Source organism: Rhinatrema bivittatum, chromosome 13, assembly GCF_901001135.1.
Source record: "Rhinatrema bivittatum chromosome 13, aRhiBiv1.1, whole genome shotgun sequence".
NCBI classification, from domain to species: domain Eukaryota; kingdom Metazoa; phylum Chordata; class Amphibia; order Gymnophiona; family Rhinatrematidae; genus Rhinatrema; species Rhinatrema bivittatum.
Window position 1 is genome coordinate 23,303,363 of NC_042627.1, and position 129,087 is coordinate 23,432,449.

At 42.2% G+C, this 129,087-nt stretch overlaps 2 protein-coding genes across 4 annotated transcripts; one reads left to right on the plus strand and one right to left on the minus strand.

Annotated features, from left to right (window-relative positions):
• Positions 1-13,211: 13,211 nt before the first annotated feature.
• On the minus strand, positions 13,212-39,543 carry LOC115075410 (dual oxidase maturation factor 1-like). Its single transcript, XM_029575757.1, has 7 exons — positions 39,421-39,543; positions 31,277-31,448; positions 28,043-28,100; positions 26,579-26,713; positions 24,946-25,159; positions 20,743-20,957; positions 13,212-14,427 (listed from the first exon to the last, which is right to left on the minus strand). The coding sequence occupies exons 2-7, from the start codon at positions 31,421-31,423 to the stop codon at positions 14,231-14,233; spliced, it is 966 nt and encodes a 321-aa protein (XP_029431617.1). The 5' UTR covers positions 31,424-31,448; positions 39,421-39,543; the 3' UTR covers positions 13,212-14,230.
• A 128-nt stretch (positions 39,544-39,671) lies between these two features.
• On the plus strand, positions 39,672-97,312 carry LOC115075063 (dual oxidase 2-like). Of its 3 annotated transcripts, none has more exons than XM_029575212.1 (34): positions 39,672-39,787; positions 46,239-46,347; positions 48,148-48,231; positions 49,051-49,215; positions 49,812-49,999; positions 53,136-53,337; positions 55,710-55,876; positions 58,621-58,681; positions 59,736-59,832; positions 60,394-60,490; positions 61,371-61,473; positions 61,775-61,938; positions 63,669-63,841; positions 66,062-66,180; positions 67,498-67,635; positions 71,632-71,745; positions 73,568-73,770; positions 74,332-74,517; positions 74,938-75,163; positions 75,377-75,470; positions 75,635-75,810; positions 76,831-76,915; positions 77,711-77,788; positions 78,230-78,408; positions 79,031-79,264; positions 80,396-80,495; positions 82,447-82,496; positions 83,661-83,788; positions 84,876-85,029; positions 85,923-86,155; positions 88,149-88,307; positions 89,239-89,394; positions 92,864-92,992; positions 96,087-97,312. In XM_029575212.1, the coding sequence occupies exons 2-34, from the start codon at positions 46,278-46,280 to the stop codon at positions 96,207-96,209; spliced, it is 4,635 nt and encodes a 1,544-aa protein (XP_029431072.1). In that variant the 5' UTR covers positions 39,672-39,787; positions 46,239-46,277; the 3' UTR covers positions 96,210-97,312. The 3 variants fall into 3 exon arrangements, with proteins under 3 accessions (XP_029431072.1, XP_029431074.1, XP_029431073.1); XM_029575214.1 differs by having other exon boundaries at positions 79,034-79,264; XM_029575213.1 differs by having other exon boundaries at positions 39,737-39,863.
• The last annotated feature ends 31,775 nt before the right edge of the window (positions 97,313-129,087 follow it).

A 129,087-nucleotide genomic window follows, 5' to 3' on the forward strand; every position in this document is an offset into this window, starting at 1 on the left:
CTAAAATATTGTACGCGATATGTCTCGTGCACATTCACCTGCCGTTCCAAATTCACTTTCTCCAGCCCAGGCCTGGATTTGTCAATAGATACACAGGGACGGTAACTTAGACACCGGTGCGCGGGTGCACGTGTATGCGCTTATGCTGGCTCGCGGCAAAGGACGCAGCATTTTATAACATACGCGCGTATATGCGCATTTGGTATAAAATAGGCTGTAAGCGCGTTCATGTGCGTGAAAATGTGGCTTCTACCGTGTGAGTGGGGGGACTTTAATAGAAACGCGTGCTGTTGCAATTACCAGTTAAACCACTTCGTTCCCAGTTCACCCAGGTAAGGGATTTAAATATCCTTTCTTTTCCCCTCTTAACCCTGACCCTTAAAACCCTGCTGACAGGCCTATGTTTTTTTGTTTTAGGACTTCTGCCCATCCATAGCAGAAGCAAAGTTACGTGGTGCTTGTGCGCATAAGTTGTTAACACACTGGGCCGGATTTTAAAAAGGTTACGCGCGTCGCCGGGCCTATTTTAGAAAGGCCCTGGGACGTGTGTAAGTCCCAGGACTTGCAAAAAGGGGCGGGGAAAGGGCGGGGTCAGGCTCCCAGCACAGCAGCCATATTTTACCGCTGTGCCAGGGATTGCACGCGGGCAGTTCGAGATAAAAACAAAAACAAGGAAAAGGTAGGGGGGGAAAGAGCGGGGGAGATGAGGGAAGGTGGGGTGGGGGGTAGGGGGGGTAGGGAAGTTTCTTCCGAGGCCGCTCTGCGGAGCGGCCTGAGAGGGAACAGGGGAAGGCAGCATGGCTCGGCGCACACAAGGCGCACAATTGTGCACCCCCCTTATGTGCACCGACCCCTGATTTTATAACATGCGTGCACCTGCGCATGCATGATATAAAATCGGGCGTACATGTGCGCGTGCACATGTATGCCCGCACGCAACCTTTTAAAATCTACCCCACTGGTTTCATTAATCAATCCAGGAATGCCTACGCCCCTTCAGACCATAGCCATTCGTGCCCCTTTTTTGGACTTTTTTTTCATTCGTGCACACACTGGGAGATTCGTACGTACTTAGGAGGCTTTTAAAATCTGCTCAGCCCACGCTGGCCCGTTAGACTCACACATCTCCCAGTTTTGGCGCACGTCAGGCTTTTAAAATTCACTTATAAGACTGTGCCCAGGGTGGCAAAATCTGGGGGGGTAGCTTTCCTGCTGTGCTGCATTTTACTCAGCAGAGAACAAAGCTCTGCTTCCTCATCCAGCCGCAGGGAATAGGAGGGGATGGGGTGAACTTGGAGCAGACAGGTACAGGCTACAGGGGATCATTCTGGGGAGGGTAGGAGGGGCTTAGTGGGAGATTATTGGGGAGTGAGGAGAGGGACAGAGATGAGGGAAGATGGGCTGGGCTGCATGGGTCTTTTTCAGCAGAGGATGTGGTTAGTGCAGTTAGTGTAGCTGGGTTTAAAAAAGGATTGGATAAGTTCTTGGAGGAGAAGTCCATTACCTGCTATTAAGTTCACTTAGAGAATAGCCACTGCCATTAGCAATGGTTACATGGAATAGACTTAGTTTTTGGGTACTTGCCAGGTTCTTATGGCCTGGATTGGCCACTGTTGGAAACAGGATGCTGGGCTTGATGGACCCCTGGTCTGACCCAGTATGGCATTTTCTTATGTTCTTATGTGTGTGTGAGAGAGGGAAGGGGAGAAGAGTGTATGTGAGAAAGAAGGGATTGGTGCCAGATGTATGTGTACATGCACCAAACTGGGTGGGAGGTTAGAGAGGGGATGCACAGAAAGGACACCTCCCTTCCTCCAGTCCCTCCCTGGAATTTAGATCCCTCCCTTCCATGATCTCAGCTTCTATCCCCCAGATCCTTCCTACCCACCTCTCCCTTCTCCCAGATTCTGGAATCCCCCTACCCCTGCCAAAACCCTAATCCCAGATCCTCTCTCCACCTCTTACCTCTTTCTCTCTCCTCTTCCCGTATTCCAGATTCCCAATTCTCCCCATCCCCTCTTCTCTCTTTTTCTCTCTCTCCTCTCACCAGTCCCTCGTCTTCATCAGGCTGTTCTCTCACCTTCCCATCTCCGAAATCTCTTCCCTGAGCTAATACTTGAGATTTCTTTTCCTCGCACAATAAAAACAAAATAAATTCTACAGATGCAAAGCACTTCTAACTATTCCATCAGTCAAAACAGCGAGACTAACCCAGGCAAGAGAAATGGCACTATCCTTGGCAGGACCCATACTATGGAACTCCATGCCCTTGGAATTAAGGCTACAAAGAGAAAACAAAACATTTAGAAAAAATCTAAAAACTTGGCTATTTAAACAAGCTTTTAAAAAAGAGAAGGGAGAATAGAAACCAGGGAAATGCAAGATTCAAACCAGGGAAGTGCAAGGTACAAACAATAAACACCCACACAAACAGTAATCACTAAGGGTGTAGTTTTTAATAGAATTCATCACTAAAGGATAAGTTACAATTATAGAATGAGTCCTAGACTCAAAACTGCTATACAATTGACCTGGACATGATAGTGTTCACATTCATTTAACAACTAACATTGATTAAAAACTATGTTACCGAACCTTATGGCACCTGTATAAACTGATAGATTTTAATAGCATTACTTTTTTGTGCCTTACTGTAAACCGTTGTGACGGTACCCACCTTAACGACGGTATAGAAAAAGATTTAAATAAAAAAAATAAGCGAGGTTGGAAAAATATTTAATAATATAAATGTAAAAGATGGAAGTTTTTGCCAATGTGCGTCAGAATTTTCTAAGTCCTGCCACAGGAAACTGTAAGGCTGTGCCTCAGATCTTCTACTCCCTAGTATCCGACTTTCCCGAGGGTGCAGCAGCACCAACAGTGCCTAGGGGCAGAAGAAAACCTAATCTCTCCCTGCATATTCATCGTTGTTCTCCTGAAACCTCGACTGACCAGATAGTGTCTGAGGACCAGTTGAGAACCATTGCTTTATCCCTCAGGCACTGCTGCCTTTTTTTTTTTTGTATTAAGTTAGTCCAATAAAAAAAAAATAAAACCAGCAGCTATAACATTTTTGTTGACCTTTATCTCTTCAGCAATGCAGAAAATTGTGCAGGATTTCTAAGCTGTCCCCAGGCCTAAAGTTACAAGATTACAGCAGGGGTAACAATGAACCATTCATTTGTGGCAAAGTCCTGGGGAACCTTAGACAACATAACTAAAGTGATTGAAGCAGGTGAACAGGGACCTTATGGCACCACCTTTTACCTTCCAGTTCTTTAATATTTACTTTTTAATGCTGCCTTCCACTTCTCTTGCTAGTGCAGCAAGGACCAAGACGCTTGGGAGGAATCTGTGCGGCTATGCCATCGATCTGGGAATGCTTGGAGGCTGTTGTTTATTTGTCCTGTAATAGTTGCTGCCATCGCGCGGGCTCTGTTTCACACACTCCATCCGCAAAGATTTGGCACTCGCTATGGCACTCTGGACTGCCACCACTTAGGTTGCAATCGGGCAATTTCTAAGCATGCAATTCTTTGGCTCCGCTTCAGAGAGTCTAGCACTTAGCGAAAGAAACACCTCCCCTAGCTAAGGGGCCGATGCAATAACGTGTGGGTTAGGCCTGGCTGCTGAAACTTGGCACACAGTCACTTAAAGCACAGGTTAAACATTTTTTTTAACTCCTGACGCTGTAAGTTTGTGAACTGGGAGCTTAAAAAGCACACAGATCTGAGCTGAAATGTGTGCTGAACGTATTTGCAGGCCGATGCAATACCACGCGCTGACCACAGCGCGAGGCTCAGCACACAATTGAACACGTGTTTTGGATGAGTGTCCATAACCCCCGATGCAAAACGGGTTTAGCGAGTCCAAGAAGCGCGTCCAATGGAGCGCGTAGGTAATAGAGCTCATCACATGTAAATTCATGTTGATGAGGCTATTACCTATTTTCCCCAATGCAAAAAAAAAAAAAAAAAGTGCATCTGATGCGCACATTTTAACTCGCAAAAATTAAAACCTGCCTGGAGCAGGCGTTAATTCTTGAGGAGCCCAAAAAAATTATAGAAAAGCAGAAAATTCTGCTTTTCTGTTCCTTTTTTCTGTTCCCTTGACTTAATATCATTGTGATATTAAGTCAGAGGAATGAAATAGGAGAATTAAAAAAAAAAAGTTCTGACAGGTAGGGAAAAGGGATGCGTAATTAATGAGAGAGAGAGAGAGACTCTTTTTAAGGCTCACATATTAGTCAACTATTTTGTTATGTTTGGTACTAGTGTGAACCCCTGGGCTGAGGTGAGAAGTGTCTCCTCCCACAGGGAGGAGCCCTGTGAGCCTCACCGCCGGTAGGCGTGGCCTCAGCAACTTCAGACACAGCTGTGGAATAGAGTCTTTATTGATAGCAGAAAGTAAGGTTCAGAGCAGGGGGTATTCCCAATGATGATGATGTCTCAGATGACGATCCGGTAGCGGCCTGCGGAGCGGGATATGCCAGGAAGTCTTGCAGAAGTGGAGAACACTCGGACGTGCAGATCCGGTAGTGGCCCACAAGCGGGGTACGCTAGGGATGAGTCTCAGAGATGGAACGAGAAGGCTTGTCCGAGGTGCAGCAATAACCTGAGGCAGGGTATATCGGAGAAGTTCCTTCAGGGAAGAAGCGGTAGTGGCCCAAGGCACAGGGTACACTACAGTGAATCCCAAAACGAGGCTTAGACAGTAGAAGTCCGTAGAAATAGTTACTCACAGGAGGCAGTTCCAGAAGGGGCTCCAGGAAGCAGAAACGACAGTAGACCAAGGCAGAGGGTCCTCTGAGGAGCGGATAACCAGAGTCGGATAGGGCCCCCGAGGAGTGAGTACCCAGAGAGTCTCACGCTAATGTAGAACTGGAACCGGAAGTCCAAGGAGCGGACTTCAGCAGGATGGAAGTCCTTGCTAACGCGTAGCAGTGAAGGGAGCTAGCTTTACCGGAGGTGGTTGATGTCATTCAGTGGGGACACCCCCGAGGTTCCCGCCATGATGTGTACAAGAGTGGCCCATGTGCGCGCGCACCTAAGTGATTCCTGATCCAAGATGGCTGTCGGCAGCGCCCACGCCGTCCCAGGAACGCTAGGCAGGTTGGCGGTGGTTGGCAGAGGCTGCCATTCAACCAAGGGTTGATGATGCAGCAGAAAAAGAGGTGGACATTAGTGGTCGCAGCCATCTGTGACCGATGGGCGTAACATATTTATACCACTGTAGGAGGGTGAAGAAACTCGAGGTGAGGTTTTGATGGTGGTTTAGGATTTGTGGGGCAGTTTCACATGCACAGTCAGATGAACAAACAGCACAGTACACATCAGTGAAGATTTGATGAGATTTGGAGTGAGGAAAGGTACACAAAGACGGAATGTGTTATCTGGTTAACTCTGGTCGTGCCATAGAGTTAAAGATAGCCGGCTATATTCAACAGTGCAGCTGCACATTGTATTTCCCTCCAAAGTTGGCCAGATAACTTTGCAATCCAGCCAATGTCTGAACATTACCCCCATAATAATCAGAAATCTGTGCCTGGTATATCAAAGTATGATAGCTACAAGAACAGCTGAAGAGTGACCTCAGCAGAGACTGAAATAAGCAAAAAAGAGTGTGCCCATAATAACAGTACATACCTTTAATTCTTAACCTGTGTAAATGTGAAAATAGTGTAATTTGAGACAAAAGGGAGGTTGCCCCAGGAATAAGATGTATTGGAAGAAAGAGAACCAGAGAGAATCGCGATGCTTTTTAGAATAAAATTAATTGTACTGCAATGTTGCTTTAATGCTTTGGCTCGAATATTTTTCTAAGATTTTTTAGGGTGCATGTGGAAATGAGTTATTTCAGAATCTGAAACACATTATCTTGTAACTGCCTATTCAGGGATCATGTTCAAAGGTTTTTTGGCTTTGAAACCATAGAAGCCATTTAACATGAAGCAAATGGAGCATGTCCACAGGCACTCAATAAAGCAAACCAAGACCCTGTTGAAAAAAAGAAAAAAAAAAGTCAAGAAACAAACAAATCAAACACACCAGAGATCCAGGCCACACGCTGATGGAGTGTGTCAAACCACCAAGCAAAGTTTGTCCTTAGGAGAGAAAAAGGTCCAGTGGAAAAGGATAAAGTGAGCTGTAAATAGAAATGAAATATAGAAAAAAAAAAAAAGCCCAGGACCAGAAAGGACTTCAAAAGCTCATCTAATCCTTCCCCCTACTCCCAGGAAAGGGCCACTGAACTTAGGTCACCCTAGACCGAGATTTCACAGTCTCCCTAGACGACGTCATCTAGCAGTTGCCCAGTCTGGCTGTTAGAAATGCAACTTGCTTGATATTCCCCTTTGAGCTCATGTTAAGTGACAGGAACAAAGGGGCTCTCTCTGTGTTTCAGCAATGCTAAGGGACACCGCTTTGGAGGGACAGACCAACCTTAGGAGTGAGATGGGGAATTCAGGCTCTAGTTTCGAACCGGCATTTATTCATTTCCATTTGATATTCTATCTTTTCCTAGAAAAAGCACATGGTGGAATTCAAAGAGCGATGTGACCTGGGTACGTAGTTAGGGAGGGGAGGACACGAAACACAGAAAATATGTTAACCCTTGCCTCTTTCAAAGAAGTTAAGGATTTTTCAGGAGGTCTGTTGCAGCAGTCCAGTAGGAAAAGCAGACACCAGCACTGTTACGAGTTGTTCAAACTAAAATCCTTTACTGGTAGAATTTGATTGCAGGGACACTTGTGTTTAGTGCTCAAGCAATACAGAAATGTATATTTTTTAATTTATTTAAAAACATTTGTATACCGCCTAATACAAATAAGAGTTCTAAGCGGTTTACAATGCGTAACGTGCATAATCTTACAATGATAACGTGCATGAACAAGCTAAGGAACATATGTCAAGATATAAGACGAATATTAACAACGTATTTTATTTTTCTTTTAACGAGTATAAGTAAAATAAGTGAAACAGGAAAATAAAATAAAACATCAGCTTATACTTTTGTGTTGAAGGCGACAGAGTACAGATGTTTTAAATAAAGAATGCACCTGCCCAGCCTGGCAGCAGGTATTCTGGGCACTTCCTTTGGTAGTACCTGCAAATCTGGATGCAGATCCTGGAATCCAGTGAAGCAGAACTGGGTTCTCCTCTTTAGACTGACACCAGGTGAGCCCTCTGCAGGTTCCTCCTCAGACAGCAACGCTACAGTCTCTTTTGCCCAAGCTTGGCAATCCTCCTTATGACTCCAGCTAGGAAACGCCACACTTTAAATTGAGCCAGTCTCCCTAGACCGCTAAGAACTAGGGAACTAGCTGCCTCTTCAATCATTTCAAAGGTCCCGTTTGAACCTCCAAGACACAGTCTCTCTAATCCTGAAGGCTTGGGCACCCTGACCTTGCTCCCCAGCCACTTTCCCAGGACAGGAAGCAGTCCTCTCCTCTTAGGAAGATTACCCCAAGGAGCTCGTTCTTAGAAAAAGTCAGCATGCCAAAGAGCAACCTTTTCCTTAGAAGAACCATGAGCACACGGGAGTTTTGTTAAACTATTGACACCTTCCACAGGGAACTGCCAAACTCCTTACCACTCCTATTCTACTTTGACCTCACAATCTGAGTATGTTGAGACTCTGAGGCTTATTAAGAGATAGTTTTGTGACACCCCCCCCCCCCCTTACAAACAAAACGGAAAACTGAACAATGCAATCTAGACAGTTGCAGGCCATAGCACATTCAAAGTAGAGAAACTGTGATTACATAGCCTGGGGAGAATACACACCCAGCAGACGAGCAATGCAATGCTTGGAGCTGGGGATGTGCTGATTATCTACCATAAGAGAATACAACATCCTGAAAGGAGGGAAACTCTTGCCTACATGGAAGGAAGGGAAACTCCTGCCACGTGGCTGGGGAGGACATAGAAGTCGGCTCCAAGAAATCTAGAATTTGGAAGTAAACAACCTTTTATACTAATTTGGACAGGAAGGGGGAAACTGAAGAATGGTCAATTATTTTTGGATTTTGAACCAGGTTTTTTGAGGATGGGTTTAATTACCACTTCTTTGAAGGATGCGGGTAAGCAAATTGGGGTCAATATCACATCGATAATGGAGATGATCCAGGGGGCCCAACCACTAACACAACTCTCCAATGTGTTTAAGGGAACTGGTTGCAGTGGACATAGAGACAATTTAATTTGTTGGTGGACTTTTTTCATCTCCCATAGGGAGACCATCCTGAACTTGGCTACCTTCAGGTGTTGGCTGATGTGTCAAAACCATGGCAGATGAAGGCACATTTGGGGTGTTTATTCATTAATTTATTTATTCATTCTTATAGACCGCTCATGGTGTACAACATATCAAAAGCCTGACAGTAAAACAAATCTTTAAAAAACAAAATTACATAATTTTCAAATACAAAAATAATCAAAATTGTTAAAACAATAAAACCTATTACATTCAAATCTAAAATGGGGAAAAGCCAAGATTTCACCCTTTTCTGGAGGAGCAGGAAATTTAACTCCATCCGCAACTCTTTTGGTGCTGAGTTAGTGGATAGGGAAGGACATATGGATGAGAAGCTTACATGGATGGCTTTCTATTTTTTAATTCAAAAACGGTTGTGAATCAATTGCGGATGGTCCCTCAAAGAATAGAATGGGAAGGCATTTCAGACCTGGAAAGCTTTATCACTGTTTGGAAGATTTTCGCTGGCTGGTTTTAATCGCGGGCCAGTTGTTTGTAGACATATCCCTGCCTTGCCTGTATTTCCTTCCATGTCCTTTGCAATGTCGCAAGTTATCTGTTCTTGTTCCTGAAACTGCCAGCTAGGGTATGAATTGCTACAGTTTTGATCGGCACACATACATGTGCCCTGGGAACTGGTCTGAGACCACCCACTCATTTCACAAAGACCACCCGGTGCAGCCATCAGCCAATAACTTTCTTTGTCTGAGCTGAATTCCAACCAGCGATCAAAGTGCGGTTTATCATTGTATAAAAAAGTCTTGTGGTTCCCGTGCTTATTATTTTGATTATATTTATAATGTGCAGATGATCACAATTAAGAGGTCTATATTTAGAACTTATCTGGCTAGGAAAGATAGCCAGATAAACACAGTCGATTAAGTTAGCCAGGATATTCAGCAGTGCATCCACACTGTTCAATATATACCTAGATATGTTTGAGTTAGCCAGATAAATTTATCCAGCTAATTTTAGACCTATCAATAGCAGGTCTAACTTATCCAGCTAAGTTGGCCGGATAATTCTCACCCACTACTTAGACGATAACTGTTTAGCTGGATAAATAGTTAACTGGTTAAGTGGCGGACAGAGATTGAATCGCTTCTTAGCCGGATAAGTCCCAATTTATGCTAAGTGGCACTGAATATTGGGCCCTACAATATCAGAAATTAATTCTGCATTATATATCCCCTCTTCTCAAACTTGTCAATTTTGAGAGCAATTTTTCAATGCCATTTGCCTGGTAAATACCAATATACTCAGGTAAAAAGGCATCTGAAAATTGCCCACCCTTACTTAACTCAGCCAAAAGTATACCTGGGGTTCCATAATGTATGCAATTCTAGTTGCATTAGGAGGAGGTATTTCCAGGGACATGTTTAGGTCAGAGAAAGAAAATAATGCATGTACAGAGCTGGTGCAACCAACTGTGCAAGCCATGCCTTAGCAGAAGGTGTCAGCTCGGAAGCCAAACTTCAGAGGAGGTCGCAGGGCCATCTGGTAGACCCCATCCCACCAGTGGCCAGGATGCAAGGAGGCCATGGGCCATGTCCCACTGATGGAGAGAATGATGAAGAGGCCGCAGACCACCAAGCAGACCCGATCTCAGTGGCAGCCAGGATGTCGAGAAAGCCATGGTACTACCTGGCTGTTCCTAACCCGCTGTGAAACCAAAGTGAAGAAGAGGGCTTGGAGCTGTTGGAGGATCTCAACTCACAGCCAACCAAAGTGAAGAAGATGGCCTGGGCTGATGGTGGACCACAACCAAAGAAGAGTTGAAGTCTGGGAATGAGTAAGAGAGGGAAGATGTGTGTGAGAATCTGGGTGAGAGAGAGAGCGTGTGTGTGTGTGTGTATGTTTGTGAGAGAGAGAGAGAGCCTGAGTATGAGCGTGTGAGAGAGCTTGAGTATGAGCATGTGATTGTGGGTATGAGCTTATATGGGTGTATGTGTGTGTGTGAGAGAGCATGGTACGAGAGGGAGCATGTGTGTTTGTATGTATATACTATATATAAAAGATTCATGAGAGTTTGTGCACCTCATTCCCATTAATCCATGACAATCTCAGGGTGACTGGAAAATTTGGAAATCAAAAGGTCCCAGGTATGAAGAACATAAATTGTTTTTATCAGCCCAGTTTAAACCTAACTTTCCTTTGTTTCTCGCCCTACTTGCACACAGGGTCTATACTGAGTTTATTTCAATGTCCCATACTCAGTGTAAAAGAGTTCTGCTTCAGTAATAGAATAAAGAGTCTGTTAGTGGCTTTCAAAGAAAAGAGCTTAGCTGCTGGCAATGTTCATAAGTCAGACTCTGGCTCTTCTTTGTCATACCTTGACTGACCTGTTCCCCTTCTGTCCTGTTCCTCTTTCCTCCCATGCTGCCTCATATATAAAGCTTAGCAGCCTATAGCTGTAAAATTGCCTCCTGATTTGGCTATTCCTTTCTGTTCAGAGACTCTGGGAAATGTAGTCCCACTGGCAGCCATCTTAGTTTCTGTCCACCAGGTTCTCTACAATACTCCTGTCTTGTAATCCAGGGTGTCCTACTTCTGTGCAAGATCCTAGTAAGTCTACCACAGCACTCAGATTTGAAAATGCAATCCATGGATTTTGTTTCCCTCCCCCAGCCTAAACACGCCCTTGGGAATGCCTCCTCCTAATGCAGTTAAAGTACACACATTGTGGAACCACGCGTGTACTTATAGCTCATTAAGACAAATTTCCAGACAGCCCTTTCACTTTGATAAACTGGGACTTACCCAGGTAAATGGCTTTTGAAAAGTATCCTTGTCATGACCAGTTGAAATTGAAAATAAATCTTGTTGAAGTTTGATGGTAGCCATGACACGTTAGCACGGGGCACATTTAAAACTAATCGGAGAAAGTTCTTTTTTACTCAACGCACAATTAGACTCTGGAATTTGTTGCCGGAGGATGTGGTTAGTGCAGTTAGTATAGCTGGGTTTAAAAAAGGATTGGATAAGTTCTTGGAGGAGAAGTCCATTACCTGCTATTAAGTTCACTTAGAGAATAGCCACTGCTATTAGCAATGGTAACATGGAATAGACTTAGTTTTTGGGTACTTGCCAGGTTCTTATGGCCTGGATTGGCCACTGTTGGAAACAGGATGCTGGGCTTGATGGACCCTTGGTCTGACCCAGTATGGCATGTTCTTTTGTTCTTACTTGGATATACTGGCTCGGGTTTCATCTGATACCTCACAAGTTATGCTGAAGTGTTTCTATTGGGAAAAGAGATTTCAGTCCTGTAAAGCTTGATTTTCAAAGGCACTTACACTCATAAAGCCTTGTCTTATGCATGGAAGTGGTGCTTTGAAATTCAATCAAGAGATAGTGTGTGGAAAAGTAGATATGTAACTTGGAAAGGCATTCCAGAGGGGCGGAGTTGAGGCATAGTTGCAGCTTTCATGCATGCAATTTGATTTTTTAAAAGTATGCACCTAACTTGCCTCAAGCGGTAGCTTTATGTGAGGTAATTTGTAAGTGTACGCAGCCATTTGCCTGAAGATTTTCAAAGTAAACTCACACACATAAGTTTGAAAATGCTTCACCGCTATGCGTGCTGTTACAAAATTACGCTCCCTAAGGCTTCCTCAGAGTCTCTAGCCAGATATTGAATACCAATGCCCTACAGCTTGACTTTCTGTAATTTCTGATGAGGTCTTAGTCAGTATAGAATGTGGATAAGTGTTACGGGTACGAAAATTATTTGATAGCCGTGGAAATTGCAACAAAAAAAAACAAACCCCCAACAACTTCCCATATGTGTTATGAAATAATTACACCTTAACCAATTGGAATTTCAATTGGTTTCGTTAGGCTTCAACTGGGACTGAAAATGTGATTCTTTTATAATCTACAGTGACTCTCAGATGAGGTTTTCTTGTTGGGTTATTCTAGCAGTAGCTCCTTTCGCAGAACTCAAAAACAAAGACATTGCACAGCATCATAAAAAATTATCAATTTTATTCACATATCTATTTGCACACATAATCATATAAAACATGTTGCTCGTGGAACATACAATCCTACTACAATATAGATCATATTGTTATTACTCTAACTCCTATCATGTACTGGATGCCAGCAGTATATCAGAATTGTCAGCATGGCTAAGACATGCCCATCTAGTTTCATTTTCTTAATGTCATAACGTGGTGTCACAGGGACTTTGTGAACATTCTAGAACCTTAGGTTATGAGTTCTAATTTAGAACTGTAGTGGTTCTAATGAACATTTAAATAGATTTACGTAAACACTAAAATCTTTACCTTTTGCTATTCTAGAAAAAGAGACAAGGGAGAGGGATTTGCTTTCACAAGGCTTGTTAGGCAAAGTACTAGGAAATGCTTGACCAGCTACTTACTACATGGTGTGCTCCTGTATATATAAATGATGTGCCAGAAGACCAAGGAATGGACCCACAGATGACTATCACTCTAGTGCTCTGAGTTAGAGACCAATTTTGGAGAATTTCAGGACTAGCAGTAATGGGATAACTTAGAACAAGTCTATATCATGTCCAGATTTTGCTTCTGTTCAGTATTTATCATGCTGAAGAGAGAGAATTCACTATTCTATGGTTCCCACTCATGATCATTTTTTGGTATTTTCTAATGTAAAGGAAGCAAAAATCACTTTTTAATGTGGCCCTATTGAAAATGCTCACCCTTATCAGGCTGCGGTCATGTTCAATAGAGTGAATTCCAGGCCTATGATTGGCCTTCTCTATAAATTTGACCCTGATCAGTCCACATGGAAGAAAGTCCAAACAGACTGAATCGCCACATAAGCTTTTTTGTACTGTGAGATGAACAGTGCTGAAAATTAAACTTTCACTTTCTGCAGCTAGGACTATTATAATCTCTACTGTTTAGCCCACATATTAGTCCAAGAGAGACACCCCTCCCCCCCCCCCCCCCCCCACTCCCCATGGGAATAAAGTTACCCTCTTTATGCACATTCAACAGTATCAGCCATATTTACTCATTAAACTTGCTGAAATTCATCACTTTTCAACTTTTCACCAATCAAATTCTGGTGAACCTCAAAAGCGTAAGTTCCAGGACCATGGTTGGCCTTTGCATGAAGCTTGAACTTGATCTGTCCACTTTAATGAAAGTTAAAGTGCCTCTGGATGAATGGACAGATTCAACCATTGTATAAGCACTTTACAGTTGTTTTGAAAAGTGCTAAAAATCAATAGGGTGGGACGGATACATTTATCACCTAATTCATGAGTTTAGAATGTAAACGTTGAGGTAATTTATAGGTCAGTGTCCCTTCAAGGAAAGCACTAATTGGACAAGAGCTAGATAGACAGTGATGGAGAGAAAAAGTAATAGAAGATGGAGAGAGAAAGAGAAAATGCAATGGGAGAGTATGCAAGGGTCATACAGAGAATGGCAGGGACAGAATGTATTCCTGTCTCTTGGGCTTATAGCTCTGGGACCTAACCATAGGGTGAAAGGGGAAGGCTGGGGATGGAAGGGTACACGCAGATCCCACAGAGATTTAAATTTTATATGCAGGACTTCTAGCTTGGTTTCTTGGTTGCCTTCTTCAAATAGTCATTTGGAAGGATTCTTAGGGGGTCCTAAAAGTCCTTTCTGTGTTCCAAGTGGTGCCTCTGCTGGGGTTTATTCCAAATAGGTACAGGTAACTCCAGCCATGAGCATTTATTATGTTCAGCAGTAAATACTAGCGACTGTATAAAAATGGAAGCCACCATCTTCCTCTTAGTAAGTTCTTGCTGCTACATTTCCAGTGAAATACGCCTTCAACTTCAGAAAGTTGAACTTTCCCATCTCGTGTCTTCGGTGGCAGTTTTATGACCAAGGCTACAACCCCTTAGACTTCCTTGAATTATGAGGCCTGTAGGCAGCCATTTGCCGGGGGAAAATGTCAATAAATCCATATTGCTTGGCTTCGCAATATCAGAATCCAGTCATTCTACCTATATGTTTTTAATGGTCAGTGTGAAATGTGGAGGTGGGGAAAATGCATCCGTTTTGAGAAAGTGTGGGTTGATGTATTCCTCTACCACGATCTCCTCCTCCTCTTCCTCATCCAGGTTAAAAAATGCCTTCAGTTTTTCAGGCATGATGATGTCCATCATAATTACCAGCACTCCAATCAGCACACATAAAAGGCCTGAAAAAAAGAACAATAATAAGTAGCTGTGTAATAAAAGGAGCCCATGTGATACATTACTCGGTATTTTTCAGCCAATCAGGGGCGCTATTCTGGAAGCATTAACCTATGAGTTAGGATTTTCATTCTTTCCGCTAGTACTGAAATATAAGTGGCTAATGCACAAAGCTGTGAATTTACAGAGTCAAGCCTTATTCCCCTAGCCATCATGTCCAGTGTGACTTGGACAAGTCACTTAAAGTGCCTTTTTCCTTGACATGGATCCTCTTTTGCTTTTACATTAAACACTGACTGACGTGCTCAGGGATAAAACAGATAGGGCTGCTTTTAAAATAAAATAAAAGTATTTTATTTTTTATAAAGTGCCCTCACTTAAGAGAAACACTACTCATTCCCGTGACATCAATATTGAGGTCAGGTGGATTTAACAGAGCAAAAAATAGTCCTCCTTAGCCCCTTGAATTTTTTCTTAGATGTATTACTTCATCTAGATACTAAATAAAATGACCTTCATACTAGGCATCATCGGTATATGTTTGCACATTTATTATTCAGCCTTATAAATAATCATCGGCCATTATTCACTGTCTTTGATACTCAGTACTTTTTATAATTTTTTAATGAAATTTAAAAATATCGAGTCATAATAGACTTATCTTGTGTAACCTGAAAAACACCAAGAGGTCCAATAGCCCACTATAAATTCAAATGCCCAACACGGGACTGCGTTTCGAACTAAGAAATTTTCTTCTTCAGGGCGCAATTTTTTCCAAAGGAAAGCATTATGGCATTCCAGTGAATTTAGCAATAGTTGCGTCTTACAGGAAATGATGACATTTCCTGTCTTATTTTATATACATTTTTATGTTGCATTTTATGCTGATATGTTTTAAATGTTGTAATCCACATTGAATATAAGAAATTGTGGAATATATAATGGATTAAATAAATATTCACTCTGTGGTCTTTTCCTTCCCTCCGGCCACCACTAAGATCATTTTTTTTTTGTCTCTCCCAGGCATGCTTTGATTCTGCCACTGATTTTATTCTTATTATTTCTGCTGAAAGACTGTTCCAGGTAGGTACCACCTTCTCAGTGAAAAAGTATCTTCTCAAATTCCTACTGAGCTTCATATAATGACCCCCTTGTCCTTCAGTTTAATTGTTTGGAAAATGCTTCCCTCTGGTATACTACTGAAGCCTGCTAGATATTTGAATGTTTGCATCATATCTTCCCTTTCCCTTCTTCTAGAAAGAAGATCTCTAGCTCCTATTAAAGGTTAATTTGCAAAAGGTTTCAGCGCAGAAAACTGGAAGTTACGTGTGCAAGTAACCTGTAGTATTTTGCAAAATCCAGAAGAATGTGTGGTAAATGTTAAAAGGAAAAATGTGCGGCATTCTAGGGCACATAGGTTAGTATTTTGTAAGTGGTATGCATGCATACATTACCGAACATGTATGCACGCTTTTACAGCTGCTAATTGACTCGTGGAACTGACATTGCACTTATCTTTTACATAGAACCATGACAGGAGAAAAAGACCATACAGGCTATCTAGACTGGGAGATCTGGGTTAAGAGGCAGAGGGTCAGGATGAACTGCTAGAGGTGTTGGAGAACTGGTGTTTAAAAGCACATGCACAAGTATTTTCATAAGCAAAATACGCACTGACAGTAACTTTCAAACCAGCGCGCTTGTGCACAATTGCGTGTATACGTCGGTCCATGCCCACGTATGCAGCCATTTTATAATTTTATTTATTTATTTAGCATTTTTATATACCGACTTTCCAATAACAGAATTACTGATCAATTCGGTTTACATTTTAACAGAACAATAACATTGACAAGTAAATGTCTTACAAAGAACAGGTCGATATAACTTGGATAAGTAAATATGGGGTTAACCAGTAAAGATACATTGCCTAATATAGGTATAAGTAGAAGATACAGTGCCTAATGTAGGTTAAATAAACAGTTGCTAATTATAAGACTAGGTTATGTCTTCGACTGCCATAGATTAAGTGAGTTCTATAGATGATCTAAATAGCTCTCAGGTGGGTAATCATTGGCCGAGATGTTCCACAGGAAGCTGTTATGGGAAAGCTTGGTTGAACAACCAAGTCTTGAGTCTTTTTTTAAATGTAGATGAGCATTGCACTGCTCTGAGTTCTGGTGGGAGAGAGTTCCAGATTTTGGGGCCCGCTGTAGAGAAGGCTCTTTTGCTTAATGCTGACTTCATCGGTAGTGTATGTAGGTTGTTTTTATAGGCTTGTCTTACTGGTCTGGAGGAGGTGTGGAATCGGAGAGGGATTTTGAGCTTGAGTGGCGCCAAGTTGTGTAGAGCCTTGTGGGTTATTGAGAGCACTTTGAATAGTATTCTGAATTTCACAGGTAGCCAGTGTAGGGTTTTCAAAATAGGTGATATGTGGTCTCTTTTATTGGACTTGGTTAAGATCCTTGCTGCTGCGTTTTGCAGCATCTGTAGGGGTTTTATGGCGTTAGCGGGGAGGCCTAGTAGAAGCGAGTTGCAATAATCTATTTTCGTGAGAATGATAGCTTGTAGCACTAAACGGAAATCTTGGAAATGGAGGAGAGGTCTCAACCTTTTCAAAACTTGTAATTTGAAGAATCCATCCTTTACGATATTATTTATGAGAGATCTGTAATTCATTTGATTATCAAGGATAACCCCTAGATTTGCGTGCCTGTGCGTGCATGTTATAAAATAGCCTGGCCGTGCAAACATGTACCCCAAATTTTAAGTGGATGCGCACCTGTGTGCACAAATCCTGCCGCGTAAATCGGGGGATTTTAAAATGATGCCATTCCCAGTTTCACCAGTTCGACCCAGTTTGCCCAGTTAAGAGAGAGGTCCTCAGCTTCCCCAGTTTGATAGCCTTCACTATGCCCAGTTAGCTTTGACCCTTAAAACCCTGCAGATCTGCCTAGTTTTCTTTACATTTTAACTTACACAGTCTCCATAGCAGAAGTAAAGTTATGCGAGCGGGGAGCTCGGCGTGCACGGGTTTCATATGTATTTATGCGCACATCTCAGGTTCGTGCCCTGAAACGCCCATGCCCCTCCTAGACCATGCCCACGCCCTGCCCCTTGTTGAAAACTTTCTAAATGTGCGCACTGTAACATTTACGTGTGCATCTGAGCGCTTTTTAAAATACATCAGCTTGCACAAGCCCGACTTATATTTGCGCAACCCCCGATTGATGTGCATGTCAGACTTTTAAAAGTCACCTCATACTTGACTTCATGCATAAATTGTGGTACTCACACACAAGTTACAATTATTCCATGTGTAAAATATATAAGTGTACTTTTGTAAGCTATGTAAAAGTATGTGGCTCCGTTTATTAAAAAAATGTTTGCATACTGACACGTAAACATGTACTTTTGGGGCAGACATTTGCAGTATTTTATAAACTGTGTAGCTCCTGCTCAAAATTTATAAAAATGTGTGTATGTGCTGACTTATGCATACTGCTGAAAATTACTCTCCCTATCTTTCTATTGTATGACTTATAGTGTAGACTATGGACCATTCTGATGGCCCTCCTTTGACCCACTTCTACCATCTTAGAGACCTATAGATGTTCTACTAGTGATACCTCTCTTTCAGGGCGATGCTATACTGTGCACTGAGCTAGTGCACACAGGCTAAGGAGCTCTTGGACGTGCTGGGCTAACACCCGATGCAATAAGGGGATTAGTGTATCCAAAATGTGTGTCCAAACCAGCACATAAGCTAATAGCGCCCAATCCACATAAACGCATGTAGATGAGGCTATTAGCTATTACTCCCGCAATGCAAAAAAAATCCCTGTGCGCCTGATGTGCACATTTTAACATGGAAAACTTAATGCAAGCCCCAGGGCTAGCGTTAAGACTTATGCGCGCCGAGATGTCTTAAAAAAAACTCCTACAAAGCCACAAAAAAATCCCCAAAATACTGCTTTTCTGAGGAGCAGGAAGCAGCATGAAAAAAAATGTTGCAGGCAGTTAGGTTAGGGAAAGGGACGCCCGTTAATTCAGCGTCTATTTTCCTAACCCGTGGCTCTGTGCACACAGCCACTTCTCCTGGGCGCCCGATGCCATGGACAGGCAAGGGATGCACAATTTATCCCTAGCGCATCCTTTTTAGCGCGACCCCCTCACTTAAAAAAAATGCATCGTGTGCCCAGGAGAGGTGGCTGGGCGCATGTTAGGAGAGCGGACGCTCAATCATGATCGCCCATTTTATGCAAGCTGATATTGCATCGGCCTGACTGTGCACCAAAATATGCTTCATTTCCATTTGTTTCAGAATAGAAAAAAGTCCCACCTCTCAGATATTTAGAAACTGAACCCTTCTCCCCAGGCCTCTCTCTATGCCACCCCTCCCCTTGTCCCCACCCCCAGTGGCTTCTTTACTTCATCCATGGAGACTCCAAAGATGTGATCCCGCTCTGCTGGGCCGTGGCGATTTTCTGCCAGGCCGTGCCAGGTCACCAACCCAATAACCTTTTTTGGAATTGCTTCCTTTTCTCTATTGAAGGTCGAAGCTGCTGCTGCTGCACTTGACCCATAACCTTTTTTGTTTCGACTGTTACCACTGCTGCCGGACCCCGTATTCAAAATGATGCTGGCTGGCATTTTGTAACTTGATAGTTCTTCCCTTCCATCAAGGATTTGGCCCTTGAAATTCTGCATCCTAAATTCATGATTTTGCAGGGAATTGGTGTTTAAAGCATAGTTGCCATTCCCTTGACAAGCTTTTCAATTTTTTTTAAAGTCTTTCTTTTCATATCTACCCGTTCTACCGTGTCTACTCTGCTAAAAGTACGGTAACCAGAGCGAGCATCTTGCAGAGCCCAGTATACACTGAACAAATTGTAGATAAGAAACAGTATCACGTTAATGCTGGACTCTGAAACTAGATCTGACTTTTGAACAAACAGCCTACTAGAATTTAAAAGATTATGGAATGGGGCCAGCTCCATGTCTCAGGCTATAGTGGCATTCACTGTGGTACAGATGACCTAGGTTTATTGCCCCACTACGTAGTGTAGGTGGTGCGCTATAGCCCAGGAAGACAGCTACTGCCACTGTGGTAGTCCATAAAGCCAAGTGGTACTATAGATAACTTATTTCATATTTAATTTATTTTTTAAAATAGTTTTATTTTCATATGCAGTATTTGAAAGATAAATAACATCTTATATAATGTTATTTATGTACACCTCCTCCATAGTTACACCTCCTCCATAGCAGAAGTAAACTTACGCGGTACCTGGGCTGGGCGCGCACCCCAGGCACGTGAGTATTCACGTATGCATCTCTTGTCCCCGCTCCGGAACATCTCTACACCCTACCTAAACCAAGCCCCTTTACGAAAGCAAGTGAGATGTGCGCCCTGCAGGAGATGCGCGAGGGCAGCGTTTAAAATTCGCTGGGCACGCGTAAGCCCGACTTGTGAATGCATCCCCCCTCTTAATGCACACGCTGGGCGTTTAAAATCTACCTCTTAATGAATGCAGTGCTGGTCACTGCCATGCAGAAGACCTGCGTTTGATTCCCGGACTAGGACTCAGGATGCTATGGAGGCAAGGCTCACAGTCCCTGGCAGAGAGAGTCTTGGCCATCGCTCAGTGGCGACATCTAGTGTTTGAGCTCTGAGTCCATATTACTGCATTCTAGAAGGAGCAGCAATCTGAAGCCCCTAACCAAGTGCTATCACTGCAATAACTGGGCTAAGTAAGTTGGAAGGAATATAAAAATAGGGGGGAAAAAAGCCAGAGTAGTTGAAAATGAAGAGTCATGGCACCATAGTCCAACGGAGGCCAAAGGAGCTCTTTGAAACGTCCTTGACTGTAGGAACACTGAATAAGATCTCCGATGCTGAACCAAGATTTCTCCTAGGCTTGTAAATCTCAAATAACTGCTGTAAATACTTTTTCCCTTGTCTTTGGTTTCCCTTGTACACTAAGGGGTCGATTTTAAAAGGCGCACGCGTGCGTCCATGTGCAGACGGCTCCCGGCACGCGCATATGGACGCGCCAATTTTATAAAATGAGCGTGTTGCCGTGTGCCTGTGTGGGCGGGTGCTCCATTCGCATGTGCGGGGGGGGGGGGGGGGGAGTTTTTCAGTTACGTGCAGCGACGCGTTCAGCCTTTTTCCCCAGTTCCCTCCCAGTCTGCTCCATTACATACAGTATGTACTAATATGGCCACTAAAGACATTATAGAGTACAATGCCGCCCACTCAAATCTGACATGTGGCAGTGCCACAGATACAGGTCAGGCTCAAGTCCACTACCAACCTGTTGCGAGAGTCAGCCAGAAGGATCCCCCAAAGACCGTGTGCAGGGCTGTTGTGCCAAACTGAATGGCGCACATTGGAGAGTTCTTCACGGTGGAGAACGAAACCAGCGAGAAGATCATAAAGGCGGCTGTAACCAGGATCATGTAAGCTCCGTACACGAACATCGGCATGGAGAACAGCACATTGGAAATGAGCCAGGTGCAGAAGGCCACCCTGTAACACACAGAACACCAAGACATTCATGCCATTGCCGAATCTGTGCAAACTCTGAAATGCCGGGAGGGTTAACACATTACTCCAGTAGCCTCCAGGTTCTCATCTAGACTGTGGAAGGAATTTAAATCCTTACTTTATTATACGCAGTAATTACACTCTGGATATACAACAGGTACACTTAAAATAAAAAAAATTGTTAACCAGGGTGCTGTAAATACCATGTCACCAAGATAGCTGTGAAGAAATAGTTGTTATTCATGTAGTAATGCCGTTAAGCTAACTAACTGCATATATTGGGCACAGTAATCCCATAAAAATATAGGGTCCTTAATTACTAAATCTAGTGTTGTGTGCTTTGCAGCTGCCATATAACTGGGAGGCCCGCGGGCTCTGCGGTGTACTTTACAAGCTGGAAGTGTATTGCATGCAGCCTGGAGCGTCTGAATTTGGGTAATGTACAATAGCAGGCCCGCTCCTCATTCCCTGATGCTCAGTTGCTTTTTCTGCGTGTCAGAGGATTCTGGATACTCTTGGAGGTCCCACAAGCCATTCTTCCACTCCTCTTGTATTACAGAACCCCCAGGCTGCCATTACGGGAAATCTTTGTAAAATCTTTAATCAGGAGATATTATGCAATTGCAGCTCTTGATCAGCAGTGTTTTCTAAACTTTAAGCCACGCCAATTATATTACATCCCTGTTGCACTGCAAAGGATTTAGGGGGAATGAAGCTGCCAGGTGACTGTCCCTTAGAAACCGTGGACACCTTCCTGCCCAGCTCATTGCTTTTCAGACATGCTAGAGTAAGTGACCAGGAATTCTCTTAATTGCAGTGACTAAATTATTATGGGTTATCAGCTGGGAGCTGAATGATATCACGTAGGGAATGTAGCTCGTGTGGTGCATGACATCGAGCCAGAAGTAAATTGCTGTGCTAGGTTTAACCGACCACAGTCTTCAGAGCCTTGCAAAGCACATTAGAGATTATAGTTCACGCTTAAGGAAAATAAAGACATCCAGGCAAAGCTTAATTTGGTAACAGAAAGGAAGTGGAACAATGGCGTAGGAGTGGAGACAGGGTCCAAAGCTGGCTGTGAACTGTGGAGAGGTGAGGGAAGGAACAGGTGCAAAGCCTTTCTTACCCACACACATACTCACTCTCTTTCTCACTCTCTCTCTCTGACACACAGACACACTAGCTCTTACTCTGACACAGACACATGCACATACACACTCCTGCTGCTCTCTGTCACAGAAAACTATTAGCACACACACTGGCACAGGTTCAGGCACACACAGATGCTCTCTCTCCCTCTCAAACACACACACACACTCTATCTTTAGCCCCAAAGTAAAAAGGTGTGCTCAGCTGTGCATACATGTTTGCACCCAGTTGTATGCACATTTTTCTGCACATAGGTTAACTCCTTAGCACTCAAACATTGTTTGCACAACCATGAGTAAAATCTATGCACACAAATCGGCACGCCTCCATGCAAATCCCACGCATCAGCTGTTGCCCTGCACTGCAGAGAGGCACCTAAGGTTTTCTTATTGCTGGAAATTTAGCTCCTGGCGGAGTAAAGTTTCTGGGGCTAATATTAGTCTGTGCGGCTGAACCTGGTGTTCATGGTGCAGGGTTCCTGTACTTGGAATTGATGCACAGAAACACGATTTGTGCAGAAATGATGTTTGATGTGCAGAGATGTTTTGTGCACAAAGAATATGATTTATGCCCAAAACCTTTTCTGTGCAGAAAGTATGGTTAATTCACATAAATCATGTATGCGAGCTAAGTATTTTCTTCTGTGTACATTTTTGGGTTAGTGCACTATTTTTTAACTCTTGGTGCATTAGCATACCATTAGCTTACTGCATCGGGAGTTAATTCTTGTTTTTGTTTTAGCATGAGTAAAGGGAGAGCCCAACTTACAACCATATCCATGGAACAGCATCTCCACGAGTAAGTGGATATGCAAAGATCAATGCTAGTATTTTAAAAATTGTGTAGTGGGAACTGCACTGTTTATAATATTTATTTATTTATTTATTTTTAACTTTTATATACCAACATTCTTGCATTAAATGCAAATCATGCCGGTTTACAGTGAAACAGAAAAAGCAGGAAAAAATTCCTTAGTCGAATACAATGAAACAGCTTAGTTAACAAAGGAAACATAAAAATAAATTTTTACATATACACAAAGGTTTGCACGAAGGGGTGCACAACGGGGAGAGCCCCTTTGTCGCGCGACGCCTGGTGTTGAGGCTGTCTTAACTGTCTGATATACCACATAGTTCTGCTACAAAAGTACACGTTTTTCGGTCCATGTGTACATTTCCAAAGCAAGAAAATGCATACTTTCTCTACTCATTTTATAAACTTGTGCATATATATTTTACATGCAAAATAATCATCACACTGCATAAATGAATACCCATAATTAAACGTGGAAGTATTTTGTAAAGTACGCATCAGTATTTGGAATCACCAGTTCGTCAATCCCTCCACCAATCCTTCTCTGGCTCACCTAGACCCCCACCAGTTCTCCCAGACCTCCCACCCATAAACTGCAGTCAAAAAATAATTCCAATTTCGCCTGTGCGAGTCAATAGGAGTAAAAGTATACGAACAAGTTCCGTAATGCATATGTGTATTTATCTTACAAAACAGCAACTACCACACATATTTCTGCATCCCACCCTTGAATGGCCCTAGACTGCCACTTATTTTTCATTGTAAAATATTGATGTGAAACTAAAAATACACCAGTACTCTCGATGTTTACAAAATAGCATATTCGCTATATGTATGCTATTTTTACATGCGAAATGCCTTTGAACATTTCACCCCAGCGGGGCCTCTGCTAGATACACACACACTTCAGCTGTTTTTCTGCTGCTCATGTGCTCACTCAGCAAGTGCCACTCCTGCCCCCTTCCCCTTCCACCACCAGTGGGCTGGCTAATGAACAGTGACATGGCTTCATCTTGTAAAGTTCTTGTGCCTGCTGCCAGCCCGTCCCCAGTTTACAGAAGCTGCATTCCCCCTAGACACTTTCTTACCTCTTGTAACATGGAAACCTCACCACGATGGCATAGACACTCCGTGCCGCCCCTCCCCCCCCCCCCCCCCCCCCCCCCGGCTCATCCCCTCCCTTCCTGGGACTGTAGCTTGCCTTCCAGTTCTCCCATCCCTGGTGCTTTCTCGTTTGCCTGTGTCCTGCACCAAATCTGCTGCTTTTACCCTGACGGGGCTCTGCTCCACCTACTCTGGCTGGCATGGGGATCAGAAATGATCCAGCTGCACACTCGGCTCTGCTCGTCTTTTTCTGGGGGAAATAAAATTTCGTAGACACACATGTTTCAGCAAAGCAGAAAAACACGTAACAAAGGGGGTGACTGATGCATACTTTTTTTGCACTTTCCCATTCGTCATTTCATTTAAGAGCAGAATAACAGAAACTTTCTCTAAGTTCTCCCTTCCTTCCTGGCCTGTTTGCCGGAGCGATGCTCTATGACATCACTCTCATTTCTGAATCAGGTTGCCAGTCCTTAGTGGGAACACTAACATCACCATTTTGGGACCGACAGTTTGATAATGGATCTCCCAGTTAGAACATGCCCAAAAACCCAACGAGTAAACTTGCTTATTGAGGCCAAAAATTCCCTACCAGCCGTAACCTGAGACCGCTTGAAATGTGTGCTGATGGTTCCTTGTGAGCAACTGAGCAGGAGAAAGAGATAAAATGCTTCTGAAATTGCCACTTACTTACAGAAGCAGATGATTACATTTCTGTTCGCGAATAGAAGACCATATGCATGCAAGCTGAAAAATATGTAAGATGGTAATGCAACATCAGAGGCAAGGGACAGGCGGGGAGGAAGGAGCAGGCCCTATACATCCAAGGAAAGGATGAAGGAAGATCTCTAATTATGACGTCTCTGACCGTGCAAAAAAATAAAAAAATAGACATCTTACTTACCACATAGTAGCTGATGCGTAATGGCCTGAGATTCTGTACTGAATGTGGAGGCCACAGGGACTGCTCTGTGTAAATTTTTCTGCGATGTACAAAATGGGGTTTGGGAGACCTTTCTGCAGCCCTTCATGGTATTCCTCATCGTAGTCTGTTCCGAAGCTCCAGATGAACTGCTCGTTGTAATCGATGGTTTCGTTGATCTGATGCACGGGATTTCCTGGAAAACAAAACCCAGTGTCCCCTGAGCACTCGGCCTATAATGGAAGTGGGCGCCATACACACGATCCTCTCATTGCACCACACAGCGGCTGGAGAAAGCTGAGATAAATCCACTGCCAAGCCCAGGCTCTGTGTTGGGTTTTTTTTTGCCTGAAATCCAGTGTCCCCAGAGGAGTCACTCTACACTTTCTGTAGCCTATCAAAAAGCACATAGTAAATGGGAGCACTTTAACGTTACAGCAAGGCTAGAAAATTCATTCTGTGCCATTTCATGTGTGTCCCAAGTGTGAAGCTATGTTTTTGTTTGTGATCCTTTGTCCGAAAACTTGTCACTGCCATGGGCTGAGCCATGCAAACATCTTCCCTCTCAAATCACTGAACTTAGTAGCTTCCTTGTGATTTGTAAATCAATCAGAATAAAAAGTTCACAGATCTCATTTCAAGGCATCTTTACCCTGTTTACATATCATGGGGGTTGCATAAGGCAGTACAAGAGGCTTATGATAACATAGTAGTACTAGTTGATTGCAGAAAAAGACCAACTGGTTTATCCAGTCTTCCCAGGGTAAAGGGTAGAAAAACAGGCAAGGCTTCCGGCAAAGATCAAGTGATGCCCACTACTGAACATTTTAACAATTCAATGTACTCAAAGTTTAGGGAATGTACTCAGATAATTCTAGCCTTGGCCAATAGCTCTTTAGCTCCTTTTTCTGAAAACATTTTTTTTTCTCATTTGTGGTATGATCTGATTTTGTCACTTATTCAAATATCTGAAACTTTTTTATGTTTCTTGAAACATCCTCAGTCAATAAGACAATTTTTTTTCTGAATCTGTGCATTATTCAAGGTTTGTTCACAGGATGCAAAGATGGAGAGCTGAGATTGTGTGACTCTACACAACCCATAACATGAATACCCAGTAAAGAACAAAATGATTCACCTTCGCTCCTTTCTCAGCCAAGATCTGGACTAGCCATGGCTAACCTACAGCACAGGGGCATTCAAAGCGAGTCCTTCAGGGCCACACACACATGTGTAATTTTTCAGATTGGTCAAATAAGCAAATGAACCTAGATCTAAGACCATGCATATTCAAATATATCTCATGAATACTTCAGTATAGGAGTCACAGACTTCTGCTATAGAACAAATGCTGAAAATACAACTCATTGCTAGTTCTACTGGCACAGCCCACAATGGAAATGAGCAAGGCCCCACTATAAGTGGGACCCAGAATCTAATAATTCTGAGTATTTAGTGCTTGATGGCACCTGAGTTCAAAAAGGTTCACCATTACTGATTAGTTCAATACATTTCAAAAATGTTCACTGAAGTGGTAGAGATCATGAACAGATCAGTGTGTTTAGCATCTGGTATTGCCCTACATACTTTGAATGTCTCAATATTAAATACCCACCTGTTAATGTGATATTGACCCCTGCTAGTCCAACTCGCAGACCAATATCCGCATTCACAACGGCGTTGCTGAAGGATTTGTAAGTGGTGTTTGTAGAGACATAGCCAACCTCCCAGTCGCTGGTGAAATTGACGGCTGCCAAAAAGGTTAGTAGTGGTCATTAACAAGACTATGGATAGGCCAGCAATGAAAACATGCAAAGATGAAATGCACAAATTCAGATGCATGCAAAACAAAGTTGGATAACCTGAAATATAATAAAACCCCATGACATGTTTTGTTCTATAGTAGCCAAAATAAATTTGTCGCAATATTACTGGCAGATAATGTCTTGCCTACCCGAGTTAAATTAAAAGTAGAGCACATAAATTAGCAGCAGTCAATTTTGAAATATTTGTCCTTGAGAAATTGTCTTGAAAAGCCACAGTAACCCTCTCACTGAGTATCATGGAAGTACTGCATGGATCCTTTGCAGATTCTGATGCTGGACCAACAAGAACATTATCCAAAGATGATGTAATTCAGTGGTTCCCAAACCTGTCCTGGAGGACCCCCAGTCAGTCGGGATTTCAGGAGCAGTACATGCAAATCTCTCATGTATATTCATTGTGGAGATACAGAAACCCGACTGACTGGGGGGGCCCCTGGGAGAGGTTTTTGGGATCCACCGATGCAGTGCATGAAAGTTTGAGAGCAAATAAGTTCCCATCTTTAGATATACTGCACTTTTGCAGAAGCAGCCTATGTAATCTCAAAAATGTGTTTGTTTATACAACAAACGTTTAAATGCTGACAAATTAAAGCTTCCTATACAGTATCATCTTTGGATTACATTTACACTGCAACGAATCTGATTTTCTCCAGAACCAACATGACTATCGCAATGTTATACCACAAAATGAAACCATACCATTGAATGTACAGTGATATTTAGAAGTGTATCTAGTGATTCATAGATATGAAAAGATAGATATATTTTCCCTCTACCATGTAGCAGGTTATGGTAAAAATAATTTAGCATTCTTTCTCCAGTGGGAATAGTTGACAGTGGAGACTATCCAGGCCTGTCTGACATGATAAAGCAATCAAGACCCAAGTGTCTTTTCAGTGAAATCGGTGCCCGTGAAAACCCAGGGCCACCACCACTGGCCTGCAGTGCTGCTTCAGTGCATTCCAGTTATGTAAATTAGAAATAACAATTGCTTTGGGCATGTCAGAGCGCATTAAGTTAAACTCTGAAGTTAAACAGTGATGTTCTTAGAAGTTCCATAGACAATAGTTGTTTTGGTTTCAGAGAATTACAATTGTTCTTTTTTTTTTTTTTACATTGTCTGGAATTTCTTGCTTTTGTTTCTGTTCATCTTAAAATCAGGGAATTCAGAGGGAAAAGTGCTCCTTGTTTACAATGCTGAGATCGTGTTCAAAAGTCAGCGTTCCAACCAATGCATTATATGGAGAACTTACCAACGATGACGGTGCCGATGAAGAGGCTGGTGATCACCCTGACAAACCAGAACAGCCTCTATGAGAAAGAAGTGACATCATGTTAATCATTGACTCCCTTTTTCATTCCATCTTCCTCACCCAGAAGCCCATCAACAAAACCTTCTCCAAGGTGATACAATTAGAAGAAGATTTTTCACAATTTTTTATGATGGGGTCATCATATCTTGGCAGTAGACAAGTATGAAACACACATTAGTGAAAACTGCCATGAATTAGATCACAGACCCTTCAGTATTGTAAATATATCTTTTTGTGTTAGTCCATCTCTCCCATTAAAATTCAAATGTAGTCAATAGTTTGATTTTTTCAGTAACAGAGTGATTTTTTTCAACAAATATATAGGCATAAGGAGGACACGAAGACCTTCACTTCAATCTTAAGAAGCACTACAAAGCCTTCTTACACATAAGTCTGTTTTGCATAAAAATGAACCTCAATCTTCAGTCAGGGTATCTTGCATTTGATTTCAGTTTGCATCATGCCAGAAAGAAATTCCTTCTGGAGCTAGCTTGTAAGGTGCAACATATAGAGGTACGCTTTGAAGATCTTTTCAATCAGGCCAGTGGCGCGTGAGACAATTGAGATTATTTCTGTCACGTTTTCCTGGACTCTGATTACATCTCTTGGATGGTCCACTCGCTATGTAGTACACAATAATTATCTGATACTAACATTTCAATTAGCAATGACATTCTTGTGTTTTTCTCTTTAACCACTATAGAGTCTATGCAATACAGCTCAGTGTGCAAGCTAAGACCATTTTAGTATACATGCTAAACTAGGGTCAGTGTGTATGTGGTGTAAATGAAGGGATATCAAATGCAATGATTTAGCAAGTGCACAGGAAATAGCATGGTATACTTTCCTCCAAGCTCTATTCACTATGTGCATAGAGCTTGGTAATGCTGAAAATGTAACATCTATCTCGAAGTAGATGTAAAATCTTTACCATGCACACTAAGACATAAAAGTGTCTACCTACCTCTGGAAATCCTCCATGCTAACTGGTCTGGTGAAACAGCCAGTTAGCATGGAGGATCCTTTTCCCTCTGAAGAATCTGCCCCTCCAATTATCCTGAACAGCATGCAGTTCTTCCCCACCTATCAGCACCATCAGACATCTACCCTCACAACCCTCTGGAGATTGCCCCCCTCCGACCTTCCTCTGACCCCTGACCCTCAACAGGAAGCTCCTGCCATTCCCATCCCTCCAGAATGAGGGCTTACCATTCCGCGAAGCCTCCCTTCTTCCAAAGTAGGAGGAACATCAAAGACCTCCATTCCCACACCCCTGCAGTAGCTAAATAATGGCACTAGGTGGCACTTCACTACACAATAGAAGAAGCCCTGCCTAGCAGCATCATTAGGTGACTTTAGCAGTGTGGGCAGGAGGGCTTTCACATTCCTTCTGCCTGTGAAGATTCTTGTTCTATTTGACCCAGAGTTGCATATCTTTGTCCTTATGCTAATCAATAATGGCCCGCATCTGGATGACTACCCAGTACCATTGAAGGTTGGGAACTCCTAAACCTCCCCTAATGGTAGGTTGATACATTACGTCCCTCCTTATCCGTGGTGGTTTTCGTTTGAACCTTCCAGAATGATCAGCCCTTATTACAGAGGGGTGATAGAAGGGCAAGGAGGGGAGGGATCACAGCTTCATGTGGGGAGAGGGGTGCTTTATGTTAGGGGAATCTGAGGGGGCACGGTGGAGCTGATCTTCCTTGTTGGGGTTGGATATCTGATGGCTATAGGGGATAGTCCTGATGGTGAGGTGCTGGGGATGGGAATCAGGAGATTGAGCGGATATTGTTATCAATGGGAATTCAGGGGGAGAGGAAATCCCCCATGCTAATTAGACCTTCATTTTTTGTGTTACCTTGCACATTACTATGAGGTACACACCTTGAAAGCAATTGTTTTTAACATCTGTACACTAAAAATGTTTTGATAGCACATTACATAAGAACATAAGAAATTGCCATACTGGATCAGACCAAGGGTCCATCAAGCCCAGCATCCTGTTTCCAACAGTGGCCAATCCAGGATATAAGTACCTGACAAGTACCCATACACTCTATAGATCCCTTGCTACTGATGCCAGTAATAGCAGTTGCTATTAAACCCAGCTACACTAAATTATTGGTATGGGAATAGGCCATTGATTGTAATTACTTCTCTCTGCAGTTCTCTCAACCTCCTGATCCCAGTGTTTCTCTGCTACTTATGTGTCAGTATGGCTTCAAGGGCACCACACTGATGGGTCTCTTTTAATTAAATGTATCTTTTCCTCTGTCTCTGATCCACTTAGCAGCGCCTCCTCTGCTGGTCTCCCCTTTCTTCTTATATCTGCTACTCATCTGAATCTCCTCAGTGATGTGCTCAGCTTGGGGGGGGGGGGGGGGGGGGAGAGGCTGCAATAAATAAACTTAGCACACAAAGAAAAGATGCAGCCAAACAAGATAGCAAAGGAAATCGCTTAAAAGGTGGACAGCATCCCATTATGCTTCTATACAGGTCCACTTTTCCGGTGCCCTTGCTTAACCTCTGAGGCCCATTCTTATGCTTCCCAACCATCCTCATTCTCCCCTTCCGTTCCTCTCTAGCAAAGAACAGCATTCAAGGTCCTACAGAAATGCTCAGATTCTACCCTGGGGAAGAAAATGTTCAGGACCCATTCAAAAGGATAATTAGCGATGGCTGCCGGAAAACGACTCGGCCTTTACGCGGCGAAACGTACGCAACGCGCGTCCTTTCGCCCAGGTAGAAGGTTAGGCAGAGCCAGGAGTGCGTTTGGAAGGGAGGGAAGAAATGACGCATGCAGTTTTATATTTTCAAATCTAGCTGTGCTATTTTCAAGGGGAGAAGTACCTGCAGGAAAAAGGAGGCGCGAATCTCTGTGGGTCTTCTTTTCACTTGCACCAGGATGGGACTTAGCAGAACCGTCTTAACCTGAAAGTTCTCGGCTAAACCCAGTTGGGTTTAATGAACTCCAAAAATTGAAATTTGTGTGCTATGAAAATAAGCTTTTGAAAATAAGATTTTGTTAAGGTTCTCAGCTGGGTCCAGTTTACTGCACCCTGACCTGGTAATATTCAGCCTAGGAGGAGCCTGAGAGATGCCTGCTGCACACTGCGCAACCCCATCCTCTCACATATTCTTCACAAGGGACAGGAAGAAAGTGTCACTTACCGCTCTCCCTCTGATCCCAGGAAGTATGAGAAGAAAAGAGCAGGCAAAGGTCAAGAAGACTATAATTACAATCATCAGATCCACATCAAAAAAACTTATTTTTCTTTGCTGAGGATAAAAAGGGTAAATTCCATTGAAGAGCGTCATCTTCGCGTTTCAGCTGGAGGAGCACCTAAAGAGAAAGACAAAGAGACAACGAGTAAGTTTTATGCACTGCTTAATTAGAAGTGCACTCACTGCTTTGTGAGAATTGCCTGGCGGACCTTTAAGTGACTGCATGAGTTTGGCCCTTGCGTATTTCATAAGGAATTTGATTGCTGTGTCTCGCTGAGGTGCTGCTGCTCCATGAGAGTGGAACACTTCCCTTCAGATTATTATATTTAATATAACATTTATATAATAATATGTATTCATACCAATCAGTTACTATTCAATATCACTAAGCACACCTTTTGTGACCTATATACTTGCAATATTCTTATTATTGTAATTATCTGTCAATTAATTCTGACCTTCAAGAAATCTACATCTGCTTTTGTTCTATATTCCCAAATTGTAAATATTTGTACTGTTAATATTGTACTATTACTCTTGATCCTCCGGCCCCATGCGCCCCTGCTGAATTTAGTTTATTTTAATTATTTAGTTTATTTTAATTATTTATAGTTTTTATGTTGATCAGCCATGTATCATTATATAATTATTTTGGACTGTAAAGCTTGTTGCTAATTTAATGTTCATTGTAAACCGAGGTGATGTTTGCTAACGAGCCGCGGTATATAAAAACCCTTAAATAAATAAATAAATAAATAAGTAAGTAAATAAGTAAATAAATAAAATCTCCTTGGAGTTTAGGTATTTCTGCTCTTCTGCAGTGTAATTCAGGACCAAGGAGCCACCAAGTCAAACATTTTCTAATGAACTCGGTACAGATCTGCAGGCACTTTGGGAAACTCGCCCACAACAGCAAAACGTATTACAATGGTGAGAGGGACTGCCAAGGCTCCTACAGGTTTAGAAACCCGGGGCCTGATTTACAGTAGACTAGAATCAGAGGCACAAGCTATGATCAAGCCTTTGATAAGTCGCTTTGTCTGTGAAGCTATAACTTCTGCTTTAGGTAATATTTAGCTGCATGGCAAGTTAGAGAATTTGGAATAGCTTGAAAGGTTGGCTCTGTGGGAGATTATAAACCTCTCTAGAACATTTAGATAAATCAGTAGAGATGTTTAGAAATGGTATAAAAATTTTAGAGCAAGCTGAAAATTCTGTAGGATGACTATCTAATCCCCCGCAGATTGGCTTGGCTACGTAGGGAAAGGAAGGGTCAGCAGTAAAAAGGGAGGTAATATTGGTTGGTTCTGAGACCAGCTGCTTTACGAAGCAGTCATTTACGATAGCTAGAAACGCAGAGGTCAATATTCAAATGCCACAAGTTATCCATTTAAGTGGCACGTTTTGACATATTCAGCCACTTATCTGGCTAAATTATAGCCAGATAAGTCATTATGGGTCAGATTTTCAAAGGATTTAAGCGTGTAACTGCTCCTGCGTGCGCTGAGCCTATTTTGCATAGGCCCGGCAACGCGTGCAAGCCCCGGGATGCGTGTATATCCCGGGGCTTTGTGAAAGGGGTGGGGCGGGACTGAGGCCTCCGGCACAGCAGCCATGCCGGGGGATCGCGCGCCAGGCGCAACTTATTAAACAAAGGTTAGGGGGGGTTTAGATAGGGCTGGGGGGTGGGTTAGGTAGGGGAAGGGAGGAGAAAGTGGGGGGGGGGGGGGTGGAAAGAAAGTCCCCTCCTATTTCGGAGCGGCCTCGGAGGGAACAGGGAAAGCCATTGGGGCTCCCTAGGGCTCGGCGTGTGTAAGGTGCACTAGTGTGCACCCCCTTGCGCGCGCAGACCCCAGATTTTATAACATGCGCGCGGCTGCGCACGCATGTTATAAAATCAGGCGTACCTCTTAAAATCCGGCCCTATATATTTATTTAATTTGATTCATTTAGATTCCACCTTTCGGCGCTTCAAAGAGGATTTAGCTTCAAGCACTGTAGGTATTATTTTCTGAGTGCTAGGAGCGCTATGCTTCAGGTGCACATACAATATCTTCCCAACAGGAAGATAATCACTGCAAATGCCTGTCTTACTGCTGGATTACTGCCTGCATGTTTTTTTCCCTAACTCAGGGATAAGAAATTCACAAGCAGCTAAAGCAAGGAGGTAATCAAATTCAGTCTAAACTCACACAGGAGATCCTCTGCTATGTCCCTCCCTGAGTCATTTATCACAGCCCACTGACATCAGCGAGCACAGAGTGAATGAGGAAGAGGGCACAGAGCAGATAAGATGCCCACCCTTTTACATTTATGACAGTAGGCAAGACAAAACCAACATCTCTTACATAATATAATAAAACTTCTTTGGAACAATTAACATTTTATATTTGAGAGCAGCAGCATAATTAGATTGCAGTGTATATGTAATCAAAAGCTTATGGTTCTTCTTTCACAGAGATTCGGTGGCCAGGAAGGCATGTGAAATAGCAAAATTATGGCAATGGCTTCCTTAAAAAAAATTGAAATCTGTTACTGAAAGGTGACAGCCAGGGCATAGATGACTAACAGAGCACACTGAATCTGGGTGACCCACACTTGGCGTGGAGGTGAACACTACATATTTTCAGCAAATCAAAAACTCTTTGAACCTCCTTGGATCCATGGCCGGTCTATCTGATGAGACGACACAACCCAGGAATTCTATAACCCATTTTTCAGAACTGCACTTCTCAAATTTGGCAAAAGGTTTGTGAACTCTGAGGTGGTCAGGACCAGGCTCGTATGGCTTCTATGTTTCATAAGGTCTCCAGAGAACCTCAGGATGTCAGTCAAATACATACTGACAAAATGATCTAACATACCCTAAAAGATATTGTTAAATTTAGGAATGGAGAACTGCAGAGTTCAAATAGCATAACCAGGTCAATAGAGGCTCCTGCAAGTGAGTTTAAGGTTTGAACGAATCCTTTTGTCTAGATTTTCCTTCAAATATTTTTAAATATCTTCTGGTCTAATTGGGAGTATATTCTTCCAAATAGGACCTCTATTTTTTATTGGGGGGTCTATTGGGCTATCAGTGTTTCCCAGACACCAAAATTATCTATCTACATACAATTCTTAGGCTCTCTAGAATGGTGTCTGTTGTAGTATGTGGCATGTACATGTACGCTCCTCATGTGACTACAAGCTTGCGTGGTGCAAAGAGGCTCCATCAGGTGGAAGGACAACAGGGCACACACATTAGAGAGAAGCCATGCGGCCTACAGGGAGGCCCATTGTGGTTGGATGAAAGTCTTCCCAAGCAACAGTTAGTTATTAAAATAGTGTGAATCAAAATTACTTTTCCCACCCCCTAACTCACTAAAAAAGAAAAACTTTCATAGACAAATGAGGTAGCAAATTAAAGGATTTGATATGTAGATTTGCAGAATCCTAGTCACTTTCAGATGTAACCTCTGATCTAGCCATAAAATTGAAAAAAAAAAGAAGCTATCATATATGCACTCTAATGGGAAATAAGCACTTTATCTCTCTCTCTCTCTATATATATATATCAATATATGTTCATATAACAAATTTCAAAGTCATTCCACAAGGAACAGGACTTATGGATCTGTCACTTGTATACTGAATATCTTTTTTATTACATTTAAGCAAATTCTGCTATCTCACTGCATAGAGGTTTTGTCATTTTTCTTAAAGTTTGGGAGGGGAGAATAAAATCAAGCTCTGACTTCCTGGAACATAGTCCAATTGCACCCAGTAAGCTGGTGAGGCCAGGATAAGACAGCTAAGCCTCAGGCCAGGAAATGCTGTAAAACTCTGGGGACTCTCCTTCTTGCTTCAGTCTTCTTGGGAAGCAGGAAGCAGACGTGACAGGCGCAAACTCTTATCTTGCACTAGTACCATAAATCTAACAAGGAAGCAGTAACACTATGTGCAATCGAAGGAGGGCTTTATTTAGAGAATTTTTATATTCCACTTTTTCAAAAGAAATGCTCAGAAAAAAAAGGGAACACATGAGAAAATATTAGAAAAATAAATCCAAAGAAACAAAATACAAACGTAAAAAAAACCAAACCCAGCTAAAATGCAACAACCAACAACATAGACTTATTAGTGACTAAAAGCAAAGTGAAAGCAATAAATATTCCAAATTATGCTGGCCGCTAAACAATATGCAGCCAAACCAAGGAGCAGTTTATACAAAACCTTGACTTACTTGCATTCTCTATCTCATATCTCCATCTCATATCTGTATCTATTTCCTATGTAGCCAATGCCTTTATGTAATCTGCCTTGGGCCCTCCATCAGGAAAAGCTAAAATATCAAATGCTTATGAAAGAAAGAAAGAATGAAGGCTCATTAGCCAGAGCCTTGGGGAAACTACTAGCAGACACAGACGAGCAGCAGCAATATAAATATTGCTGAATCCCTGTCCCAGTCAGAGCTCTCAGAAGTCAGCAGAGGAATCAGTCCAGTTTCCTGCGGTTGGGACTTCTCTGTCTCCTGTTCCTTGCTGCTGTACTTTGAGTTTGTATTCTAGGTCTAAGCTTTAGGCTAGTGAAGCCAAAGGAAGATAACTGCAGAGGATTTTCTAATAATAAAGTTACCGGAGTTGGTAACAGCGCTGCTCTGTGTTCCTATACTTGCAAGCAATAAGCTAACAGGTTGTGAGAAGTGAGTGGATGTGGCCTGTTGCATTTTGAGTAATGTGCTAGTTGCAGCTATTAAGACAGATGTTAGCTCGCTATTCATTCTGAGTGCAAAAAAAAAAAAAATAGCCATGAATTTCATGAGTTTCCAACTAATATGTAGAAGTGTAGTTGCACTGTTAGTTCATTTGCCCTAGTTTGACCTGATTATTCTGTTTAGAGATGAGAAAGCGAGTGTTAGTTCCTGAAACCTAGACAACAAATGTACAATATTTATTGTATGTGCAATAAAAGGGTACCATCTTGCATAATTTTTTTTTGTTTACTGACCTTTATTTCTGTGCAACTAGCATACATAATTGTGAAATTATTTATTCTGTGGATTGCCTTTATACTATATTTGTGGAGGCAATTTGCCCAGTGCCTACTAGTCACACATTGCAGCGCTCACCATTTCCTGCAGCTTGCACTAGAGTTCTGTCTGCTGCTGGCATTGAGAAGACATGATAAAGACATTCATTTGCAATTTTATTTCTTCATTTTACATATTTTGGATAATCTATCAAATTGATTTGAACCACTAGAGCTCTGGGCACCCCAGCCTTTGAAGAAACTCCAGCTATCCCTGCTTTTATCCGCAGCTTTTCCCAAGCAAACAGGCCGATGCAGAAAGTAACTGTGTTCAGCTGAACGCATGGTTTCCCCACGCATTTTCTGCACACAAGACTTACTGCCAATGCAACAAGGAGTTTTGTGAGCAGAAAACGTGTGTTGAAAGTTGTGAGTCCTGCTTAGCACCCTCGTATGGAAATGCCATGCAAACGAGGGCATTAAGCAGTACTCCCCAATGCAGAGAGGTGCGCTGGCACTAACATAGGTTTTGCTGATGTTGGAAACTTTACTCCTGGTCAGAGGTGGAGTTAAGTTGCAGTGTTGGCACAAAAATCCAGGGACAGGCGAAAAATAAATAAGCCAGATAAGTCCATACTGCCACTTAGCCGGATAAGTACAGACTTATCTGGCTATCTGATCCGCAGTTGGCCACCACAACTTAGCCAGATAAATATGGACTTATCCGGCTAAGTGGCCATGGTTAGCCAGGCCATATAGTAAGTGGCCCAGATTCTGTGGAGGGAGTGTTTTTGATGGCATTCACTCCTAATGCAAATCCAAGGCTTAGAGCTCAGGCTCAACAACCCTGCTGTGGTGGAGCATACATCTCTGAGGATCATTTGCTTTATTCTAACATAATTAGATTATCTGGGGTGCGATCTTCAAAGTTCAATTCTGCAGGACCCTTGATCTGAAATGTTTTTCTTTCCTTCTGCCTTTAACAGGAGATGCCCTATGGGGGAAGCAGAACCTAACCCCTATATATATTTTTTTTTCTAAAGGTCCCATTGTTACCGGGATATTCCCATGGTAGAGACACGCATGAAAGGCTATGCCTGCTCCTTTAGATCTAAGATCTCACAGGTCACAAACCATTTGCAGCAGCAGCCACTCGGCACAAGCGCTCAGGAAACTCTAGCATCTCGCCCGAGTTTTGCTGGGCTAATTGTCTGAAGCTACTTCCAGAGTAATAATAATTATCCTTGGGAAGCCCGCCCCGAGGTGGGGCGGGCTTCTCTAAGACTCCATGCGGGGCTCCAGAGCAATGCCAGCTCTCCCGCAGGCTTCGGCGCAATTCGCCCAAGATGGCCTGCAGGGCTGCCCGGCTCTGCCCCGCTTGCGCGGGTTGCCACCGACCCAGACCACACTTGGCAGCACGTTTTCAGAAGACTGGTCTACTTCCCAGACTGCGAGCTTCACAGCGCTTCATGTACCATGACTAGCGCAAAAGAACCTGCCTGTCATTCTCTCAGAGGGATGACCTTACTTTTGTGAAGGATGCTTTTCTGCACACACCCGATGATAAATCGTGACCGCACGGGGCCAACCACAGCAGGAGTGCGTTAACAAACTACGGGCAGGTGCGCGCACTGTGCCTGCACATCTGCCACTGCTTTGCCTCTCTCTGTATATAAATAAGAAATTGTCACATTTTTCTCCTCTTGATTGGGAACACAGGAAATCAAAGTTGCCGAAAACGGCTGCTTTTTGGTACGGGCATTATTCGGCTTGTGTGCAGGGATCAGACCCCCAAACCCTCGGTGCCATCGCACACTGCCTCGCCCTCTCAGTGACATCATACAGACGCACTACTCCACCCTCTCGGTGACATCACACACACTCTCCCAATCCGTGCTCCGTGACGACACCCGCACCTCCACCCCGCCCTCAGAGATAACATAGATCCTGGTTCAAGCCCTCTGGCCTAAGGGAGGAAAGGAAACAGAACAATGTTTGCTTGAGATATTTGCCTGGCCCTGATTTACTAAAATTGCATGTGTGTGACGGTCAATTTCAACATAGCTGACTTCGGGTCAAAGTGTGTTGAAATATGCAGCTCTAGACGTCTGCCATAAGGAAAGGGAATGTTTGAAGCCCGAAGCTCACGGGCTTGTCAAATGCTTGCAGCCTTTATCTTCCTCCTTATCTCTGATAAGTCTGACACCTCCTCCCGCTACCGTTCCCTGTCTTACTAAAAATCCTACCAGCTCACTGCCTATGATGCTTACAGCTCTCCTTAAATGGTAAAAAAAAAAGCTTGCCAATGAAAATGTGAGCAAAAAAAAAAAAAAAAGGCTAAAAACAATAAAAAATACAGATTGTTTTGAAGATGGGGACATTTGTGCGTACAGTTTTCCAGTGATACAATCGGTCACTAGAACAGGTGAACGCTGCAGGGAAAGCCCAGATCTCAACAAATTCTGCATAGCCACAAATGCAGCATCTGGCTACTGAATTTCCTTTTATCCGTGCCCCTCCACCTCCCATTTTCTTCCCTTCTTTAGAGAATAACTGGGCTAAGACGGGGGTGCAGAAAGACGTACTGGAAGATGTTGCTTCTACTGTCAGTAACTGTTCAAATCAACATCACAATACACATAAAAGTAAAAAAAAAAAATTCCAAACAAAATGTAGTGAGAAATAGAAAATTAAAAATAAGCAAATAATCCCTTGTTACATTTTTTAAGTGACTTTCAGCAGAAATGAAAAAGGAAATCAAGGGGTGATTTGAAAGTGAGCCATAAAAAAATTACAAAATGTCACTTTCATTAAAGTTACCTATTATTCCCTATCAAATAAGAACAGTAAGAATCTGTACATATAACACTACATAAAGAGAAGTAATTGAAAAGAAAAGCTGCTCGTGTCCATCTGTCATTCAATAACTACAAAAACGGTCAAGGCTAATGCCCCAGACTTGGTTGAATGGTTCTCAGAAATTGAATTCCAAATATGGACAGAATGAGAGCGAAAAAAAGCAAAAAAAAGAATTCTCAGTCAGGAGAAGCCAAAGCAGCAAAGAGCAATGCTGAGCTTACCCTGTGGCTTCCGAGGGTCTTGTGCAGCCGGCGACGATTTCTTTCACGGTCCAGCGAGTCCTGCAGGGTTTGCTGGAGTCCTAAGAGTGCCCCCTTCTCCTTCCCTTTTTATATACATCCGCTACACGGGGAAGCTGACCAAGCCCCAGGCGTCACCTGCTTCATTCCTATCTGACACTGATAAGGCGCAGCCTCCCCCCCCCCCCCCCCCCCCCCCAAAAAAAAAATGGACGAGATTGCAGAGATAGGTATGCAAATCAGGCCTGGCCCTGCCCAGCTTCTTATACCTGTGCAGGGCTTCTCTGCGCTGAGTTCAGGGACCTGACTCATACCTGCGGGACCGGCGTTAGGAAGCGAAGCTGTCCAGGTCAGTCTGCGCTTTGCTTCGCAGGGCTTGGAACGTTCCCCGGGGCGTTCCGGCGCTGCGCGAGCCAGAGCTTCAGGTGAGCCTGTAGGACGCATTCACCATTCATCGCCCCCTTTAAAAGGGGGAGAAGTAGGGCGCGCGTGTCAGACTGCAAACAGGCACAGCCGGGGGGGGGGGGGGGGGGGCCTTGATATTCAAGGCAGCGTTATCTTCCTCGGTTTATAGTCTGAAACCGCGAACGAGTTCGTCCGTCCGTCCGGCTGTCCTTGCTCCTCGGTTCATTCATCGGTTTGCAGTTTAGCCGGAGGCCACTAGGGGGCCATCTGACCCTTCGGAGGACGGGAGTCGCGTTTATAGTGTAGAACCCATTAAAGGAGCAACTTACTGATAGTTTCAGCTATTTGCGAGTCCTAACTGGCACTGCTACCTGCTCCGAAAGAAAAGGACAAGTTCTTTTCTTGCAATAAGTTCTATTGGGATACGAGAGAAGGATGCTGCGGGGTGGGCAGGGTTGGGGGAGGACTCAGTAAGTGAAGACCGCGTCTGTACTGTCATTTTAAGTACATCCGCTTTGGGCGCCCACTTTTGTGGAACGGGAAGGCGGTGTAAAAAGCCCCGGAGCGGTTCAAAGCCCCGCGCAGCGCTTCCGGGCGCGTTATAATGACAGCGCAGGGATCGGAAACCTCAGACCTGCTCCGCAGGAGGAGTTCACCTGGGGGCGCCTCTTTATTTGCATTTTGGGTATCATCGTTGAGTTCACATTCACAGCGCTCTCCGGGACAATGACGTTTCCTCAGAGCAGAATTTGGGGATCTCCACAGGGTGCCGATAAACTTGTTCAAAGCCAGGCAAAAAAAAAAAAAGATACAAATTCAATTTGACAGTAACAGACAGGAAAGGGGGCAGTATTAGTGTCCATGAAAGATTGTAACAGTGAACCCCTCATTACCCACTCAGGAAGGGTAGGGTAGTGCATGCTCCTCTCCCAGCCGGGAGCCAGGGGGCACGGTTTTACCACCGTCCGAGTAAAGGACTCCAAGTGTGGGTACAGTTTATTCACCGTTTTTCTACTCGCTTTCCCTTCATACATGCTCTGCTCAGGGCTGTGTTAAAAGAGCCTAGGTAACGCGCAAGAGCCAGTAGATGAAATAAATACATATCCCTAAAGAATGCTTTTAGCCACTCATTTTTATGTTAAGAAACATGCATTGGCTGCAAATCCAAGGTTTAATGATGAGGAAAAGATGGAAAGAAACACACAGTGGAGGGGATTCTCTCACATTCCTATAACCATAGGGGGCATCTTGGATTCTAATATTCAGAACTCGGGGACTCACCTTGGACCTAAATGCCATGAGTTTCCTATAGACGATTAAATGCAGATCTGCGCTCATTCTCCTCTTCTGTTTTGTTTTGTTTTGTTTTTTTACAAGTTCGAATAAAGTGTGCAGTTCAGCTATGATGATAACGTGTTACACCTGCGATGCAATACATGATGAAATATGAGTTCATTTACATTGAGAGATAAATGCGGATTACCTCTGTTGAATCTTTATTATGTTATTGAGTAAAGGGAAAAGAGGGAAAGCAATTGCAGCGCTAACTTGAGCGTTCACATGTTAGCTGTTGGATAATGCTTTCTTACAATCAGGTTTTGACCAGACCTGAATTTGTTTTTATAAGCGCCCTGTTTCTACAGGGTTAGGAGATGACTCTTGTCAACAGGGACAAGCTGAGCCAATCTTGGGTTTGCATCTATAGAGCAACTCAAATTATGAAAAAAGGTTTGGATAAATTCCTGGAGGAGAAATCCGTTGACTGCTATTAATCAAGCTGATTTAGGCACTAGCCACTGCTATTACTGGCATCAGTAGCCTGGGATCTACTTAATGTTTGGGTAATTGCCAGGTACTTGTAGCCTGGATTGGCCACTGTTGGAAACAGGATGCTAGGCTTGATGGACCCTTGCTCTGACCCAGTATGGCATGTTCTTATGTTCTTAGATGTAATGGGATAACGGTGGCACTCCTCTTTTCTGTTTAGGTAGCTGCAATAAGTTTCTGAAGTCATTTACAATCAGATGTCTTGAGACTCTGTTAGGATTTACATATTTTCCAATGCTTTCCAACATGTAGGGCACAAAAAGAGAATGAATTAGCCCAAGTATGAACAACATGTAGGACCTGATTTACTAAGAGCTTTTCTCCCTTTTTGTATGCATGGGGAAAATTAGTTTAGTAAATTAGACCCTTAGGGGTAACACAGAATTTGCTATTATTAATAAAGAGCATGTGTTGTCATGGTTAGAACATGTGTACTTCTGGTTTATAGGGAGCCTAGGAAATCCTGGGGTTAGCATTGCATCACAGCATTAGGAGACCTGGAATGTTTGCTGCTCAGCTCTGCTAAATTCCTAGAAGTTTTGTAAACAGAAACCTTGGAGGAAAGGAATTACACCACAATGAACAGAAAGCAATAACTTAGAAGGAAGCTTTTCTAAGACCCCTACTCCATGGAATTAGGAAGAGTAGAGAACAAGCTGATGCAGATATATGTTTCCCGTAGCCTGAGAAAAAATACCACATGTAGAATAACACTAGCAGGGTCATTTTCAAAAGAAAGTGTAAATGTAACATATCATAGCAATTTTCAAAAGCCCATTTACCTTCATTAAGTGCATTTAATATGGGTAAAATCCATTGACAATTCAATGGCATATATTGTAGCAATTTTCAAAGTGCACTTAACATGGGTTAATGGGCTTAATCCATTGACAATTCAATGGCATATATTGTAGCAATTTTCAAAGTGCACTTAACATGGGTTAATGGGCTTTTGAAAATTATTATAATGGTAAGTTACATTTACATTTTCCTTTGAAAATTACCCTGTATCTCTTGGCCATTTCCAAGGCTCAGGAATTTTGTGGGGCTTCTTAAACCCATACCAGCCTGATTTTCAGGACCTCACGGATACATTTGGAAATGCATGGGATACATTTGCATATACCATAATTCATGCAAATTTATCTCATGCATATTCATGACGGGTGTCCTGCAAACCAGACTGACAGTGGGGAGGAGATCACTAGGTCAGTCTTGGGAAGCCCTGCTGTAATGTACAGAGTTCACTCTAAAAAGGTACATCCTTTTTAAAATGCAGTAAATGAAAAGTCCACCACCAGGGGACACTGCAAGACTGAACGTTATTAGCATACAATTAAACTAAACACTGGTGGCACTTTTTGCTTTCCAGTGAAAAGGAAAACGTAACGCAGGAGAAACCTTTCACTCACCATGCTGGAATTATAGGAGAGGAAACATTCTTGTTCTAAAAATGGGGGGAGGGCAAGAAGGTGTTGGCAAGGCCAGGGGTGGAAGGAATGGGCAGTGAGCGCCAGCTTCCTGAGACAAGAACAAAAACAGGAGAAAATCAGTGGAAAAATGTGACTCATTATTTTCCTGGGTTTATTTTAGTGGACAGAAGCCAGTACAATAAAACAATATTAAGCAGTTTTTCCCTTTCCCAACCCCTAGCATGTCCCTTTCTCTCTCCTCACTCCTGAGAATCTCCTTCTTCTCTCCTCCCTCCATTACAATAACATTCCTCCTTACTAGTGGTGGCTCCAGACTTCTCCTCTCTCTCTCTCCTTCGGCAGCCTGCAGAACACTGGAGAGCGAGAGCTTTTACTGGGGGGGGGGGGGGGGGGGGGGGCAGAACTTGAAATGCTGCGGGTGTTTTGGTCCACACTGGCTTCCAGCAGTTGCTGAAGGCCATGAGACTCTGCATCTGCAGCTCTGGAGCTGCTCTTTAATCAATCCAAAATTAGGGTGCAAAATCTGTTTAAACGGATGATTACATTTGGAGAAATCCAGGAATTTATGGGTGAAAATCGGTTTAAATTGAAAATGAAAGACCCTATGCATAGGTCATTAGTGAGACCACTTTGTGTTCAATTCTGAAGGCCAATACTTTTGCAAGAACATAGAAAGGATGTAAGTGATTCAGAAAAGAGCTACTAAAATGATACAAAGTCCACAACACAAACCCTACAATGAAAGGCTTAAGACAGTCGCATTGGAAGAAAGAAAGGATAGGTGCAACATGATGGAAGCATTAGATATTTGACAGGTTTCAGCAAAATAAGGGAAGGTGAAACTTTCCATAGAATAGGAAATTCAAAGACAAGAAGTCATATTATGATATTGCAGGGAGGAAGGTTCGAAGGAACCATGAGAAAATACTACTTTACTCAAAAGGTGCTGGATGCCTGGAGTAGTCTCCCGCAGAGGTAGTAACAACCAAAACCATGACAGAATTTAAACATGCCTGGGACAGACACAAAATGTAGTAGCAAGGGCAGGTAGAGGGTAATAGTAGAAGAAATTAAGGAAGGGCCGAGAGCTTGCTTGATCTTATAAAACTTGAAAGAGCCAAAGAGGGGAAAATGAAAGCCAAATGAGTAGAGAGTTTCCGAGAAGACTGGGGAAATCTGCTGGTTACAACCCTAACAACTCTAACACCAGCAGTACAGCTGCACTTAACTTCCAAGATGGCTGGAGTAATTGGCATAGACTGGCCTTGGTTGCAACATTAACAGCATTAGGCTTCCAAGAAGGCTAGGGTAACTGGCATGGAGCAGCAGTTACAACCCTACCGACAGCAATATGGCTGCATTTTGCTGCATTATACTTCCATGAAAGTTAGGGTGAACCGCATGCAACAGCCATGGCCACAACCCAACAGCAGCAGTATAGTAGCATCAGGCTTTCAAGAAGGCTGGAGTAACTTGCATAGAGTGGCCCTAACATTAATAAGCATGACTAGGACAAATATAGAGAGCAGTGGTAGGAACAAGATTGAGAGGTTGGGTATGGCAAGAGGGAGCTGGCATTCTGCAAATTTTATATGCTTATCTAACCAAGTGGTAGAAGACCAGAGAGGAAGACAACTGTGCAAACTGGAGAAGCCAATTCCATCATTTACTATGTTATTATTAGCAAGACTGGGCTGCTGAAAAATTCAGAGTTGTCAAAGGAAAGAGTTAGAAATTGTGCTCTGTGAAGACACAGAGGTAAAAGAAGCCATTTACTGTTCATCTCCGGGGGTTCTCTTTTCTTCAAACCAGGAAACTGAAAATGGAGAACACAAAGGCTAATGCAATAGGATATAAAGAGAGAGTTCTATGAACTTCTCATTGCAGTTAGCTAAAGAGCTCACAGGGATGGTAAGTTTCAAATCGGCATGCAGGCGCACTTTGGTGCATGTGCATTGTGTGCACCCAGATATGCGGCCATTTTATAACTTGTGTGGACATATGCATGCATATTATAAAACAGCCTGGCCACGCGCACATTTGCGCCTAATTTTAAGTGGCTGCGTACCTAGGCCTGTAAATCCCAATTCCACCACAGAAGTCAAGGTATTTATAATGGGCTCATGTCCACGCCATTGCCAGTTCATCCAGTTCATCCACCAGTTCACCCAGTTAAGAGCTAGGTCCTCCAACCCCCCCCCCCCCCCCCCCCGGTTGGATAGCCTACACGCCCCCCATTTTCTACAGGCCTTTTAAACCCAGTAGAAATGGCTTTTTAATTTTATTTTTTAAGTTACACCTCCTCCGTAACAGAAGTAAAGTTACGCCGCAGTGGATCTGGGGATGTGACAGGGCCTGTAAGTGTTTACATGCACATCTCTTGGCCACGCCCTGAAATACCCGCACCACACCCCCTTTTTAAATCCACTGAGATGTGCACGTAGCGGGAGGTACATGCACATCTGGGCGGCTTTTAATATTTGGTCGGCGCATCCCCTAATTTATACGTGCGCCAGACTTTTAAAATTCACCTTAAAGTGTCGCTGTTCCTTTACTGAATGTAGCGGCTGTTATACGAAGAAGGGGGCCTATTAGTCTACGAAGCTCATGTGCAGCAATATCTTCCGATAATGGTTCAATTAAAAGTAGTGCAACATGAAAAAATCCAGCTTTTTCTGCAGGACCAATATGAGTGCTGAACTCTACCCTCTATGTTCAATGCAGGCACCTTAATAGGGTGTACAAGTAAGCTCAGAGGAAACTTCCAAGGAGCTGGAGATTTTATTGCAAAATGCCAAGAACAGCAGTGGGCAGTCACTGCTCAGATCAGTAAATTCTGAGATGGATGATCGCATTTCTAAGGTTAAAAAGCAGGACATTTAATAACCCAAGTGCTTGAGCATGAGAAAGAGCTCTTCATTGTGCAGAGCTGAGTGACCACTGTAATTACTGGCCTTCAACTGCCTCAGCATTATCATAAACCACCTGTTGGCCAAGGTTCCTCTCCGTTCTTAGGCCAATGTGGTAATTTATGTTACCAATGCCAGTAATGCATAGCTGTCACATATGTTAATCCTTAAAGCTTTAAAAGGACTTTTGTTGGCTTGACATCCTCTTCGGCTTATGTCTCTTTAGTGACTCACTGGATGATCTCCCAGGAAGCGAGCCTCAGCAATGGCCTGGAATAAGTGGTGCATGCTGCTAGTCCTTGGGATAGTCTTGGCAGGGACCTGGAGCTCCATCTGTAAGTGCACTATGCAAGGAGACGTGCTGTACATTAGAAATTCCCGACTAAGCTTCCAAGCGGCCCTCTGCCCCAGAATCCGAAGTGTGTAGCATGCAATGCTATTCTGCTTGTCATGACTGGTGAAAGGGTATTAAATAGGTACCTCCACCCCTCCCCCACCCCCATTAACTTTCAGACTGTTAGGCCACCTCTGCTTCTGAGATTTTGATATTTAAAGTCAGCAATTATAATGACCCCCACCACCATCTCTTCCAGAAGAATCTTGTAAAAATACATAACTGGACACAGGGGGGGACAATTCTCAAAAGTCATTTTAATGGGTAAAAATTGATTTTTCAAATTGTATTTTTTTGAAAATTGCCAACCCTAGAAGCACCTAAAAGTATTAATAGTTCAAGAGGAAAGTATGCTCATATTTTTCTTTTAAGAACCGGTGAAAAGTCTGCGACTTTGAACCAAAACATACAGCACTGAACATTGCCCCTCCATACTTTTAAATATGAAGCTTTCTTTTGCATATAATATATATATATATATATATATATATATATATATATATATATATATATATATATACTAAAGAACACTGAAGAAATGGAAAAAGAGCACTTATGTGGATGACATGGTAACAATTAAAAGCAAATCTTTATTAATAATATTTGAAACAAGTAAAATAAAAGAACATCTTGATAATATTAAATCTAGCACATCAAACCACCAAGCATATGTCCCTGTGACAATGCATAGATTTAACAATCTGAGATAAATGTCTCCCTGCCTATATCCAGCTTTTATACAGATACTAAATCACTGTTATAGCATATGATGATCATTCACATACCAAAATCATATGGCGTTACACTGAATTATAATATGGCTGAGCTCAAAACATACATGTAAACATTACAAATGTTTATATATCAAAAGGACATAACAATTTGTTGTAAATACCAACTCACAAAAGGCATTGCTCCAAAAGTATACCGAACAAACAGCTGATACAGTGGTAAATGTGAAGAATTTGCATTTATTCAAAAACCAGCTTAAGGATTGCAAACAAAAATGGTATTCCTCCTGGGTATGATGTCAATTGCCCCGACAAAGCCCTTGTTTCACCGAATGCGGCTTCCTCAGGGGGAAACCCTGACGAGTCAGACACCCCAAAATCTCACAGGGCTCCACACATGCTAATCGGTTTACATATGGATATTGCCATTGGTAATTAGGCTGTATTCACTGATATAATATATGAAGTTTATTCTCGCTCTCGCTCTCTCTCTCACACACACACACATACGTCCAAGGCATGTGGTGAACGGTATTGTCGGTGTCTAACTCCTTGATACTCCTGTATACAACTTATTAAAGGGATATAATCCTTCTGCATAAAGGGGGTCATTTTCAAAGGAGTTACGCATGTAAATGTGACGTACTATCGTAGCAATTTTCAAAAGCTATTTACTCGAGTAAAGTGCACTTACTTGAGTAAATCCTATGGACAATTCAATGGCATATATTGTAGCAATTTTGAAAAGCCCACTTACTTGAGTAAAGTGTATTTACTCGAGCAAAAACCAGTTTTGCTCGAGTAAATGCTTTTTAAAATCCGCCCCAAAGTGCTGTAATTCCTTGAAGTTATATGTTTATAATGTAGTGAGATGAGACGGTGTCTCTGTAACGCCTTGATATAGTATTGAGGTGATGTGATATGGTCTCTCTCTAACTCCCTGAAGTGCTGTGTGTCTGTTGTATGCTATAGGTAAATGTCTTCATTCTGTGGCTTTTTTTTCTTGGTAGGTGTACAGGGCGCTATCTCCTGGGAGGTTCAGCGCTACGATGGCTGGTATAATAATCTAGCACACCACAGCCGAGGATCCGTGGGTAGGTACAGGAATCCTTGCAGAGCATGCAGTATGTTAGAAAAGGTTTGGTGATTTGGCAAAATGCAGTCAACCCAATGCTATTAAAAATGCTGACATCCTCACGAGCAAAGAGCCTTATTTTTTAAAGTTAATACATTTTAATCAAAAAGAAAGTTATTGTTATAAAGCGTCCTCCTGCCTGCAGAAGTTTCACTTTATTTGGATTAAAACTGGAAGTGTAATAGTGTCCATTTCCCCATGAAGAAGACAGGATTAAGGCTTACAGAGCCCAAGCACATCCCGATTAAAGAAATAACATACACATTTTACTGTAGCTCAATATTTTGGCATCTCACCATCATCAGTAACGCAACCCTTGGGACATGTCCGATGTAGCACTGGTTGTGGCAGGCAGGACTTTTCTCTGCCAGTGCAAGGTATCGGGTGCATTGGGAAGGCTGAAAGTTGAGTAATTGCAACTTCTGAGAAATGGTGCATTAACCATAAAGCACAAACTACAGTGTCTTAATTTTATTATAATGGAGGTCATTTGTGTCGCTATCTTTAACAGTATTTGAATTTAAAGGCAGATTTAGGGTGTCAAAACCAGTACTTTCATCTGCCCTGTAAAGCACAGACCTGACATAGAGGACGCAGTCTCGTTAACCAATCTCATGGCAGCTTTCGCCTGTTGCTATCCAATACCATATTAAATTCCATTGAAATAAAAGTGGAATTCCCAAGCACTCTAGCTGTGCCTCTCTCCCATTAGAATTTATCGAATTCCCCCTCCCCGCCCCTTGGCCCAGTCCGTGACTCCCTGATTCTGTATCACCAGGCTCCAGGCATCTGCGCCTTCTCCCAGCTCACTATGCCGACGGTGTGTACCAAGCGCTGCAGGAGCCGCAGGTACCCAATTCACGCAGCATCAGCAACGTGGCCATGCAGGGGAAATCTGGCCTTCCGTCCACCAAGAACAGAACCGTGCTGGGGGTTTTCTTTGGTAAGACTGGCAACCGTGATTTCTGCTGTGTTTAGTCTTAGTAGCGTAGGCATGAGCTGAAGGCGAAGAGTTTTCTTGGCTCAGCCATGCAAAAGAAACACAGTCATTCTTCAAGGCTGCAGCTTTTACAGAGTTAGGGATTCAGTCAACAGCCAAATGCATTTTCACCAAAACAGAACACATCTAAGATGTTTGCATAATGAAGAAAGCAACAATCCAGAAAGAAGGAAATTAAGAGAGAATAGAATTTTTTTTCCATTCAATTTTTTTCATCTTTCTCTTTGCCCTGATACTCTCTGGTTTTCCATGCACTGCTGTCTGACCCGTTAGGGAGCAGCTCCCAAATATTCACCAGCACTGAAGGGCTGACACCTTCTCAGCAGTTCAGATCTCATCCATCACTGTAACTACTGAACAACTCTGACCTATTTATTACACCATTTTTTTTTCTTTTAAAGTGAGCTAAAAATACTTTTGTGAGAATGTTATTAGGTTAGAAACCAAACTGGTCAGTGGGGTTGAATCTCATAGGAGCACAGGTCCAGATGTGGGAAGGTAGGAAATGTCACCTCAGGCTTTTTGTTGGATTGTTATAGGTTTCCACGTGTTCTCAGAGATCATGGGGCCTGATAGATCAGGCTGCCCGGCAGAGTTCCTGAACATTCCAGTTCCTACAGGAGACCCTATGTTTGACCCCAAAGATACCAAGAATGTGGTTCTTCTATTCCAAAGAAATCAATGGGCCCCAGGAACAGGACAGAGTCCCAACAATCCCAGACAGCAGGTAAAGACTAACCTTCAACCCATTTCTTCTTTATTTCCTTATCACACTTTATGATATTTAAATTGCCCCTCCTTGGTGCTTCCTAAGCCTGTTTCTTCCTATTATAAATGGGACATGGAGGAAAGTCATATTTTCGTGGCATTGTACGGGACCTGGGACCTGGTGTTTTTCCAGGCTCTGATCCCCATGTTCCTAGTCCAGTTCTCAGACCTGACGGGATTGACAGGCCTCTGTACAATTCACCTAACAGTAGCAGATCAGTACTTTCTGTAATCACACACCACAAGATTATTTTAAAATATTTTTATGAGAACTGTGACTAGTAAGTCTTGAGAAGGAGTCTGAGACTTCAAGATGTGTAGTCTTTCTCTTATTTTAGCAGATGTGCTGCACTTCCTTGCAGAAATAACTGAAACTTAAGCCTTCAGGCAATTTGTATATTCAATAGGGATGTGAATCGTTTTTTGACGATTTAAAAAAATCGTCAGATATTTTTTAAATCTTCAAAAATCGTTAGAGTCGCTATACAATAGAAATTCCCCTGATTTATCGTGAAAAATCGTAAATCGGGGGAGGGGGGGAGGGCGGGAAAATCGGCATACCAAAACAACCCCTAAACCCACCCCGACCCTTTAAAACAAATCCCCCACCCTCCCGAACCTCCCCAAAATGTTTTAAATTACCTGGTGGTCCAGTGGGGGGGGGGGGGGGGGGTCCCGGCGCGATCTCCCGCTCTCGGGCCATCGGCGCCATTTTGGCTGCCACTAATATAAATGGCGCCGATGGCCCGATAAAAAAAACCCCGCCCGACCCTTTAAAATTACCCCCTTAGCCTCCCCCGCTCTCCCGACCCCCCCCCCAAACTTTTGACACATACCTGGTGGTCCAGGGGGGCCATGGGGACCGATCTCCCGTTCCCACGCTATCAGCTGCACTAAAAAAAATGGCGCCGATGGCCCTTTGCCCTTACCATGTGATAGGGCAAAGGTAGCGCTGGCGCCATTTTGAATATTGGCAATATGGCCCGAGTGAGGGGATCGCTTCTGGACCCCCGCTGGACCCCCAGGGACTTTTGGCCAGCTTGGGGGGGCCTCCTGACCCCCACAAGACTTGCCAAAAGTCCAGCGGGGGTCCGGGAGCGACCTCCTGCACTCCGGCCGTATTGCCAGTATTCAAAATGGCGCCGGCGCTACCTTTGTCCTCACAATGTCATAGGGGCAATACAAATTAGGGGAAGAGCACAACAGAAACACAAACCAATAGGCTTATCTATGTTGCAAGGATTCATTCTATGAAAGCCAGTGAAAAAAAATGAGTTTTTAAAGCTTTCTTAAAAGAAGTATTGGTAGGAGCAGCACGAAGGGATTCTGATAGGCTGTTCCATAGATGTGGCCCAGCAACGGAGAATGCCCTGTTTCTTGTTATGTCGAGTCTTGGCAGTTTGATAATGGGAACATCAAGGAGGTTCTTATTGGCCAATCTCAACTATATCAAAGTTAAACTGGTCAATTCCTTAACACATTCATGTTTTAAAATTTACTCACGTGTGCGGGTAAATGGTGACTGTTCCCAGGTGTTTGCATCCATGCTTACGATTAGGAGCACACAAACACACACAAGCCTATTTTATAACGTGTGCACACTTGTGCGCATGTACATGAATATATGGGCGCTCGTTTTAAAGTTATCCTCTTAGGGGTCGATTTTAAAAGCAGTGCATGCGTGCATCCATGTGCACATGGTTCCTGGCGCGCACACATGAACGTACTGATTTTCTAACATGCACGTACCGGCACGCACATGTTATAAAATCAGATGGCCACACGCACATGCACAATGGATTTTAAAATCCGCACGTGCATGTGTGGGCAGCACGTGCAGGGGGGAGATTTTTGCAAAATAGGCATGGCAATGCAATTGGGCCTCCCCCAGTTCCCTCCCAGTCCACTCCAATTAAGGAGCGGACTGGGAAGGAACTTCCTTACCCCCCTACCTAACCTTCCTCCCTCTTACCCTCGCCTCCCCGCCCCCTAAACCTAACCTAACTATCCCCAAACTTTTTATTTTAGTACTTACTGCGCCTCTGGAGCAGAAATAATCTCTGCGCACCGGCCAGCTGCCAGCGGGTGCTTCCCCGGGACAGTGTCGAATGGCACTGCCCTGGTCTTCCCTCCGCCCCGCCCAGACCCCGCCCCTTTGAAGAGGCCTGACGCTTCGGTGCATACCGAGATTTACGCGTGTGGCCGGGCCCATTGTAAAATGCGTGTGGCACGCACGAGGCCCGGCCATGCGCATAAACACCAAAATTTACATGCGTAGCCCATTTAAAATTTACTTGCATGTGCGGCCAACCAACAGGACAGCTATGGACTGCTCCCATGTTTATGCTTGAGCCTTCGTAATAAGCAGCTGGATAAGACTTGGGCTAACTTAGCCGGGATATTCAGTGGTGCAGCAGTTTAAAGTTAGACGGTCATCTACAGCAGGTCTAAAGTTAGCCGGATACCCTATCTGGATAAATTTGAATTTCGCAACTTATCTGGCTAAGGCCTAGATTCATCATTTCCACCATAAATATAGCGGAATGATGAGCTGCGGTGAAAAAAGGGGCGGGAGGATGAAAATGTGCAGCCAGCTGCATTGCGGCGGTGTGGTTTTGCCTGCCGTGGGTGCGGCTGCGCTGCACACTATTGCACCCATGGTGCCATTAGAAAAGGTGGTGTTAAATCTGGCGCTGCTGCCGGTGATAATGTCCAAAACATTATTGCCCACAGCGGTACCACCACCTCATTACCCTTAACCACGCCCAAACTCCTCCCTTTCCCTCATTTTAATTTTACCGTCCCGATGTGGTAGTCATCGCATGCATTAGGGCCTCATCGCGATTTTATGAATGAACCCCTAAGTTAGCCGGATAAGTAGCTTTTCCCAGTTACGCCCCTGGAACACCTCTTTTTTAACCAGCTAGATTTTAGCTGGATAATGATTTATCCGGCTAAAATCTAGCCGAATAAGAGCCTGATGAATATACCAAAACTTTTCTTTTAGACGGATAACTTTAAGTTATCTGTCCAAATGGCTTTTGAATATCTACCTCAAAGTATTCTAATAAAGTGAACTCTGTCCCTGTCCACAGGTGAACTCAGTGACAGCCTGGATCGATGGAAGCTCCATATACGGCTCCTCGCATTCCTGGAGCGATGCCCTGAGGAGTTTCTCCGGAGGGATGTTGTCTTCTGGATCTGACCCGCTCTTTCCTAAGGAATCAGATGGCCGTCTTCCTATGTGGAAAGCAAAAGACGTTTCTACTCAGCAGCTAGGATCCAAGGGGATTTATAGTAAGTAAGACCGGGGTTTCCAATTACCCATGCCACACTTAATTCAAGAAACACTCTTAGGTCTCAAATGCTTCATCAGAGAATCTTCAGAGAATCTTCCCATGCCTCTGAAAATCCGTATTTTTAAAATATCCAAGTCTGCTGTTTTCTTCATTGCGGGAATAGCTTCAGTTTGAAGATTTACTGATAAAGTATCACGCTGAAATTAAAAAGAAAAGATGTGAGGACAGGATGCAAATAGGCCATAACAGGTTCTTGTTAAATCCATAGTACTCTGGATAGATGAAATTTGAGTCCCTTATATTTTTAAGAGTACAACTACCAATTGAATCAGAGATTAAAATTCTTGGGCTCAGTTTTGACTCTGAGTTGAGTTTAGAGGCGTGTACTAACAAGGCGGTTACAAACTGTTTTATACAGTTGCATGCTGTTTGCAATCTTTGCTCCTATTATAGAAGCATCTAGCTACTGTCAATCATGCACCAGTCCCTGGGTGCCTGCATTATTGTAATTCTTTGTACATGGGTGCTCATAAAAAGCAACTACGTCAGTTGCAGTATGTTCAGAACCCAGCTGCTTGCGATTTATTGAGCTTAAAGTTGCTTGACCACATTACGCCCTCTTGTATAAATTACATTGGCGCCCACAGGTCTCTTTCCTTAATTTTTACAGCTTTTTGGGTTTAACTGGTGTCTGCCAGCAAGGCCTTTATGTTCCTCTCAAGAGGCAAACAGGCTTTCTAAAATTCTCCTACTTCACTTCATCTAAAGTTACACAGACATTACCTGTCTTTTTGAAAACATTCTAGAATTTGGTTATTTAATTTAACTTTGTAACCAGGTTTCTGATAATGTTTGTTTATGGATACCTTGTTTCTTTCTTATAGGATTTATTGGATAGTAAATTTAGCCTACAGGATATGCTTTTGTTTATTTGTCACAAGTTTGGTTGGTTATTATGTGGTAGGGATTTGGTGTTATTTTATGGTGTATTTTATATTGAGTGTACATAAGAGTCTCATGAGTCTATAATAAATATGATAAATAAATAAATGACAGCACACCATTATAGCCTTGTGGAAGAGGAGTTTATTTTCTCAACTAACAAGGAAGTACAGCAAAAAAATCTGGCATGCCTTATTCTACCGATAGAATGTTCAGAAACCAACTTATCAACATAAAGAATAATAAAACAATCAAATACCTCAAAGGTACAAATTAGGCATGAAAAGCAAATATTTCCAGAGGAAAGAATGCTCCAGAACAAGAGGTCATAGTATGAGGCTCCATGGGTAGAAGCAAAATCAGAAAATATTTCGTCACTGAAAGAGTGACAGATGCATGAATTGGGCTCCTAGTGGAGTAAAAAATGGTAATAGAATTATTTAAAAGCCTGAGGTAAGCATGGAGGATCCCTACTGGAGAAGAAGTGGGGAGAGAGCCAGAGATTAGCTGGGATCTGTGATATTTCACCGGGAGTAAAATGGGGCAGACTAGATGGGCCTAAAGGTTTTTATCTATTGTCATCTTCTATGACAGTCGTAGGAGCAGGATTTGGAGGTTGCCATATTACAGACAACCCATCCTTCACTCCCTCAGGAACAGAAGTGAAGGGAGATGTGATAGGGAAAAAAAATACGAGCAGCTAAAGGAGATGCAACCAAGTGATGTCTGGTTGTTTTCCAGCAGACTGCAGCTTCCCAAAAGCTGATTGGTCAGTGCTGGCAGTTTGGTTGTGGTTGGCTGCTATCCAGCAGGGCCACATGATCCAGGAAGCCAGATGTTTGGCCAATAGCCTCTCTAGTTTGGGTAGCTTTCTAGATTATTAACAAAGCTAGATGGTAAGACATGGAGGTGGCTAGGTGTTGGATTAAGTATGGGGGTCTTGCATCCTTACTAAGATGATAGAGAATCCATGAGGAAACAAACAAGTCTTAGATAAAGAGAGATATTCTACAAGCAGTTAAGCTTCTACAGCTGCAGCTGGGATATGTCCTTGCTGTGTAGATGGGACTAATTGGGCAGACTGGATGGACCAACTGACCTTTCTGCCGGTATCTTCTATGTTACTATGTTACATGTACTTAAAAAGGTTTTTCTGCTTGTAGCTTGATTGATACAGCACGCGCTCAATTTTCATTTTATGTTGGTTACAGTAGTTTCATTAATTTATCAGCAAGCATGGTCAAAGCAGAGATACTACAGTCTTCTCTCTAGGTCCCGAAAACGTGCAAACAATGCCATGAAAATCCATTCAGTAGAAGGGTCAAAAAATCAAGCAGAAGTAAACTAGTCCCATTACTCCCATGCTAGCAGGGATCCAAATGTTTCATTCTTTCTTGGACTTTTACAAATCAGTACTCTTTTCTGCAGATTTTGGAACTGCCCGAGGAAATGAGAGCCCGTTTGTGCAGGCTGAGAGCATTGTCTGGTTCCGCTACCACAATTACTTGGCTAAAAAGTTTTCAAAGGAACATCCCGACTGGTCTGATGAAGAGTTGTTTCAGCACAGCCGGAAATGGGTCATTGCTACTTACCAGGTAACAGTAAAAATAAGTCAGTGCTATGGGCCAGGTAATAGTAAAAATGGATTATTACTACAGATGAGGTAACAGCAAGATGGTCATTGCTATATACCAGTCAGCAGTAAAATTGATTATACTGGAGCATACTAAGTAAAAGTTAATTGGGACCTCCCTAAATGCCATGTGACAGTTAAAAGAGGCATCCCTACAAACCAGGTAATAGTAAAATAGGATGGCTTTTTTTGTTTTTCTTTGTAATCTGTCTTGAACAATCTGTTGTATAAAGTGGAATAGAACGTTTTTAAAATAAATGAAAATAAATTTTTTTCGGTCTAAAGTTGAATTACATTAATGCACTGCTATAAGGTACTGCAGCTGTCAAACTGAAGTAGGGGAGGGGGAAGGCTGGGAGATGTTTAGTGTTGAAATAACATTTGAAAAAAAATCTAATTTTTACATTATTTTATGGGGGGGATAGAGAGAGGCTAAAAGCATTAGAAAAGAGAAAAAGAGAGCGCAACCCTGAAGGTTTGAGAAAAACTGAGATACTGTATGGGATATTTATATCTTGAAAAAGAACAAGGGATGTGCTTTAGGAAGGGTTTATTCCATGCTGTGCCTATTGACAAAAATTTTATAAAGATGCCCCGATTACATCATTATATAGACAAGGATTAGATTGGGTCTTTGCGCAGAGAAGGAAGATGTATAGTCTGCCTTTTTATAATGTTCTCAATTTCTGTGAAAAATTAAATACAAAAACCATAACAAGATAGCACATACTTCAGCCAAGAGCATCTTTATCCTATCCTGTTTTATTCTTAGACTTATATATTGCTTTTCTCCAAAGACCCAGAGAACGTTACAGTACAATTTCAATAACAAAAATTATATCAGCATAAAAATTACAGTACCATAGAAAACTCATCAGTATTATATGATAAAGTACAATCTTCCTTAAGACTCCTTTAAAAGCCCATTCTTATTCCTCACCCATGGCTCTCTCTTTCACAGCACAATATAATTTCTCTCGGCCAGGTTTATAGGCCTAAATAAACAACAGCTACAAAACATCGTACGTCAGAATGAATGTTGTCTCTGCCCCTCAACATTTTGTACACTTTCTCAAGAAGGCTGCAGAGACACCGAAAAAACAGAAGTTAACCAAGGGTGCTTTAAGCCCTTCTCTGCCAACACATATTTTAATAATAGTCACTCACAACAATCATTGGTGACCTATCATAAAGTATACTGCAATACTTAAATAGTGTTACGTATGCTAATTTGCCTAATATAAATAGAGTTTGTATTAATATTGAAGAGCTAGGTATTTCACCTTCACGGCATGGTCTTCATCCAGTAAACTTATTTAAAATCAGCTAAGAATTGGATAAGGAATAGGTTCAGCATTGTCTTGGGGGGGGAAGGGGAGGGAGAGTTGAGGGTTGGGGTTACTGCTGAAGTTTCTCATACATGTGGCTTACCAAATCTTGGGGACAAAAATGAAAAACACCTTTTTTTAATATCCTGTTGTGTGATGTGCATTAGGAGTAATGTACAGCAGGCACCAGTTGTCCATGTTATTCTTTATTTCAATAAAAAGTTTAAACATTAAAAATCAACCAGATCCCTGGTAAATTAACAGCGTAGATTGACAGAAACACTTTCAATGATTGTCAAAGTACATTATTTGATTCATTCATCGATATTAAAATTTGTTAATTATACATTATTAAAAAGTAAATACTTTACCCGTCATAATAATAGTTTTGATTTGGTAGCCGATCCAAATCAGTTCATGCTATTGACCTTTGTATTTGTATTTGTATTTTTTAATTATTTACTGATTTAAAGTTTTTTTATTGGAAGAAAATCAACAAATGAATAATAAATCAAATAACATTAACAGCACCCATTTTTCTTCCTCTTTCCATCCTGTGTGTGTGTATATATATATCCATCTCAGTCTCCTCCATAATAAAATCTGGGTGGGACTGGAGGTGGGGCTTGCAGTTACATGTGTACTTTTGCACTTTCAAAAGACTGCACCTATTTTCCCCTTGAAAAATAACTATGTGCAGACTTTAGCAGGTGTAAATGTGTGCACATAGTTTTGGCAGGATACTTTTTGAAGGGAAAGTATGTGAATGCCTTCTCTTTGAAATCTGGTGTAAAGACTTTACCCCAATGCAGGCAGTTACAAAATTGCCTCCTGAATGCCCAGGATAGTTATTGGCAGCCCTTCAGATTGAACCCATATCTGTAGGCAAGTCACTTCACCCTTCATTGCCTCAGATACTAAGCTGTGTTAGGGCTTTTTTTGTCTGGTAAACAACGTTTACCATGTGATAAATGATTTAATGCAGAGATAATGTGCAGTATTTCAAATATTGCACATTATTGACCCCCAAAACACGCAGGGCAATGTGGGTATTAAAATGAACTAATTTGCATACACATCAGCTTATTGATATTGCTCTTATATGGTCATCAAATGACACGGCTTCTAAATTTGCAAGCCACATTATTTGATGGAGAGTTAGCTCTGGGGAAAACACAGCAGCTTAGAAAATCAACCCTTTAGGTTGTTAGTCCTCCAGGGCAGGGACATACCTACTGTGCTTGAAGTATATCTTGCCTTGAGCTCAGGTTTGGAAAGGCAAGATTATCTAATCTAAAATCTAATCCACATGCTTGCTGTCTAGTTTATAATTTGATTTCAAAGAATCTTACATTTCATTCTTTATTTTTCTTGTTAGAATATTGTGTTGTATGAATGGTTGCCTGTTTTTGCCCAAGGAAACGCCTCAGTTTACACTGGTAAGTAAATGTATGACGATACCTGCTTTCAAAGTAAAGAACACCTAACTTGCACAAAGCAGCTTTTCCCAAGAACACTGCAGTGGTCTAGTGAAGGGGCATAATGCAGAAAAGCTGGTAAAAAATGAATCAGTTTAGTCTATTGCAAAGGCATCATCTTCATCTGTATCCCATAGTGCTGAAAACTTTGCTTATATGGAAAAGGCTTCTTATGCTATCCAAGTGCACCTATGCTGTCTACTTTAAAAACCAAACAGCAGTCCAAGACTGCTTTAAAGATGCATTTATTGACAGTCATTTTTCAACTTTGTGCCTTTGCTAGTCTGATCATGTATAGACTACAATGAGCCAGATGTGCTAAGCATGTTTTCCTTAAACACAAAAGGCCTGGATCATCAAGGTCTTTTCCCATATATTGGGGGAGAGGAGGAGTTAGAAGCCTTAATGAATCAGGACCCAAAATAAGAGAAGCCCTTTAGTCCATCTGTCTCATATGTGTTGTAAAATGCCCTGATTAAAGGTGCCAAATAATTACAGGCACAAAGTGAAAGAGAGTTGTATATTTTTACATTTCTTCAAGCAGTATCCCTGTTTCCTTAGGAATAGAAACTGCCATATAGGCAAGACTTGCACAAGGGACTTCGCACACTCCCATTAGGGATGTACATTCGTTGCTCCAATTATTTCATTTGTTTTGGTGGTATGCGCATATCTCACGAATGGATAGAAGGCGTGCAAATCTGATGGTAAGTGCCTACATGCGCGCATACCATTTGTTTTGCATACCTGCTATCCGTTTGTGAGATATGTGCATGCTGCTGAAACGAATGGAGCAACGAATGCACATCCCACTGGCAATACTGACAGAGAAATGGCAAATTGCATCTCACATTCTGCACCGACCAGTTAAGCCTGAATGCATTCTGCTTGTGATGGTCCTGTGAAGATGGCAGCTAGCACAGTTGAACTGCCAGAAAACTACAAAATGAGTGCAGTGAGAACTTGAAGACCATTTCCAGGGACACTGGATTAAAACCCATCTTTATTTTGTCAGGTTATAAGCAGTATGTGGACCCCGGCATTTCACCTGAATTCCAAGCAGCAGCAGTACAGTTCACTGCCACCATGGTACCTCCAGGCGTCTACATGAGGTACAGAGAAAACACCTTCCCTCCATTGATAGAAGCATGGAAGGAAAATGTCAGGCAGTGGGATGTGAAGTCCTGAAAGTATCTTTGGCAGTTCTGCGTAGTAACTAATGGTGTAAAAAACAATTTGATCTCAGCCAGTAAGCTGAAAAAAAACACTACTTGTGAGTCATCCATCAGCCTCAATCAGCCCATTTGTACAAAGTCTCATCTCTCTTCAAAGATTTGTCCTTGCAGAGTTCCACCTGACTGGAGGGGGAGCCCTTCTCCCGGGCTGGCTGCGATATGGGAGGGAGGCTTTTCCCTCCCTCCAGCCAGCAGCGATATTGGAGAGGAAACACCCTTCCCCCCGCCAGCCATGACATGTCAGGAAGCCTCACCCCCTGACCACCCAGGACACCGTGGAGTCCGGTGACAATCCTGACCCTATATATAGATTATCACAGTAGTCTCCTCTCTTTTTCTTCTCGTTATGTATATGCCAAATTGTTTGTAGAAATGAATGTAATAGAAGTCTGTTTTTCACTGCCTTTATGGTTTTTGTCTCTTGACTGCCTCTTTCAGGAGCAAGGCTTGCAGTTTTCGGAACGTGGTTGACATCGCTAATGATAAGGACCACTTCCCAGCATTACGCATGTGCAACAGCTACTGGAACCGAGAGGTAAATGGAACACCCTGGGCTCTGCCATTGCATTCGTGGAGCTGAATGAAGACAATGCCTAAAGATTTGCATCTTTCTGTGGGAATCTGTACATTAAATATGTGCAACATGCAAATTGCTTTATGCAAAGTAACCTCCAAAATCCTTTATTAATAGTGCTCTCTCCCCGGCGGTGTTATCATGCGGAGTCCTTATTGCTTCTATCCGGTCGGGGTCGCCTGACCGACAGCGGCCGTGTTTTTCGTGAGCCGGCGCAACCATGAAAGGGCAACCAAAAATGTTAGAATAAAATAGGAAACCCTCCGGTGCGTTGAAAGACTACTCCCCCCGAGGCCCCTGAAGCAGGCAGACAGCTGCCGAAACACGGCCGCTGTCGGTCAGGCGACCCCGGTCGGATAGAAGCAGTAAGGACTCCGCATGATAACAAAAGAGAAGAGATGATAAGTATCAAGATGAAACAGAGGAGAGCCTCATGCATGGTTGGTTCACCGTCGGAGAGAGAGCACTATTATTAAGCACAAAAAAAGCAAAAGCAAAAAAAAGTAAAAAATATTAATAAAGGATTTTGAAGAATAAATACGGGGGCTGCTGAATGAGACAACCAAACTCAGGTTGTCTCACATGTGGCCACCGCACATTACCACATATTAAGGAGTTCCCTTAATGATTGGTTGTTGTTTATGCAAAGTAACGGCATTGCCATTAGCACACACAGAGGGTTTTGCAATCTGTAGCATAGGCCCACTTTACTTTATTTCTACCGACTCTGCCATAGAGTTTCAAATGTTCGGTCATATCACGCCGCAGATGCAGAATGCGCTTGGCATTACTTTCCAGAGTGATCCTGCAGTTTGCTTACAATTCTGATGTTTCATTTCAGAACTCGAACCTAAAGAGGCCCACAGACATAGATGACCTGCTACTGGGGATGGCTTCCCAAATAGCAGAAAAGGAGGATAATGTGGTTGTTGAAGATGTCAGAGGTAAACTGTTGCATCCGATTTTCCTTTCTTTCAACATTGCTGCCTCTCAGAACATTCTTTGGATGCTTTGTTTTTCGGGGGGATTTATAGATGTTGCTTGCTTGGCAAAATGGAGAGAATTTTGAGTCTCTTCGTCGTTCATAGGATGCTGCCTTTATTTCATGGGACTGAGATACCAGGAACTATATACAAATCACTTAAACAGAGGAGTTGGATTTGTTTAAAAATTAAATCCATGCAAGCTGGAAAAAATTAGATGTGATTTTTGTTTTTCTAATTTTCAAGTACTTCTTCTTAACAGACTACTGGTATGGTTCTATGAAGTATTCTCGAACAGACTTCATGGCCAAGGCTATCCAGCGAGGGCGTGACCTTGGCCTTTCCACTTATAACAACGTGCGGGAATTCTTTGGCCTGGAACCTGTCCGGAGCTGGGATAAAATCAGCCCTTGGAATATTACAGAGGTCAGAGGAATGCAGCTCACATTTCTTTTCCAGCAGCTTCTGCTGCCCTGGACATTTTGAGTACTTTTAATGTGACCTTGTTGAGATGAATGCTTCCTGTTTTAAAGATGCATAATATTGTTCTCTTCATTTCACATTCACTTACATGCGAACAAGCTTAAATGATTAAACAGGTTGACATGTAATGAAATTCCCCTGCGATCCCTTCTGTGTTTCATTTCTCATATAACATCTCATTAAACATTGGTTATCCAGAGCAATGAGATGATTGACTGGGGAGGAAACGTTTGCATGCATCCATGTAATAAGGTTTAATGATAGCACTAGTATAGCATAAGATATTGTTAAAATTCTTTTTAATAGCAGTAACACACAATAGGTAGTGACATACATATATGGCCATTAGTCAGATAAGTCTGGTTGGAAAAACCCGGAGTACTCTCCCTGGTTATGTTCAGTGAAACTTAGCCAGGTAAGTGTTCCACTGATAGTTCCCCAGTAACTTTCCTGTTAAAAGGGTCACTAAACATTGATCTCTAGTTGTATTTAGTCAACTTCTGTGCATTAAATTATAGAGAATATTTTTTAAAATGAGGCCTGAATAGCTAAAGGCTTGTGAGTCAGGCAAACTGTTAATTTTCAAAGTGTTCAAGCATATCTTGGGTATGGATTCTGGATCCAAGGTGCACCTGGGGGGGTTTCTCTCTCATGTGTATACCCTTCTCATCCTGAGGAAAGAACAGAGTCCCCCATCTGAGTGCCCGCATTTTCTTCCCTGGAACATCATTGATGTTCAACAACTGATGGAATAAGCTTCCTAATACTCACTGAAGGCCTACACATCTGGAAACCGGATGTGAACTGAACATGGGCGTCGACACTCAACCCTCTTTCTCTGCCCCTTCGGTTAAAGTTGAGGACCGAGGATAAAGAACTCCAGAGTTTGATTCCTTTTTCCTCACCTGACTCACCATCTGACCTTTGATAATCCACGGTTTAAGCAGTTTGTTTTGTGAATAATAACATTCACACACTTCCCTTCATAGGCGGGTTAGGACATCCTCTCCTGAGTAGCCGCTTTCATCTTTCTGAAGTTCTATGACGATTATACAAAGGGTAATTCTGTAATAGCATGGGTAACTTATCTGGCACCTATATGTATATGTTACACTGGTTTTCAAAGCAAACTTGTGCACATAAGTTCATTTTATAAAATTTTGTGAAAATACACAAACAAACTCACCTGCATTAACCTGCTCTGTGCAACACGCAGCGTGCGGGTGTGTGAATTTACATGCATACTTTCTAAAATAAAACACATGTGCGTAAATCCAAACTCTGCCCTCAACTCTACTCCTGCCTTTTTTTTTGCTCGTGTAAAAGTTATGCACAAAATCTGCTACTGGGCATACTTTAATGCAATTTTGTAAAACTCTTTTATGCACATACATCCATGTTCTATGCACATAAATGTCTTTGAAAATTCACCCCACCATGTATTAGGATTCTCTTTGTCTGATCTGCAAATACAAATGATTTTTATCATCATTAATATTATGTTACTGGGTGCCTGTATAATCGCAAATCTATTGCAACGCCTCAGTTGTAAATGGAGACCATTTTACGCATAATTGTTCTATGTATTTGCAGACTGTTACTTGCTAACCTTGTAGGCACAATTGTGAATCACAATCTGATCGCTCTCCCTTCTCTTTCTGACTGTCCGGCAGGTCATCGATGGCCTCGCTGCCCTCTATGGTAATGATATATCCAAGCTGGAATTCATACCCGGGATCATGCTGGAAAATGGTGGCAGTGGGGAACTTTTTACCGCAATCATCCTGAACCAATTTGAACGCCTGCGGGACGGGGACAGGTTTTGGTTTGAAAATGAAAAGAACGGGTAGGTTTTGTGCTTCTCCAGACTCCTTTAAGCTGATCAGGAGCTCTGTGTTCAACGGGAGGTTTGTCCATCCTTCGTGGGACTGCAGTGTTTGTTCAAATCGCTTGCATAAATATTCCTGAGGATTATAAAACTGATTGATTATAAGTGGAACTAGGGAAATGCAAGAATACTTTAAGGTGAATTTTTAAAAGCCAGACTCGCACATTAATTAGGGGATGCGCAAACGTGTTGAGAGGATTTTAAAAGCCGCTGAGATACGCGCACATCTCAGAAGCTTTCAAAAAGGGGCAGGCTGTGGTCTGGGTGGGGCACGGGCATTTCGGGCATGAACCTGAAATGTGCGCCTAAATGCTTCTGCGATCAGGCGTGCGCCGAGGCCCCCCGCCGCGTAACTTTACTTCCGCTGTGCATGACGTGTAAGTTAAAAAAGAAAGAAAACTAGGCAGATCTGCGGGGTTTTAAGGGTGGGGGCTATTAAACTAGGGGGGTTTGGAGAACCGCTGTCTTAAATGGGCGAACCGGGGATGAACTGGTAAAACTGGAAATAGCGCCCCTTAAAAAAATCCCCCGATTTATGTGGGAGAAGTGGCATTTGCGCGCATCCACTTAAACCTCGGCACCCGTGTGTGCGTGAGCACACGCATGCATATATGCGCACATGTTATGAAATATCCACAACCCTGGGCGTGGGCACCGCTTTGAAAGTTACCGTCCCTGTATGGAAGATAAACCAAAGAAGAAGGAAATCACAGGTGCATTTCCTTTCTTCCATGTTGGCATCCTGTCAGATCATGACAACTTAACTGTGCCGTGGCATTAAATACAGTGGATTCATGTTACAGAAACTCTTTCCAGGGTCCCAAAGTCATCTTCCGTCATTTGAAGCCAATTCCTGAAGCATTTGCTTATAAGAATCTTATTAGCGCATTTGACTCCCAGAGCATCAGCGTCCACCTGCCCGTGGATGGCAGTAAACATTACGGCAAAGTATCATACTGTACTGTTCTTGATCAATTCATTCAGCAGGCATCGAGTCATTGTTAATGGTGCAACAATTTATTCATTTCCATTTTTGTAAGACTGAGTTACAGTTTCTTATTACTGCATCAGTTTTATTTTCATGTTTCTATACATTGCTTGCTGAGAGCTTTACATTTAAAGTCAGCATTCTTATATGGTTATATAATAAATAGCATAATGCACAGCATTCTTATATGGAATACAATAACTAGCATATTGCACAGCATTCTTACACTGTATACAATAAATAGAAAATGAACTACTGGGAGTTAAAAAAAAACAAGAGGAAAGTCATTCTGTGATAGTTCTCGCCTATTACCACTAAACCCTGAGGAGTAAAATTAGAAGCTGGAAATTGTTTTAGATTCAGACAAAGAAAAAAGTGACATCCCGATAACCCACCTGCAACATGCTGAAAGGTCATTCTTTAAACACAGAAAGAATCTGGAGGCTTCTGGTAGAGACTGAAGGATATTCTGTGGGAATGGTGCATGTGGATCAGGGGCAAGTGTATAATGAGCAAGTGTGAGCAGCCATGAGGCAGGAGGTTTAGAGATGCAGTTAATAAGACACAAAATGGCTACTAACTGAAGCAGGAGAAAGTTTTATAAGATAGTTAAAAGAGATACTGCATTTAGAATACAAGGTTCTTCAGCTGTGTTTAGAATACAAGTTGCGCTGGTTCTGGTCTCATTTACACTGATTGCACAATAAACAGTACCTTGTGCTGTAAGAATCCACTACGCCAAAGCTTCCCAAACCTGTCCTGGGGTCTTCACAGCTAGTTGGGTTTTCAAGATAGCCACAATGAGTATGCATGAGATAAAATCTGCATGCATTGGAAATGCATCATATGCAAAAATCTCATGCATATTCATTGTGGCTATCTTGAAAACCCAACAAGCTGTGGGATCCCCTGGGAGGTTTGAGAAGCCGGGCACTAAACTGTCTGTATTGAGACTTGGATATGACGGACAGTAGGGGGATAGCATCAGAAGGATAAATCAGGACACGTTTGGAAACTACAGAATGATGTTAGACAACAGATAACTGCTGATCTTACCAGTAGGTAAGGTAAGATAGAAATTAGGGGTATTTCTGGTCCTGGGATATTACTAACCCAGGACATGATGAACAGTCACAAGCTGCATTTTTCTTACTTGGATAAAACAAAATTCCACCATTTTTTCCCTGTAGGCTATTCACTAAAAACGAAATAGCAGAGATTAGAGACACAAGGCTTCGGGATGTCCTCGTTGCTGTTACCTCTGCCAACGCCACACACATGCAGCAGAATGTCTTTGTCTGGAGCACGGGTGAGAGCATTTCCTATTCTGAGTTTTGCTGCTTCGGGCACGGCCGTCCGTTCACCCACAGTCAAACCTTTCCTCAAGCAGAGCTGAAAATGTCAAAGATTCTTGGTAGCATGACTAAAACAATGGCTGGGCCAGGGTAGGCCACTTCTGTTTTCTGAATTTCCGCTCCAGACTGTTTGGGGCGATTCACCTCCTTCCCTTAATCCCATCGCTCATCGCATTCCACCCTTTCCCTTCTCTCTCTCTCTCGCTCTTTCCCCCAGCTTCTTTTACCTCCCGTTCCCCAGGCCCCCTTTCTCCCCCTCCATTCCCCAGGTCTGCATTTCCCATTAGACAGAATGGGCACCCGCGCCTCCTCCCCCATCTCGTCCTCCTGTCAGCAGAAGGAGGGGAATTGCTTCTAACCTGCATTTCCCGCCTGTAGTCGGAATTGCACAGGGGCCTTCCTGCTGGAACAGAGCAGCCCATTTCACTCCTGTTCTGGTGAGCCTTCACTGGCTGCCCGTTTTACAGAGAATAAAGTGGAAATGCCTTATGACGGTATTTAAAGCCAGTCCTAAATATCTGAAAAGTCAGCGCCCGATTTCCGCAAAATTTATTGCATCGGCCCCGTGATAAGCTGTGGGTGCTGAGATGCAATGGCGGAGTTCTGTGGATGCCCTGTACTTAATTTAATGAATTTAACTTTCGATTTATATTCCATCTTTCGTGACTGGTCAGCCACTTCAAAGCAGATTACATTCAGGTACCTTAGATATTTCCCTGTCTCCAGAGGTCTTACAATGTTAGGGTCCTATTTATTAAGCATTTGTCCCATAGACACAAAATGAGGGGAAACATTTAATAACTATGCCCCTAAGCCTGTACCTGAAGTAATAGAGGGCAAAGAGACTCGCCCGAGGTGACAAGAAGCACCTGCAGGATTTGAACCTTGGCATTTCTAGGTCACAACCTGCTGCTCTAACCACTAGGCAACTCCCCTACTGTGAGAGCATGGTTTCCGGAAAACAAGTGATGAGCACTTGTGGGTCTGTAGTTGTCCAAGTGTGAAATCAGTAGGGATCCTGATCAGGTGCATTAGAATGGTGCAAAGGTTGGATCAAAGCCTGACTACTCAGGACTGAGGCTGGCAGGACTGTGACCTCAGGACAGAGGCTGGCAGGACTGTGAAGGCAGCATGCACAGCTCCTGCCTGGTTTACTTTGCTGAGCCCTATGCTTCAGCACATCTGCCGCCAAAACAATGAAAAATATGTTTCAGTTCTGTCTTCAGTTTATTCAGCCTAACATCTCTGCATTTTGTCTCTTTTTCTTACAGGGGATCCTTGCTCTCAACCCCAGCAACTTACAGCAGAGCTGCTAGCTAACTGCACGCCTCTCATTGTAACCGACTACTTCCAGGGCAGCGTGGCTGGCTTTGCAGTTCTCATCGTCGCAATCTGCTGCTTCCCACTAGGTCAGATGAGTTTTGGTTCTCCTTTAATTTGTTTTTTTTTTTCTTTTGCTACTTTGCCCATTTGTTAAATATCCAAACCTTGTGTTTCTTGAGCTTCTACTTTATACTGAACTAATTCATGGTTCTGGTGAAAAGTGTGTCTCAATTTGTAATCAGTTTCTCAGGTTTCTTTTTTGTGAATCATAAAATAACTCTTAAGAAAAAAAAATGGCCCCTAATTATATTTCAGGAGTAATTTAGAATAGCCTGCAGTTCATCCCTAATGAGTATGCATGAGCTAGATTTGCATGCACATTGCCTCATTTGCATGCACATATGTCCCACACATATTTATTAGGGATATCATGAAAACCTGACCCTGGTGGCCCTCAAGCCTGAACTTGCCCACCCCTGTCTTAGGGTCAGAGTAAATAAATAGCAACTTAGCAGACAAGTGCCTTGAGACTTGTCTCCCTACCACCAGCACTACCACCATATTTAAACAGTAAGATCACTAGTCGCCCTATTTAATATTTAACAAATTAAAGTGACAATGAAATTTGCCTATAGAATTCTATGCATTCCTTAAGAAAAACAAAACTGCACGTTCCTTTATGCCGCAGGGTAATACCAGGACTGGATCAACCTATCCTGAAAATCTGGGGCCAATTGGCAACCCCATGTAGTGGACAGAATGTTCTGACAAGTACTGGGAACTTTGATGATGTAAAGATTTAAAGACAAAATTAGCTAAGGGGCGGATTTTAAGAGCCCTGCTCGCCTAAATCCGCCCAAAACCGGGCGGATTTAGGCGAGCAGGGCCCTGCGCGCCGGGAAGCCTATTTTACATAGGCCTACCGGCACGCGCAGAGCCCCGGGACTCGCGTAAGTCCCGGGGTTCTCCGAGGGGGGCGTGGCGGGGGCGGGCCCGGTCGTCGCGGCGTTTCGGGGGCGTGTCGGCAGCGTTTTGGGGGCGGGTACGGGGCGTGGCTACGGCCCGGGGCGGTCCGGGGGCGTGGCTGCGCCCTCCGTACCCGCCCCCAGGTTGCGGCCCGGCGCGCAGGAGGCCCACTCGCGCGCGGGGATTTACTTCTCCCTCCAGGAGGCGTAAATCCCCGGAGAAAGGTAAGGGGGGGGTGTAGACAGGGCCGGGCGGGTGGGTTAGGTAGAGGAAGGGAGGGGAAGGTGAGGGGAGGGCGTTAGAGGATTCCCTCCAAGGCTGCTCCGATTTCGGAGCGGCCTTGGAGGGAACGGGGGTAGGCTGCGCGGCTCGGCGCGCGCCGGCTATACAAAATCGATAGCCTTGCGCGCGCCGATCCAGGTTTTTAGCAGATACGCGCGGCTCCGCGCGTATCTACTAAAATCCAGCGTACTTTTGTTTGCGCCTGGAGCGCAAACAAAAGTAGGCCTATTCGCGGAGTCTGAAAATCCGCCACTAAATTTGTAGCTGCATCTTTTATAACTTGTGCTAGAGAGTAGATCAGAAGCCTTGCATTGCACTAAGTTCTATTTTTCTCAGCATGAAGTGTTGGCTAGGAAACCGTCCCCACAGGGAATGGGCATGCGTTAATTAAGTATGAAGATGATTTACTAAAAGTACAAAATTATTTTTGCAAATCACCCACAAAATGTGCAAAAATCCTAAAGTGTGGGTGTTTTGCACAAAATATTTCATGAAAATCCTCTTTTGTGACAAAGGTTTGCAACAGCCAGCATGGCAGTAGTAAACTTTGGCATAGCCTGCTACATACAAAAGTTATTCAAATTTCCCAGTAATAAGATACTACACTGCAAAATCATGCAAAGCAGCTTATTAGTGGGGAATTTAGCACAAACAGGAGTGTGAAAAAGGCTTCACAGGCCCATTATAACAAAACCAAATATAACTGCGCCTCAGAAAGGTGTAGTTATATTTTTGAGGCCAGTCTGGAGGAACCCTGCATCATGTGAGCCAGCACGCGGCCTGTTGCCCGCTCCCTATAGTAACAATTCCATGGTGGAGCTAGTGGCTCCCTCACCCCAAACCCCTCACCGAACAAAAAAGTAAAAAAAAGCCACTCACTTGCCCCCCATAAAAAGAGCAAAAGTAATACTTGTGTCTTCTGCCCTTGCCACAAACTTGGAAGGGGGAGAGGGGAATCTTCAGGGGCAAGATCAATACCCACTCATTCCCACCCCATTGGTGGCACTTACTAAAATGTCACTGGCTAACCCTATGTACTCCGTAACAAGCCCCATACCTTTTTTAATTTTGTCTTCTGAATGAGTCAGGGTGGGGTCTACTAGCGTTACCAGGGTGCTGCTACTACAGTGGGGAGGGAAGAGGAGGCCAGCGTGTTACACAGCAAGAAAAATGTTCTGCACGTTGCCATGGCCGGGGACACGCCAAACATTTCACACGAAAGTGAGCTACAGATGCAAAGGAGCTCATTTACATTCATAGTAAACTTCTGCAAAACAGCTGCTAAATTATGGAAAATACCTCAGGTTACATCCTGGGGAATTATGCAAGCAAGGTATTACACTAATAGAGATACACTCTGGAAGAGTGTTTTGTCACCCCACGAAAATAATTTTTTAAATTGAGAACTAAGTAATTTTGGCTAAACTTATTTATTTTTATCTAATCCTAATTTTTATTTTTTGGTGCATATTTTTGTTATGCTTGGCGCATCATTCTTTGAGGTTTAATTGGCCTCCATCTATGAAGAATTTAAGGTCAGACTTCAGCCAGGAGAATTTCAGCCTGGTTTGAGGATGATAGACTTCTTGGTGATTATTTATTATTCCAGTTTAATTAGTCACCATATCAGAGACTCAGAGGAACTTTCATCAGAACAAAAAATACAAGAGCAACATGAAATATTAAAGCCAACAAAAGAATGTAACAATAACCAAGAAGTGACAAACATAAGACATAGCAATAAACAATTTATAAACAAATCATCTATCAATGACCTGAAAATAGCAAGACTTGAAATCAAAGAGGTCCATATTGAAAAGATTAGTCAGGGTAACTTCAGGAGATACTATACGGCCAAATCTTTGGTTTCAAAATTTTCCCTTGTTCTCTCATTTAAATTTTGGCTGGACAAATCATTACATGGACAAAATTTAAATAGAGAGCAGGGGGAACATTTTGAAACCAAAGATTTGTCCAGGTAATTCTCAAAGTTGTCCAGATTAATCTTTTAAATATGGACCTCCTGCACAAAATTTAGTTGGATTAAAAAATCGATGGCGATAAGTAGTTACTTTTAGTCACGTAGTGCTGATACTCAGTGTTATACAGATAAATTTATCTGAGTAAGTCTGGTCATGCCGAAGGACTGCCCTAAAGTTATCCAGATTACTGTATCCAAGTGATTTTGATTTTAGCTGAGTATATTCAATGGAACATGTATCTGATTTTATTCCACTGGCTAACTCAACATGGACCACTAAGTACATAATTCTGATTTACTGACTCTTAAACAATTAACTTAAGCATCAAAAGCAATAAAACTAGTAAGATAAATAAAAGAAGTCAGAGCTGGCTAGGTGTACTCTGCTATGTAAAAGCAGATTTGAAAAAGATATTTTTTACCAGCTTTCTAATCATTTGTGTGTCAAATAGAAAGGAATTCCATTTCTGCAGATCTGCTAAGAAAGTTTGTTGAACTGGGGGAAATGCCAAGCAGATTTGCTGATTCAGAGAATTCCACATCAGATCTGCCACCTGCGGCATTCCACAGATCTACTCAAAATTCAATGCATTGGACTCTTACAAGAAAAGTTTGTCACACTAATTTGATAAAACCATGCATTTTTTGCTGGTTCATCTAATTAGTTCATGGTCTTTTTTTTTTTAGTTTGGCCATCTCTAGTGATAATAATTCTTGGGCCAGGTTGCCTACAGATTTTCCCACAAAAACAAATATGGGAAAGCCCTGAGTAAATATGGCCCTTGGTGTGCATAGTGGAGGCCTTGAAGTAAGATGACGTTCTGATTGCATTCCCATTCTTTGTATGTCCCAGTGAGTTTGGCCATTGCATGGATAGTAGCGCATACTCGGAAGAGAAACTTCAAAAAGCTCCAGAGGAAAAAGAGCCCCAGCACGGAGAAGCAGACGTTTTCTGATGGAATGGAAGGTACAAGGCTTCCGAGTGAAAGCGTATGTTTTGTAGAAATGTCCTTGAAGAGTTTAAGGTAGGCCAGTACTGGGAAAGTTCACCAGTTCATTCAGTCTTAGGAATCATAGTGCCACACTCCACCCCATACAATTTTACTATTATATTATATCCCTTTTAACCAACATTTCTTAAATTATTCATATTTGCTCATTATAGTCTGTTAGTCAATAATAAGAAGTAGAAGATCATAATAAACCAATTAGCTGAAGAATCTTCTGGATATCAGTTTAGAGGAACTGATGCCATTAAAGTCAATGGTAATTAATAGGAGGAGAAAAGATCTTTTCAAACACCCATTCCTAATTATAATTGCTTTTTCATTTAATGGGTATAAATGTATAGCTAGGGACTAGTAGTAAGCCCTAGCTTAATATTGGAACATTTAACAAAAGTTGCAGATCAATTAAATTGCAAACAATGGGCCTCATTTTCCAAGCACTTTACCGCGTGCGATAAATTCGCAAATCGCGTTAACAGCTGTTAACGCGAATGCAAATTAGTCATTTGGTATTCAGGGGGCGGAGCATATGTAAAGCAGGAACCTGTGTATCGTGTACAGCGAAACAGCCGCAGTGTTAGCGCGGCTAATAACTACAACTCCAACCTCGCGTTATGGACTGCGTTACAGGCCTGAAAAGGATTACCGCCATCCACGATAGTCAGAGAGAGAGAGAGAGAGAGAGAGAGAGAGAGAGAGAGAGAGAGAGAGAGAGAGAGAGAGAGAGAGAGAGAGAGACTTACTATAGTGCCTATGCCCTACATAGGTATTTTAACCCCTATAGGAGGGCCACCTACTAACTCGGGGTGGGGATTAGGTATGAGCGTCGGGGGTTGGGGGCCACTTTCGCATTCCACATGAGACCTACGGACAGAACAGTGGTCTCTAGTGCAGATTTGCTGGCTGTCAGAGTGAGGACGCTCACTCCAAGCGGAGATTTGGCCAACATTCTCTCCACCTAGCATGTTGTTGCCCAGGTAGAGTGTCCATCAAGCTAGGTAGAGAGAACGTTGGCCAAACCACTTCTTGGAGTGAACGTCCTCACTCCGACAGCCAGCAAATCTGCACTAGAGACCACTGTTCTGTCCGTAGGTCTCATGTGGAATGCGAAAGTGGCCCCCAACCCCCGACACTCATACCTAATCCCCACCCCGAGTTAGTAGGTGGCCCTCCTATAGGGGTTAAAATACCTATGTAGGGCATAGGCACTATAGTAAGGCGCTCTCTCTCTCTCGCTCTCTCTCTCTCTCTCTCTCACACACACAGCCTGTCTGGGACTATCGTGCACCGCGATAACAGAAACCGGCAATTATCATGCACCGTGATAAAAGACTGAAAGAATCATCGTGCAGTGGGAAAACATCGCATGCGGCGCTAATGTTTTCGCGAATGGCAAAAACATCGCCGCACACGATGTTTCCCACTGCACGAAAGAAGCCTCATTTGCATTGGTAACGCCCCCTAATGCGTTACCAATGCGATATTGGAAAATAAGGCCCAATGTTTGTACTACAGAGGGATTAATGCACAAGTATAAACTAGTAATTTCAAATAATAAAGCAAGCAGGTATAGCTTGCAGGTGACAGAATAGGTAACCCAGTAGCTATGTTGTACATTTATTTTTATTTATTTAACTTCTTTTACTATACCGATACTCAAGACCAGGTCTTATCGTACCGGTTTACAATGGAACAGGGGACATAGTGACGTATAACCAGTTAGACACTTTAACGATACCACGCTACTTCCAAATCATGGATCTTTTCTGTTTCTTTTCTCAGCCGTAGAATGGTGTGGCCTAAAGGAATCCAGTCACCAGGTTTATCTTCAGTTCCAGGCAACTCAGCTAATCAAAGTACTAGACAGCAGGAACTCTGTCATCCGAAGTATCAATCTACAGCACCAGAACCAGGTGGATCTGATCCAGTCTAACAATAAAGGAAACAAAGCTTTGCTTCTGAAGATTCCTAAAGAGTATGATCTGGTACGTAAATTTACGATCTTTTCATGAATCGAATGGCCCTCCATTACATATCCTCGCTATACATTGCATAAGGTACATTTTCAGTAGAACGCCTAACTGGCAAGGCACACAAATGTTTTTCATTCCACACAAACCCAGTGGAGTTTCAAACACAAGATGCCCTGGTGCATTGTGCTTGGATAATGGCTTGTTTTGCAGCTAGAAGCATGTATGCAACGTGTTCGCGGTATTGATTGATGGGGTGAATTACGCACGTGACTGGTACTGCACACATCTTTGTAATTGAAATGTACATGACTCTTTTCTCTGTGGCCAAAAGCACGCCTTTTATGAAAATACGTGAATACTTCCTAGCAGCTAAAAATCTGCTTACCCAGATAAGGTTGATTGTACGAGGTTTGGGAATTTTGTTTTGCTATTCACCCACATAAAAGGTACCTAAGCTTTTGAAAATGTATCCCTCAATGTATTTTTTTAACAGCTCGAGAATGAGTTCCTCCCATCTTTTCTGAGATTGAATCGCCTTCCTGTATGGTTTGACTTTTTTTTTTGTCTCATCAGGTGCTTTTCTTTAATGGGGAGGAAGATAGAAGCAACTTCATCCGAAATCTGAAGGTGTTCTTTGAGAGGAATGACCTCGCCCTTAATCTGTCTGAAACGAAGGAGCAAAACCTGCTGAAGAAAGCTGTCACAAAGCAGCAGAGGAGTCAGATCCTGGAGACCTTCTTCAGGCACTCCTTGTCACAGGTACTGTATGCCAGGATCCTCCGGGTAACTTCTCATAGTTCTTGTATCAATGTTTACTATGTTATTGGGATAATTGGACCATAGAAATATCACAGGATCCTGGCTAGGGATCCAGCTGTGTGACAGGGATCCTCTGAAAATATATTAGTACTTTTATAGATGTAAATACTGATGGGGGGGGGGGGGTTTGTACATGAGCTTCATTATTCATTCATAATTGGATTAAAGTAATTGAATAATGCAGAAAGTCAAGGATGGAATAAGACCTGTAATAGCGCAGTAGACAGACACAAATGGGCAGACATCTTCTTCTGTGATTCTATATTTCTATGACTCTCAGGACCGCTCATGCCTGTCCATACTGAATACTGATGCTTCCCAGACCATTTCCTCATATCCTCTGCATCTCTATAACTACAGGTGCTTGATATTAATAAATCCGATGCCGGAGATTTTACCTCTGAAACTTCTCAGAAAGCCAAAGAAGCTCTTAAGTGTGAGCTAAGTCGAGCGGAGTTTGCTGAATCCCTGGGATTGAAACCTCAGGCCCTCTTTGTGGAATCCATGTTTTCTCTGGCAGATAAGGATGGCAATGGATACCTGTCCTTCAGAGAGTTCCTGGATATCTTGGTGATATTCATGAAAGGTGAGAACCGACACGTTAGTAGGTCCATCTGAGGGAAGTGGTTGCCGACTAATAAATACCAACGTACAAAACCTTCAGTCTTGTGACACCAGTGGCCACCAGAAGAAAATTTTGCTTTTAACTTTATTTGTTGAGAGTACTTGCCCTGTAATATATTGCTGCAGTTATCATAATCAATTTCTCTTTCTCTTCCTCTACCATACGATTTAATAGGTTCACCAGAGGAGAAGTCTAAGCTGATGTTTACAATGTATGACATTGATCAAAATGGCTATCTATCAAAGGATGAGTTCTTCAGGATGCTGAGGTATGTCTTCTTCTGGGCTGATTTTATAAGGTTTCAATGCCCTTTTGCATGTGTATTCCATGCATGCCCTAGAGGTGGCTGAAAAATGTGTTTATGTTCTCCCGGCTCAGTGTCATTTTCATCAGCTTATCTTTGTTTCTGTATTTGCTCTGTCTTTCTTTCAGGTCCTTCATTGAGATCTCCAACAACTGCCTCTCGAAAGATTTGACTCAACAAGTCATTGAGTCCATGTTCCAGGAGGCAGGATTTCAGGACAAAGAGGAGCTGACCTGGGAGGACTTTCACTTTCTGCTAAAGGACCATGACAATGTCCTGCGGTCTACTAAACTCTGCATCCAAGGTAAGTGAATTGGACCGAAAGACATCAGGATTAGTCATCTTATAGCTTCTACAGTGTGACAGATGCAGAAGTAAGGTTTCACTGGATCAGTTTTAACAATGTTATAGCACAATAAATCTTTGAGTATTTATAACTTTTCCTTGTTTTCAGAGCTAGATGACAATATATAGGGTGTATATGGAATATAATAATGGTGATTTGAAAATATGAAAAATAATATTACATGCCTGTCATGTCTTCATATCAGATATCTGTCAAGGTTAACCTCTTTTTGGAGAACAACTTTCTGTCCTATGGTTCTTTGTATTGCATTTGGTGAGGACTTAGTTCCTATTAATGAGGAACACAGGTCAACATAGCTAGATGGCCTTCTGTTTCCTAGGAAAAAGGAAGCAATTTTATTGAATGTAGAAATCAAAATCCTTTGCTGTTAAAATTTAAAATTAGAAATGCCTGAAAAGGAATCAACTGAATCCATTTTCTGTGAATTACATTTCATGGCTACATAGCTCGGATGAGAAAATCACATAATGTGGGTTCTTGGTGAAAGGTGAAATGGGAGGGAATGTGCCTTACTGTTTAGTAGGCATTGTCGTTGCAGTACTGACCATCAAAAATACTTAGATTCCCAGACACAATCTGCAAACATACAGCAGGCATGGGAGATGTGTTTGGCTCCACTGAAATCCCAGGTGCTGCCTGTGGGTTTGACTGCGGCAGATCTGTCATAAACCACAGAAATCTGCATACTTTCAATGGAAGAATTGTCATTATGTTAATTGGTTGCTGTAAACTCGTTAGTAATCACATCTTGATATACAATAATAAGCATGTTGCCTGTTAGCCTCAGCCTCTTTAACTCTGGAAACAGCTGTTATTTTGAGAAGTATAAGTATTCTCAAGTTATTATCTAAATGCTGTGCACATGTACTGACCAGAATATCTGTGATGTAATTATAGGTTGGGTAATGCACTTGTATTATGAAATATATCCTCTCAAACACTCTACTTTTTACTAAGGGATTGACGTTCCTGAGCCCTTCAAGCAAAACATAAACAACAGAGTCTCATTCATAAACAGGAGCCACCATAAACACATGAATGGGTAAAGATCCTACTCACTTCTGGTGCTAACACTACAGCATGTGAAAGTAGTCAGTAAAGAGGTCTATTTAGTAGCATTTCCTCAAAGTGTCTGTTCCTTGTGGAACAGACACTTTATTATCCTAACAAATATTTAGTACAGTGGTCTGTAAAGCCTTCTTAGCATCTTCTCCAATCCTATACGGACAGGTCTGTTGGTGACAGTAATCCACTAGAGACTTTGTCATCTTCTACCCTTTATCTTATATTTGTTTTAATTAGATGTAGCCAGTCCTGGTTGGAGCTTTCTCTATACAGTAATAAATCTAATATTTCTGTCTATAATGGAGGAGTAGCCTAGTGATTAGCGCAGCAAGCTAAGAATCAGGGAAGATACTAGTGTTGAAATCCTGTTGATGCCCTTTGAGACTTTATACTCTCTATTGCCTCAGGTGCCAACTTGAGATTGTAAACCCTGTGAGAAGAGGGAAATATTGACTGTACATGAATATGAGGTGCCTTAAGCTACCATTCAAAAGGCATTAGCTAAATTAAAATAAATTAGGTAGGATTTGATGGACCTCTGGTCTTTTTCCGCCTAAACAACTATATTTAGGTTTATTTCCTCTTGAAATGTCGTGATTTTTGTATTCTGCTATCGGATCTCCTGCATTTTAGAATACTCATATTTCATATTCAGTATTAATTTATCTGCAAGTCTTTTAAATTCATTTGTAAAAGTTGAATCTCCATGAAAATGCTACATCTAATGGGTCCCCTCTTAAATTGTTTTGCTGAAAATGAATTCTCGCACCAGTAATGGGAAAGCACCAGAGGAAGTTGTTTACAGCCTGGAGCAAGAAGGACAGGAGCTCAGGAAGAGGTTTGGCAAGAAGTAGGTAACATTTCATATTCTGACCTATGTGGTTACTGAAGCAGCTTTCACATTTGTCACCCACCATTTGCGCTCGACCTCAAGAGTTACTAGAGAAGAAGGCTGCTTCACATCAGTGCCGCTTCCTGCTGGGCTGGGCTAATGGGAAAAGGCCTATCACGGCTCCAAGGGAAATGAGAAGCTATTACTGCAAGATTTTGTCCCATGCATCAAAACACTATGGATGCACTACATTATATATACTGTAAATTTCTCCCTATATATATATATATATATACCTAGCGAATATCAAGCCCTAAGAGTCAAGCATTTCACTTAGCATTGTGTTGTAAGAAAGGCGATATTAGCACTGTCTTAATTATTGTTATATACAATCCAATTACAGTAGCATGATCTTTCTCTATAGTGTGTTTTTATAAATCTTTACTTTTTTTTTTAAAGGAAAGCCTCTTATCAGCCACACTTGTATACAGAAGCCAGAAGGGAAAAATATCACAAAAGCAAAATTCAACAGAAGATCCAGCAGTTCAAGCGGTTCATTGAAAACTACCGGCGTCACATCGTGTGTGTGGTCATCTTTTATGCCATCTCTGCTGGCGTGTTTGCAGAGAGAGCATTTTGTGAGTACCTGGTTCTACTGCTCCATGGGCTCTCCAATATGGAATACAGAGTCCAATATTAGCTAGTGCCACCTTTTATAACCGTTTGGTATGGAAGTGGACTATTTCCAAAGCTGTTTACCTTCTCTGAAAATTCCCCTCCTTAGAGCTGACTAACAGTGCACTCGGGGTTCCACTATCTGTGCACTTCTGGCTGAACTGAGGGGAGGAATTCCTGAGGGCATGTTTCAGAGGGGATTCGAAAACAATGCATGCAGATTGTATTTTCAGATTTATATGCATCATTTTCCATTGACATTTTACTCACAAAAAGCAGGTGTATAGTCTGCAGGTACTTTGCACCCATGAGCAATTTTCAAAAAGGGTATATGTGCTTACTTTCCATTTTGAAAGTTAGATTCAAGGTAGACTTTGCACCCAGGCAGTTTAAAAATTGCCCCCAAATTAAATTCTATTGGATCCATATTCAAAGGCAGGTAGCAGGATAACTTGTGAGTTATCCAGCTAAATGCCGACCTTTGATCCTCCACTTATCCGGGGGCATTCCAGGCCAGAGCTAGGACTTGGATTCACCATTCTAACGCAGGGAACCTGATCTCACAGCCTTGCTTTTGATTATCAGCAGATTATGCTTACGCCTCCCCCAAGTCTGGAATTGCAGAGACCACCTTTGTTGGCATCATTATCTCTCGGGGGGCGGCGGCTACCATCTCATTAATGTACTCTTACATCCTGCTCACCATGTGTCGCAACCTCATCACGTTTCTGCGAGAAACCTTCATGAATCGTTACATCCCCTTCGATGCTGCTGTGGATTTCCACCGCTGGATCGCAATGGCTGCTGTTATCTTTTCCAGTAGGTTGCTGTTTTATTTCCAGTTAACTAATGTCTGATGTCTGTTATCAAGTTTCGTGATATGGCACCACTTGATTCCCTTCTCTGATCTACAAAGTAACGTGCCTAAGCCTGACACTGGTTCACATTTAATGCTGCCACCGCAGTGTTTTGAAGTGATATTTATTTTGATGAAATATTAAACTGCGTTCTTGTCTAATTAGGGGGCAGGTGTAGTTTATTTGCATCCCTAATAAAGCTGAATTTGATTCTAAATGAATCTCTGCAAGTCGAAATTTGGTATAAATTGGGGATTTTGCCTTTCTTGCCATTGACAAGTTCTGCACCAGATTCTCCAGCTTCTTCTCTACTCATCTCTTCCAGCACATTCTAGGCCTACTTTGCATCTTGTAGTAAGACTATGATGTGCTATCTTCTTTATGCAACTTTCCCTGTAAACTAGATAGTACAGCCAAACTGTGGATAGGTCAACCATTGGTAAATTGCATTACCAGATTTGATTCACAAATAGCTGGCTACATACACCCCAAAGAGATTTAAGATCCACGAACAAAGGCTTATTATCCATTCCCTCAATGACCTCAGCAAAATTAATTTCAGTAAGAGAAAGAGCATTGTCCTTTGCTGCGCCGAAAATATGGAACAAATTGCCAACTGACATTCGGTTAGAGTTAAACAGAACAACATTTAGAAAAAAAGTTAAAACATGGCTATTTCAGCAAGCGTTTCAGGAGGGTAGCAGTAAATGGTGAATATTTATATTTATAAATTAGCAAGAGCTAAAAGCAGTAGTAAACTGTTGAGTTGGTCAAATTGTTAAATGTCTTGTCTTGGAAGAGTCTTTTGTTAGGCTATTAAGATGATAATTGTACGAAGTATTACCGATGAAAACTGTCTTTTATGTCGAGTGATTGTTTGATTTTGATTTTAGTTTATATGTTTATATAATTATGTAAACCGATATGATGGTACCTAGCCAAATACCGGTATATAAATTTAAATAAATAAATAAATAAATACATTTTCAGTGCATACGCAAGTTACTTTTGCCATTAAGGATGTGTCCTTTTTGTATGAAAGCCTTATGAATATTATGGGTTTTTTTTGTGTTTCTTTTCCTGTATGTTGTAGTTTTGCACACTGCTGGTCATGTGGTCAATGTCTACATATTCTCAGTTAGTCCCCTCAGTGTCCTGTCCTGCGTGTTCTCCACAGTGTTCATTGATGATGGGTAAGTATTTAACTTACGCTCCGGCGTAAGTTAAATCTGTTAAATCTGTTAAATCTGTTAAATGTATAACGCTCCGGCGTAAGTTCCTGTTCATTGTACACCGACGTGATATCTTTGATGAGCGGCGGTATATAAAAAATTATAAATAAATAAATAAAGTACAAAAAGAAAACATTGATTTATTTAAAAGATTTGTAGCTTGTATGCTTCCAAAGTTCAAAGCAGGGAACAAACAACACACATATAAAAACAATGAAAGATATAAATTAACAAACATACTATTAATAAAAATCTATAACCTAAAGGTTAAAACAGTATTAATAACTTAAGGAGGCTATTGAGTATCCTGCAGATTAATCAACTAACAATCGGTTAGTATTGGGGCAAAAAAGCCTGCTGAAATGGGAAGATCTTTAGGATCTTCCTAAAGGAATGTGTATCCTGAAGCATCCTTATAAAGTCAGGAAGGCTCATCTAAACTATAGGACTTGCAATTGAAAAGGCCCTATCTCGAGTCTCGGTGAGACAAATAAACAGAGTGTAAGGAATTTCTAATATACCACGCTGTAAATCCCAAAGAGCTCAAGTGGGTTTATAAAATGTGAAGCATAGCATTGACCCAAACAGAAATATTTAAACTTAAAAGTTTATGGATTAACATCGCCAGTTTGTATTTAATTCTCCACTGAATTAGTAACCAATGGAGAAAGCTATGCATAGGTACAATTTGCAAGCACTCAGACTTACCAGTTAAAAATTTGCACAACAGAATTTTGCACAGTTTGAAGTGCACAGAGAACCATCACTGGTAGTGTAAGAACAATCAGATTACAGTAATCTAGATGTATAAGAATAAAGGCCTGTAAAAGTGTACGGAAATCATGGGGAGGTAGAAATAGTTTTAATCTCCTCAAAAGAGAGAATTTATAAAAAGCTGTCCGAATCAACGTTTTTTCCATGGGGTTGCATTGAAAGGTTTGTATCTAGGATAATTCCTAGACTGCGAACCTCCGCTGCAACAGTAATGGTATGACTTTCGAAAACAAATGTAGATAGTGCATTGTGCAGAGGAAACAGACTCAAAATAATTATTTTGGTTTTTGCAATATTAAGAGTAAGGATATTTAAAAAAATAGCCTTAATGAAAGAAAGACAAAGAGAAATAAAATTAAAAGTAGCGGACCATGATGATTTCATAGGCATGAAAAATTGTATATCATCAGCATATAATTTACAAGACGTGCCCAGATCAGCCAGGAGTTTACATAGGAGAATAGGACAAAAGTTAAATATTGTACCCAATAAGGCAGAACCCTGGATACAAAGGGCTGGCAGGATTACACCATTAAGCCAGTTCAGACTTGCTGGATTTGCTCAGATACAATTGAAACCAGTCAAATATATGACCAGAGGAACTGAGATTGGTTAGGTGAGATACAAGGACTTGGTGAAGAGTATTGAATGCTGTTGTAATGTTAAGTAGTTCCATTTTATATCTTGTCCCCGCATCAAAACCACGGGGTATAGTATCCAGAGTTGACAATAATGTTTCTGTGCTATGATGTCTCTGGAAGTCCAACTGCCATTGATCCAAGATGGAATAATCTGCCAGATAGTCATTCAGTTGGCTAAGTACCATTGCTTCCATTACTATTGCTAAAAATGGCAGTGAAGAAATCGGACGATGGTTATTCATGCATTACACCCTCAGTTAGACTTGTTAGCTATCTATTTAACACAGGCACTGATGTCATTCTGAAGACTTTTTAACAAAACTGTTGGACATGGATTCATCCTGTAAAACGTTAGACCTTCAGATTCCATCTATTTGCCTTATCTATGATGCCAGAGTATATCTGCTCAGTGGGACATACACTAAGTGTTGGATAAAAGAACTGAATTGAGATCTCTAGGTTCACACATATATGATAAATATGATGCTCTGTTTTAGGTCTGATTTACCTCAGAAATACTATTGGTGGTTCTTTGAGACTGTGCCAGGTAAGAACCTTCTCATTAGCCAGTTGAGTCATTTGCTTGGTACAGTAGTTGAGTCCTCCCACACTCCAAGACAATAATGAAATTCAGATAATTATGGCTTGATAAACTCTCTATGCTGATAGTACTGCAAATAAGGGCCTATATTAATAAAGTGGTATGTTATCTGGTTGACTCATATTGCTACATGTAAGCAGGAAACCTCTCTTATGTACAATAAAGATAATAAGGTGAATATTTAAAGCTACCCGGATAATTTTAGCTGAATATTCAGTAGCACTTTTTCGAGTAAAAGTGTTGCTGAATATACACAGTTAAAGTTACCCAGATAAAGTTATCCACATAACTTTTTATCTGCTTACTGAATATTAAAACAAATGTAGCAGATTGAGTGGCCCAAATCCTCCTTTTCATTCCCCCAAGTGTAAAAAAAAAAAAAGTAACGGCCAAGTCGTGGAATCCTCCTTTCCATTCCTAAAAGCTAAAGCATCACCCCCCATCTCTCTATCCCCCCCCCAAAAAAAAATTCTCCCTGTAACCCAATGTGAGGAGGAGAAGCTCTTACCTTCTACTGTGGGATGAATGTCTAAGCTGACAGCTGTCAAGGAAGGGTTTAATCCGCATTCAGAACTCAGCTCTGAGTGGAGGTTGTTCAGCTGTCAGTGAAGGAACCAGACCTGGCTCAAATGGAGTGAATAAACGCAAAGCTAAGGGCTGGGAGCAGTCAGCTGTACTAACACTTAGATCTTCACCCCGTGGAAGGAGGTAAGAGCTTGTCCTCACATTGGGGTGCAAGAAGGATTTGGAGGATTAGAAGTGTGGGTGTTGTGCCTCAATTTCTTAGGAACAGAAAGGGGGTTCCACCACCTGGCCACTATATTTTTTGAAAGTCGAAGGGAATGGAAAAGGGGGGTTTGGGTCACCCAGCTGCTACACTGATTTTAAATTGGGGGACTAGAAAAAGGGGTTCAGGCCACTCCACGCTATATATTTTTTTTTAAACTTGGGAGGGAAGGGAAGATTTGTTTATCCAGATAACTTTAGCGACCTCTGTTCTCATGACTTGAAGAATCAGGTGAAACTCTACATCACTTCAGCGTCATTGGATATGCAACATGTTGAGAGTTTTCTACAGCCTCTTCCTCTCATCTCTTGGCCTTGTTCTAGGTATGACTGGCGTTCTGCTTCTTGTGGTTCTTGCCATTATGTACATCTTTGCTTCCCGCCACTTCCGGCACATCAGTTTCCGTGGATTCTGGATAACTCATCACCTCTATGTGCTGCTGTATGTTTTGGTAAGGTGATCTACGTTTTCTGATTTTTATATACTACTGTGCTTCTTGTGACTATTCAGTAAAAGCAGATGTTTCTACCAGGCCCCCAACTTCTATGTCAAGGATAGCCAATGAAAGCTCCTCATTGTTATCAGTCAGTGCAATATAATTTCACCATTTGACCCAGGATCCTTGAAAACTATGTAAATATACAATATTCTGATACAATTTTCCTAGCTTTTAGCAAACAATTAGCAGGGATTGACATCAGTCAATATTCAAAGGTTGCTTTGCAAACTTTTATGGGCTTTGTTTACTAAGTATGTTTGCAATAGACACAAATGGGAGGAAAAAAAAAACAACTTTAGTACATCAGGCCAAACTGGAACAGCAAAAACAGGTCAGAAAGGAAATATTTTAATATAGCCATGTGGAAGAGTTTGCATGGTACTGAGCAAGATGAGTCCAAACCAAGGAAAGGTAAACAAAGCAATTAGCTTGTCTGTCACATCTTCTTATTTGAATGCTTTTTTACATATCATGATAATCTGCAACAATCAAAGTTGCATGACCAAGGAACAAGTGAAGGAAGAAAGAAATAAAGCCAAGTGATGTGTTATTATGCATCAATGAATTTCTTGGAATGTGACCTTTACAACTGGTAGAAAATCACAACTGGAAAAAAAAACTTCAGAGGCAAAAATAAGAAAATGAACTAAATAATCTCATGCCAGGGCATGGGTTGATAATTCCAGTCACTGACAGCCACAAACAGGTCTGATTTATGCATAATTAATATTCATCAGATATCCTTACATACTTTACCAAATCTATGCAAACACATTCAATGTGACTATCCTGGACTGGAATTGCCTACCCCAAGATCAGGAGAACACTAGGCCCGTTTTCAAACTGGCTTAATTAATTTTGTTGCAAATATTTAAAGAAACCCTAAACCTGTATACAGTTAGAAAGCCTCCATCTGTCTGTGTGTGCACACGTGTGCTTGTATATTTAGGTATGTGCATTCACAAGTCATGTAAACAGCATCTTAAGAGCATGTTTCACAAGCTGTGTCATTTAACGATGGCTATTCTGTGTTCAACAGACCATCATCCATGGCAGCTTTGCATTAATCCAGCAGCCCCGGTTTTATATATACTTGATTGTGCCAGCTATCATCTATCTGGGAGACAAACTGATGAGTCTGAGCAGGAAGAAGACAGAGCTCAGTGTGGTCAAAGCTGAGCTGCTCCCGTCAGGTAATGCGACTGTAAGAGCTCCTCACCCACCCAAGGAAGCTGCCAATACTGTGCTTGGCCACCATTTTCTGCTCAACTTCAGATTCAAAAAACTTTATTGGCATGACAATTGTACTTGTGTTGCCAAAGTAATATATAGAATAATTAAAATGAAAGGGTAAAAAAAGAAGGGAAAAATTACAAAATGGTACTAAATTAAGTGTAGGTACACTCATTCACTGGACAAAATTGCCTCTCTCCCTATTACTGTTGCCTCATGTTTTGCAGTCTCTTCTCAAACTTTGCTTCATGATACTCAGGGCACACAAAATACGGATTTTTCTCTGAGAATAGTAACATAAAACACAAATAAAAAATCAGAGAAATCCTTTCCTAGCGTTGAAATAAATGTTTTTAACTCGCCGCCTGATATTAGGTTTGTTGTTTGCTTTATTCACAAAATAATACAACTTCTATCAAACACAAAGTATACACATTTTCAGTTTGTAAAATGCAGTGCATTAGGAACCTGTAACCGCTTGTAGATGGTATATGCAAGTGGGAGGTGCTGCATTTAGCTATTGAGATTTGCAGCAAAGGGCAAACTTTAATACTGGGTATTTAGATTTCAATAGCTTTCGCAGGTCACAGGAGGCCTCTCTAAGCAGCAGTCACAAATGTACCTGCTTAATGATAATAGCTCTGCAGGAGTGACTTAGATTCATTACTTTAAAATACGGTATACACAAATGTTCTCTTTAAACCATGCATTAAGCTATACACAGGGAAAGCTGCAAAATGCCTGGCCATGCTAATATATGATGGTAAATAACTTAACGGCGGTATAGAAAAACATGTAAATAAATAAATAAATAAACGATTGCTTCTAACTAAATAGTTCTCTCTTTTTTTAGGGGTTACTCACCTCAAATTTCAGCGGCCCCAGGATTTCGATTACAAATCTGGACAGTGGGTACGAATTGCCTGCCTTTCTCTGGGGACTAATGAGTACCATCCTTTCACACTGACTTCGGCCCCACATGAGGAAACTCTGAGTCTTCACATCAGAGTAGCAGGTCCATGGACCACCCGACTTCGAGAACTCTATTCGCCTGAAAGCGTGGCTGAGCTTACTGGATATCCTAAGGTAATGTTGCTACTTTTTCCCATCCATTGGCTGGCTACATGTTGTTAGCTAGAAGTCCAGTGTGAACACACTATCAACTTCAGTTCTTGGCTTTCTCTGCATTTCTATGCTAAAAAGAAATTCATGCAAAACTGAGCATAATAAGAAACCTCAATCAATTCCATGAAGAACATTGAGAGCGTGCCTGATCCCTGAAGGTCTTAAAGGAGTGATGCATCTTTATTAATTCCAAGAGCTGGTGCTTTAAAAGAGATAGACCTCTTAGGTTCATATTTACAAAAAATAGAACGCAAGAGCAATATATAACGTTAACCAAAAATATAGAAAATTGCCCTAGAAACTATAAATACAGAGGGGAAATTTTGAATTTAATTTTAAATGACCATCATATTAGCGCAAAAGGGACTGCATTAATTGTTTCAATGACTTAAGTGCTCAACAGGCATACATGGTAATAATCATCGGTCATTCACAAATGATAGTCTGTAGGTGTTTCATTGTGGCAATGGCTCATTGATACAAACCATTGTAACAGTTCAGAAAAGCCCAGTAACTTGGTGTATAAAGTTTTTAGGTCTTTTTACATGCACTTAGAAAATATAACTATACTATCTTCAAAAAGTAAATCTAGTTGACGCAGGTCATAGAAGTCCTATGGCAACTGCTGGAGGGTACGAAGTATTTTGTTTACAAGCCAAGATACAGCAGGTTAAACTTGATGGCTGTCAGCAAAACTGAATTCCGATGCTGCAGATGTTTCGAGAGCTAAATGCTCTCTGCTTCACGAAAACTGCTGGTCAACGTAACTGTCCTCCAATGATGGATGATATTCAACTGAAGCCACAAATCTGTAAAAACATAGCTAGCTATATGACTAGTTGTGTTCACATTTGATTGCATTAATTCAAGATACCACTGCTCTCAGAATGTATACAGATATTCTTATTGAACTGAAAGAAACTAACAAACAAAAACGTGTGGCATTATAGCAAATTACAAAAGAACAGAAGAAATATAACTCGCATAATACAACATCATATCTTGTCAATATTGAACGGCTATGGACATTATGTTAGCCCACTTCACCTGTGAGTTATCCATCGAAATGGCTTTGAATATTGACCTCCCAGTTTTTCCAGCTAAATCCCAAACCTATTCAAAATAATTTTTCTGGCGATTGACCTCGCCATAAAAAGGTTTGAGAAAACACCCTGCACAGAATAAAAGCAGCAGGTGTAATCTCAGGAAGAAGTTCAAATATTTTACAACTTAGGTCACCCGATTTCTTCACCTGGAATGCACCTTTTGTTGAAAGACCTTCTAATTAGAGCATGCAATGAATGCAGGTTTCAGAACAGGCAACACTGTGCTTTCCACCACAGTCCGAAAATAGCACTGGCTCAGTGTCTGAGGAACTATTTCAGACTTTTGGTAGATTTTTTTTTTTTAACGATATTTTAAAACTTGAAAGAACAGTGTCCCAGTTATTCCCTCAGTGATTGCTAAAATTGATCAAATTTACCTTTTGTTAGGAAGGCCTAGAGTTTATGTACTTCATCTCTTTGAGGATAAAAATGCTACAAAACATTTGCTATTTGGGTAAGCAGCAAAATCCCTGACATTGTGTTAAGATTCTCTGTCCTTGCACTTGTCCCACACTATAAACCAGTAATGGGCATGACAATTTCTGTAATAAACTCAGCACCCCATATGGTACAGTTGTGTTACCTTCAGGATCTGTCTTATAAAATAAACCTCATGGTTATTGCACTTTGCACTACAGGTTCTTCTCTATTATAAACAAGATTGCCTCTCTATTAAGAAGTTCAATAATTATCTCCAAAAAAACACACAAATCAGTGCTTAATGAAGGCAATTTTATTATACAAAGGAACTATCATATTACTGTACAGGCTTTATATATGTCATATTGGCATAGACTATAAGCCATCAATGAAAATAATTTTGCAAATATCTTGCTGTTTATTTGTAGATTTATCTGGATGGCCCTTTTGGTGAGGGTCATCAAGAGTGGAACAAATTTGAAGTATCTGTGCTGGTGGGAGGAGGCATTGGGGTAACACCCTTTGCCTCTATTCTCAAAGACCTCGTCTTCAAATCATCTGTCAATTCCAAAATACTGTGTAAGAAGGTAAGGCAGCCATTGCATCATGTATTGCTTATGGGATTATATCTCACCCAATGCTCGAGATGGGAAGATAGTCTTGTGTTCTTACAACTACCATAGCTTGCTATCATCTGCTATCTCTCACCAGTTGAAAACAATGTTCTTTTATTGCTCTTCGTTATCAACCACAGTACACAGCATATACTTTGTACTTTTGTATTTTAGATAAATCAGCATTTAAACAGCTGACAGCATAGCCTCCAATAGTTATTTGGTATCAGCTGAAGATGGAATATACCTCATATTCTTGAAAGAGATGAGATGTGAACATCTGAACTTCCCTTTCTTGAAATACGGTGCCTCCAACCTCATCCCTTCTCTCCCCTGGCCTCCACTAACCCTGGGGCCCCCTGACTGTTACACACAAACTATTTCCCAGTTTGTATTATGGGAGCCAAAGATAGTGTTATGTACATGTTTTTATACTCTCCCACCTCCAAAAATGTTCGTGGGGAGATCACAATAAATACCTGCATAGAGTTACAATAGACATAAAGTCAATTTATACATTAAACATTTAAAAACCAATACACATTTAAAATAGACATCAAATTTCAAATCCCCTCTACAATCCTTCACTAGTGTTCCAACCCTCTCTTTTTCCTCATGGTCCAGTCTTATGCAAGCGTACATGCATGCACCAGAAAGGTTTGCCACTCACTGGTTACTCTGGATAGCACGGAGTATTTCCTTCTCAATAAAATGCGACAAGTTTGAAGCCAAGATGTTGAGGCTGAGTCGCTAAGGCCTTGTTTCCCATTCTGCATCTATGGGAAAAGGCCTGGATTAATCATTTCCTTTGCGTTTGCCTCCAAAAACCCTGAACAGCCTTATACAATATGCTGTAAGAGTAAACAAAAAAAAAAAAAAAAGTGATACTTTCCTGTTTTGCCAGATTTATTTTATCTGGGTGACTCGGACGCAGCGGCAGTTTGAGTGGCTGGCAGATATCATCCGAGAGGTGGAGGAGAACGACAAGAATGAGCTGGTGTCCGTTCATATCTATATCACCCAGCTGGCCGAGAAGTTTGACCTCCGCACAACAATGCTGGTAAGCTGATTGCTATAGAGCAGTAGTTCCCAAACCTGTCCTGGGGGACCTCCCCCCAGCCAGCTGGGTTTTCAGGATATTATCCATAACGAATATGCATGAGATTTCCATACAATGGAAGCAATGCATGCAGATCTATCCCCTGCATATTCATTGCGGATATCTAGAAAACCCGACTGGCTGAGGTCCCCCACAACAGGTTTGGGAACCTCTGCCATACATAGAGAGTTTCTTTGAGGTCAATATTGACTTAGCTAAACCAACCACAGGATTTAGACAGACTTAGCTGACTAACGTTTTACAAGCTAAAATGTTAGCCAGATAACTTAGGGGAGGGGCAGGGGCATTCTGGGATGTGGCCAATTATCTGTCTAAGGTCTGGATTCACCATTCATTTGCAGACTCGAATCCTGTGAAAATGGGGGGCAGGGGCGAAGGGGGGGGGGGGGGGGAGGGCCTGGGAAAGCCCGCAGCCTTCGCACCACTGCGGTGCGCCGGGTGTCGGCTTTCGCACTGAATAGCGACATCATAAAAGGTGTAGTCATTTGGCGCGCTACTGCCGCCGACTCCGCCCCTCCCCACCCCGACTCCTCCCCTCCCCCTAATTTGCATCATATCGCATGCGAAAAAGGCCCTTTTCGCATGCGATAAGGGTTTAGAAAATAAACTCCTATGTTAGAAAAAAATGGCAGTTTTCAACGTTATTCGGCTAAGCTAGCCAGATATCTGTAGGGCAGTTGAAGAGCAGTTCTAAAGTTAGCCATATAAATGTACCTGGCTAGCTTTAAGATAACTGCGTATATTCAATGGTGCACCCACACTACTGAATATCCCAGCTAAGTTAGCCTGATAAGTCTATATGGCTAACATTCCTAGCTGGTCAGGAGCTGAATAAAGGCCTCTTTATGTCAACTTATAAAAAAGGCTTTGGGGAAAAAAATGTAGAATGTACAAGAGAAGGAATAGGTCTGCAGCATCATTGTGCATTATCTAGTTCCTAGTGCTTTCTCTACAAACTTGCAAGTACCAGAAGGCATAAAAATACAAGTGAAACATAGAAGGATGGGGGAGACAGCCTGAGACCCAGTAATACTGTCGCAGGCTACCAGGCATATAGCCTGAGCTCAATTTTTGGCTCACATTTTCTGGCTGGTGCTAGGACCGTAGTCACCCCTCTTTAGATATTCTCGCATTTTTCCATAGAAATACACTTAGTAGTACTCCACAGGGCATTTGTGGGGTGCTCCAGAGAAACACGCCCACCGTCCTTTGACCTAAGATATGTTGTTTTATTTCTAAATAAGGTGCCAAGAATCTAGTTAGACAACAGTGAGGAAAGAAGGAGGGACAAGCAGATGAAAGTCAATGCTGCACCCTTAGCAAGCTTTTCATGTCAACATGCTTGTGTTCACAGCTGGGGACGTTGTTTGGGCCATATTCAATAATGATTTTTTTCCATAGGCACTGAATGGGAAAGGTCCTTTTTTTAAACAAGGGCTTCCAAATCCTTGCTGCCTTGGATCAAGATCTGAGCATGATCTAAGCAGGAAAGGGTCTTCATTCATCCAATGATGAAGAATGAGCAGAAATACCACTACCCAGTTCCAGAGGAAGATTTTATGCCTGTCCTGGATTTCTTAAAAAAAACCCTTCCTGTTGCATTCTGGTTCCTGCAGTGCAAGGGATCTAAGTTTCAAATCAGAAACTGGGTAACCTGTCAGCTTTAAATGGGTGGTTGATAAATCTCTCTAATTTTTACTGAAACCAGTAAAGGGAGATTTATGAAAGTTTTGCTCCAGTGTTTTTCTAATCAAAAAGATGAGGATATCTTCAGTAATCTTCGATAAATCCCTTCCTAAGTCGTCTTCATATTAACTGCGATGTTGCAAAGCGAGGCATGCATTAACCGGCCAAAACTAGTACAGTGAAACCTGAACGAAACAGCAAACAAAACCAAAGTGAAATATATAATTGGTTGTCAACTCGGTGTATTACTTGCGTCTTTAGCCTTTATCATTACCCCTGTGTGGTTCCTAGTTGTGTAACAATTTTTCACAAAAGATAAGAGGGTAAATACAAAAGTGGTGCTAAAGATAGACATCTTATTTATGTATTCTACTGTCATTATATGTTGCTTGATTTTCTAAAGCATTCGCCAAAACCGGAATGTTTAGTTCAGATTTCTCAAAGCAGTGCTTTCTCTCCTCTTACTGCAGCCGCTTCGTCCTAGTTGAAAATATATTGACCTCAGTTGAACTCTGCAGAGCCATTGGTACAGCTAAGAGTTACCTTAGCGTTCAGGGAGTCATTTTCAAAAGGTTTCAGCCTGTAAAATTGGAAGTTACGCGTGCAAGTAGTGTGTATGCATGCAAGCAGTGTGCATCTACCGGCAGCGTCATGCGTAAATGGAAATGGAAAATGGAGGTGTTTTAGGGGTGCTGAAGAGCGGGGTTGAGTGGTTCATGCACAAGTTAGTATTTTGTAAGTGGTAGACATGCAAACATCACCAAACCTCTAAGCATGCTTTTACACCTGACTTTCTTGTCTTCAGTTTTTGGGTGGAGAGGTCTGGGTTAAGTGGTGGGGGTCAGAACAAACTGGTAGAGGTTGCAGGTGAACTGGTGGAGGTGTCAGCAAACTGGTGGTTAAAAGTACACACCCAAGTAATTATTTTTGTAAACAGAGTGCATGCATGACTGCTTCTGGGTATAAATTAACAGTCTCTACGTGGATGTATTAGAATTATTTTGCACATAAAAGATGCATGCGCACTTTTATAAAAAAAAGTGCAGAAAGTATGCGGTTCCTACATTAAATAAAGTGCTTTTACTGAAACAAGCATACATGCATACTTTGGAGGGCGGAGATATGTGGTATTGTATTAACTGTGCAGCTCCCACCACACCGTTCATAGAACAGAGGCATAACTTCCTGTGTGCATATTGTGTGTATGTGCTGGGGGATGCAGGCGATTGGAAATGACCCTCTCAATGTCCTGGAAGAAATAGTGCAAGAATACCAAAATTGTAGATTTGTTCCCTTGGGTGGAATTGTTAGTGTCTGATGCAGGGGTGGTCAGCTCAGTCCTCGAGAGCCACAAACAGGCCTGCTTCACAGGATATCCACAATGAACATGCATGAGATAGATTTGCATACAATGCAGGCAGCGCGTGCAAATGTCTGTCGGGCAAATTTGTGTGGACATCCTGAAAACCTGGCCTGTTGGTGGCTCTCTAGGACCAGTGCTGGCCACCCCCCATGGTCTTGCACATTCAATCCAGCCCGGTGCATCGTTGAGTTCAGAGGGCCTGCCTCGGCCCTGGGTCAGATTGAAGCCTACATTTCATGCATCACTTCTCTAGGGTGTTTTATGATCCCAGGAGAAAGGAGCGAAGGAGTTGACGCCTCCCCTAAGTCTTCTTTCCCCACTGCTTGCTCTGCCCCTGACTCCTGCAGTTTATCGTTTCAGTACATCTGTGAGCGGCACTTCCAGAAGGTGCTGAACCAGAGCCTCTTCACGGGACTGCGCTCCATCACGCATTTCGGGAGGCCGCCCTTCGTCCCGTTCTTCAGCTCGCTGCAGGAGGTCCATCCGGAGGTCAGTTCTACACGCCCACGTGACATCCTTTTGTAAACGTTAGAAATGTGTTGAGCTGCTGTGACAGAGTATTCCACAGGGCAGATCCACCACTGTCTGCAAAATATTAATCCTGTGCATATTATGGGCCTGATTCAAAAAAAAAAATGTACACGCTTAAAATTGGGCTTTACACGTGTAAATGCACTTTACCCCTCTTTCAAGTGGGCTTTTGAAAATTGCTACAGTATACGCCATTGAATTGTCCATAGGATTTACCCATTAAGTGCACTTTATACATGTAAATGCTTTTGAAAATTCCCCCCAGTTTTTTTAAACTTCACCCAATTTTGTATACTGCAATATAATCATAGACCTTGAATAATAATGAGCTTAAAGTACAATACAGAAGATGTTTCGTTCTCAAAGATGCAGTATTTTTAAGTGTTTGATGCAGAATTACTGTGCAGGAGTGCAGAATCTGGTGCAGAGCTTCTGGGTTTTGGGGAATTTTAATTTGGCGATCCACGGAAATGACGGCTTGCGGCTGCCAATAGTTGAGGCAACACGGGGGGGGGGGGGGGGGGGTCTGTGATTTCTTTGCTACCAGCAGTCGAAAGAAGTTGGTGCTGTGAGCAGCTCAGCGCTCATCTCAGGCTCTGCAGATTTACAAATTAAAATCACTGACAACCAGAAGCTCTGCCATAAGATATTAAACCATTTATCTCCCCCCCCCACACACACACACACAAACACACACTGTCTCTCGTCTTTTCCCCTGCTCATCCCTTTTTCTTTCTTCCCCTCAGCTCATTCATCCCATACCCACTTTCTTTCACCTGACCCCTCGCTTATTCCCACCAGTCTCTCTCACCCATCATATTCTGTTCCTACCCAAGCCAGCTGATCTTCCCAGACTGTCCCCTCAGTCAGCCTGCCATCCCCCCAATCTGCTAGCCAATATCCCCTGGCTCCACCGTTCGGAATCTCCCCTGGGTCTGCATCCAGAACAAATGATCCCTTCTGGCACAGCGCAGCTCATCGTGAGTTCGAGCTACGTGGGTGCCTGTATTCTGTTGCTGGAATATATGAGACCAGCGAGGCAGTGCCGGCACTCAGATCCACTGGCAGTCAAGCAGTGCCAAAAGGCCGAGGAAGGCAGGAGGGGGATCGCCAGGCTAGCAGGAGATAGGCTTGGAGGGCTGGGACCCCAGTAGCAGCTTCTGTGCTGCTTTTGCTCCCATTAGCCTTGGTGGACCACCACCCTGATTCTGCAGGGAAATGAAAACTTCTGCTGGGGTGTGGGGAAGGGAATTCTGCGCAAATTCCGTGGTGCAGAATTCTTTCAGGCCTAAAATACAGAGCTTCTAAAGCTCTGTGCTGAATCCTCCTAGTTTCAACATATGCCCCCAGGTCCTCTTAGAGCAAACGAAATTGGCTAAAACTGGTCCGTCCTGGATTTGTTATGAAGTCCTCTTTCCCACTCTTAAGTATAACCCAGCACGACAGGACACCCTTAGAGAGTGTGAAAGAGAGAGCATTTAAGACCAAACCATTTTTGGAAATTTATAAAAGGAGAGAGCTATTTTCCTATTTATTACTGGTACTAGAATTATTATGATATCATTTCCTATTGCTTTTTGTAGCTCTCCATCCACTCCTGAACTTGCTTACCTTCTGACATCTAACAAGTTCAAGCTCTTTCAGGACCGCATTGCTGGAGGCTAATTGGTAGTAATTAAATAAAAGTTCAAAGTAATCCACGCCAGAAAACATTAACTGAAAGATCCATGTGTAGCAAGCCGGTAATATCCAGATAACTGTATCCGGATATTCAGCAGAACTCATTTATAATACTGAAACTATATGGTTAGGTGCAAGCCTTCATCTCTAAGCCATGACGATGCCTACAATCAGTTAACTGAGGCCTATTGGCCATTCCTGCAATTCATCAAGCACCTTTGGGGCAAGTTTGGGAGCGTGCCATATCAGTAGCCGGACCCATTCAATGGTCGATGTAAAAGCCTGTAAGAAAGCATTAAATACATGGCTCTTTAAACAGGCTAGGTAAGGTCAAACCTGCTATAAGGCAATTGACTTATGTTTGCGAAAAGGAGGGTGGTAGAAAATGTGTAAATGTTATGAATAGTTTGTGTCTTACCATTAATGTTCTTTATATTTAATTCTGCATGTTTTATTGTAAACCAGCATGATCTGTGGAGTGTGTGGTTGTGAAATGATTTTCAAGAAATAAACGTACCTAGATTGGTTTTCAGCAGGATGTCTGTGTATAGTTAATCAGATGAAGTTGTCCAACTTGTTCATACAAATTTACCCGGATAGCGCTCCATATTGTGCTATCCAGCTAAATATTTTAACCCGCCCTCTCCACGCCTCCAGCCCCACTCTCTTTTTATCCAAGTAACTTTTTCTGCCTCAAAAGATTTGTGCATAGTTACCTGGACAAAGGGGGTTTATTTCAACAGGCATTTTACTACCCACGTCTCTGGAATTTCTCGCGGCTGAAGGAAAATAGCAGCACACTGTACCTTGGAATAGATATAATTAGTACTGCAGTGCTTCCACAATTCTGCTGCCTATTTTCCAACCAGGGTGCCTGTGATTTCAGCCTGCAAATCTCTGGCTGCACAACCAGGGATGCAACAATTGTGCTAAAGGAGCAGTTCCTTCAACTGAGCTAACAGAACCTGTCTACTTTAGTCTGGTTCTTCATATCCTTGTCATTGTAGTGAATTGCACACTGCACGGTAGTATACTCTGTATACACAAAGTCTGGCCTATGGCGTCCAGGTTATAGGCTCCCATTTTACTGATATAGTTGTAATTAGGGGGACAGATAGTTTTGTAATGAACATTAGGCTATTGCAACCTTGCTACCTCAGCTCTTCTGGTAGCAGTAAATGATGTTTAGAATGTCAGTAGCAGTATTGTGATTTCTAGGCCTCAGGCAATAGTTCATTACCATGTGAGAAGAGTAAACCCCTCTTCATATGTACCAAATCTGATTGCATAATGGCATACACCCCATTAATTTGGGGTGCGTTTATCAATCATACTGTTTCTTATTATATATTTTTGTTTGCCTTATTTCAAGGTGCGGAAAATCGGAGTGTTTAGCTGCGGGCCGCCAGGAATGACCAAGAACGTAGAGAAAGCATGTCAGCAGCTCAACAAGAGGGACCAGGCACACTTCATGCATCACTATGAGAACTTTTAAGCTACCAGCAAAGACCTCACTCCTTACCATAGGCAATTTAGGACAGTACTCACCACTGAATAGCATTTAAGACTTTTCAGTTATGTGACTAAAATCTGTTGGAAAGCAATGCTGTGTACCATAGATAAGCATCATCAAAATAAGTCAATAGAAATGACAGAACTACATATTCCCGAATGTTTTAGTGCTGCAGATCTGGGCTCTTCTTTCCTTTGCAGCAAGGAGTTCAGTGGTCACGCTATACCTAGATGTCTATATTTTCAAAAATATGTCAAGGTGCATCCTCTGGACAGAGAATATTTATACACTGTTGATTGTATATAGTGAATAACAAGCACCTGTCAAAGCTGGCTAGCCAGCTTTAGTACAGGAACCAAATCACAGTCACGCCTCCACGCACATTACACCTGAATATCTTATGCACCCTATATGTGGTCCTTGGGCAATAGAACCAAGTGCTTCATAATACTCCAGAGAACCCTTGTTTGTTGTACAGAAATAAGGAATCCTATATAAGTCAGTAGTTGGATGTTTGTGGCCATACGTCCTTGCATAGTAGTGTATAGAACCCCCTTATATGTGGGGGGGCCTGTAATCCAGGTCCTGTGCATATGTGGCTCCTGGTGTTGGAACCATATAAAGCGATCAGGCAAGTCCAGGGAACCAGGCAGAGTAACATCTCACCAGGCCAGTTCTTGAACCAGCATAGAGCATTCCAGCCACACATTCTACTCTTAGGATGAGCTTCTTTAATGCCCCTAGAAGGTTAATGCAATACAACCAGCAGAACCTCCTCCTTCTAGGAGCCACTTCTATTGTCGGCTTCCAAAGACTGTGAGCAAGAATCTCTTCACTTACTGGGGACTGAGAGGGAGTCAATTTCTTAACTTTGCTGGAGCTCCCAAGTATTTGGGATGCCCTAGTAATTTGCAGCAACTCCATCAGCAATATTTCTTCCAGCTGCATTTATAGAGAGTCCGTTTATTGCGTATGCAACTGGCTCAAAATGCGAATGTCAGATGCATTTACTGTGAAGTTTTCTTGTGGATTGGCCTTGTAAATAAACTCTTGTAAATAAAGACAGTGCTGTCTTGAAACCACAACTGATGTAGTGACCTAGACTTATTGTATTGTGTGTTCACCGGTGGGAGTGTAAGTAGGGGTTTCCAACCATCTAACGGGGGATTCATCATTCTGTGATGATTAGAGCGGAATGATGACTCACAAAAAAAAAAAGGACGGGGGGAGATAGTGTGCAGCTGGCTGCATCACGGCGGTGAGTTTTTGCACACCATGGTTGCAGCCGTGCCGCACACTATCACCCCCATAGCGCCACTGAAAAAGGTAGTGTTCTTTCTGGTGCTTCTGCCGACGATAATATGTAAAACATCATCGCCCGCAGCGCCACCGGGAAAAAAATTCTTTGTTCCCTACACAAACCCTGCCCCTTTCCCTAATTTAAATGTTATGCGATATGGCCACATCTCGTTTTGATGAATGACCCTGTACATGTGGCCTGTATCATCTCCAAGAGAGTAATCCATCCATAGAGAGATCTGGTCAACCTTAAAGTAATGGATGATTCACCACCCGGTCTGCTACAACACCTGATCAACCCCTGGCTACATAAGAACCGTCTGACCAGGATGGAATCACACCTTGACCATACGATTACATTGCAAGCAATGCAGACATGTAAAGATGGAGACCTAGGGCCACTTCAACTAAATGCATAAGGTTAATTTCACCCGCTCCTAGGCATACAGCAGGGAATTCTAGCCTCTATCGCATGGACTTCTAATCTCCTGGGGCTACACAGCACAGACCCTCAGTCTTAGCCCTCTGGACCACCAGCCAGGTTTGAAGATCCATTGAATCTCCAGTCTGAGCCTTACCTGGCACATATAGCTAGGTGTTCATTATCATGTGAGAAGAATAACTCCTGTTTATATCTACCAAATCTGACTGCATAATGACATACAATAAAGTAATTTTAAAGAAATGTCAAAGAACACATTATCAGTTAACAAAACACAAACATTTCTAATGGTTTTCCTATTTTACCTCACTCCCTTCCCTAAGTTGATTATGGATCCATGAATGCTCTGCTTAGATTTGCAGTTCTCACTTTTGAAGAACACACATGGGAATCTTAAAACAAGGTAAAGGGGTGGACTAACTGGTTAAAGCATTGGGCTAGGAGTCAGGGACACCCGCATTCAATTCTTCTAGCTTTGGCAAATCACTTTATTTCCCTGTTCCTTATTGCAAGCATCCAGAACTGAGTAATAGAGAATTAACATAAATTTGTGCTGCTTTTCCAGTTTGGAAGCTGCCATCAGGGCCGGTTTAAGAGATAATGGTGCCTAGGGATGTGCATCAATAAAACTTTTCATTTCATTTTGGTTTTCTCCCCTTTTTTGTATTATTTTAGGATTTTATTTTTGTTTTTTTCTAATTGTTCATTTAATGTGCACCATTTCAGTTAGGGGGCACTATCTGAGTTAATGCGCACTAACTCAACTGCATACTAAATGAAAAATGAAAAATTCAAAACATAAAAAAATGTGAAATTTCTTATCGTTTCAGTTTAGAAATAAAATGGAATGAAATAAATAGCAATGTGGTTGCCATTGCCTTTGTCATTACAAAGAAAAGCACATCCCTAACAGTGTCCTGTGCAAGTGCCAAAACCGATTCTTCCCCTCCCTGGAGAGTTTTGGAGGAGGGAGAGGGGAGTGACTCGCCAAAACCATTTCACATAAAATTATAACTAAAATTAGACATGTAAACCATTTTCAGCTGAGCGACCTATTGGTTAGAGCAATGAACTAAGAACCAGGGGCTCCTTGGAGGAAAGGGCAGGCTAGAAATATGAAATGAAATCTCGCACTCCTCGCTGACACTCCTTGTAACTCTGTGCCAGTCGATTTATCTCCCATTGCCTCACATATCCATTTAGATGGTAAACTCCTTGTTGTAGAAACTTATTGCACTTGAATTCTAAAAAAAAAAAAGTCTGTAAGCCACTTGGAGCATTATTTGGAAAGGCAGGCTAAAAATCCCCAAATTAAATGAAACATGGCAAAGAAAAAGCAGAGTATTTCACTTAACCTTTCTTGTGATGGGTGGGCCTGCCTGATCCTGAGCTTCCAAGCTGGATGCAAAGTACTGCCCCACATAACAGGGCTGTTGGTCTGTCACTTTCTCCTTCCGTCTTGCTCCTTGTTCATGTTCTCACCTTTCCAACCTTCCTTGCTATTCTCTCTCTCCCCACCTACTTGCTTGCTCTCTCATCTCTCACCCCATTGCTCACTCTCTCACCATTCCGGCCCCCCCACACTCCCTTGCTTGCTGCCTCACCACCTCCATGCCCCCCCCCCCCCCTTTGCTACTCACACAGCCCCCAGCTCCATTGCTCATTCTCTCACCCCTAGTCTCCTATTTCCCAATCCTCCAGCCCCCTTGCTCACTCCACCTTACATTTTTTCTCTCCCTATTTAGTTTTGCCCCTCTCTTTATATAAGAATACAAGAACATAAGGCTTGCCATACTGGGTCAGACCAAGGGTCCATCAAGCCCAGGATCTTGTTTCCAACGGTGGCCAATCCAGGCTTCATGTACCTGGCAGGATCTCAATGGGTAAATAGATTCCAAGCTCCTTATCCAGAGAATAAGCAGTGGATTTCCACAACTCTACCTTAACAACGGTTTAATGGACTTTTCCTCCAGGACCTTGCCAAACCTTTTTTGAACACAGCTACACTAACAGCTTTCACTACATCCTCTGGCAATGAATTCCAGAGCTTAATTATGCATTGGTTAAAAAATATTTTCTCTTATTAGTTTTAAAATTTGTCACCCAGTAACTTCATTGTGAGGTCCCCTGGTCTTTGTACTTTTCGAAAGAGTAAACAACTGATTAACATTTACTCATTCCATTCCACTCATTATTTTATAGACCTCTATCATATCTCCCCTCAGCCCTCTCCTCTCCAAGCTGAAGAGTCCTAACCTCTTTAGCCTTTCTTCATAGGGGAATTGTTCCATCCCCTTTATCATTTTGCTCACTCAAGCCTTCATTCCCCTTTTTGCCAGTCGCAATTCTCACTTGGGACTGCTTGCTTCCTTCTCTCTCAGCTCAATATGTAATTTGGCCCATGGAAGCCTGGCAGGTCCCATAAGATTATGGGGCCCCGCACAGCTTAAACTTCATAGTGAGCCGGCAAAACAGGAAGCAGGCAGGCCCAGGTGAGAGGTGCTACCGTGGCTTTCCTCCTTCTCAGCTGGAAGGTGGATCTAGCAGGTGAGGGGACGATTATCACGAGGAGGATCTGCTGAATGTGAAGGATCACGGCCGGTGGATGTGGAGGTAGCAATCAGCAGTGCGTTACCACCTACTGGCCAGCATCAACCACAGAGATTAAGGGCATAAGTGATCCCTTATGCATGGTCGCTCACTCCAAAAGCTGGCCCTGGCTGCCACACACTAACAGATGCCACATAACCATCCGCTTCCCAGGTGGCACTATAGTGTCTACAAGTGAAGCCCTTTAGCACAGTCTGTGATCTCCATCCAGCTGAAGAACTTATAAATCTGATTTTTGCCATAAAACTATTTTATTATATAATATGATTCAGATGTTTCTTTTCATAATTCTGTGCTATGAATGAATGTCTTCGTATTAATTTTTTCTTTTGATTGAAGAAAGAAATGTTTTCTGATTTTCAATAAAGTTTTTAGAGAATTATGTTATCAGGAGGAGAGGCGTTTATCACCCCTGTATAGTAGCAGTATTACCCTAGTTATGGACCTCATTCAGTTCTGTGTGGCAATGTGTCCATCCTGGCTCTGGAACAAGTGGTATTTGGCTTGAAGGATACAAACCGCAGCACTTGTGGTAAAGGAAAATCTCTATGGTAGACGTGTAATATTGTCTGTCAGCTTTTTCTGCATCGAGCTGCTTGAGGCTGCCTGGGACTGAGTTCATTACATATTCAACCCTTTTTAAATGGGTACTTGGTCCTGAGCAGGCAAACAAAAGCCTTTCTTCTGCATACTTAAGCATTTATACAAAGGATTTGCATTAAAATGTGCCAACCAGTTAAAAGCCATCTTCAAAAGCCATTAGTCTGCCACGTAGGCTAACAGAGAATCAGCAGGCAGTGGCATTGCTGTGCTATTTACTTAGAACCTCAGCTACTAGGGGAATCAGAATGCAAGTCCTCACCCATACACTTACTCTCAGTCAGTCAGGAGGCTCTGTTGTTATTCCAGCCGACACAAAACAAGATTGGTCTAGCATACTGACCCGTGTATCAGCACCTTTTATCTACCACCTCGCCCAGACCTAGGCAGCAAAAGACATCCTTTTTCACTTGGCAAATATGGTACTGAGGGTTTTCAAACTGTCCATATTGGGACAACAGTCCCAGGTATTTTTTACCTGCAGTATAAGAGGTAGTGGACATGTGTCAAAAATGCGTGTCCAAGCTCGTGTTAAACAGTGCACTCGGCTGAGCATACCTTATAGTATCAGCCTGTATGAGGGGGTGATGGAGGACTGAGAAAAGAGGGTTGGCAAGGTGTAGGATTGGCACAAAAAACTGGAGGGAGAGAATGGGGATGAAATGTAGATGAGTGGATAGAGAGGCAGAGATAAAGGAGAAGAAAAGGGACAGATCAATATTAGACAAAGATGTAGGGAAGGAACTGAAGAAGACAGGAGGAGAAGATGAAACGGAAAATGAACAGGAGACCCTGTAAAGTAGTTAGGAAACCAACAAGAGGAAAGCAGTATAAAGAGATGAAGACACAGGGGCGGATTTTAAAACGAGCGCGAATAGCCTACTTTTGTTTGCGCTCCAGGCGCGGAGCCGCGCGTATCCGCTAAAATCCTGGATCGGCGCGCGCAAGGCTATCGATTTCGTATAGCCGGCGCGCGCTGAGCCGCGCAGCCTACCACCGTTCCCTCCAAGACCGCTCCGAAATCGGAGCGGCCTCGGAGGGAACTTTCCTTTGCCCTCCCCTCACCTTCCCCTACCTAACCCACCCACCCGGCCCTGTCTAAACCCCCCCCCTTACCTTTGTCGGGGGATTTACGCCTCCCGGAGGGAGGCGTAAATCCCCGCGCGCCGGGCCACGACCTGGGGGCGGGTACGGAGGGCGCGGCCACTCCCCCGGACCGCCCCGGGCCGTGGCCACGCCCCCGTACCCGCCCCAAAATGCTGCCGACACGCCCCCGAAACGCCGCGACGACCGGGCCCGCCCCCCGACACGCCCCCCTCGGAGAACCCCGGGACTTACGCGAGTCCCGGGGCTCTGCGCGCGCCGGGAGGCCTATGTAAAATAGGCTTCCCGGCGCACAGGGCCCTGCTCGCGTAAATCCGCCCGGTTTTGGGCGGATTTACGCGAGCAGGGCTCTGAAAATCCGCCCCACAGTGATTAGAAAAATCAAATGTCCAGACAGCCAGGGTAGAAAAAAGCATTTTATCTTCAATTTAGTGAATAGATCATATCAGCTTTGGGAATGTGCAGCTCATGATATCTTTTATTTTGCACACTACAGGAGGAAATGTATTTCTGTTCATCTTTCTCTGGTGTTGCATGGCATGCAGAGTCTGGCTTCTTGGGGTTTCCGGTTCAGTTTTTGAATAAAGGCTCATGATGGTGCCAGGATTCCCTTACTGGATCCAAATAAGCTGTAAACCCAAAAGAGCAAGAGGAATCTGCTGGATAAAAATAAAAATCAAAGCCCCCCTACATCTAACAGAGCCTCCCAGCTCGTGGTGTTTTATGTTGTGTTCAAGGTGAGGGTACAGTTTGTCACTTGGCCATAGGTGCCTAATGGCCTGGCTAAGGCTCTGAATACTGTCCTTCCTTAATGAAACCTTCATCAGGGATATAGCAAAGGACAAGCAAAACCGATTTATATATTCATGCAGGCATGTATGTCCCATGCACAAAAACCAAACCATTGAGGGTTACGAAATGGCTGTTGCATATAAGATGGCTTCCTGACCAAGAATTCTGCTCAGAGCCTAAGGAACGGTTCTACCACAGACTAGGGATGTGCATTCATTCTGTTTCATTTCTGCATATACAGTTTTTTTTTAGTGGGGGGAGGTAATTTTCAAAAGGTTTTAGGCACATAAATGGGCTTTTGTAAAATTACCCACCGTGGGTTGTACACATAAAAGTACGTGCAGAAGCAGTTTTGCTCCTACTTTTACATATACTGCAAAGAGGTGATCCCGGGGCAGAGTTGGGGGCCAGAAAATAATTTAAACTCATACTTTCAGTTTTCAAAAGTATGTGTGTGCTTAGGCCGTGCTAAGGTATGCACGGTCCCACTAATTTTCAAGGTGGACTTACGCACATAACTCCACGTTGAAAATTAAAGCTGAAGCAGCCCTATGGGGTCTTTTATAGGCATAGTCATCTACACATAAAAATGCATTTTATATGCATAAATGAAACAAAACAAAACTAAAAACTGCCAAAAAACTAATGAAAGAAGAAAAACAAAATGAAACAAATACATTTGTTAATATGCACACCCCTGCCTCAGACTGAAACTCTGGCATTAGTCCAATAATGGTAACATAGTAATATAGTAAATGATGACAGAAAAAACCAAAATGACTTATCCAGTCTGCCCAGCATGGTGTTCAGGGTTGTAAGTGCCTCCCATTCCTTTCTTGGAAGCACAATATAATCATTTCAGTGTGTTTTGGGGTTGAACCACTGCTCCATGTAGGTTATCTAGTGTTTCCTTTTCATCTTCTTGCCAATAAGGGATTTTTCTGTGTTTATTCCACACTTTTTAAAATTCTGCTACCATCTTTGTCTCTACCACCTCCTCCAGGAGGTCATTCCATGCAAAACTATTTTCTGAAGTTGTTCCCGAGTCTGCCTCCTTGTAGCTTCAAAATGTCACCCCTAGTTCCACAGCTTCCTTTTCATTGGAAAAGGTTTATTCGTGCATGAATATCTTCCAGGTATTTAAATGTTTGCTTCATATCCCCTCTGTCTCTCTTTTCCTCTAAGTTGCACATGTTTGGGTCTTGAAGTCTCATTTTGGTGTAGACCCCACACCATGTTGAGTGACTTTCTTGGGATCACCTCTAACCTATCTTAATCCTATTTGAGATGCGGCCTCCAAACTGAAGACAATAATCTAAATGAAGCCTCACCAATGACCTGTGCAAGGCAATATCACCTCCTCTTCTTCTACTGGTTATGAACAATTGGTGCAATACTTGAAATCAATTTTCCATTTCGTAATTCTTTTTTTTCTTTCCATTTTTCCATTGTAATCCATCCATTTGCACTTCCTTTGTTTTTCTTTAGTAATCTATATCCACTATTGGCTTCCTAGGCCTGTCTTAGCTTCATCAGAATGCCATTAGCCAGTGGCATTTGGGGTGACCTGGGTCGAACTTTGTGGCTATTGTGACAATCTTGTGGGAAGCCTATACCATACTACACCCATTCCCAACAATCTCCTGCTTGTCCTTTATTCCATTATTCTATTGTATTATTTTTGAGCAGGTCAAATCTTATTTTATTTTATTTATTTATTTCACATTTTTCTATACCGAGCTTCATGGTTGAATACCATATCAGATCGGTTTACATCGAACGAGGGATAGAAACTTGTAACAAAAAACGGAACAATAAGTTATAATCAGAAAGAGAGCAAGAAAGTTACATTGAACAAGGACTATAAACTTGGAGGCTTTACAGCTTGGAAGTAAATAGAGTAAAAAAGGCCCGAGCAGGGCCGTAACTTAAAAATCAAAAGTCATAATCTTCTCCACAGGAGACTAGCTCCCAAAAATACACACACCATTCACGTTGTACAGACACTAAACTACACTTCTCATGCCTGCTCAAACTCAAGGTGCAGCACATTCAGAATGGAATAGACTTAGTTTTTGGGTACTTGCCAGGTTCTTGTGGCCTGGATTGGCCACTGTTGGAAACAGGATGCTGGGCTTGATGGACCCTTGGTCTGACCCAGTATGGCATTTTCTTATGTTCTTATGTTCAGCACTTTAAACTCTGTTAATGATGTTAATGAGTGATGAGCAACAATTTCGTTGGGTCAAGTAATTTTAATCTACTATACAGGAAGCTACTTTGAATGATCCCTACAATTAAATAGCTCCTTATAACAGAAAATTCCTCCAATCGGAACACAGTAATTATAGTTTTAGCGATGATAACTAAGACACTTTACAATATGTGACTTTTGATATGCGGTAATCATTAAGGTTTAGACTATATAGCTTTGCTTTCATTTTATGTGACTTGATTTATTTAGCTGCATCAACATATTCAGTATGACGGGTAATAGTGCTGTATACTTTCCTCGGCTAGAGATCTGCTTGTTTTCAAATAGTTCAGTTATAAAATCTTTTAAACGCAGTAGATTTTCTATTGCTTACTGACAGAAATTGCTGATGCCCTGTGTTGTTCTAGGCTGCAACGTTCAACTAGCCACTGATCTGTGGCTGAATTCTACCTCTTACAGAGCTACATAACACCAGCAAGAAAATAAAAGCCTGTTAAAGCAGGTCTAGACAATAATTATAGGCCTAGTAACCAAACAGTCATATTCTAGGTCTAGGTGGGATTTCCTTATTTCGTAATCAAGTTTATCTAACCATTTTTATAATAATGTAAGCCCTTGGTGGATCATGCTCCCCTTAGTCAGCTATCCTAAACAGGTGGGATCAACTGACATAGCAAAGTGTAGTGCAGGTGACTGGTCTATTGTACATGATGTGGGGATCTGATGATAAGTCAGATGTGAAGACTGTTTATACTGCACATCACTTTTTTGTATCTGAGGTTTAAAGTACTCATTGTATGAAATGATGTATCATGAATTTAATATTGGAGTCATCTAAATGATTCAAGAGAGAGTTGCTCCTTTCCATACTGTAGTCTTTCACTCCAGTTTATTGGCTGGATATCACATTTCTGTTGAATGCCCAAATGAATCTGATATTTCTTCACTCCACATGCACACCAGAATAACCCCCCTCCCAGTTATGTTTCATGAGTATCCTCGCTTCATCAGCCTGCTACCTAATGAAATACTCTGAAGTAAAGAATTGGTATATCAGAATGTAATCCTGCTCCCCAGTTGTTATGAGTTATACAAGCATAAATGTTTGAGAGCATAGCTCAGTAACTCCTAAATGGCATAGCCTAGTAACTCTCTAACTCAGTCCAATATCTCAAAGGAGATCATTTCAATGGTACAAATAAATACACCCTCTCACTCCTTTATCTTTTCTTCAGCCTTCCCAGTGAACACCAAACAATAATAACATTAATCACTTAAGGACATCAGGTATAAAAGTGAAACCTTAGTGTAGGCCCTCTGTCTATTCATCGGTCCTCTACTACTTACATATAATAGGTAGCGTAAAGAGATGCTGAACCAACATTTGGAATTATGCGACACTAGAAATGTGCAGCATAACATTATATGGTTTCCCCTGATGAGGAAGATTTTAGAAACACAGTCCTGGGTCAGGGAAGAGAACAACAGACAATAGTTCCTGTCTTAGATAAGTGCTGGTCTGGATTTTGAAATGCAGAAAAGAAAATACAAAAATGTGTTTATTATATGCAAGTAGGAGAGGACCGATGAGTAGACAGAGGGCCTATACAAAGGTTTGAATTTTTAACCTGAATTGCTCAGTATGATGGTCCTTAAGTGATTAATGTTATTGAAGAAAAGAGAAAGGAGTGGGTGAATCTGGTTATTTGAATAGCTTAATAACGACCTGTTTCTGGTACACAGTGGTGATTTTTCCGCCAGGTCGCTGACCTGAAACCTTTTATTTTTTATTACTCTTTATTTAGCGAAAAGAAGTGCTATCCTTTTTATGGCATATAGCTTAAATCAGAAAGAAGAAGCTGAGCACAGCCCTCACAGAAACTCAATAACGAATATACAGACCATTACAAGTCAGTACTATGGGTTACAAAGCAGAGGATACATTTTACCATATATGATATACCTCCCACACTTGTTTTATACCTGGATGATTCCCCAACCAAATCAAAACAAAGCTTTTCCAAATCAGCCACATCACGCACTTGTGCTTTCCAGTGGGTCATATTGGAGTGAAATTGTAAAACGAGCTGCAAGTAACAACTGTCCAACCAATCTTCGAAACTTCTGAGGAATAAGGGACCCCGTCCATCTGCCCAGAAAACCCAGCAGAGGTGTATTATAAACTGGAGTATCTAGAATGAAAGAACTATCCAGGGTCACTTGTGACCAAAACTGCTGGACGGAGGGACAAAACCACCACACAGGTATCCATTTGGCCACAGCCCCTCCAACAGGCAGAATTCAACTCAGAATGAATCTTAGAATAATATACAGGTGTACGATACGTTCTGTGGAGCAACTTAACCATGAGTTCCGTACGACGGGCACAAATAGTAATGAGATGAGCCGAGAGTCATTTACCTTTCCAAGCTTGCGCGCCCAGATTCAGACCCAAATCCAACTTCCACTGTGCAATCAAATTGAGGGTTGTAAAGGAACCTTATTTATCCCTCATAAGACTCTTATAAACCATGGTTATCCCCTTACGTTTAGCCCCAGGGTCAATCAGATAAAGCTCCACACCCCTGAGAGGCCTGGAGGGGTGAGCCTTTGGAAAGTGACGAGCTAGAACGGCCTTTAAATGGAGAAAAGTGGCCTCAGAATCAAATCAAATTCCTCCAGCAAATCAGAAAAATCCAAAAATGTCTCGTCTTCCCATAACTGAGAAACAAAAAGTAAACCCCTTTTTCTGTAAATTGGAGAAAAAGTGGAGCCAGACAGAAGGGGCTTTTCAAACATAGGTGCTAAGGGAGAGAGTTTACCCATATACAGTCCCAGAAATGTGTTAAATTGTACCCAGAGAGACAGGATATGGGCTATTATCGGACTTAATCGACAAATCCTTCTAGACACAGAGGACCCAGGGGAAGAACGGGCAACACGGCTAAATAAACCAGTTCAGCCTGTAATTCCTCCAGAGCCAGACTTGAAACCTTTTTGACCTTTGCTTCCTTTTCCCTATTGCGAAAAAGTGAAAGGTGGAGGCGGCTGCTGGCCCAGACTATTTCCCCTACTGCTACAAATACAAAAATCCAACACTGCTTAATAATGCTAAAATATTTCACAGTAACAATGAAACTGGTGCAGAGATACTGAAAGAAAAATGTAAGTCATGCTTCAAAGAACGAAAATTCCTTCTAACAGTGTCACTGCAATGTTAAATAATGGTGGTATGAAATGCATGGAATTAGAAATCAGAAAACAGAATTCCACCCGGGAGACAAAAGTGGGAGTGAATGATAAAGAATAGTGAATCATTGCTTCAACGTAAGAAAGAGTTATTTAATCCCTTCTAATATATTTGGTAAGCCACATATTCAGCTGATTATGAATAAATATACTGTAAAAAGATCTGGTGTATGGATTGTGAACCAGATAGTAATGCTGAAATATTTTAGCACGCATCAAAGCCTTAGAAACCATCTATTATGGCTGTCAGAATAGGCACTCCTGGTATGAACATGGATACCTTTAATTGCCTTTTGCTTAATCATATGCCAATGTAAAATTTTTAGATTTTTCTCTTTATATTTTTTGCAAATAAAAATCACTTATCTCTTGAGGTTAGGGCTGTTCAGCTTGGAGAAGAGACGGCTGAGGGGGGATATGATAGAGGTCTTTAAGATCATGAGAGGTCTTGAACGAGTAGATGTGAATCGATTATTTACACTTTCGAATAATAGAAGGACTAGGGGGCACTCCATGAAGTTAGCAAGTAGAGCATTTAAGACCAAATGGAGAAAATTCTTTTTCACTCAACGCACAATAAAGCTCCGGAATTTGTTGCCAGAGGATGTGATTAGTGCAGTTAGTGTAGCTGGGTTTAAAAAAGGTTTGGATAAGTTCTTGGCTGGTTGGATATCCTCTTGAGTTAGAGAAGGCTCTGTAGAAACATTTTGTATTTCCATGTCTAAAGGGCCAGCAGTGGTGGTTAGCACTAACTGTGGATTATAGCCACAGGCAGTTAATAGCTCTTGGACAGAGGGGAATGTAGAAATGTCCTGTTCTTCTTGGGCTTTCTGGTTTTTTTAGGCATGTTTGGCTTTCCGGTGTTGAGTCTAAAATCTGAAGGCAGGGCCCTGCAAGAAGTGCCAGAGGGAATAATGAAAAAAAGATGGTGGGGGAGGGGTAAATAATTACATAAGAAATTGCCCTTGACTTAACTTTAGTCAGGTACCTGGGCTGACTTAAGTGCAGTCTGTAAGCATAGGCGAAAAACCAAACAATGTAGGGAGAAAAGAATGCAAAAGGGGAAAACCAAACTCTGTCCCTGCCTCTCTCTCCCCCCCCCCCCCCGCCTGACCCACTGCTTCTCCTCCTGCTGATCAGTGCGGGAGACAGCGGAAATGCACCGCTGGCTCTAGTTCCTCCCTTGCTGTTCTTGCCCTCCCCTGTTTCCAGCCCTTTTCTTCTTTTCCCAGCCTCCTCACCCCCTTCACAAACCCAGCCCTTTGATCCCACTCATCCTTCCACCGCCCCTCACCCTCTCCCTCCAGTCCTCCGGGTCATTCACACCACCTCCAACCTTCTCTGCTCTCTCACGCCCTCACTCGTACTCTCTAGCCCATTTAACATACCCCTATTCATATTTTTATTTATTTACTTTATGTATTTAAAATGATTTACAATCCACGCCCTCCAGTAGTTCGAGCAGGAAACAAAATCTACATGCATAGTAAAGGTCCATAAAACATAAAATCATGAATTCACAAAACCCATAGCTGCCAAGTTTCCACTGTCCATCACCACCACCAGAATATCTTGCTTAGTCTACAAGTGTCTGTTCTGCCTCCCCCTGCTCCTACTGAGTCCCTACTCTTCCCCCAAATCCCATTCTTCCTGTGCTCTACCCTCGAAATCCCAAATCCCTATTGCTCTTCCCTCAAATCCCTGCTGTCCCCTCAATCCCTGAATTCCTTTATCCCGGCCAATCTCCCAGGCCCAGTTTTCCTCTGCTCTCCTCTCTTCTCCTACCAATCTCCAAGACCCCTTTCTCCCCAGGTTCCTCTCTCCTTTTCCCTCTCTTCCTCACAAGGAGCTTCAAATCATTTTTCTGCTCCTGCTGATCTCCTCCCCCCTTTGATCCTGTGTCTCTGTCTATCAAGGCTTCCTCTCCTCCTGCCCACTGCTGGTGCCTTTAACCAGACCGATGTTACTCTTCAGCCAGAGCCAGCCTTTCTGTTCCTTCTTCAGTATGCGGCTCAGAGTCCAACTGTTTAATCCATGCAGCGCGCTCGGTATCTATGGAGCACCCTGCAGTTCACACTGCTGATGTCTGAGCCGTGCAGCCATAGAAAGAATAGAAGGCATGCTGATGCTGGTTGCAGGAGCAGCATTAATTTGGTTAAAGGCACCGGCGCTGGGCAGAAGGAGGAACAGCCTAGATGGGTGCAGATGGTGCAGAGGATCAGCAAGTAGATCTGTTCTCTTTTGGGCTATGAAAGCTACCTAGTATTGTTTCAGGGGTTGGGGGGAGACCTTCCCATTTCCACCCATACCCTGCCCAAAGCTGGATGGGCCATGGCACCTATAGCCCATCCCATTCTGCTGCCTAGGACTAGACTACCTACTGGCCAGTTGCAATATCTCTGCTGTCCTCCTTCTGACTGCTCTGGCCTGATCAGGAGGTCTCGTAAAAACTACATGAGGTCCAAACCTCAGAGCGCAGTGCCAGCCAATAACAAGGCACCCGTGCTCAGCAACTTCTTTCTTCGGGCCATTCCTCGTCCAGGACTGGCTGCCTGTTAAATTTTGTCAGGAAACACACTAAAGTCTTAACGGTACCAATGTTAGGGGACAGTGTCAGCACCCGGGGAAGATATTCAGAATCATTGCCCGCCCTCCCATCTCTTGACTGCTCTGGCACAGGACTCTCCAGTTGTCCTTCTGCTGAAGGCGGAGTCAGCATAACACCTCTCCCTCCCCTCCAGCCTAGCATCGCCCACTCTCTTTTCCTCTCCATTTCTTCTCCTGCATCCCCTTTTTCTCTCTAACGCCACTCCTTGCCCTCTATTCCTTTTCTCTCCCTGTCTACTCCTTGACCTGCACCCCCTTTCTCTCCTCCATTCTGCTTCTTGCCCTGCATCCCCTCCAGTCTGTGTCCAGTTGCAATGATCCTCTCTTTCTCACCCACCCTTCACTGAAGAGCATCACCCCTCTCTCTCTCTCTCTCACCCACACCTTGCTCAACAGCCTCCTCCTCTCCCCCTCAACCCCTCCCTCCAGGCTTCTTCCCTTCCCAACTGCCTGCCAAGCAGCAGCAGCCCCCTCTCCCCAACCAAGCCCCTGCTGAGCAGCAGTTCCCTCTCCTCCTAACATCCTTACCTAGCAGTCCCCCTCTCCCTCTTTAACTCTGTACATAACAGCAGCCCCCTCCCCCACCAAACCCTTGCCCAGCCACCAGAGTTCCTGCAATTACCCTTTGGTTGCCATCAAGCTGCTCCGGCAGACAGGAGGGGAGGGGCTAGTTTAGTGAGCAGAGTGGCTCTTCTTTGCTTTGTCCTGTGAGCTGACTGCTCCAGACTCACTACCTCCTCTCTTATTCTCTGCATGTTCCCTGGAAGCAGAGTGGCTAGGGCAGGAGGCAGAGGGCTGCCTGAGATTCAGAGGACTGGCTAATAGAGTCACGGGAGCAGAACCCTTTGTGTTCTCAGGCCATCTGCCCCTTTTGGCTATAGGCAAAATGGGCCCTGATGACGACACCCCTCTGGGCATGATGGTGGGGCAGCTGCTCCACTCATCACCCCTCTCTCCCACCCTACCAGTTAGGAAGAAGGGAAGGCGTGCATGAAAGCAAATGCCCTAGCGACTGATATAAAGAACTGCTCATCCTAATTCACCTCTTTATCTAGTTTATTAACATAACATTCTCTTGAAGTTGCTTTGTTTTTCATACTTGATGACCATGCTGGTTTTAGAAGAACTGGGCTTTAATGGTACAACTGTAGTTGTTTCCAATTAGTGTCGGTTATCTTCATGATATGTCAATACTGAGGATATCTTCAACGTTAGTATCTGCTTAAGAGAGTCAACTGCATTCTTAATACATTTTTTGTAATTATTTTAGCTCTTATTATTATTGCTGCATTACTTTGCTTTCTGTATTTGTGCCCTGCAGCAGATTCGCTGCTCTCATATCTTACCATGTTCAGCTCATCAGGAAGACTTTCTTCATGACTTTCAGTACAAAATTAGTTCTCACACATTGTCCACTCATCTAAAAGCTAAAATCCACATGACTCATGGGAGGGGGATTTATCAAGTAGTGGTAATTTATTGCAGAAGGATTGCAATATTATGGGGGAGGGGGTTAGTTCCACAATATTTTGCTGCCACCAACAAAATATTGCAGTGATAGTACATTTTGTTTTTATCACGAAAAAAACTCTGTGATTAAAAAAAGTGGTAGAGGTCACAAAAACCACACACATCGTTTTAAAGGGCTGTGCAGCCTGAACCCTCCCCTAAAAGTGTCAAAGACCCCACTGGAATCTTGTGAGGCTAATGCCCACCCACCCCAATGCCTACTGAAGTGGCACCAAGTCAAAAAGTAAAAAAAAAAAGATTTTAAATCATGTGTTGATTTTCCAAAATGGCGCAATAGGGCCCAGAGTTAGGGGGTCTTCCAGAACCAATGATGCTTCTTTGAGGTACAGGGGAGTTCCACGGAGTGGGGATGGGGGTCTGGGAACACCCTACACCACCAAGGTCTCCTTTTATGTTTGGGGGGGACCCTAGACCCCAGGGATTATGGTTTCTGTTAGGTGAGTCTGGAAGAGGGTTTGGATGCCTGGGGGATTGCCATGCAATGGGGGGGAGGGAGGGCTGTCATTGATTGAGGTGGGAGAGATTTTGGTACAAAGGAGAGGAGTTAGGGAAGGGGGCTGGGCATCACCTCACAATTTAATTTTTTTTTTAACCTTTTGATTCAGCACTGCCTCTATAAGCAGCAGGGACTGGGCTAGGGTCTTGCAAGAACCCTGGGAGGGCTTTTCACACACTTTGAGGGAGGTTTAGTTTCGGGCCATTTGGCTCTTTAAGAAACATCATGGGGCCACTGGGATGTGTGTTAGTGCCCCAATGCCCCCGCAATGTTTTAACTACACCTCCTCGAAGTTTGCTAAAGTAATGCATCTGACTTTTTTCTGTCAGCCACATTATTTTATTTGCTCAGGTTTGACTATGCAAGAGTTGTTTTGCGTAGATTTGCAACATTCGTGCATGCAAATCTCATGCAAAGCAGTTCACTGTAATAGGCAGGCTTCAGGCCAAATTATCATGCAATATTGCCATGATATAGCTATATCACGTGATAAACAGCTTTTTCCATTTGTTAACATAAGGACTAGAAATTTATTCCAATTACTCTCTCTCTCTGCTTTATCAGAGAATCCTATTCCTAGTAAACCTATGTAACTATGACAAGATATATGTTTGTGATATATTATCTATATATATCAATCTATGATACATACATCCTGTTCCACTTTTACTGCTACATTTACAAAATATTTGCCATAGGAACAGAATAAAATACTCTATTTAAAAAAAATTGAGCCTCTGGGGCTTAACAACTAAGGTGGTCACCTTAGATGAAATACACTTAAATAAAATAATGTAAACCTGCAGTCTGCAATTAGTGAGGTTACATACTTTTTATAAGCACACCTGTAGCTGTGTGAAGAAGTGCTGTGATTAATCCGGATCCTGAAAATAAGGTGCTGGAGCAATGCTGTGATTACAGTACAATTTATTCCAAGAGCTGCCATCTAGAAGATGTTATGTACAACACACCCAAGATTGTGCTGGAGCAATGCTGTGATTTCAGTACAATTTATTCCAAGAGCTGCCATCTAGAAGATGTTATGTACAACACACCCAAGATTGTGCTGGAGCAATGCTGTGATTTCAGTACAATTTATTCCAAGAGCTGCCATCTAGAAGATATTTTGTACAACACACCCAAGATTATGCAGGCAGAAAATAAGACTAACCGGAAGGAAGGGATGACTGAAGGTAATCTTGGAAGAGTGAGCATGTTTGACCACCTGTAAGCTTTCAGCTCACAGCATAAACTCACTTATTTTAACTGTGTAGCCTCCCAGGTGCAACAGCGACTTAACTGGAATACAAAAGATGAAGAGATTTGTTGAGGGTCTATAAGGGCTTATAATAATTATATTAAATACTTATCAGTATCCAGGCTGAGATATTGAAGCTGATGCAGACTTAGGCCTGCAGAGATGAGTGACTGCTGGTATTTACCCCACCTCTTCCTCTTCCCAACATTAGTTTTAGGAACCATCATGTTCTGCGTCAGCGTTTGCACCATCGAGCCTAAGTCTGGACAGAAACGATGATGCATTGACCACCTAATTGGACCTAAGCCACATCATTTTCCTTTCAGTTTGTGATGACAATGCCATCGGTCTGCCATTTATACAAACCCACCAGATCTGGGCATTGCTGCAAGTCAAACAACTCAATTGTATTTTTGTTAAATCATAATGCTGCAAGAATGCACTTTTGAATTGCAGCATAATAGAGGCTTATACGTTGTATAAACAAAGACACTCGGTCTTTTGCTTACTTATTTCCTTCCATTCTACATGCAATTTTTTTATGGCTGGGTAAGTAGGCAAATGTTATAGATAAAGCAATATGGTAAAACAGGAGGAAAAAAGTGGTGGAGACCTTTTTCATAGACCATCTTGCATAACTAATGTGCACATACATCACTATAAATGATCATTGGATAACCTTGGTCTCTACTCACCCCATCCCATACATAATGGCTCAATAATAAATGGTCAAGCCAAAAAATTGAACATGGAGGTCCCAAGTAGATTGTTTAAACAGAAAATTAGCATAAGTACTTATTTGAAATTGTAGCTTTGGGAGTCACATGACTCGGACAAGAATGAATGCCTGAAGCAGGAGGCTCAATTGTGAGTTGCTCCCAAAAGTCATTTTAAACAAGCTTGCTAGTTAATTAAAGAACCATATGTGCTCATATTTTTTGGAAAGTGTACGGATAAAGCTGCCAAAGAAACGTGCCTGAAATGACTTGAAAAACCTGGAGAAAACCTGGCCTAAAATTAAAAGTTACTAAAATAAAAAGGCGTTGGAACAGGAGCATTGCATCCTGAATGCTTCAGAGGAGATGGCCAACAAACTCTTTAAATATGTCACGGCTCCACAAGGATAAACTCTGCAAGCTGCAGTGGCCCATACATGAAATCAAGGTCTGGAGTCGCAGGTGTCAATAATGACCGAAGCAGAAAGTAGGATTTCAGTACAATAGGAGTTGACGGAGACAATGAGCAGACAAATAGTGGAGCTTCAATACCATTTTGGACAAGAAAATAGACAATCAGGAAAAAAGGAGACATAATATTAGGATTCTAAGGTTGACAGAGTCAGTGAAAGAAAAAGATCTGCTGCAACTCTGTGAATAATGGTTACCTGAGAAATTAGGCATTGAATCAGATTTGAGAATCACAACATTTGAATGCACCCATTGACTGGGGTTATTGAGAGAAAACAATTTAAGACCCAGACAAGTAATCATCAGAGTGCTTAACTATTCAGATAAAATATGAATACTCATGGAATTTAAGAGGAAGCTTCTTCACCTTGATTGGTCCTCCCATCCTGTCTACTTGACTATTTTTCTCACCTTAGCTCCATCAGATGATTATCTCACAGGCATTGCTTGGATGCTACAGTTACCTTCAGGCAAAAACCCACCAGTCTCACTGCAGGACTTTTTCATGGGCCATAGAACTGAATGGAAAACATTTATATTTGACTTGTGAGCACCCTCCATTTATTTCAGGAGGGGCCACAAATGAAATAAAAATGCATTTTGCTCATTCATTGCAAATGAATGCACATCCCTACAAGATGGTATTTTTAAACAATGACCTTAAAAAATGTATTTTACTCTCTAAAACAGTTTAAGACACACATGCCAAACTTAAAATCAAATGCCCCCCGTCTCATAAATGTTACAAAGTGGCTTTCATTAGTGTGCCACGACATGACATGACTACGCACTTTAAACAACCTGTGACTCAAAGAGAAGACTCCTCCCATTCTCAATGCAATGACATTACAATCTGTTGAATACAAGTCCCTCCCTTCAATGAATGTTTAAAAAAAATAAAACAAAATACCACTTTACTGAAATGACAAGAAATTACATTAAAAAAACCATGCAGTCAGAAGACTGACCAGTCCACCTCTTTGTTTAAACCATAAGGTTCCACTGAATTTAGTAAAAAAAAAATGAAAGGCTGTTCCCTCCTGTTAACATGGGTTTGTCAAGAAAAGAAAATCTCAAATCCTCAAAAGAATGGGAAAAAAAACAAGACAGCGGGAAACTAAAGGGGCCACAGCTTTATTACACTACAAAGAACTGTGGTGCTTGATCATTCAAACTTTCAAGGCTCATTTCATTTTCCCAATATAAATCAAGTTGCAGGGGCGCCATAAAATATATACAACCCCTGTAGTTTCACAGGACATTTTCATCTTTAATTGCCAATGTTTTAACTGTGGTAAAGGCAATAAATCTCCTTCATAATTTTGTGGGCACACTGAACAGTGTCTGTATTGGAAATGACCCTTGATATCACTTGATGTAATCTCATTATGTAAATCACTTGAGTACATAGAATGTCTCTAATATTATAACCTCTTCTGAATACAAAGGAGGAGACTGAAACAGTGAATGTAGCTGTAAAACAGGCCAGTGTTCTTTGATGCTCCTTCTCGGTTGGGGCAATAGATCCCTTTGAGTCCAAAGGGGCCCGTTTGTAAGCCTTTCATATTACTGACAATGGATACTCTCTATCCAAAAATCTATTAAATATGTCCTTAGCACATCATTTAAAATCAGCAGTTTGCAGATGCGTAAAAATTGTCCAATTGGTAAATTATCTCTTACATGACAGGGATGACAGCTGAAATAGGATAGCAAGGTGTTGCAGTCAGTGGGTTTTCTAAAGATGGAAAACTCAAAATGATCTCTACATAATGTGATTTAATGTCTAAAAAAGGAAGCTGTACATTGCTTACAGAATGTGTAAACTGTAATTTGACATCACAACCATTCAACCAATCTAAGAGTAAAGAAAACTTAGCTAACTCTCCTGCCCAGAGCATGAGAATGACATCAGTGAATCTCTTCCACAGCTGGATATGTTGTTTGATCGGGCAAACGAAAAGCCAATATGTCTCAAATTCTTCTTCATACAGGCTGCCACTTTGGGGGCCATAGTGGCCCTTATGACAACGCCTTTGATTAGTTGGAAATAATGATCATCAAACATAAACAAATTATTAGTCAAAGTTAATTCTGCTAATCACACAGAAACTGGGAAGGGTTTCTGATGTTACCAGTGTCTAAAATGTCTGACAATATCCTGATGACCTTATCCTGAGGGATATTCGTATAGAGTGAAGCAAAGTCACTAGATAGAAATCTTTAAAAGACCCCTTGTATGACTCCAAAATGCCAATGATATGAACTGAATCCCTTATGTAAGATGGCAGTAAAGGGACAAAAGGATTAAAAATGTATCCACAAAAACATTCAAAAGCTCTAATACAGAACTCTTAGAAGAAACAACTGGATGTCCATGGGGTCCTTTGTAAACATTAATGGATTTTCAATAATATATAAAATACTGGTTCAACAAGTGTATTGACTTGTAAAAAATCAAATTCCTTTTGTGCAATCCCCAAGAATGCAAGGCTGATTGCAAATACGTTTTAAATAAAAAAATTATGCACTAAGTTCTAACTCCAACCAAACTCCACTCCACCAGAACACCTCTCTCCAGTTCCCATGACAGCACATCCAAAACCAAGTTATGCCTATTCTTTAACTCACTGAAAACCCGGGTCCATCTTAGATCAATTTTTGTGCAGAAAATCAGGTTTTGGGTGTGTGAATGGTTTGAAAATCAGGTCCAAAGAGAGAAAAGAAACTTCTAATCCTGAAAAGGTTAGATGCCTATGTGGGATTTCCTTTTAAGAAACACAATTGAGGATACTGAAAATCAAAAAATTAAATAGAGAATGGGTGGGCCACTGTGGTTATTCTTCAGACTCCCGAAGATGAGTGGCTATAATAATAAACAAGACAATGCCTTTTATGCCAGAAAAATACTTTAGAACATTTGTATTATAAGCACCATGAGGACCATATTGAAAACATTTGTTGGGTTAAAGTCAGGACTTAGCCAGACAAACTGTGTGTTTTAAAAATCCCACTGTGCCCACCATATCGGACTTATCCAGGTAAGTTTTTAGATGAATAATACTTACCTGGATAAATCAGAAATGTTCTAGGGCAATGACTAAATTATCCAAATATCATTATCCACTGATATTTTGCATATCTGGGTAGGCTTTTTGAATAAGTTTAGTTGTGCTGTGGGGCTGTCCTAACTTGTATGGATAAACATACTCAGAGAGCTTTGAATTTAACTGAGAGCTGGAGCTCTTGGATATTCAGAGAATCTTGAGTAAATGAATCCAATTAATTTTCTTCCTTAACTCCCACAATTGTTATTCGCAAATAGGCTATAGTTTAATATCTCAATTGTTTGAGAAGGTAGTGTTAGCTGAGGGTTTGGATGATGTCTGATCATCTCTACCAATCTCTGTGGTCCTTGACTCAGAAGAAAAAAGTGAACAAAGCTTTTAGCTGGAGATTCAAATCTAAGAAAAATGGAACCTGCAGAAATCTTTAGTTCATTATAAACCGATATGATGTTCCCACGAATGTCGGTATAGAAAATTTGTAAAATAAATAAATAAATACAATAAATCAGGCCTACTATTTTCTGGGAAGGGTCAAAAGCTGTACTAGAGGAAAATATTATTTTTTACAAATCAAGGGGGTCATTTTCCAAAGGTATCGCACGCGATACCTAGATCGGGGCAGGTCCTGGGCGGCGTCCGCACCAGAAGGGGAGGAGTCAGGGCGGCACCGGGGTGGACACCGCGAAGACATCGCTGATGGCGAAAAGGTAAGGAGCCTTATCGCCGTCAGTAATGCAGCCAATTTCCTAACATTCTGTTTGCTTTTTTGACTTATGCTGCACAGTGGGCTGAGGATTTCAAAGTATTGTCCATTATGATCCCTAGATCTTTTTCCTGTATGATAACTCCTAATATGGAACCTAACATCTTGTAAGTATAGTGTGGGTTACTTTTCCCCATGTGCATCACTTTGCATTTGTCCACATTCAATTTCATCTGCCATTTGGATGCCCAGTCTCCCAGCCTCACAAGGCTCCTGTTGAGGAGCAAAAGGTTAAAAAAAACAAACAAAAACAAAACGGGGTAGATAGGATAGGGATAGGGGTTGGGGAGGAGAGGGGAAGGGGGAGGTTAGGATAGGGGGTAGGGAAGTTCCCTCCCAGTCCGCTTCTTAATTGGAGTGGACTGGGAGGGAACTGGGGAAGGCCGTGATGCATCGCTGCGTGAATTTGCAGAACTTTATCCCCCGTGTGTGTGCGGATTACAAAACCAGGCACGCATGTGTGCGCGCGCATGTTATAAAATTGGCGCATCCATGTATGCACCTATGAAAATCTACCCCTCAGTGAATTTACACATACGATTAAGTAGAGCATTCCTCTTACTTTAAGAACATAAGAACATAAGAAAATGCCATACTGGGTCAGACCAAGGGTCCATCAAGCCCAGCATCCTGTTTCCAACAGTGGCCAATCCAGGCCATAAGAACCTGGCAAGTACTTTGGAATAAAGTTGAAATCCTTATGAACTGACTGGCTGTTGAATATTTTTCCTCACAACTTCTCTTTGGAGTATAGCTTTCGTGTGAGGTCCAGCTTATTCACCTACTTTTCTGGTTATTTAGAAGTAAAACAGAAGAATCTTTAGATTATGGAAGTTTGCAAGATTTTGGATAAACTTTGGTAAATTAGGAGCTTTTGATGTGGATTTCCAGAGTACATGGACAGAAAGTGTCCCTTCAATATGGGTGAGAAATGATTTGAAGTACCTGGGAGTTTGCATTCCGTGAGATCTGTCGCAACTCTATAAACTCAATATAATGACATTCCAGTGGTAAGATTAAACATTAGATGGAAAGATAAAATTGTTTGGAAGAGGTACTTTGTTAAAAATGATTCTTCTCCCCAAGCTGCTTTTTCCAAGCAATTACTTACTTCCCTGCCAAGACCCACATCAATCAGGTGTCTGGAAATTGCCCGTTAAGAATTGATGTGCCCAGGCACGCATTTAGATGGCAGGAGGAAAAGTACTTATGTAGATAAGGAGTAGCCTGGTGGTTAGAGCAGCAGGCTATGACCCACGGAAACCAGCATTCAAATCCCACTGTCGCTCCTTGTGACCTTGGGCAAGCCACTTTATCCTCCATTGCCTCAGGTACAAAATTAGATTGTAAGCCCTGTGGGGAGAGGGAAATACCTATAGTATTTATTTATTTTATATACTGTCATTCCACATGAGAATCAATAGTTCATAGTGCCTGGATGTAATCCACTTTGAAGTGCCAAAAAGCCAAATATAAAAATCTAAATAAATAAATTGATAGCATTTCCAAATCTATGTGTGAATTTTTCAAGCAAAATTCTAGCAACAGAAAAAAGCAGGCACAAGTGGCTTATGTACTTTGTACCCATGGCAATTTTCGAACAGAAATTATGGGGCAGATTTTCAAAAGGTTACACGCGCCGGGCCTATTTTCAAAAGCCCGGCAATGAGCATAAAACCCCGGGACGCATGTAAGTCCCGGGGCTTGCAAAAAGGGGCGGGGAGGGGGCGGAGTCAGAGGCTCCCGGCACAGCGGCCATTTGCCGCTGTGCTGGGGATTGCGCACCGGCGGTCGGCCAGCGCACGCAACTTACTTCAGCCCCAGGGCTGAAGTTTTTAAAGAAAAATGAAGAAAAAGGTAGGGGGGAAAGGGCGGGGGAGGTAGGGGAAGGGAAGGTGGGGTGGGGGGTGGTAGGGAACGGGGGAAGGCAGTGCGGCTCGGCGCGCGCAAGGTGCACAATTGTGCACCCCCTTGCGTGCGCTGACCCCTGATTTTATAACATGCGTGCTCCTACGCACGCTTGCTATAAAATCGGGCACACATGTGTGCATGCCAGGTAGCGTGCGCACATGTATGATGGGCGCAGGTTTGAAAATCTACTCCTATATGCATATTTTCACTTTGGGAACTGTTGCAATGCTGTGGGTAAAACATGCATGAGGCATTTGTCCCAATGCGGATAGTTTTACTGCCACAAATGCCTTCATTTAGACAGCTAGGAGAATATATATGAGTTACTCTAAATTGTCTATGTATAAAGATCTTTGGGGACTTGCGCTTCCAAATATTAGATGCATTTCATATGGAATTGGATCTCTGGCGATTGCAAGATTATGGTCGCAGGGCTTATAAGGTGTGATGTGTCCCAACTCCCCACGGCTTGTCTTATACCTTTGTAATTCTGAGATTCCAAAAGCAATTAAAACACTTGGATTAATAAAACCAGCTCTGATGGCATGGTGCAACCTATATAAACTCTCTAATTTGAGACGAGCTCTCTAAAGTGTCACCATCGGTAAGAAATTTAGCTTTTAGGCCAGGCTGCTTGAGCAATGGGAGGTCACAGGAATTTCCTCTGTTGAGCAATTGATGACGAAATAGCAGCAGTTTATTTTGATCAGCTTAAAGTGAAATAGAAAATGCCCAGTACCTATTTGTCTGACCTGCTCCTTTTGGCTTCCAGCTCAGTCGGAACCAGCCTCTATCGGGCTACGGCACCATAAGTCTTTATTCACAATTACCGGGCAGATCCTTTATTTTTTAAATCTCCCTCCCAACTTAGCCCAGCTATTGCAGTGAGAGTCCTCAACCACAAAATGTTTGCTAACACCATAATATAGCTCTGCTGCATGTTGTCACAAGTTGAAAGTGAGCTAGTTGGACACCACATCATCCTTGTGCATTTTTACTTAATTATATCGTAGCGTTTCTTTACTTCCTTTTCTCACTGCTACGGATTACTGTATTTTTTTTTACTATCACTGAGCAGACACCCTGCCCCTTGCAATCCGTCTTCTTACTGCTGATTCTGCTGGTGATGTAAGGAAGGAACTGAAAGATTACGGACCCTAATCTGTGACATTGCTGCATCAGGATGGAACAGAAACCTGACTACACAAGAAAGAAAAGCACACCTATACATTTTACACCCTATAAACTCCAGAAGGAGACTCTCTTTAGCACCCTGCACAGAAAATATTTGTAAAATGGACAAACAAGAGGTTCTGTAATACAGAACTAGAAACAATTACACATCTCATGCCTGGATGTAGTGTGATAATGTCAGAAGGCCTATATACAGAAAGGCACAACAAGATGGCACGGCTCATTCATTGGAAATTGTGTAAACACTATAACATCGCTGCACCAAAAATGCTGGGAGCATAACCCTCCCAGAATAGAAGAGAACAAAGAAGTTGTGATGACCAAGGACTTCCCCATTCCAAATGCCAGGAAGATCGATCCTAGAAAACCAGATATTACATTAAAGGAGAAAAACCCAAGAATGGCACTGCCGTTAGAGGTGTCAGTACTCAGCAACTATTCTGTGATCCTTAAGTATGCAGTCAGAGACCAAGAAAATGTGGCAAAAAGATACAGAAATAGTTCCAATTATATTGGGCCTGACTAAAAAGAATTTCCAAACACAGCTTGATATGTTGCCTGTATAAACTCCAGAAGGAGGCGTTCTTTGCAATGTGAGTATTAAAAATGACATTAGTAGTAAATTTAAGAGTGAGATCATTCCCAACATACCCTGGCTAATGAATGAGGTTCATAGGGTATGCGCGAAAGAAACCAACTTGGCAACATTGCTCCCAAAAAAGAGCACACTTTACATGCTACCTATACATATTACATCTCATGAACTCCAGGAGGTTCTATTTGGGGCATTGCAAGTATTAGAAAGAATATTAGCAGTAAATTAAAGCCACTGAGATCAATCCCAACATACTCTGGTTTACGAATGAGGTTCATTCTTGTGAAGGAATGCACAAAACAAACCCAAGTAGAGACATTGACCCAAAAGAATAGAAAACTGAAATTAATATTAAAAAGTGCTTTAACAGCACAGAATAAAGTACAAACTTTCAATCAATCTATCATTCTTGTATTGTCCTACAACTTTGGACTCAAAGACTAGCTCCTGAAAAACTCCAACCAATTGGATGTACAAACAAGAAAATTCTATGGCTATCAGCTAATCTATAAGAACTGGAGTATGCTGAGACTGTACATCCCAAGAAGTGAAGGAGGTATAGGCCCAACAGATTATAAATTACATATATAGAGCTAGCATCAAAGGCCTCTGATCATACTTATTGACATCAACAGATCCAAATGTTCAAAAGGTAGTAGTAATGATCACTGGTAAACACTTATCCGAAATCTTCAGTACTTTTTTTAAATAGTCCCTAAACAATTCTGATGGTTCTATCCTCTTTATAATTGGAAAATTGTTTACCTTTAAATTTAAAGATCTTATCGAATTTTCAAGGTTTTCTATTCTTTTATTGACATCCTGTTCAACGTTTATTTGATAATTTTGTATCTTTTCTATTTGTGAAACTCGTTTATCCATTTCAACTATTTCTTTTCTTTGTTCTTCTACTTTTACAGAATTCTGAAAGGAAGAATTAGTAGTTTTCATTATTTCATTCGTCAATTTATTAATTGATAGATCTAATTTGACCAAATAATTCCACACATTTTCTAATGTTATGTTAGCAGGTTTTTTCTAACATAGTTTCTGTTTTAATTATTATATCAATATCATTCTGTTTCTCATTATTATGGTGGCTTGACTTCGGGGTACTAGTTCCTCTAGGAGTGACATCAGAGTTCTCAAATATACCCAGCGATATTCTTTCTTGATCTACTTGCTTAGATGGTTCCAAACTTAATTCTTTTTGCTTCTCAGCATCAATCAGTCCTGGAGATCTCAATACCTCTTCTAGCTCATTTTCTGGAATCTTGGGGGCGAGTCCCCCTTCACTTCCAGGTGGTGGAGGTGTTGCCGGTGCCCCTGGACTTAATGATGTTTCCTTGATCAGAGGAGAGGGATTCTGCTCTAATGTCCCTCCTACAGCGATCTGACCCACAGGGGAATAATTTAGTGAGTCCAACCATTCAAACACAGTCCTTTGACCTGTTTCTACAACTGCCATACCAACTGGAGGCCTTACTTTGGCCTTCCTTTTGGTATGTGGCATATTATCACAGAAATTCAATGACCCAGGAAATACCCAAGCTATAGGTTGTGTCCAGGAGATAATGCACAGCTTTGAAGATTTCACTTTAAGGAGGCTTTAAGGGAGACTTATAAGGAAATTTTGTTCCTACCTGGAACGCTGTACAACTAGATGGATTCAAGACAGACCACAATATTTGGTAAAGGCAATCTCCGTTACTTACGGCAAAGTCCCGGCGAAGCCCAGCTTAGCTGCGCGCCCCTTAAGCGCGTGCGGCTTTAGCGGCGCGCCGCGTAGCAATCAAATTTGTAGTCGATTTCTGGGTCCCGCCTCCAACAGACGTCCCTCAGCATCAGCAAACCCAGCTGATCAGATGGCAATCACCGTCGGGGCAAAGCAAGCTTACCCCCAGTTTCAGCTGTGTGCAGGTATTTCTTTACTCCCTCTCCTTTCGGCCTCATTATTTCTTTATTTTTAAATGCTGGTAAGATCTGTAGGATATGGCAATGCTTCTTTAGGATTTTACTAATATCATTAGTCAGACCTGTAAATGTAATGGGACAGACTACTTTTGTATTCTTAGATTTTACTTTTGGAATCAAAAGCTTAGATCAATCACAATTAGCTGCCAGATTATAACCATTATCAACATAAGTTACAGGATATCCACGTGCAATGAACCTCTCTCTCATTTCTACAGATTTTTCACGGAAAGTATTATCTTCTGTGCAGAGTCTTTTAAGTCTTAAAAATTGTATTTAGGGTAAATTCTTGACTAATGGTCTACTGTGCAACTGTCATACCTTAATAGCTTATTCGTATCAGTAGGTTTCCTATAGATGTCTGTTAGAAACCCTCCTTCAGTACGTGTGATCAATATGTCTAAATATGGAATTTTGCTAAAATCATAACCCATATTAAAATTCAGATTTTCATCTAAATCATTGAGCCAATCTTTAAATAACAGCAATTTTTCTTCATCTCCTACCCATATCATGAATACATCATCTATGTATCTTTTCCAAATCCCGATGTACTGTTGAAACTCATGGTTATTTAAATGTGCTTCCTCAAATTTGGCCATGTACAAATTTGCAATTGAGGGTGCCATTGAGGACCCATAGCAACGCCTTTCTTCTGAATATAATACTGCTTATTAAATGCAAAAGTTATTACGTAAAGCAATTGTGGCAATATCAATAATAAATTGTGTAGGTATCCTTTTATGTAGCTTTCTGTTAAGCAATTGTTCTTCTATGATGTGTATTGCTCCTTCTTGTGGAATGTTGGTATATAAAGCTTCAACATCTAATGTTGAAAAAAAAGTGCGAAGCTTGCTGGGCAGACTGGATGGGCCATTTGGTCTTCTTCTGCCGTCATTTCTTTGTTTCTGTTTCATTTCATTTCTATGGTACTAAAATAATATTATGACTGAACCTAGGTAGTTCTTGTAACAAAGTAATTATGTGTGAGGAGTCCCTAACGTATGATGGGATAAGTGGGACTGCAGATTTAAGGAAGAGATCAATGAATTTAGAAGGGGGTTCCAAAAGTGAGCCATTCCCCGATATTATTGGTCTTCCCGGAGGATCTGTTAAAGACTTGTGTATTTTAGGTAAAACATAGATCGTAGGCATTACTGGATGATCAACTGTAAGATAACTAATCTCTTTTTTCATCAAATACCCAGAGGCACTTGCTATTGAAAGCAGATTGTCAATGGAATTCTTAACTTCTGCTGTTGGATCTATGGCTGACTTACTATAAAATTTATCATCAGAATGTTGTCTCTCATTCTCTTTGATGTACTTCTGTTTATCCAGAACACTATTGCACCACCTTTATCTGCAGATTTAATAATATTGGGGCAGATTTTCAAAGGGGTATGCGCGTAACCCCCGAAAAGCTGCCCCTTCCACCCCCTGCGCACGCCGAGCCTATGTTGCATAGGCTCGGCGGCGCGCACAAGCCCCAGGACACGCGTAAGTCCCGAGGCTTTCCTGGGGGGGGGGGGGGTGTCGGGGGCATGTTGCGGCTGGCGCGTCATCGAGGGGCGTTCCAGGGGGCATGGCCACTGGCTCCAGACCAGCCCCTGGACCGGAACATGGTGCACCGGTAGCCGGCCCGGGCAGGCGTAACTTTTGAAATATAGGGGGGGGGGGGATTAGTTAGGGCCAGGGGGCAGGTTAGTTAGGGGAAGGAAAGGGAAGGTGGGGGGCGCCAGAAAGAAAGTTCCTGCCGAGGCCGCTCCGATTTCGGAGCGGCCTCGGAGAGAACGGAGGCAGGCTGCACGGCTCAGCGCGCGCAGGCTGCCAATTTTGCACAGCCTTGCTCACGCTGATCCTGGATTTTAAAAGATACAAGCGGCTACACGCGTATTTATTAAAATCCGGCGTACTCTTATTTGCTCCGGGTGCGCGTACTTTTTAAAAATCTGCCCCTATCATTGCTCAGTGTTTTAATGGCAAGTTTCTCATTCACAGTAAGGTTATTCCCAAATCTAATACTGTTTTCCTTTTTCTCTATGTCTTTAAGCATCAGTGCCTCATAGGTGTGTATGATAGGGTTAGTTGGTCCATTAGGCATCCACTTGCTGCTTGGTTTAATTATTGAAAGATCCTGAGTGTTACACGTATTCTTTCAAAAAATATCCATTATCTTTAACTTCCTCGTGAATTTAAATAAATCAATCCATGTGTTAAAAACATTATATGCAGGGATTGGAACAAATGACGAACCTTTGTTTAAGATTGGTGTGTAAACAAAAGCCCTTTATTGAAATTTGCCCGACTCTGGCCGAGTTTCGCTCTTTGATCGAGAGCTGTCTCAGGGCCAATAAATTGAAGCAGGACTAATCGCACGCCTGCAGGGCTGCGGCCACAACGTTTGTGAATCCACTATAGTATAGGACCTTTTTACCTGTTCTTTAGAACATGTGGTAATGACATGTATGACCAATTGTGAAGAAGACTTCATTCAAATTATATCTTCAAAAGACTGAAGAGATATAAGAGACTGTGGTGTGTACTGTGGCTGGTCCAGCCACATTTCATTTTGATTATTACGAGGTTTGGGATACAACTTGTCCATTACAGGTTGTTGATAATTGTGACGAGGTCTATTATAACTATACTTGAAATCTGAATTATTATTTCGTCTCCAAGAATAAACATTATTGGTTTTATAGTCAATTTCGTACCTCTTAAACTTATCATATTTATAACCCTTGAGCTCTTTTGAGAATTTATCTAATTTCTTTTTTATAATCATCATATATGAGATCAAAGCATAAATTGTTAGTTTTTAAATATTCCAGTTCCTTATCCAAATCTCCTTTGATCTTCTCTTCCCTTTTCTGGGATGTCTTGATGACTAAAATCATTAAATCCAGAGAACATTTGTTCAATATAGCATCCCAGCTATTCATAAATGGCTTGTCATCTTTATACATGCTTGGTGGTTTATTGATCCTCAAACCTCGTGGAATCGTTTTGTACCGACAATAGTCAAGTAGTGTAGAAGCATGCAAATTACTTCTTACTAATCCTTTACTTCTCCATGCAAATGCCATGTTAATCAAGGCATTAGCTAATTACTCTGCAGTGCAAAGAGGTGCATAGGCTAACCTCGTTTTCTTAATGCTGGATATTTAACTCCTGATCAAAAGTAAAGTGGCTACTGTTAGTGTATGCTTGACAATACTGAGAACTGAGAAACCTCACTTCTCAATGCTGCTTCTTAATATTAACCCCTGAAGAAGAAAGACTGCCAGTATGGCGCCGATCGCCTTTGCCCTCACTTTGTCACAGGGAGTGACCGTCGCTCCCTGTGACATAGTGAGGGCAAAGGCGATCAACTGCCAGTATGGCGCCGATCGCCTTTGCCCTCACTTTGTCACAGGGAGTGACCATCGCTCCCTGTGACATAGTGAGGGCAAAGGCGATCGGCGCCATTTTGAAACCAGTCCAGCACCGGCGGTATGATTGAAGGGATGGCTCCCGGACCCCCCGCTAGACCACCAGGTACATGTAAAAGGTTTTGGGGGGGGGGGGTCGGGAGGATGGGAGAAGCAAAGGGGTAATTTGTAAAGGGTCGGGGTGGTTTTTTTTTATTGGGCCATCGGCGCCATTTTTATCAGTGGTAGCCAAAATGGCGCCGATGGCCCGAGAGCGGGAGATCGCGCCGGGACCCCCCCCCCCCCCACTGGACCATCAGGTAATTTAACATTTTGGCGGGGGTTCGGGAGGGTGGGAGAGCAAAGGGGTCATTTGTAAAGGGTCGGGGTGGGTTTTTTTTTATCTGCTCAGGCCTCACTAAAAAATTAACGATGTGAATTGGAATTGGAACCGATTCCAATTCACATCTGTTAAGATCCGATTTTTTTCTCCCTCCATCCGAACCTGATCGTTAAAACGATCGGGCACACGATTCACATCTCTAAGCATGTG

Coding starts and splice junctions, on each gene's coding strand:
- LOC115075410 (XM_029575757.1), bottom strand. CDS start 31,423: ATGACGCTCTTCAATGGAATTTACCCTTTTTATCCTCAGCAAAGAAAA. Junction 28,101..31,276: donor CTGGGATCAGAGGGAGAGCG/GTAAGTGACACT, acceptor TCTTTCTCATAG/AGGCTGTTCTGGTTTGTCAG. Junction 14,428..20,742: donor CTGGCTGACTCTCGCAACAG/GTTGGTAGTGGA, acceptor TCTTTTTTTCAG/GCCTTTTATGTGTGCTGATT.
- LOC115075063 (XM_029575212.1), top strand. CDS start 46,278: ATGGCCTGGAATAAGTGGTGCATGCTGCTAGTCCTTGGGATAGTCTTG. Junction 78,409..79,030: donor GTTTGCAGAGAGAGCATTTT/GTGAGTACCTGG, acceptor TTTGATTATCAG/CAGATTATGCTTACGCCTCC. Junction 89,395..92,863: donor ACCTCCGCACAACAATGCTG/GTAAGCTGATTG, acceptor TTATCGTTTCAG/TACATCTGTGAGCGGCACTT.